Raw genomic sequence first — 144179 nt, forward strand, 5'->3', positions numbered from 1 at the left:
TCACACGCATCCAAGTACTCCACTGCCTGGCTGGCCAGAAAACTAAACTAAACTAAAAAGAGCCCCACTCCAACTTCCAAAAATATTCAGCTTTGATATTTATGAGTCTTTTGTTATCATTGCGAACATAGTTGTTGTTCAATAATAAAATTAATCCTCAAAAATACAACTTGCCTAATAATTCTGCACACCCTGTATATATATATATATATATATATATATATATATATATATATAGATGCTTTAGATGCTGACTGTGCCTAATATTTAGGCCTTAACAATAATAAATTGCCTAAATGAAATGGGGCATTGCAATGCCATTTCAAAACTTGACATTTTCCACCATAAAGACTCCAAATGTAGCTAACAGCAGGTCCACAACTGAGTTAACCAACACAGCATCACAGTGTTGAAGCTCAAGAGACGGCCAAGCTAGCAAAGCCTGGAACATGTTAACTATATATATATATATATATATATATATATATATATATACATATATATGTATAGTTAGCCTGCAACTGTCAGGTATCATGATGCTGGGACACGTGGCAACCCACAGTGAAAACCTTGCCATGGCTGTCATCCTCAATAAGGTGTTTATCTTTTTATGTAACTGCTACTAAATCTTGAAGCATTCCTTCACCCTTAGGATGCAGGTCATATTCATGGAGGTGGCTCTGCTGTGCTCTGCCCTGCAGGGGGTGCCCCAGCTGGCCTTGTGTCTGTCAGAAGAGTCTGAGCATCCACATCAAAGAGGGCACAGTTTGGTCAGTTGGTCAGATAGGGCATCACACACCTGAGCATGCTAAGGAAGTGGCTACCAGGCAGAAGACCAGAGCATTCACCCCCCACTGCCCACCACAGCCTGGGACAGCTCCAGAGAGTGCTTAGCCACTGCATGCAGAACAACAGCTGCTGTCTGCTTATAGCGGCTCTACACACACACACACACACACACACCTGATAAAAGTTATTTCACATCATTTCTTGGTTCATTTTGGGACATTTTACTGATAAAACTCCATTTTCTTTATTTACTTGACCCCTCCTCATCAAATATTTTTTCGTTGCCTAGGGGCAACGGTGTGTGACAGTGGTACAGAATCACAATGAAAAGTATAAATTCACAGATCATAACACAGGGCTCAGAGACCAATACAAAATCAGAAAATCTTTCTTTTAAAACATCAACAATTTATTAAGCAAAAATAGAAACACTTTTTACATATTTTTATATTGGATTTGATACAGGCCTAGGTTTGTATCATGTAGTGTGTCGTGTCACTTTATGTATTTCTCTTAATTTTACTCTCTGTGAAACTTTACAAAGCAGTTCTTCTGTGCTGTGAAACAGAGGTGCACATTACACTTTTTGCAGATAACTTTTGGTGTTCCTGTGCACCCAGGAAACCTGCATCTTCTCATCTTGTCACACACTATTGGCTGGTGTGAGGTATTCCAAGTGGACATCCTGGTAAGGGATTGGAGTCGTTGGTCTCTGCTTTCTCCTCTTCTCCTCATTCTGTTGGGAAATCCCACCACTGGTTCTCCCTCTCTTCTTGGCATCTTTTTTTGATTTGCACAGACTGTGTGCAATTTGGGACTTGAAGGCATAAAGGGGCATGTTGTCACTTCTTATCATTCCATTGTCAGCACAATCTCGTCTGTGGACAGCCTCAGCCAGGGAAAAACAGAAGTACGTCACGGGGCTTGTGCACAGAGCGAATTCATGATTCACTGTGGCAGAGCATCATGAATTTATTTTATCTGTCAACCTAGCCCATCAAACTCAGTGGGCGGATCCTGATGCCTGATTGGTTGCCTTTTCCACAAGTCCAGGCAAATGCGCTCCAGATAATGGATCAATGCAGAGCTAGGGAACACGTTACAATTAGAGATGGGATTTATGGCTCTTTGAACGGAGCCGGATTTTGAGGAGCCGTTCCTTTCAAAGAGCCATTCAAAAGACTGACTCGTTCTCACAATATCTTACAAAATTTCACAATATATAAGAATGACAAACAATCAAAATATGTACCTATATAAAATCTACTATACAAGATTTAAAAATTATAGGAAAACTAAAGATAAAAAACAGATAAACCTGAGCAGTCAGTGCAAATTCTAATAAATGTTTTGGATAGAACTCACAGTATTTGTTTCCAAACAATACTCTCTGCCCATAAATGCTTCACATGAATGGAGCGTGTTGGACATCAGACTTCTATAATGTCACACATTTATTTTATTTTTCATTTTACTCAACTGTACTACTTCTTATTTACTTATTTATTCATTTATTTATTCATTCAGTCATTTTTAGCTGGAAGGTGGGTGGGGGCGGGGTTGGGCTTGGCGTGTGTGTATATGTGTGTACGTGTGACTGTGTTAAAGATTTCATTGAGTGTTTTTATTCTTATGTTTTTAATCATGTAAAGAACTTTGTGTTGCCTATGGCATGAAAAGCGCTTTATGAATAAAGTTTGATTTGATTTGATTTTGTGGAGGCAGTGTCAAAAATTTGCATATAAAAAGAATGGCTCATAAATGAACGGCTCACAGATGTGAATTGGTTTCCATCGTTCATTTAAAAGAGTCGTTCAAAAGAATCGATTCATTCATGAACGTCACATCTCTAGTTCCAATACACTGTGTCACTGGCGTTATTCCGCTATGTTGGTTCAGATACTCTATTACAGAAACCCATAGAACAAACTATTATTAACGACAGCACAATATCAGACAGTGTGCGAGGAGAAGGAGCTGCTGAGAAAAGCAGCGGGTTTAATTTTGTGGAAGCTCTAAACAGAACTTCTACTTGATGCTCCAGAACTGCAGTCGGGTCAAACTCCAAACGTCCTGGTCCCTGTGTATTCTGCTTGTTGTATCATGGTACCAGAGAAGTGGTGGAGTAATTCTTCTAAACTTTCAGTCACTCTGTGGTCAATATTTTGGTCGAAAAGTGACGAAATAAGTCCAACAACTTCAATAAATTCTCTGCTTTCCTCGCTACATGCGCTGGGTTAGCCCCGCCCACTAGGCTGACAAATAAAATAAATTCATGATGCACTGCAACACAGGAGTATAAAATAATTAATTAAATGGTGAAATAATTAATTAAATAATGAAATAATTATATATGTTTTAACATATATTGATTTGTATTTTAATGAATTAATGATACATTTAATAACATTAATGTATTTAATTATCATTTTAATTATTGAATGACACATTTAAATAATTATTTAATGATGTATTTAATTAATTAATTGTGTCACTTTTAATTAGTTAATGATAAATTTAATAACACATTTATGTATTTATTATAATTTAAATTATTTAATGACACATTTAAGTAATTATTGAATGATATATTTAATTTATTCATTGTGTCACTTTACCTCCTCCATAGTGCAGTAGAGAGCTAACAGCCAATTTACAGTAGAGTTTCAGATAAAGTGAAGCTTTGCAAAAAAAAAAAAAAAAAAAAGAGAAATTGTTAATAACCCTAATAATTTTAAATGTGGAAGTTTACGTAGTCATGTAAAAATTAAATAGCTTCTTTAATACAACAATAAATTCCCAGTGGATCCTTGTTGGATATTTGGCATTTCTTAATTTTAAATTTAGTATTTATAATATTTTAATACATTTCTAAAAAATATAAAACAACATCAAATCACTTTACATTGTTAAATAAGAATATAGTTCAAATGTGAGCTGTAAACAATACAGAATACATGCAGGCACATACACCCCCAAGGCTAAATCTTTAAATCCCTGTTTCAATCACTCATGTGCTTTTAAAGAAGTTTAAAGTCATGCTAAGGAGTAATTTAATAATAATAATTTTAGGAATTTACAGTTTTAACGTAATGGTATGCTGGTCTCATACCATAACATGCTGAACACTGAACCAAGCAAGCCTCACTGTAAACCTAGAGGGACTAAAACATTAACAGCGCACCAATTGTTTGACGATTTCTGTCCCCTCTCACACATCATTTTATAAGGATGGAGCTGACACTGGAAGAAGAAAAGCTGACAGGAATGAACAATACTCACAGGATGAGATGCTCACATTGTGTGTGGCCAGAGACTGGACAGGAGGAGGCAGGATGTTCTCCTTCACCACAGCCTCAGCCAGGACGCCGCTGTTCACTGCCAGGTGGCCCAGAGCCAGAGCCGCTGTCTGCGGGATGTCTGGAACCACATCCAGCAACAGAAGGCGCAGATGAGGCACTACACCTGCAGGAAAGGTGGAGAAGAGAGGTAAATCCTGGAATCACCAGGAAACACTACAGCATAACTCTATTGTGGACCTGCACTGTGGAGCATGTCTGCAGTTTGTGGTCTGCTTGTCAGATCAGCACAAGTTTCCACGTACTCAGTGCAATTGTAATACTTACAAAATGATCTGAAACTCAATGATAAACTTACAATCACACAAACATTTTAGTTACAGTGCATTGGTATCAATAAGTTTCTCTGTTTTGGAAACATTTCTGAACTCCCAACCCCCCCTCTATATTTACCTTAAATGGTTCAGTCCACCTGCTCTATCAGCTGTGGAGCGCGCTACAGCGAGTAGATGCTAAGATGGCAGGATGCCTCAAAAATCGAGAAGTTTAAAAAGAAAAAAAAAAAGCTGAGACAGGAGAGAGAACAGAGGGGTAGGCAGTACGTCACCTAGTTCTTTCAGAGGCATGGTGGGTCAGTTAGTTCATCTGATGGAAAGTTGTGGAACATCAGCTTGTCTCTTCTAAACTTTGTTCATATAAGCTAGCTCACGTTGCTTCTCATATTTCTAAAGAAAACTCTGGATTTTCTGCATTTCACTGTTGTTTTAGTCAAATCAGCGCAGTAATCAGCACAGGCAAACGATTAGCAAGCTGCTCTGCTAAAACAAAAAAAAAAACATCACGCATGTTCCGAACAGACACGAGAGCAGCCGAAGCAGGTGCCTCCCGCCCCACCTGAACATGTCCAGGTGGCCCCTGACAAACGAGGTGAGCAGCTGAGTGTTGAATTAACTGATTATTGTAGAGAAAAAATATTATATAATACAAAAATAGTTCTGAATTAATTATAATAAATAAAAAATAGTATTTATTGTATTTATTTTAAAACGGCCATATTGTTTTTGATGCTATTTTAACTGAGATTTGATTTGTTTCTTCTCAGATTATAAATGAATTTCATTTTCATGGAAGAGGTTATTTTCTATTTAAGTTTTGTATTTTAATTAGAGCTGTCAAAAATAATGCGTTAATGGTGTCAATAAATTAATGTAATTGTTTGTGTTAAAATTTTAAAAGCAGTTAATGCATGAGCGGCATGAGAAGCCCCATACATCCATCATTTTTCTGTTATGACGGTGGGATGTGGAAAAGAACGATGGAGAAGATTAGCTGGATGGATCTATGGATGGAATTGAGAATAAACTCAGCATTAATGGAGAAATCCATGGATGTCGTCTCGTAGAGAATGAGAGTGTTTTAACACACGCTCTCTTGCTGGTGAGACGGTTCCACACCTGCACTTTTCCTGCATTTTTTTTAAACTCATCCTGCGTTTTGCACCAACATGTCTGCTCTAGAGGATCTCTGGTCGTCTGTTTGTGGAGCAGCTGCTCTCCTCCTGTTCCGTGAATCATAATAGTTGTTGGTGATCAGCTGATCGGCTTTTCTCTTGTTGCGTTTGTTCATCTGAGAACAATGAAACTAGCAGTTCATGGTTCACACCACCACATATTTACCCCAAAGTATTGTTATTGGCAGGACCTTCTCTTGACAGAGTAGCTGGCTGGTGGTAGACATTTTTTTTTTTACTTCAGCTATGCAGGGGCAGGTCTAGAAAAGTTCTGATGGGGGGGCAAGCAGGAGCACTGACCAGTAAAAAAGTGTAAAAAAGTGAAGAAAAACTATTAAAACAAGCAGACAATGATCTATTTCATTAACAGGTGTTTACTTTGGCTGATGCTGCTGTAGGACTTTTATCACTGCTGCACAAACACTCACACTTCAATGTTAAAGGAAAAAGCTGTTTTTATCCAGATCATCAGTTTTATTAGAGTTTCTTCATCAATGTTGGCTGTTTAACTCCAGTTGTTACATCTGCTGGTTTTAGGACAGAAATTATCACCATGGAGACAGTTGGTGAGATGATGATATATGAATTCTGAATTATGATCTAGAACATGTTAGAGATGATTCAGGACAAAATATACAAGTACATTACATGCTGCATTTACTGACCATTGGACATTGACGTTTACCCAAGAGGTCAGTTAACAGTAAATATTTGTAGCATCGGCTCATTCTGTTGATACAATACAGTAAAAACAGGCAGATTTCAGGCATATAAAAACTTGCAAATGGTGATTAATAATTTTGAAATTATTTAAAATTTGTGATTAATTTGATTAAAACATTTAATCATTTGACAGCACTAATTTAAAGTTATTGATCTTGAGATAATTTATTGTTTATTGTGTGGGGGGCACTTCAGTTTCATCCATCACGTATATATATCTTTGAGCATAAGGAGCATCCACACTACAGGTGCTTGTCATAAAATTAGAATATCATGAAGAAGTTTATTTATTTCAGTAATTCCATTTAAAAACTTGTATAATGTTAACATTCATCCCTAACAGACTGACATAATGCAAGTGTTTATTTTAATGTTGATGATTATAGTTGACAACTATGACCCTGTCATTACGAAACAAAACTTCCATGTTATAAAATACATCCAGCTATTAAAGTGGACAGTCTGCTGCCAGCATTCACCAGTCAGTGTGACAAGTAAGCCGCAGTCCTTCATTCCAGCAGAGCAGGACGCAGACTGGAGGCTGGAGGTCTAGAAGTGATGTAACGCTAATGAAACACACAAGAGGTGGATTTCCTTTTATTTATTTATTCTTACACAATGCTTTTTTATTGTTGTCTTAATTTTTATCCAGACAGTCTTTATTTCCCGCAACTCCTTGGCAACCTCGTTAATAGCGGTGATTGTATCCCTCTGCACCACACAGCAACTGGAAAGAATTATTAATTAACGCTAAATTAACTGGTACCAACCTCAGATGTATCTGTATATATTTCTTTTATAAATTAAACAAATGACTAAATTACCGGTATCTGTACTGTGGTTTAGCAGACGGCTTTCTCCAAAGCGATTCACCCCTGTGGGTTTCGAACTTCGATCTTCCACATGGCAGACGGATGCCCTACCACCTGGTGTATCCAGCCGCACATTACGATCCCTCTGGCGTGTCTTCCCTTCTGACATGGCGATGACAGCATCTGTGATCCTGGGCTGGGTGGGTCACACCAACTTTAAAATTTAAAATAACCAGTTTAAAAAAGGATCCAGTGGAGAACACTGACACCAGGAGGGGGCAAAATAGTTGAGAGTTTAACCAAGTTTATTGGTGCAATAGAGTGCAGTAAAGTCTCACAGTGACTAGATCCATTACAGCCCTTGGTCTGTGTGTCGTCACTGAAGACCCAAGAAAATCAACCGGCTCCTCAGGTACTGGCGCCTCAACCTGGCTCCACTACACGTCCTCCATGAGGTGGCCCTGCAACATGAGCTGATGGCAATACCTGGCTCTCTTACAGCAACACAATATGTTGAAAAGTGGTACTCATAAAGCCAGGCAGGGTCCCTACCCTGCTCGTACACTGCATGTTGCATCCATTCACCGCCGTGGCTATTGGTGCTCGTTGCTGCCCGCTTATACACCTGGTCATGTCACCCGCTGCTTCTGAGTCAGATCGGCCCTTGGATCACCACTCTCTTTGTCCATACCAGCCCAAAACACTCACTCTTGGACACTCTCGGACACTCTCGGACACTCCGCTCTGGGTACTGCCTCTTACATCACCCCCAGGCATTTCCTTCAAATCCTCCCTCACCATAAATCTGCGGATAGAAACCTGAGCCCCTCCTCTGCCTGCTGTACATTGGCTCACTGCCTCAAACTTCTTGTGGGTCATTGCCTATCTGAGCCGTCCGTCAATAGCATAACACCTGCAGTTAATACTGCAATCATGTCACAGGTGGAACCAGAAAAATGATTGTCACACAGTTAAAAAAACAACATGCAACTAAATTCAAGATAAAACAAAGTAAAACATGCCATAAAAGAAAACCATAAAACAATAAAAACCTAAAATGGACTACCTTCTGGCACATCTACCACCTGCTGCCTTTCTGACACAAGTAATGCCCACACCATGCCCACCAATTAAACATTTGTACATTTTTCAGTGTGATCCATCCGGATCTCTACCTCACACCCCAAAAAATCTGCTTCTTCCCTCTTTTTCCCTCCTGAGCCATCAATGGAAATGATATGATGAATATTCATTACAGGTGTTTACCTGACCTTTTATAGCCACCATGTGGGCATGAGAAGGCGTTCCCTCATGTGCATCCGCTTTAGAGTTGATTCTGATTTATAAATAGAAATAGGCGTAGGACGTGCATGTGCATGCATTGATAAATCTGAAAGTTGAAGTGTGCAGCATTTCCTTTTTGCGCTGCAGACGCCACCTGTAGTTTGCTTTGCTACATACAGTTTGATAAATGAGGCCCCAGGTTATTGTCCCTACACCACCCGGTCAGCTGCTCCACGTCATCCCTGTATGCAGACTCGTCCCCCTCTTCTGTCCACTGTGGTGCCATCTGAAAACTTAATGATGGTGTTGCTGGAATGGGTGGGGGTACAGTAGGGGGCTCAGCACGCAGCCCTGAGGGGAGCCCATGCTGAGGCTGATGGTTGAGAAGGTGTGATGGCTCTGGGAGCAATCCAACAGGAAGTCCAGGATCCAGCAGCAGATGGAGAAAGACAGTCCCAGCTCTTCCAGTTTGGACACCAGTCTGTGGGGGAGGATGGTGTTAAACGCAGAGCTAAAGTCCATAAAAAGCAGTCTTGCAGAGTTTCCCCGCTGCTTGAAACGATGACTCTGCAACAGTTTCTCAAAGCACTTAATGGCAGTAGGTTTGAGTGCCACTGGACGGTAGTCATTCAGACTGCTGATGGTTGTCTTTTTTAGCAGGAGGACAATCACCAAGGACTTAAGGCAGGGTGGTACAGTGGACTGGGAAAAGGACTGGTTGAAAATCCTGGTAAAGACACCAGCTAGCTGGTATGCACAGGTCTTCAGAACTCGTCCAGGTACACGATCCGGTCCAGCAGTTTTCCTTGGGTTCACCCCTCTCAGTGTGCGCTGCACTTCATGCTCTGCCAGCCTGAGGATGTGGTTGCCATAGGCTGAGGGGATGGATGCAGCCTCCGGTGTCTCCACCTCGAAGCGGGCAAAGTAGACATTAGGCTCCTTGGTCAGCAAGGTGTCACATACAGCCACTGAGGTTGCCGGGCTTGTAATTGGTGATGTGTTGGATCCCCTCACCTGTCTTGTGTTGTTACTACTGAAGTGTTCCTCCATTTTCCTCTTAAATGCTGTCTTAGCCTCTGTGATGCCTCTCCTCAGGTTGGCTCTGGCTGCATTGTATTGTGTAGCATCACCTGACCTGCATGCCGTGTTCATCTCTCTCAGCAGTGTCTTGACCTCTCTGGTAATCCAGGGCTTCTGGTTGAGATAGACCCGGATGCATTTATCCAGAGCGACAGTGTCCATGCAGTACTTAATGTAGCCCAGGATAGCTCCAGTATTGTCTTCCATGTCCGACTGTTCAAAGATGTCCCAGTTTGTTCTTTCAAAGCAGTCCTGGAGCTGATGAGAGGTCCCTTCAAGCCTTGTTTTTACAGATCTTGATGAGATAGGAGCCCTTAAACTGAGGGGGGTGTATGCTGGACTTAAGAGCAGGGACATGTGGTCAGACTGGCTGATGTGTGGTAGTGGCTTTGCCCTGTAAGCACTCTTGATGTTGGAGTGCACCTTGTCCATTGTGTTATCCCCCCCAGGTAACACACTTAACATCTGGTGGAATTTAGGGTGCACTGCTATGTCCCCTGTGATGATATGTACAGCCTCAGGTACTCTGCTGACTGTTAATGGTGTGGTGCAAAAGTCCAACAGCCGAACTAGCATTAGCATCCAGTGGTATGTATACAGCAGTCAGCATGATGATGTTAAACTCAAGGGGAAGATAAATGGGTCTACATTTTACAGTCATGTACTCCAAGTCTGGGGAGCAGTGACTGGCTACAGTCTTGGTGTTGGTACACCAGCTGTTACTTACATGCATGCATTGGCCCCCTCCTCTGCTTTTACTGGCATTCTCAGTTCTGTCATGTTGGTGTGCTGTGCTGCCTGCTAACTTGATGACTGTGTCCAGGATGAGTGGGTGAAGCCAGGTCTCTGTGATGAGCAGAATGCAGCGGTCCCCAATGATCTCATTTGTTACAATCTGCAGCTTTAGCTAATCAGCTCACTGGCGAGGGATCTTGCATTTGTGAAAAAAAATGCTCCAAAATGGTGGTTTGTTCGGCTGTTTATGTAGCCTCGGTAGCGCACCAGCTCTGCAACTGCGCTTCTGCTTTCTGTCCCTTCGCTGCCTCCTCCTCTTCCGGAACTGTTATCCGTGGGGAGAATGTGGTCAAGCACACCCACAGCATGTACACAAACAGCCACACGAAGCACTGAAAAGGAGAGCACTGGATCAGCCATTAATCCTGGATGTGCAGTCAACAAATCTGCAGCAACTGTGTGATGCTATCATGTCAATATGGAGCAAAATCTCTGAGGAATGTTTCCAACACCCTGATGAATCTATGGCACCAAGAATTGAGGCAGTTCTGAAGGAAAAAGGAGTCCAACCCGGTACTAACAAGGTGGACCTGATAAAGTGGCTGTGTGTATGTGTAAATTCACGAAATATTCTAAATATCTGACTTGTTTCTATTTTAGAGATCAAATCATTAATTTCTCGCCTGGTAACTGCTGGGACAGGCTCTGGCTTTGATGTGACCCTGGGTGGAATAAGCGGCGTAGATAATGGATGGACGGATTAATAATTTACTGACATTTTGGTAACAGATTAGGTCTTCGATTAATCAGATGGTTTTTTTGGTAAATAAATCTTATCTAGATTTAACTCCTCAGATCTGATTATTCCTTTAAATGACAAGGGCAGGGTTCTCTCAGCAGGCCTGCACCAGCATCTGTTGTTTATTTATCAAATTTTTTATAAATTTTAATTTTAGACATTTCCAACATTTATTGATTACTAAGAAAAATACCTTTCAGTGTATTGATGGAAATTATTGATCAGAGCCTTACGATAAACTAATAACACAAGGCAATAAGTGAAAAGGATTTGTGATTTAGAATACATTTATATTTTCATCTCTGTATTTACAGGTTCCTCAAGGTTCACTGAATTTACGTCAGGCCGGTCCTCAGATGAAGTCTTGCTGTTTTTCATTTTATTCATTTTCGATGCTCTTCCCTCTTTTCCTCCGTTACAGGGTGTTTCTGTGTCTCTCCATCAGCTGGGTTAATTCTCAGCGGACACTGATGCGCACAGCAAGGTCTCTCTCTCTCTCTCTCTCTCTCTCTCTCTCTCTCTCTCTCTCATATCACATCACTCCTTACGTCTCTCTCCCCCTCCCCTGGTTCTCTCACTATTCCGTCTCCCCTCCTCTGCTCTGCACCTGCTCCTCCCCTCCTGCCTTATTATCCTCAGACTCAGAGCTGCGCTCCGTCCTCGCCAAGTGATGCTCCTCGGCGGCGCACATCAGTTTATCGCTGCAGGGAGGACCGCTACGGCTCGTTTTTCTCCCCCGGAAAGCACGCACTGAGGGGCGAATGAACATGGGAATTTAACGGGACTTATGGAAGAGTGAGCTGAAGGAGGGAAGGGCGACGGGGAGGCGCAGAAGTCCCATTCGAGAGAGCAGAAGGAGGGGAAGGGGGAGAAGGAGGGAGGACTCCGGAAAACGGTCCCGCCGGGACGAGGGGACGCAGTGGATGGTTTATGTGCTTTGCATAGTTTTAAATGGACTCAACATGCAGTTTTTTTTCTTGGCTGGTGTAGAGAGTAAAATCCCAGGATATAAAGGAAGCGGTTGTTGGAGTTACGGCAGGTCGTCCGGTGCCTTTTTATTTCTGATGGAGTGAGTTAAAGAAGGGGACGCACGGTAACTTCAGATCCGCCATGAAATCAGTGTTTTTCAGCCGTTTTTTCATCCTCTTGCCCTGGGTCCTCATTGTCATCATAATGATCGATATGGACAGTAAACGGGCGATCCGGTCTCCGGTAGTAGGTCGGACCGGCAGGGCGCAGCGTGCCGCTCGGAGCAGCGTACCGGTGGTAGGTGGCGCCCAGAACCAGTCCGCCCTGCCGATCATCTACGCCATCACTCCGACCTACACCCGCCCGGTGCAGAAAGCCGAGCTGACCCGATTGGCCCACGCCTTCCGCCAGGTGCCCCGATTCCACTGGATCATAGTGGAGGACTCGTCGGCGCGCACTGAGCTGGTGGCGCGCTTCCTGGCCCGGTGCGGGGTGCCGTACACGCACCTGCATGTGTTCACTCCCCGCAGATTCAAGCGCGCCGGGATGCCACGCGCAACCGAACAGCGGAACGTGGCTCTCGCGTGGCTCCGACAGCACCGGAGCAGGCGGGACCCCGGGGTGGTTTTCTTCGCGGATGACGACAACACGTACAGCCTGGAGCTGTTTGAGGAGGTAACATGTCCCGGTGTTTACCGGATCATTGTCAGGCCCGCTCATCAGGAGCGGCGCGGGCATAGAAAGAGTTGGAGGAGAAACAACCAACAGAACAGAGGAAGGATTTTTCTTTTATAGCCCACACAAAAACAAACAAACAAATAAATAAATAAAATAAAAACACGTGAATTGTATACTTCATATTTATTCAATGTTATATTTTTATATGTTTTGTTTAAAGTGCTTTTGAGTAGCAAAGAAATACAACCAAGTTTATTTCTATAGCACCTTACAACAACACCCAAGCTGAGCAGGGTGTTTAACATTATAATATAACAGAAATATAACAGAAAGTGGTAAAAGTACAAAAACCAATTAAAACTAATAAAAAACCACCGAAAGTACTAAAAGTAAAAAACACATTAAACAAAATACTACAAGCCAAAGGCCTTTTAAAATAAATAGGTCTTAAGTTTGGCCTTAAATCAGAGGCAGATAAGTGGGTGTGTAGCTCCTGGGGAAGAAGAAGAGAGGGGAAAACAAACTAAATAAACAAATTATTGAGCCAGTTAAACAAAAAATTAACATTTTTGTGTGACTTAATATTTAAAATTATCATATAGACAAATATATACGTAAATAAATAAGGTTGTCTGATAAAATATGAGATAAGTAGGTAGGTAGGTAGGTACTCTTCTTCTGCCTTCCTCTGTGCTGATGGTTTAAGACTTGCCAGATTACGCATGGATCTGCATCAAGTATGACCTTTTATAAGATTTTAGCACATGCAGTATCCCTTCTAGGCTAAATTCTGCGGTTTGTAGCATTTTTCTGTCTTGTTGGATTTAAAAAGAATTTAAAAATGTTTATATTATTGTTTCATTGAAACCCTACATAAACAATCAGAGAAAGCTCCACGCATTGCTTGTGATGGCTGCAGTGTGTTCACAGCTAATTGAAGGATATAAATGAATGTGTGAAGACACAGAGGGAGAAGTGACTCATTGGGATTGTGGTGGTCCTGATATTCGAGGTGCTCCGGTGCACCAGCAGCAGCATTGTTGTATTTCTACAGATCCATTTAATTATCTTGTATGCCTGCTCATTATGTCAGTCTCCACCATTCTGAGACTGATGAGGGTTGGCTGTGATGCTAGTGGTTTTTAAGTAAATTACATTATATAGGTTGTAGTTTTTTAAACAGGATGTATACATTTTGTTATATGCCCAGACATAATTCTCATTATCAGAGTCTAAAACACTGAGGCAGCACATAGACTAAAAGATTGACTAAAAGTCTTCTCATACATTAAAGCATTCTGACTGGCTGCAGACTGCAAATGAGACTGGGTGATGTGCCAGTATCGACCTCGTATAGTAGCAAACTGGGCCTCCATGTAGATCAACTCTACCTTGGAGAGTGTGTTAATGTGATGCATATTTATGTGTGTGCATCAACATGTTTGTTCTATAATCTCTAATTGTCTTGACCCTTATAATAACAGTCTCTGCATCAAATGCAACACAACAATCTTGACATTCACTTGTGTGCAAACACTGAAAGAAGACGTCTAACTGCCTATTGCACTTCATTCTGTTTGCTGTCAGAAAACATCTAGTCCCAAATCAGCAAGTGCTTTAGTTTGTTTTAGCTATTTTTATGGACATTTGTTTTAATATTGGGATCAAACGGTTCCAGTCGTCACATCCTTTGGCCTGTTTGGTAATTTCCACCATGTGCTGAACTGAAACACAAAGATAAATATAAATTAGGTCGATTGTTTCAGCTTCTTATGCAGATTCAATCGTCTACAAAGTCTGGATCATCTGCATCTGGACTTTCTTACTGGTTAAACTTTGAATGAGATTTTTGGGTGGAATAAACTGAAAAAGATCATGTTGTGCATGCTCATGTTTTAAATATTAATTTACAATCAAAACTCTTCCATAATGAATGGTCTTAAAGAGTTTAACTAATTGATTGATTAGGAAACAAAAAGACAACTTGAACACAAAGCTGAAAACATAGATCATTGCCACTGAGAATTGCTGCTTTTTGCATTGGTCAGTCACTTTCCAGCTGAATCCAAGGTCTATGGCTGAGATTAGCTGGAAGCTAGTTGGCCTTTGACTGTTGGAGGTAGTTCTAAGTGGCTGCATTTTTACTTAGTTCTTTTATAAATCAATAGAGACAGAAATGGTAGTAAAGTTTTAAAGTGTGTAACACTTAACTAAAGTGGTGGAAACAATTTGGTTCATAACAGGTCTGTACAGTCCTGCCTTAATACTTCCCACATCTTTATTTGTAAACTGAAACCCTGTAGTTTAAGCTAGCTAAGTGCTGGAGTCATGCTCTCTGCCTCAGTGATGCTAAATCTGCTGCTTCCACAAGATTTGCATTGAGTCCTCTGGGACCACTGAGCTCCCAATAGTGCAGCCACAATCGACTCTGCTACTACACTCATTGGTCATTTTGTTAAGTATATCCTTTATTTTCTTTCTTTCTTTTTCTTGGTTTTTGAGGATCTTTTGTGTTCTAGCCTTTCTTAGACAGATGCTTGACAAGAACTGGGCCACAGGCCAAGATCGGAACCTAGACTGGTTGGTCAAATAGCTGCAACCTCAGTATTTAAGGAAACATTCTTCGGGGGTTTTGCTCCATATTGACATGACAGCATCACACAGTTGCTGCAGGTTTGTCGTCTGCATCCATGATGAGAATCTCCCGTTCCACCACATCCCAAAGGTGCTCTATTGGATTGAGATCTGGTGACTGTGGAGGCCGTTGGTGTCCAGTGAACTCACTGTCATGTTCAAGAATGCTGTTGGAGATGATCTTTGTGACATGGTGCATTATCCTGCTGGAAGTAGCATCAGAAGATGCTACGCTGTAGTCATAAAGGGATGGACATGGTCAGCATGGTTATCATCACCAGCAACCTGAACTGTTGAACCAAGGCGGGATGGATCCATGTTTTCATGTTGTTTCCACCAAATTCTGAGACTACCATCTGAAAGTAGACCTGAAATGAAGAATCATCAGACCAGACAACGTTTTTCTATCTTTTATTGTCCAGGTGTGGTCTTCTGCTGCTGTAGCCCATCTGCTTCAAGGTTGGGCGTGTTGTGTGTTCAGAGATGCTGTTCTGCAGACCTTGGTTGGAACCAGTGCTTATTTGACTTCTTGTTACCTTTTTATCATTGCCAACCAGTCTGCCAGTTCTCTTCTGACCTCTGACATCAACAAGACATTTTGGTCTTGTTAAGAGGCTGGATGTCTCAGTTGGCAGAGCATCCATCTCCCATGCGGGAAACTAGAGTTTGATTCCCCCAGGGGATGAATATCAACACCTTCCAGTTGGATCCTTTGGCAAGACCCTTAACGCTACTGCCTAACCAGTGTAAGTTGCTTTGGATTAAAGCATCTGCTAAATGACTGTAATGTAACAACTGCTGCTCACTGGATATTTTCTCTTTTTCAGACCATTCTCTGTAAACTAGAGATGGTTGTGTGTGAAAATCCCAGTAGATCAGCAGTTCCTGAAATACTCAGACCATCAACCATACCATGTTCAAAGTCACTTAAATCCCAGTTTGAACCTAAACATGTCATCTTGACCATGTCACATGACTAAATGTATTGAGTTTCATCCATGTGATTGGCTGATTAGATATTTATGTTGACAAGTGGTTGAACAAGTGTACCTGTTAAGTTCTCTGAGTTCATCACAATGACTTACATACTATCATTGTTGAGTAAAGCTTCTAATCATCAACATGTATAATCAATCAAAATAAATCAGAATTAATTCCTCACATTATTTAAGGCTAAAAGTCATGTTTTTAACTAGAATCATCTGCTACATTTCCCTCCTTTGCTAGCCTGAATGCAGTAAAAGTTCTCATCATCCTGAGCTCACAGGAAGCTCAGCCTACTGTGACACAGTGTTAAATTTGGTTGCTGTGGCTCAGTGTATAGAGCATCTGTTTGATTTGTTGATAGCCCACTGTCTTCTCTCTGTCCTCCCTTCCTATTTCATTACCCTGCTCCTCTGTGCAGGTAATGGCCTGTCATAGAGAGATAATAGGCTTTCACATGGTGGTAATAACCTACAGAAATGGTCTGCAGGCTTTAGACCGATGACAGTAACTCTGCTTACGGTGCAAGGCAACTTCATATTAGAAACTCTTTTATAATTTCCTTAGGAAAAGTGATTGAGATAACATTTCAGCTGCTTAAATACTATTTGACCAGGAATCTTAGAAATAATATTTCATGAAGAACTTCATTGTGTGTTTCTACTGGCTGTGATGGCTGACTGGTTTGCCTTTAGCCTTATGATTGTGTCAGTTTGTGTCATCCCTGGTACGGTAACAGCAACTACTTCAAGCTCAAATTGAGTGTTTTATATGTCTCTGTCATATCAGATACAGCCAGAGCTGTAGTTGACAAGAAAATAAATGCTGAGCTATGACAACTAAGCAGAAGGAATATGGAGGATTAAGGCTCTTTATCTGGTGTACAAATAATGATTACACATTTTAATTGCAGTTATATTTAATCGTGCAGTCTGTTAAAATTTACCCAACTGAAAGATTTATCTAATGCGCTGATGTAATATTAAAAGTGGACACAATCTTCCTTGCTCAGATGTGCTGTTACCAGCTGAATAGGCCTTGTGGGTGCTGTATAATGAAGTTACTGCAAGAAACAAGCAGCTTCTGATCTCCATGTTGAGTGTGTGTGGATGTTACCGGATCCTCGTTGCAGTTGTAAAGAGCATGCCTGAAGAGGTAATTAGCTTGTTTAAAACCAGCCATCAAGTGTGTAGCTCAGGCCAGGATCCAGGATAAAAGTTATGTAAAATGTTATACATCATGTTCACTTTCTTAGAAATGGAAATAAAGGTTGATGATGCTACTGTGTCTCTGACCCCATCACCATCAGAAATTGCCCTAAAACCCATATATGGTTAGGACCTGGGGAGATTAGAGCAGAGCTACTCATTTCGGTCGTACGTGGGCTGAAGCCCTGCAGCTTTTCCCTGCTCCAACACACCTGACTCAACTGAAAAAGCCACTGGGCAGAGCTTAATAGACTGTTGGATCCTTTCAATTTGAGTCAGGTGTGTTGGAGCAGTTACACACTGAAAACCTGCAGGACCGGATTGAGTAGCCCTGAGTTAGAGTATGTCAGGGCTTGTCAAGCTTTTCTGTCAGATAGCATCAGAACAGACTTTTATGTGCTGCCATAGAAGAGTGACATATTGATTTGTATGGTACTACACGCAAAACAAAAAACAAAAAAAAAAAGAAAAAGAAATAAAAGGCAGTGGTGCAGTACCATTAAAACCAGGACTAATCAGGAAGGAAAATGGAAGTTAGACATGCATTTTGTTACACATTTTAAACATGGCATTAAATATTTTGTGTCAGGTTTCATGTTACAGCTTTGAAAAAACAGGGATCTGCTGCATGTTGTCAGTCAACTTTCTCTGCTGATGAGCAATGCACCAAATGAGAAAACAGGAAATAATCTTTCTGTAGTGTTGGATTTTTTCCAACGATCCAAAACCAGTCTGCCCATTCTCCTTTAAACTCTAACATCAGCAGGACATTCTGGTTACAACTGCTGCTTACTGGATATTTTCTTTTCTTCAGACCATTCTCTGTATGAAAACCCAGACCAAATACTCAGACCAACAACCATGTCATGTTTTTTTATTTTTGGTGTAACTAACAAATTTGATTGTCATACAATATATTGAATCAGTGGATAACAAGTTAATGTTTGCCAATATCACTAATTCTGCCTTCATTTTAATTACCTTTGATTTCGGAACAAACGATTTTAATTACATAATAAAAATAGTAAGATTTTACTTTACTTTTTTCTTTTCATTTTTTTTTTCATTTTTTTAATGTTTAATATAAGATGTGTGTGATAATTAAATTTATATAAATACAGTTAAAACTAGTAAAAGTACAAAAGATTAGTCTGAAAATGACAGTTTGCTATTTTTCATTGTTTTTATGTAATTTTATGAGAGATTCCCTCATTTTGTCAGAATGCAATATAATGAAACAATACATCACCAATAAAACATTTTATTTAAAATATACTTTGTTTTTGCCAGTTTAGAAATTTGTCCTCTGCTTTTAACCCATCTCCAGGTATCACTGCGAGGAGTCAACACTAGAAGTCTACTTAATTTAATAAAACATAAATTAATAGTAAAAGTGAATTCACAGTAACTGAAAAAGATCATATGTGGGCCACAAATGGACAGAGAAGTCAGATTTGGGCCACTTTTGCCTGCAGTGTGAACAGAGCCTTAAGCTTTCCCCTGGGCTCCACCGATGGTGGAGGCGTCGCGGAGCAGCAGCACCAAGCTTTCTGCCTGGCTTCCTGTCACACCCGTCATCGTCCATGGAGACCCTCTCTCACCTCACGGCTTCATGCCGTGCCACCAGTTATGACGTAATGTTGATGTTTTAGAGTAAAACGCGATCCAAAGTCTGCACACAAGGCCACTGCTACCATTGAGGAAACTGAGATCAGGCCTCTGTATTTTTCTGCTGTGTGTGGAATAAGATTAATCAAATAAATGCTTTTGAGCTACATGAATATACGAGAAGACTAATTAGCAGTGATGTGCGGATTGATTCTGAAATATTTATTTATGTTCTTGAACTGATTCTCATACAAAATTTTCTTCTTATAATAATAATTATCATTAACATGGACACAGTTGAAAGTAAACTATCAGGACAGGTAGGAACTACTTCTTTCGCCGGCCATTGTCATGCGAAATAAGGCACAACGTAGCATTGCAGCAGCACGCTGCTCACTCACTGATCAATCAGTCCGAAGCGTTGTCATGTGTGGAAATGATTCAGCTCCACAAACACTAATAACACACTTTTTGATGTGTTGGAAGACCACAAACTCCCATAAATATCTGAGAATCAATCGAAACACAGAAGCAGAGGTGATGAGGTGATCTGAGGAGCAGGAGGAGAAGGAGCAGGAGGACAGGTGTGAGACAGGCGTCACTCTGGAGTCCTGCAGGCAGATAATACTTGATACTATCCAGGTACAGAGGGAGAAAATGTGGAGCTGTTGGAGACGCATAACACTGTAGCTGAATTTTAGGAAAGTAATTTCCATCTGTCTGCAAGGTTTAGGTGCAGTTCCCTGTAATCTTAAACCCAAGGTTTCCCATTTTGATTCTATGTGCAGCAATAAATATGGTTATGAAAGTAATAAAATAAGTAAATGCTACAATAAAAAGTGGCATGAGTTCAGCTTGGAGTTAGTGTGAACATAGCGATATGTCCCTGATATCCGCTCACATCATTTCAACAGCTCCAGATAAGGTTTTCTGCAGAGTAAATTGTTACATAGACCAGTTGCTATTAAAATAATAACAGTACTGGGAATAAAATTGTTAACTGAAGATTTATTTGTCTATAGATAGACAGACAGGCAGACAGATGTTTTCTTTTTTTTTTATTATTCCAGATAAAGACAAACTGTAAATAACTTCCTATATATATACAATCTTAAATTAATATATTTATATATAAATATATATATAAAATTTATATATATATACTGAATGTTTCTAATACACTTTGACAGGAGAGATGTTGGAGGAGAGAGGACATTCAGAGGGAAGTAGAGAGCAAAAAGACGAGGACAGAGTAGATGGCGAGAAGAGACAGGACATGAGAGAGAGGGAGTGGTTTGTGTGAAACAATTTGCTTCTATTTTAAATAGATTTTGTGCTTCTTTTGTCTCTTGAGATGTGTGGGCCATAATGGGTGGTATTTCTAAAATGCTGGCTACTGCCCTGTCTGCACTGTGTTTTATTTTAAAATCCACTGGATCCACTTTGCTTTTCATTGACTGACTTCCTGCCTGAACAATCCGCTCTGCTCTAAATTTACAAGGTTTCCAAGCAGCAAACATCAAAAAAAGAGAACGTGTTTTTGGGAAGCGGAGCATAACAATTCTTCACGGACGCTACAGAAACATTGACGCAGCAGACCTGGTGGCAACACTGTGACTACAGCTGCAGCGAAGCTACAGAGCAGCCGCTCCACTTCCACGGTCACAATGCTTTTGGTAAACCGAGGGGTTAGGGCTCATTTATACTTCCTCTACATACGTAAATTGGTATGTCTGTGTTAAACATTGTCAAATGTCACTGCCCACATATTCCCATGCATGCCTTACATTGACATAGTTGTTAGCCAATACATCCACCAGGGGGCAGTGCAGGTTTCTGCGTTAATGTCTGAGTTTTGATGTCAGTTTCAGACAACAATAAGTTGATGGAGGAGATCATGATGACTTTCGTTGTCAGAACAAGACGTAAGATGAGGATGCAGGTAGACAGTGTGTGTAGCTATTACATCGTAGAATCTTTTTCTTTGTTGTTTTTGCTGATCGAACTTGAGCAATACTGTGCAACACGGCCCCTGTAGTTTGTGGTGGTGCGGCTCTGTTTTCTTTGTCTGGCTATGCATCCACAAGCTCTCTGAAAACAAAAACTAAATACGCATGTAAAGGATGCATCAGATGGACAAAAGGCTACATCTGAATGAGTATTTGTATTAAATGTCGAGCATAAATAAAACTTAAGATTAACACAGTCCACAAAGCTTGAGGATACTCGAGTCATGTGTACTTGTAGATGCCTTTTCCAGAGGTACTGTCTACAACAAGTCAGTACCTGTCCCCTCACACACACTTATACACACTTATACAGTGAAGTAGCAAAACTGAATTATTTATGTCTGTATGTATAGATTTTACTCACTTTTTTATATCCTTTCAGTTTGTTATTTAAATGTAAGTTTCTCTTGCCCCCTACTTTATGTTAATTAGTATGTATTTTCTATTTTCAGTGGTCGTTTGTCCTGTTGTCATCACCCCTCTTCTCCCCAAATAAAGAACACTGGTGCATAGCAATTGTTTAACAGGCCTCTGCATTCCCACTCTCTTCCCAGCAGCAGAGTCAAGTAGCAAAGGGGTGTATTTGTCATTTGACATTAGTCAGGTCTCGGTTTGGCATAGTTTATTATGCACACAACACATTCTGACTGAGTCGCCTTCCAGCAGTCAATAGAGTGGCAGAAAAGACAAGACTGCTCATTTAATGCCAACCATGCAATTACACTGAGACTGGCCCTTAACACACATTTCTTCCCGTTGGCTTTTTTGCATTTTAACCCTCAGGAGTCAGTATGCTGCCATTGGAGGGGGGGTTTCACTTCACGTGGCTGTCAGGCAAGAGGAAAAAAAAAGCCTGTTTCTGTTATTATGTCCTGAATTTTTTTTAGTTTAATTCGGTTGGTGATTTATTTAAGTGTTGGTGATGTTTTTTATTAACAAAATTTAGAGTCTTCACCAAAGCGAGAACTCACTGCTGACCCATAACGCTGTCTTGGATAAGCTCTTTGGCAAGCAGGCTCATTCAGACTCTTGTGTAACAAGCAATCAGGAAAATTAAGCTATTACTTTTTTTTTTTTACTGTTAATTCCTGAAAAGCTGACGGCTCTAGAAATGGAGGGTTTTCAGCTGACGGCTGCGTTACAGAGCTGCTGCAGTCTGTTGGCCAGGCAAAACTTTAGTCAGACCTTCTTTGAATAATTGAACTCCCCCAGCCACCCTTTCAGAGAGCAGGAACTGTGGAGAATGCTGTTAAGTTCAAGTGTGACTCAGAATCACCTTTCTGAAGATAGTGCCATCCTTGTCTAGTGTTCCTTTATTACTTTCTATTTGGGGGGATGGTTTCTCAGATTGCAGGTTAGAGGTGGAAATAATTCAGCACCACCATCGTTTGTGATGGCTAAAAAATATGTTTAATGTTTTATTAATATGTTCCCTTCAGAAAAATATGCTCAGATTAAATTCATTTATTGGCTATAAAAATAATGATCCTCTATGGCTGAAATAAAGCCAAGAAGACATTTTTGATGCATGATGGTGCCAAAAACCAGTTGAGTTGGAGTTGGTTTGGGAGGATAGTAGGTAAATAGTAGCATAAATAACTGTAAACAGCTGGAGGAAAAGGTGTAAATATGTAAATAGTTTCTGTTTCATTGCCAATATTTTTTTCTCCTGAAAGCAAAGATTTGAGAAGTTATTTTTTATTTTAAGTTATTTGTTATTTCTACAAAGTATTGTTCTGGTTGGCCTTTATGCTGCTTTATCTATTGATACACTCATTTTACATCATTTTAGCCTCATAATCTGAGAACTGAGGCAGTCCTGAAAAAAATAATGTCTGGATGTTAATTGGGATTAAAAGGATTGAGCTTCTTCATGTACTAAAAAGTAAAAAAAAAAAAGAAAAACGAAACAAAATAGACCAAAAAGAGCAAAAAATGGTTTGGCGTTTTAAGGGTTAAGCACATACTGAGGAGTTTACACATTCAGAGACCAGCAGATGAGGAGGAGGAGGAGGCACAAAGAGAAGCCGATTAAATAAAAGAACCAGAGCAAAATAGGAAATTCAATTTCCTCAAACCCATATGAGCAATTATCATCATTACATAGCGTAGTGGTAGAAGCAATGGATGGCAGGGGTGGTAATGTGAGGAAGGCAAAGCAAAAAATGAGGCAAACCTTCCTAAAGAGATGTTTTCCATGGATGGGTCAGCAGGAGGGTAAAGACGGTTGGGGAATGGGGTTATGGAAAGGGTGAGTTATGCAAAAAAAAAAAAAAAAAAAATCCTCTTCATGTTTTTCTGGATTGATAATTTGATGAAACTTTGCTGCTCTTCACTCTCTCGTCATATCTTTGTATACCATTTATTTAATAGGAAACTTTTGACTGGAAGTGTATATTGCCTGTGGAATTAAAAAGTCACCCCTCAGTTTAATTAAGCAAAGAGGTAAGACCCTCTTCCTGGAAAAGAAACGCAATGATTAAAATGTTTCAGTCAGTAACAAAATATTTAATGCTAACTGATGCACTGATGGGATTTTTTCTGAGGCATCCTCACACTCCTGTAGTTGAAGATAAGATTTTATCTTGGAGAAAGTCTGCAGTTCAAAACCTTTTTTTCTGAATGCAGAGAGGAGGACCAGTATGCTGCACTTTAGTGCAGGATCACAAGCTTTCCTGCCGGTTTTTGATGTTCCCCTGCAGCAACACATCCATATGACAGCTTGTGTGTCATGTTCTGAACAAGCTTCTTAATGACCCATTAGTAATCTTATTGCACAGGTAAACAAGTAAAATCTGCATGACAGTGGCTCAACAGGTCCACAGTTGGTAATCCTTGCACTATAGTGTATCAGAAAAATCTTAATTTTTTTAAAAATGGTTTAAAGTAATTGTGAGATGAGTACAGAAAATATCCATTTAAAACTGTCAAACTTTAATTAAAAAAAGCTCATTTTTTAAATTAATTTAGATCCATGTCCAATAAATATTCCTTACATTCTTAAATCAGCAACTGCTGTATTTTCTAACAAACAGACCCAGTAAAACGATATTGTTTACAGTGGGTCTGATCCCAGTTTAACGTGAGCATCGCAAAGTCAGCAGTTTATGGAAACTGTGTTCAGTAAAGGTCTTGTTGTACTTCTTATCACATTCAGTGGAGCCAATCTGATGGTACAAAAGAAATAACAAGCTAACGTTTACACTGCTGTTGATCTAAACTGGTTGCTACCATAGATGTTAACATTAGCTTTCATATTGCAGTGACTAACCTCTCCAGGTGTGTTTTAAGGTGAACGTGGATACATTGTCCTGGATTTTCATACCATAGATTCCAGTTACTGCTCTTAAATTGGTCACTTTTTATTACCGGTTCTGGCAATGTTTTGATTAATTGCGTGTGCACTGTGGACGCGTCTGTGTGACGTTACATGAGAAAAGATAAATAAATAAAAAAAGGTTGTTTACTAGTCTCGAATTGCGAATCCAAGTCGAGTCTCAAGTCTTTTGAGTTTGAGTATCAAGTCACTGGAAATGCAACCTAAGTCTGACTCGAATCCGAGTCCCAGATTAAAGTCCTTATCTCTGGCATAAAGCAAACAATAAAACAAAAGAAATGACTGAAACTACTGAAATTAGGTTAAAAATTGTCCATTCCATTATGATAACCTGGAAGAATAGTGATGTACAATCCCCTTCACCACAATAAAAAAGTGATGATCACTTAAATGCATGATGCAGTTAATTTGAATGAAATCAACAGTAGAACCTGAAGAAAAGGTTATCTGCAGGGCTCTAAATGAACTTTCTTGATCACCAGTCAAAGTGGCGAGTGATTTCCTAAAGTTACCAGCCAGTCAGAACGACCTCCAGCCAAATTGTTTTTCTAGGGAAAATAATCCAAATGATAAATTTAATTGAATGTTTTTAATCACACTTTTCTTTAGGTAGTTTTTATTGACATTTTTTCATGAAAAACAACAATAATAATAATAATAATCTCTTGGATCAAAGTGACTTAACCAGCGTAGTTATTTACACCATCCAACCACCTCAAGGTTTTTGTTTTTCCCTCGTTTTGTGTGAAAATTATTATATGAATTATTTGACAGTAATACATTTTAAACAAAGTTCGGACACTAGAAAAAATAATATATATATAAAAGTTTGAGTAAAACATGACCAAAAATATGGTGAATGATCTCATAGCTGATCAGGGTGTTTGACAACAGGTCAGAAAATCTGAGACTGACAGGTTTTCTTAATTTTAATTTATATTTTTCATTAAATAATAAAATTTCTCACTTTCAACAAGTAGTTTATTTGCATATCAAAGTGAGTTTTCTCCCCTGAAAATCCTCTCGGATGGTCCAGCTGGTATTAACCAGGTTTTAGTTATCTTTTATCATCACTGTAAAACTTTTGTGTTGATGGGGTCAGAATAGTGGCATTTAATTTCCATGACAAACTTGATAACCTACACACTTATATCATCAATGTTTCACGTGGTATTATCGGTATAATGGTGGGTTTAATTTATTTTTTTCTGACTCTAATTAGATCTAAGCTGTTCTGACACAATTAAGTTTATTTTACACCTCTCTCCAAAGTATGAAGCACCCAGAATGAATGAACTTACTTTGACAGTTTAATAGATTCTGTCACGTTCAGCCACAGAACTGCATCTACAGATGGAAAAGATAAGAGTTGAGTATTATTTAGGTATTACAAATGAATGACACTTATGTTTTCTTTTTTATTCTCTAATTTAATCCCTGAAGCCTGAAAAATGTGTGAAATAAATTGCAGGAGCCCATTCAATTTCAATTAAATTCAATTTAACTTTATTTGTATTGCGCCATTTCACAACAAGGTCATCTCAGGGCACTTTACAGACAAATCAGTTTGAGGCATTTCATAATATATAGTAGCCTAGTTAAGGAACACTATAAGATTCCATTGAATCTTGACTTCAATGAAATCCCCCATCCTTAGCATGCAAGAGGTGACAGTGGAAAGGAAAACCTCACTTTTACCAGGAAGGAAAATCTCTGGCAGAACCCGGCTCGGGGACGGTGGCCATATACCTCAGCTGGTTGGGGTGGAGAGGACAGGAAAGAGAGACCAACAGGGACCACAACTTTTAGCCAGAAGACCTGCTAACAGGAAAAATATGTTAATGATGCCAATACTGTCACATGTTTACACATTAAAGATAAGGAGCCGAGAGATGAAAAGTAAGAGCTCAGTGCATCATGGAATGTCCCTCAGTAGTTCATATCGGCCAATATGAACACTGATATATTTACACGCAATATAAAACTATGTATAATTTGGGCTGCATGACCTGGTTTGGAAGCAATGTTTTCATCTCAGATCTGTTGCATTATTGAATCTGTGCTCCCATAAAAACATTGATTTATGTTTAGTAAGCACCATTCACTGGAGGTTACAAGAAGTGTGTACAAGTATAAAATGTAGGTATATATACATATATGATATATGGTTTTAAATATCATATATAAAACCATATATCATATAAACCTAAGGTTGTTAGTAAAAGTAAAGGTGTGTTTGTGTATATGTTTTTTAAATATGTGTGGAGTGTTCGTTATGTGGGTGTGATTCTATACATGTGCATGTATTCAGGATTTTAAGTGTATTGTAATGCATATCTAAGGCGTGTGAGGGCCTTGTTCTTACACTAGACTTTTACTACGTATTAATATTTTTTTATATTATACTGTTTTTTTTTACTAATTGTTATTTCTATTATTTTATTCACTTTTAAAATTTCTTAATTAATTTTTTTGGGGACAACAGATGGAAATCTGGCATATTTGCATCTATAGTTTATGAAATGTTCATTAACTTGCATTGGCCTGATGCACTGACTGATTGAGTCAAACAGATGAAGCTCAGCTGAAGAGAAACTTTTAGCAATGGTGAAGGTTTTCATTTAGCAGGGCATATAGGTAATGATTTTTTTTCTGGCTGATTCTGAAACTTTAAAAATGCTGATTTAGATTTGATCTGATTCTGAATTACTTTATAAGACATATAACTGGAAACAGACTTTTTTGTTTTTTCTTAATACATCATAAATCCTTGACTCATAAAAATGAAAGACATTCAACTTTTTTAAAGTGCTAATGCATCAAATTTCTAACAACTTTATCTTCAGCTGAAGTAATTTATAATGGCTGCTGCTTGTAGTTATTTACATGCTCTCATTAACTTTAATTTGAGATACTTTGGTCTTATTGGTTTTGGTCAAACCTTTCATGTTCAGTTTTTCAGTAATGTGATGTTTGCAAACGAGCCGATTCTAAAAGCCAGTTATTTGATGTGAATGAGAAGATCCGAATCTTCAGCTTCACCTGCTGAGAATCCATGCTGGTAGGGGCGGGACTTTAGTTTAATGGGCACACCACATGGCCAATCACAAGCAAGGAGAGACCGGGTTCATACCATTAGGTGAAAGAAGGAAAGGTGGGCAATCTGAAGACAGCAAGCGTAGTGGTGCAAGCCAGGTACACCGAGCTATGGAAAAGTGGGGAGCTGGGTTTAAATGCAAGCATGTTGGGAAAGTAAAGAAATGAGCTAAAACAGAAACACTGACTGCATTTTAAGGGTTGACAACTGAAAAGCTCAGTATAGAATTTGTAAAATCAGTCAGAGCAAGGTTTGATTAAATAGTCAAACAATGTGGGTTTTTTTTTGTTTTTTTTTTTTGTTTTTTTTTGCAATGAAAAAATGTATAAAAATAAGATTTTATGAAAACACTGAATAAAAAAACTTGCTTGAAGTTAATAATAGTGCATTCACATCAGGAAAATCCAGGGCTCTTGGTTCGACTGGGTGGGAAATTCCAAAATTTTTGTACTTTTGTTTTGCATGTTACTCAAGTGGACCAAACCATGTGAGCAACATCATGTTGTTACAGCAGCTGCTAGCTAGGGGCCATATTCCCTGAAACGACCACTGCCCAAGCAGAAAGAAGAAGAAAATCCAGCTCATTGATTGGCCAGGACCAATAACAGCTCATTCACAGCAAATAAACAGTGGCGCAACAATAAATTTACTCAGTCTCTGGGCTTCTGTTTTTACTTTGGTGTTATAACCTAAAGCAGTTTTTACCTGAAACTGTCCAGTATGAGCAGCAGGAGAGGCAGCCAGATGTCTGGTATGTTGAGGTGAGTCGTGTCATACATGACTTCCTCTCTTTGGTTGGTCTGTTGCATTCATGTACCAGACTTCACACTGCAAGCAGAACGAGACGCCAGGTTTTCAAGCGGACCAGGATTCGCTCCTTTGGTCCACACCAGAAACTTCACACTTCTCCAAACAGACCAGATTATACGTGGAAGCAAACCAGAGCTGCCTTAAAGTGAACCTAACAGTGCCAGTGTGAATGTGCCCTAAAATAAAATTTTCAAATACTACTATACAAAGATTCATTTGGGAGTTGCAACAGTTGGCTCTTCTAAGGGAGTCATGCCAAAAGAGCCAAATCTATAAAAAGTAGCTGAACATCACTACTCTTTTTTGTGTACACCAAATTAGGTTTGCCCTAAAGTGGGTTTTTTTGAGAGACTCAAGGAACAAGAATTCTTTATTGTCATTTTCATTGTGCGTACAAAAGAGAACGAAATTTCGTTTCTCATCAGTGACTGCAGTGCAATAGCAAAATAAATAATATAGTATAGCGGGGAGGAAAACCCGGAGTGGATTTCACCGTTCCAAAAATCTACACCCCTTACAAGCATCAAAGTGGAACTATTTAACACACAGTCACTTAGAAATAAAGCAGCTCTGGTCCATGACCACATCTTGGATGCTGGAACTGATCATATGTGCCTTACTGAGACCTGGCACAAGCCTGAGGAGTACATAACCCTAAATGAAGCTTGTCCTTTTGGATACACTTATGTGGAGAAGGCACGCACCCCAGGGCGCGGAGGTGTGGCCATCATACACCGCACTGACCTCCAACTAACTCCTGTCACTTTGCCATTATTGTCCACATTCAAGTGTTTGGCACGTAGATGTGGACACCCAATCTCAATAACACTACTTCTTGTCTACAGACCGCCAATACCCTGTCCTGCTTACATCACAGAAATGCATGCTATGCTTATGTTCCTTTGTTCAACCTCTACAAATGTTATTGTTCTTGGAGACTTTAACATACATGTGGACTCCCACTCTTCTCCCTTGGGAGTTGAATTCCTGCAAATGTTAGACTGTTTTGACTTTACAACAGCATATTGGGGTTCCCACGCACACAAAGGGCCATATACTGGACTTGGTCATCACAAACTCCATTCCCTTTCACAATCTGCAGGTCTATGATATGGGTGTGTCAGACTATAAGGCCATTGCACTGGACATAACATCTGCCCCATTTTCTAAACCAAACCGTAAAACTTCAGAAGCATTGCTCAAATCAACCCAGTTACATTGTCTGAAGATTTAAAAAATCTCTCCACTGTTTTCAGGTCCCTTAATGACTGTGTTGAATACTATAACAGTGCACTTGGGGGTATTTTGGACAAACATGCCCCTTGAAAACTAGAACTGTTTACTTCACACTGTCTGTTCCCTGGTACACAGAACTGCAGAGGCTGAAAAGAGCTGGTCGTGTTCTTGAGGGGCATTTTAAAACATCTGTCCTGACCATCTATGAAGTTGCTCACCGTGAGCACAAAAAGACATTTTCCAAAACACTTAAAACTGCCCGCTCTCTGTACAACTCCAATCTAATAAATAGTGCTCTTGGCAACTCCAAACAGCTATTTTCCACCATAAATAACCTCAATGTACAGGTTTGTGGAGTTTGAGGAGGTCACAGTGGAGCAGGTGGAAGGCACGATCTGCAGGATGGGGTCCTCCACCTGTCCACTGGACCCTCTCCCCACGGCATTGTTGAGACAACATCTCTCGGCCATAAGCCCAGTTATAACTGTGACAGTAAACTCTTCCCTCAAATCTGGTTTGGTTCCATCAACCCTAAAAACAGCTCTTGTTAGGTCATTACTTAAAAAATCTGGTCTAGACCCAAACACCTTGTCAAATTACAGGCCCATTTCTAACTTGCTTTTTATTTCAAAGGTCCTGGAAAAGGTGATGGTTGCCCAACTTGAGGCCCACCTGAAGACCAGTGACCTTTATGAAAAGTTTCAGTCTGGTTTTCGTTCATCACATAGCACAGCGGCAGCCCTGGTCAGAGTCACAAGTGATCTGCTGATGGCAGCTGACAAGGGGTTCCCGTCTCTTCTGGTTCTCCTCAAACTAACAGCGGCTTTTGACACAGTGGACCACCATATACTCCTTCACCGCATGTAGCATACCATTTGTCTGACTGGAACTGTCCTTGAGTGGTTCCAGTCTTTCATCACAGGCCAAGGCCTCACGCTGTCCGCTGTGGGATCCCTCACAAACTGTTTAACATCTATATGCTCCCCCTGGGTCACATTATCGGCAAGCATGGAATTTCTTTCCATTATTATGCCGATGATACTCAGCTCTACCTGCGGACTGACACCCACCTCATTGACACCCACCTTATTCACTCTCTCCTCTTGCCTGGAGGAGATAAAGGCGTGGATGACAGAAAACTTTCTACAGCTCAACAGCACGAAAAACTGAGGCCGTCCTCATTGGCACCCCACATCAGGTCAAATCCTCTTCCATCACAACTATTTAATTTTCCAACCACCCCATCCCTCTGTCCACCTCTGTGACAAACCTTGGGTCAGATTTGACCCCAACCTTTCATTTGACCACCACCTTCAATATCTCTGTAAAACATCTTTTTTCATCTTAAAAACATTTCCAAACTTCGCCCCTTCGTTTCCCTTGGTGATGCTGAAAAGCTGGTCCACGCCTTTGTCTCCTCCAGGCTGGATTACTGTAATGCCCTCCTCGTCGGGATCCCAGACAGGAGCTGGCAGAAGCTTCAGCACATCCAGAACTGCTCTCTTGCACCTGACGAGGAGGCGCAAATACGACCACATCACCCCCGTTTTGCATTCCCTGCATTGGCTCCCTTCCCAGCAGAGGACAGAGTTTAAGATCTGCCTGCCCACCTTCCAGTGTCTGCATGGCTATGCCCCTGGCTACTTGACAGAGCTACTATCTCCACACACCACCACTCGCTACCTCTGGCCCACTGACTCAAACCACCTTTGCTCATCCAGGACCAAACTCAGCACAATGGGGGACCAGTCCTTCCAGGCTGCCGCTCCATGGCTATGGAATGCCCTGCCTGAACACTTGAGGGTGCCACAGACAGTCGAGTATTTAAAAAAAACACCTAAAAACTTTTATTCAGAAGGGCTTTTATATAATTTTAGTGTGTTTTACTAGTTCATGAATTGGTGTGTTTTTATGTTTCTTTTGATTATAACTTGTAGCACTTTGAGATTTTTTCTAAAATGTAAAGTGTGTCATAAATAAAATGTACTATTATTATTATTATTATTATTATTATTATTATTATTATTATTATTATTCATTCATTCATCCATTCATTCTCTGCACCGCTTAGTCCGCTTAGTGTGACTTTAAAGTCTGATTTCACTGACTTTTGATTTTTTCACTGAGTTTGAATTGTAAACGTGAAACTCACTTATTCATTCTCTGAACCGCTTGGTCCATTACGGGTCGCGGATAAGCTGGAGCCTATCCCAGCATTAACAGGTGAGAGGCAGGGTACACCCTGGACAGGTCACCAGTCCATCGTAGGGCCAACACATAGGGGGACAAACAACCATTCACACTCGCACTCACTCCTAGGGAGAATTTGGAGTCATCAATTAACCTAACATGCATGTCTTTGGACGGTGGGAGGAAGCCGGAGTACCTGGAGAGAACCCACGCATACACCAAAGGTCACCGCCCTCAAGGTTCGAACCTCCTCCCAGCCAGAATTCGAACCAGCAACCTTCTTGCTGTGACGTTGCGATGCCAACCATCACACCACAGTGCAGCCCATTATTATTATTATTGTTATTATTATTATTATTAATAATAATATTATTATTATTATTATTATTGTTATTATTATTATTATTATTATTATTAGTAGTAGTAGTAGTAATAGTAGTATTGTAAACACAATAATAAAATCTCAATGTCTAATGAATATAAGTAAAATAAGATAAACTGAATTAAAACAGAAATAAAAATGATCCATTCTCTCCCGTGGATTCAGCCTCTTAACTTGACAGGTGGCTACATGTCAAGTTTGAGTGTGAGTGGAGATGGGGGACAGTCCAATAATAAGTCTTACAGCCTGGGGAAAAAAGCTGTTCAGCTTCCTGCTGGTCTTGCAGCTGAAGCTGCTGTATTTCTTCCCTGATGGCAAAAAGGAGGAGATGTGGTGGGAATGGAGGTGTCTCTACTAATGCAGTGCTGCTTGGCACTGCAGCACCCGACCCAGCAGGTACAGCCATAGGTCAGGACACATTTGACGGTGCCCCTGTAGAAGGTGGCGAGGTGTGTGGTGGGGAGGGTTGTCTTCCTGAGTCTGTGGAGGGACTGGAGACACCGCTGAGCTTTTTTGAGGACTGCTGAGGTGATGGTGGATAAAGTGAGATCATCATTAATATGAACCCCCCCCCCCCCCAAAAATCCACACTTCTGACCTTCTTCACAGCAGTGCTGTTGATGAATAGTGGTTCAAGATGCTGCTCACCTGACATCGATAACCTCAGGACAGGAATGATGGTGGAAAGTTTTAGGCAGGTGGGTACCACAGCCTGTTGGAGCGAGATATTAAAGATGTCTGTGAAAACATCCTTCAGCTGCTCAGCAGTCTTTCAGAATATGTCTAGGAATGTTGTCTGGCCCTGCAGCCTTGCGTGGGTTGATGCTGGATAGGCTGTGGTGAGCTGTAGTGTCTGGCTGTTCATTGCTGGCAGTGGTGTCTGTGCATGCACATGTTTTTGGCCTAAAAACATGCATAGAAGGTGTACAGTTCATCTGGAAACAAGGGGTCAGAGTGACACACCCACAGGGGTTAGGGTCAGTAATGGAAATACCGGCCACAAGCAATGTGGCAGAGATTCCACTGATGCCCTTAGCTTCATTGAACTGTAAACGAGTGTTTGGTCATGTTTCGGTGCACAGGAGGTAGCCAGAGATGATCAAGCGAAAAATCCTATGATTTCTTTCATTAGTGGAGCAGTTGCTGCATTATGAATAACTTTTTAGTGGGAAAACAATGATTTGTCCATCAATGGATAATAAATGTTTTACATTTCATGATGGCTTGAAGTGTTATCTTTAATTAGAATATATTTGGAGCTCAGGAAACTTTTTTTGATACAGTGCAGACTCAATAGGACTGATCACGAATGACGTCAAAATGCTATTTTTAGAACAGCGTACTGCGCAGGCGCCGCCGCCATATTGGATTCGGACAAACAACCTGTGGAGCGTGTATACTGTGTTTGTAGGAGCAAAGTTGCATTCCGAATATTTCTTTAACAAAACCATTATGGTAACAACTAAACACTGCTGCTTCGGTGTCTGCCGAAGTTACTCGCGATATAGTGACCGTGAACATATGAAGGGAGTTTTTTTCATTCCATTTTCAAAGCAGCCTGTATTTTCACAAATGGTTTTTGTTGCTGCCTGCTTAGTCAACTTTCAGGAACCACTTGTAACATAACAGGAAAGATGTTGAACGTGAGGTAGCAGTTAAGTTCTTGAATTAATTCATACATGAGCTGTTGAATTAACTACTCTGTCATGAAGTAATTAATTGTAATAGAAATGAAGTTCAAATAAAAACATTTCAGATGCATTTGTTTTTTTTATTGTGACTGATAATGTTCACTGTGATCCTTCAGCATCAATAGTTCAAACTCAGAATCGGAAGGTGTCTAGGAAGTCTCATTTCTACATACTCTGGGCACAGGTAATTACAGTGGAAGTTTCTCAGAACAGGAACCATAGCGTCAAAGAAATCTTTGTCAAACAATATTTTTTTAACTATCATTCCTTTTGGGCTCCAAATAACAAAGTAGGACCACTCTCTCTGTAAAACGCCCATTTGCATCTGCACCTGGTAATAGTACGCATGTTTTTTACTCATGGTTACCTCATCCCCATCTACCTTCAAACAGAAACCTGCCAGCTGTTTCTTGCTCAGTGCTGTGTAGAAGTCTTTTGGATGTGCTTCTTTCAGTGATATGGGGCATTTTATTTCCAACACCCCGTGACTGTCCAAGTCTCTGTCATGCAACAGGCCATCTGGTGAGGCAGCAAGGTAGGGATACTCAGAGTTTACCCACAGTCCAGTCTCTCTAACTGTCATGTTCGGGAATTTCTCCACAAAGCTTTGCCTTGCCTTAGCCTCATTTACATGGCCATACTCCAGACTAACAGCTTTCACAGGTGGTTCCCATAGCTTTCTTTTCACCAGGTTTGCTCTAACACAGTCACTTGAAGCTGTTACTACTGATTTAGCTATAGATGCAGTTACCCTAAGTCTGCGCTCAGCAAACCAAGTCTCATCCCCCTGTACAGAACATAGTTCTGTGACACCACTCACACTGGGCATCAGATTTTGGCAAATTATGCCCACCTTTTGTTGTAACAAGCCTGTTTCATCAATGGAGAGGGTGTAGTTGTCAAAATGCATGGGGATGATGGTCTCCCACATACTACCCTGAGGAGAACTTGCAGTTTGTAGATCTCTCACAAAATTGTTCATCTCCACATGTGTTAGCGATGTCCTCCGCAAAGAAGTAGGCCTAGGGTCAAAGTTTATTACAGCAGACATCTTCCGCTTTCTGTTTGGATACTGAGCATCTGTGATGGACTTTGGGTTTTTGCCCACCTTCCTGCCAACATTCCAGGTGCATGGTTTGCTTGTACAGGATTCATCACTTCTGGAGTTCTTACAGTCATCTATTGCAAAGAGAACTGCAGCCACATGACTACAGCGCCCAAGTGAGGAAGCCTTACACTCACAGGAAGCATTTTGCACAAACCCAGTGTTCGAGGAGAGAACTATCACAACATTGTATGTGATCTTTCGCATGCTTCCAAGAACTTTTGCTTTAACATGATACTGGTTACCTTGATATAAATCCTGCATCATGGTCACATTTTGACTCTCAAACAACTGTCTTCCTCTTCTCAATGGTTTTGTTGTTTGACAGTGTAATCCTTCATCTTCCACATCACTATTTTCTTGCACTGATTCTATGATGTGGTGATAAATATGTCCAGAACTGAAGCAAACCGGTATGCCGCTTTGAGGAAAATCTTTCCAGTTTCCATCCTTTGGTTGAAGATCCTCATTTGCTGGACTTGACCCTCGCTGTGATGCAGCTTTGATGTTATACCATGCACCACCGTCTACAGCTGGATCAATTTTAAATTCTTGATCCACAGCATGCTGGCATCTGTACAAACACAATGCATGGAGTAATGTATTTATCTAATAATCAAACAGAACAATATCTCTGAAAATAAATATATCTTGCCTTTGTATTTATAATTCATAAAGGAGCTATACCTGATATTATTTTAATATGTCTAAGAAGAATGGTTTTTACATAGTATATTATGTGGTATATGGGGTAAGTCCATAAAACCAAATGAGTCATTGATTGCTAAGGATGTAAGGAAACAATCGAAAATTGATTTAAAACCAATTCAAACTGGTTTAAATGGAAATCGATGTAGAAAAAAGGAAAATTGATTTGCATGTAATGCATCAATGAAGATGACGTTCAAAACAAATCATCTTTTGTTCACAAAAAGATTTGTTTTCCATTCCTATCCATTTCCATAATAATTATTTGTTCAGTGTTAAGTTTTGTTAGTACAACAAGCAATAGAAGGCCACAGTTTTAAACAAGGGAGAAAGGGGCAAATATAAGAAAAATGTGAATGAAATGTGAAACACACTAGTTACACTGCATACAACACTAATAACTGAGCGAGAGCTAGCTTAAAAACAGCTTACCTTTCAACTAATAAAGCTTTCTTTCCGCTCACTTTGAGGCCTCTACATGTCAACCAACGTTTAAGTTCAACAACACTGTGTTTACTGATTGAACTGTACTGAAATGAAGCTCCCGGGACGTCTTTTTCTTCCAAAACTACACGTACTCTAGGTGTCGCCATCGTAAACTAACTCTTTGTTTGTCCGAACTCGCGCTGTTGCCGGAGCTCATGAATATTGATGAGTAAATGTGACGTCATTTGAGATCAGTGCTATTTTGAGATACTTTCCTCCCACATACAGCTACTTGCTCTGTCACGATGCGAGAAGGAAGTGGACCCAAATGCAGAACTCAGAAGCAGGAGGCAGACGGAATGTAGAAAGAGAGTTTTAATTCCATAAAAATATATTACCAAGAAAAAACACTAAGGAACCACAACGGATGATCTAACAAAGGACAACTGAAACCAAGGAGTATGAATACACTAAGGAACTAACAGGGAACAGGTGAAATAAATGAGCAAATCAAAATCAGGTGCGCCAAAGAACAGGAAATAAAACAGAAAGTAACCCACAAGGTGAAGGAACTAAAAAATAAACAGGAAATGGAACTCAAGGGAACTTGTTACATGCTCAGAAATGGTTCAGTTTGCACAAATCTATTTCTGCTGATACCTCAGCACTGGCTAAGCTTTCACTTTGTCAAAACAACTTTCTCACATTTTTATGGATTATTTGTTTTGCTTTGGACAAAGCTAAGCTTCCTGCCTCATTTCCTTCAAAATTATATACCTAAATAAGCTAGATCATCCTGTGTATGGTCAGACGTACATTTACATCACTACTTGGCTGTCAGTATTTTTATGTGCAGTGCAGATGCAGAATTTGTACCGAGTAAACTAGTTCAATGTGTTAGGTACTGTCACAACAGCAAATGTAAGCCTAGCTTTTCCTTCTCACACTCAGTTAGCACGCACCATCACTTCTTCATTATTTTTTCTATATAAACCCATAAAGCATTCAGCCTGCACACATATCATGCACCATTGCATCAGTTTCATAACCCATCCTCAGTTTCTCTAATTTGATTCATTCATTTTCTCCCAGCTCATTTCTTCCCTCCCTTTCTCTGATTGCCTGGGCCATGCATATTAATATCACGCATGCACAAAAAAATATGCTTGATTAAAATCACACTCCGCACAGCCGCTCGAATGCCAACATCCTGATGGAGGCTCTCTCTCCTGGCTGGGAGGCAGGAAACGAGAACATCCATAATGGATTTTATAAACTCGATCATTAAGAGTCTCACACACAATTCACTCCTCACCTATTTGTTTGTGTGGAAAGAAGTCGGAGGTGTTTACCTGACCATGCTGCCTCCAGAAAGGTTGTCCTGGCTGGGACACAAATGAAATGTGATTCCTCTCAGCAATGTATTTTTCCCCTCAAGGTTTTCTTTTGTTTACTTGTAAACAGCTTATGTTACCGCCAGTACTGTAATTTGTCAGGACTTACAGGTTGTGATACACTTGGCTGAATATGAAATTATTTTTCAAGTGTGGCAAAGATGAACTATTTGTTATCTCAAGCCCAGCATCTGCCCTCTGGTGAAGATATTTATGTTAATAAAGAAGCAGGAGTTTCCAAAAGTGTGACAGTGTCTGCAGGTGGACTCGGCTTTACCACAGAAACTGATTGGAGTACAGAAGAAAGGATTTTGGATCTTTCACAGATACAAACTCATGCTCAGGCCATGCTTTAAAAAAATCATTATCAATGTCATTATCTCCAGATTACAAACTAATTTCCTTCTTATCTTGTGATAACAAACCTAATTTTGTAGTAAAAATGGGTGAATGTGTCATCATCTCAGAGATAAGAACTGTTTTCTCAAGATAACGTATTTGTGTTATTTCAGTCTAGTAAAGTTTGTTTTCTAAAAAAATAAAAACTGTGACAGCCTGAAAGGAAGCTTGCTGAAGCAGTTAAACAATACAACATAACTATCCAACATTAAAACTTTGATGGTAAGGTGACATTGATTATGTGCATTTGTTGCCCTGAAACATCCTGAAGCTGAGAAACTTCAAACACTTTATTCCAGCCCGGAGCCCAACACTGGGCTTTTTCAATGCACACCATGTCTGATTTAGCAAAGAAACCCAAAAGGAGGGGTTTTATTTATTAAAACAGGGATAGCATTCATTAATGAACACCGATGTTGTGTTAAATTTTAGCAATTGGCTAATTTTCATCTGATACTGAAGAGAATGAAAAAAGAAAGAAACTGAATTTTATTGAGTGAACAGAGCTCAGAGAAGAGACAGGATGCAAGATGGATGCTGATGTAAGCGTTGTTAGGGGGCGCAAAAGTGCAAAAATCTGCCAAAGTTCAGTGGTGTTGCTTTCAGTTCTACTCTAACAGACATCCCGGTCTGTTCTCAGAAATGTTTACCAAACATGGTGCAGCACAGAGTTGTAATGATCTGTAGAATTTAGTTCTGTTTTGTGTTTGGTTCGTGTTGGATTGTTGTCTTTGGTGCTATTTTTTCATTATGTTCTTGGATTTTTAGTTTACGTTGTTTTTAAGTTAGGTTAGTCATACTCCCTGCTCTTCTGTTGCAGCTGGTTTCTGTTTCCTTATTGCCACATTTTCTCCTCATTATTAATAACTCCCTCAATATAAATACTCATGTCTGGATCCCTAACAATTCTATCCTGGTTTGTTTTTTTCCAGCTTTTCTTCATCAGCCGGTCAGTCTTGTGTTTATTCCTGAGTCTTTATTCCTTATTAGTTTTGACTTATGTCTTTTGTTCAATCTACCCTTACAGTTGTGTTATTTTTGAATAAAGTTTTAGGTTTTAGGTTTAGCTGTCTGCCAGAGTCAGTTATAACTTCAGTTATTCCTTCTTATCTTTTCATCACTGAGCATTTTCCCTCAGCCCATCTAAATAAAACTCATTTACAGCAACAAATGTTACAAGACCTTTTGAAAAAGGTACTACGGAAAATTTGTTATAATTTTTGAGGAACCACATTTGTATTTCTATTTTTAGGTTTTAAAATGAAGAAAACGATAAAACTTTTGCAAAAAGAGGATAGTCAGGACTTTTTCTATGGGATGTAGATATCTGTGGAAAATTATGTAAAAAAAAAGAAATATTACTGTTATTTTTAGTTGAGAGCAGAGAGATAAAAGGAAAGGAAGTGCTCATTGCATTATGGGATGTCCTTCAGCAGTTTAAACCTAGCATAACTCAGGGATGGCTGCAGCCCTAACTACAAGATTTATCAAGAAGGAAGGTTTTAAGCCTGATCTTAAAGGCTTTAGATCTGCAGCCATGCCTGCAATTACTTATTCAGATGCTGTTATCTCGAGATCACAGCTTGTTTTCACACAATAAGATAATCTAACTTATTACCTCAAGAAATCAGTCTTTTGTTTTCTTGAAATAATTACCTACTCTAAATTGTTGTCATTAAATAAGAAGCGTAATTTTCTCAGAATCACGGGATGATTAACGACTGGTTGTTAGCACCAACAATCTATAACAGTAAGTTATGGCTGGCATGTGTTATTTTGCTTATTCTCATCAACTCTGCCAAAGAAAGACTTTTTCTTTTTTTTTTTTGTTTGTTTGTTTTAAAAAAATGAACCATTTATGTCAAGAAAATAAAACTGTTGTTCTGAGAATTGTGCATAAATTGTTCCACTATCTTGAGAAAAGGATCCTTGATATCTGAAGGTATTGAGCCACCTCTCAGCTTCTGTAAACTTCTTATTACATTAAGAACAATTCTTTTTACCCTGTCATAACTGAGCAATAAACTAGCTCCAAAACAAACAGCTATTGGTGAGGCTGCTTTCAGTTACGTAGTGATGGAGTTGATTTTCCAGAATCATTTTGATTTTTCTTTATGCATGTTCTGACTTGGGCTTTGTGCAGAAGTGATGAATGGACTCATTTCAATCAAAAAAAAAAAACAAAAACAAAACAACTGGATGAAGTATGAGTGACTCATACCTGCGCTCATTTTGTTTAGAGGTGAGGATAATTTTGACTGCAGCTACAGTCTGAAAGAACACCTACAAATCCAAATCTAGAAGTTGGGTTTGAAGTTTTGGACTTTAAGTAACACAATTGTGAATTTTTTCAGATTGTTGATTAGATTTACTGGAACTGTGTGCAGCAAAGACATGAAAAAAACAGGGCAGTAAAGTAAGGGAAAGAACGCTGATCACATACAGTACCAGTCAATGGTTAATGTGTGTCCAAACTTTTGCCTGGAACTGTATGTTCATAATGTTGACAACCAGTTAAGGAAGAAAACATTTGTGAGGCTGCTAAAGATGTCATACACTGTCTTTCTGCTAAAGAAAATTACTTTTCAAAAAATAAAAAAAATACACTAAAAATCATATAAAACAGCAGGGATGTCCAACTCCTGCCCACGAGGGCTGCTGTCCGGCAGGTTTTAAATGTCTCCTGATCCAGCACACCTGATTCAGATTAAGTGGATCTCCTCAACAGCTTGTTGTCAAGTTCTGTCCAAGCAGGCTGACTCATCCATCATTCAGGTGTGCTGCAGCAGGAAACATCCAAACCTGCAGGACAGGTCCCTCGAGGACCAGCTTTGGACACCCTTGTAATACAAGTTCTCCACTTTTCTAGAAAAAGTCATTTTCACTCATCCTGTACAGATTCTTTGTTTTTGGAAATGATCCCATCTCATGAATGCACACCTCGTAGTCAAAGAGGGGAATGAATTCAGCTGCAGAACTAGCTTATTACAGTTTTCAGTGTGACAGACCCCTAAAATTGCCATTTCATGAATTAAAGGTTTGAGCAGCAGCTGATGTTTGCTGTTAGTAAACAGAAAAGTGTTTCATTTCTCAGTTCATTGCAGGAGCCTACTGTGTTGATTTTTAACATACCCCAAAACTATTGCTTTGGTTGGTGACGTAGCAGTCAAAGCTTTGCAGAATGGTCACAGAATTAAGGTGCCACACAAACAATGGTAAGCAAAAGCAACATCATGAGAGAAATCATCATGAGCACCATCTTTGTGTGAAAAAGGCGAATGTGTGGCTCAAACACGAACACTCAGCACAGGCTGCAGAGTAATAGAATCTGCTCACTGAGTTCTTGTGGTTCTTGTGGTTCTTGTGATGTGCCTTTGGGTTGATTGATACTAGATGCCGTGTACCTTAGCCATTACTTCTATAACTTAACAATTCACTGTTGTGTACCCATCATTTCATTGTATTTTTTTTTTTCAAAAACACATCTCAAATATGTGTTCATAATATTTAATAATGTTGAGCCTACTTAACGGTTCTGGGCCAAAATCTGATCTGAGCCGTACCGTGAGGGCAGCTGAAAGCCTCGGCGTGTATGGAAGTGACCAGATGTCAGCACTGATTTGACCCACTGAGAACAACCTTAATTTATATTTTCCTCTTAGTTTTCACCTCTTTAAAAAAGCTGAAGGGGCAGTGTGAGGACCGGATATGTGGTTTGTTGCCTGAGGGCAGCACCGTGCCATAGAGCAAGGCTATTCAGCTTGGTCCCATGGGGGCCACAGTCCTGCAGGTTTTCAGTGTCTCTCTGCTCTAACAAACCTGACTGAAATTAAATTAATCCAGCAGCCTATGAAGTTCTGTACAATGACCTATTATTTTGAATCAGGTGTGTTGGAGCAGAGAGACATTGAAAACCTGCTGGATTTCGGCCCGTGTGGGACTGAGTTGAATAACCCTGCCAAATAGGGCTAAACTTAGGGAGTAGGATGTTTGTCCTAGTAGGGCTACCATAGTGTTGGATGAGTTTCGCCAGAGTCTTGGTATTGCAGTTGTAGGAAAAGATTAATAAAATAAATGGTGAACTCTGTGCACCATCTCCGTTTGTTTTTTTATTAAACTTTTTACTTAAAGCCCTGCTACTGAACTTTAGCAGATTTTCACACATTGGCACCCCTCAACAATGGCTAGTTCCACATCCATCATGCATCCTTTCTCTTCTCTGAGATCTCGCCAGCCAGTAAAAGTCAGTCCAATGCTGACTCTTGTCTTATTTCTTGTGCTGCCAATTTCTCTCTTTCTTTTCTTTGCTCCCTCCAATGATGTCCTCTTGTGTTTCTTTGCTATATCAGCCATGGTGTTCATTCAGAAGGAAAAATGTGTTGATATCCAGTTGCTGGTGTGTATTGCAGTGCTGTAAAGAAAAAACATAGCCATCACATGATGCTCCAGGCTGGTAAAAGTGTTGCGAAGTGCAGTTTCTTAAGGATGCTGCGGGGCAACAGCTTCTCCATTAATGCACATAATGAGTGACAGTATACCATCAAAACGAGTCAGAAGCATTGAGCAAAGTTTTATGTTTGGCAACTCTACAAAGTATTTGTTCAAACTGAAAAAGTAAAGTCTTCACAAAATTTGCTTAATTCTTTTCTGTTGTGAACACAGCATTATTGGCTAAAGTCTACATACACACTGCTTCTCAGAAATATCCTTAACACAGCTAAATAAAAAGGCTAAGAGGTGTGATTCTGTAGATCATGTCATGAAGACAGGGTAGGATCCAACTGTGAGACTGATGAGGGTAAGATGAAGATTTTAACTGTAGCAAAAGAGACAACTGAAGATTATACAACTAACACAAATGAAGAATTATGGCCCTTTCCCACTAGTACCCATTTAGCCCAGCCCAACACCAACACTCCTGATTTGTAGGTGTTCCCATCAGGATTTTCCTGGGGCGAGTAGATATATTTTTAGCGCCTACTCTGCTGGAGTTCTGAAGGTGCAGAGCCAGGTCAAAAATAGTTGAATAGTTGAATTTGATGTCATGGGATGAGCGACTCCCGCCCGTGCCATCTGTAAAACCTCGAAGCTGCTACTGTGGACAACAACATTGGCAGCAGAGGCAGCAGAGATGGCGTTTCAAAAACAAAAGACCTGTTTGTGCTTTTTGCCAGACGAAAAAATCCAGAGCAAGTTGGATGGTGCATAAGGAAGTGACCAGACTAGCTTACAGAGAGACAACTAACAAACACACAATGGACTGGACAGGACAAAGGAAAACCAGGAACTAATCCGTAGTACTGAGGGAACTAATTACAAGCAAAAAGCAGGTGTGACAGGTTGTCCAGGGAGACGGAAGTAAAGTAAACAGAATACACAGGAATAAACTCAACAAAATGGAAAGACAGAACTTAAAATGACAAGACTAGAAACTAAGACTAACAGAACTACAGTATATGTACAGCACGATGGCACCCATGTGTTTTAAAATGTGCTATGTAAATAAAGTTGATTGGATTTTTTATAAAAGAAAGGAAATGACTGGTCTTGTTTTAAGTGCAGATTAAACAGAGTTAGTGTGGACACAGAATTTTACTCTGCAGCAGGGACGCCTTGCCTTGAGTTGTATTAGCTCTCAAGTTAAAAAAAATCCTCAGTGTGCTCTCACGGCAGCCTTTTATAGTTTTTACTTCCCCTGCTCAGTCTCTTCGGAGAAGCCATAGAGTTTGTTTTTGATTTCAAAGCGGATCATAGAGCTGAGTTCTGTGTTTTCTGGCTTTTTGACAGAGTTTGGGTTCTGAGATAGGAGCTGTGTAACCTGCACTGGAGAATTAAAGTACAAGAAACCTTGCTTTGTCATTCTCGGTTCTTATATTTATGTTCTCTCCCCTTCCTCCTACTTGATCATTTTATTGCTTCAGCAGCAATAAAAAACTTATATTGATTTAATAAAGCCGAATCGTAAAAAAATATAGGACTTTGTACTGCAAAGTATTTGCATCTGGCTTCAGAAATGTGGATTTTTCAATGACCTTCCCCTGAAGAGGAAACATTAAAAAGCATCCATGTGCACATTTCCCAGAATAATTTCATATTAATTTCTTTCTTCTCCAGCTCCAAACATTCCCATTAATGTTGCAATGTTAAAAACTCTGTTAAATAAGAAATTTTAAAGAAAACATCAGCATGAGTTGAATGAAAATTGGAATAATAGTAACAGTGTTGCTGTTATGCTGCTGAACTGGCAGTAAAGTGAAGCTGGACGACAGCCAGAAACAGAGGAGCCAGCTCTTTGGTTAGCATTTAGCGTTGAAAGACTGAATGCACAGCTGCAGTCTGAGCTGCCAAGTGAGGACACGACTTGGAGTCTCTGCATGGCGAGCTCCTGTGGGAAATCTGATATCATTATTTCCCAATACGGGATCTGTTTTCAGCAGAGATGCTACTCTTTTCTGTCATCTGCTACTGATGTGTTTACAGCCACACTCCTCTGATGGTTTTGATTTATTGTGGCTCTTCTCTCACAAAACAACATTACTTTGTTTCTTGCATAATGTTCCCTCTGCCAACCCTGATGCTGGTGGTTGTCCCTCTGTCAGATGCCATTAAACCATTGCAGGAGAGGATGAAATTAAATCATTTTACATTTCATTATTGTAGTTTCCAGAAAGCTCCAAACAGGTCAACGTCTGTATGTTGTTTCTCCACTGGTGAAAAAGTATCACCAGTGTGTACTGGTTGAGGTTAAAGTACATACATGAGTTCTGACTCATTCTGGGAAACTTGAGAGTAAAAAGCAGAATTTTGCACCACCTAAAAGTCAGACATGTCACATGATGTAAAATCATTTGCTTTAGATAATTTCGCTGTCATATTTTCACTTTATTCTGCTAAAAGAAAATCAACTTTTTAACAATTTTTATGATCTATGGTTTATGATCCATGTCAGATTTTCTTTATTTTGTGTTTTGTGTGTGTGAAAAGACGTAGAGGTGTTATAGCAATACCACAAACATCCTTAAACACCTGAGAGTCGACCATAACACAGTATATAATTAAATTATGAAGAGGAAGAGGAGGAGAAAGACAGGTGCTGCAAGGGCGAGACATGTCTCTCTTGAACATTTAAAGAGATGTAATGACGTCATGGTGTTAAACTCGCTGTGAAAAACCAAACCAGTTCTCAGCCATTTATTGTCCATTAAATGACTATTTTTGATGCGGTCAGAGATAACACAGTAGTTATACAGTCTTATAAATAAATGGTTGGAACAGCATCAGTCTTCATCACTCGAGCGGTGTCTATAGTATAGTATAGTTGATCGGTGGAAACCGAGCAGCTCTGCAAGCTTCTCCCTGGAACAGAAGTGAGTTCAGGTGGATGCTGCTGAGCTTCAGGGTGTGGAAGTTAACAGGACTGATGAGTCCTGGATTTGGTCTTTAGTATATTCACATAGCAGAGCAAGTTTTGCATATCTGGATAGTTTGCTTGACAGGCAGGAGTATGTTAGCATATTCATAAATCACCATTCACACAATGAGGGAGAACTGGCAGTTTCATATCCCATGCAATATTAAAGGCAAGAGATGTTTTTTTTTTTTTCTTTTTTTCTAAAATATGCCATTTTTAAGAACAGATGGATTTTAGAGAGTCAGTAACCTCTGGAGTGTGACTCTAAAGTCTGATTTCACTGACGTTTTCCTTGAGTTTGAATTGTAAACATGAAACTCATTCATTCTCTCTGTACCGCTTGGTCCATTACGGGTCGCGGGTAAGCTGCATCCTAACCCAGCATTAACAGGTGAGAGGCAGGGTTCACCCTGGACAGGTCACCAGTCCATCGCAGGGCCAACACAAAGGGGACAAACAACCATTCACACTCGCAGGGAGAATTTAGAGTCATCAATTAACCTAACATGCATGTCTTTGGACGGTGGGAGGAAGCCGGAGTACCCGGAGAGAACCTACGCATACACGGGGAGAACATGCAAACTCTACACAGAAAGGCCACTGCCCTCAAGGTTTAACCCTCCCCCCAGCTGAGATTCGAACCAGCGACCTTCTTGCTGTGAGGCTGCGGTGCTAACCACCACACCACCGTGAAACTGATGTGTTTTGGATAACAGTCTGCACATAAACGCCAAATTCAGATGATTCACTGCATGACTGAGACTGTGACATAAAACAGACACTGGGACACTGTGTGAAATCTAATTAAAAAGTAATGCAACAATTTACAAATCTCATCAACCTAAATTAGATCATAAACAACATATCAGATGCTGAAACTGAGACATTTTACCATTTCATGGTAAATATGAGTGTCTGTAAAAAGTAGTTCCAGGGTGATATTTGGCATCATGTAGCATCTCCACTTCTTCTAACAACTGTCTGTAAACGTCTGGGAGGTGAGGAGATTAGTTGCTGGAGTTTTAGGGAGGAATGTTTTCCCAGTCAGGTCTCATGCAGGATTCCGGCTTCTCAACGTCCTGGACCTTCATTGTTGTATTTTTGCTTTCATGATGCTCCAGATGTTTTGTATTGGTGAAAAAAGTCTGGACTGCAGGCAGGCCAGTTCAGCAGCCGGACTCTTCCCCTGTGAAGCCATGCTGTTGTGAAGGCAATATGTTGTCTTGCTGAAATCTGCAAGCCTTCCCTGAAAGAGACGTTGTCTGGATGGGAGCAGGCACTAAAGCAGCCCCATCCCATCAGAGATGCAGGCTTTTCACCTGCCCAGAGGTAACAAGCTGGATGCTCCCAGTCCTCTTTAGTCTGCAGGACACTGTGTCCATCGTTTGATCCACTTTGCCTCAGACTATTTTAAATGAGCTTTGGTCCAGAGAAGGTAGCGGTGGATCCTCTTCACATATGGCTTCTTCTTTGCATGATCAAACTTTAACCTGCATTTGTGGATTTTAGGGTGAAATGTGTTTACCGACAGTGATTTCTGGATGTCTTCCTGAGTCCATGCAGTGATTTCCAGTAGAGAATCATGTCTGTTTACATTGCAGCGCTGCCTGATGACCCCAAAATCACCAGCATCCAGTTTTGACCTTCAGCCTGGTTCCATGCGCCCAGAGATTCCTCCTGATTCTCAATTATTGATTATAATTATAATGATATTATAATGATAATTTGGATTTCACAGTTTCACAGTTTTACTTTGAGTACTTTAAGGAACTTTTTTCTGAAAATTTCTCTCACTTTTTAGATTGAGCTTGTCTCATTTTGTTGAACCTCCGTCCACCTTTACGTCTGCAAGACTCTCTGAAATGCTCCTTTTATACCCAGTCATGTTACTGAACTGTTGCCAGTCATTCTAATTAGCTGTCAAATGCTCTTCCAGCTGTGTTTTTTTATTTTTTATGGCAATTGCTTTTCCAGCATCAAAGTCTTGAAAACGTCAAAACGTTGAAAATGTCGAAGAAGAGACATCTACTGTATATTTAACTATCTCATCGACATCCTCGTTTTCAGACTTTAGGTTCCTCTCAGATGTAAAAATAGTATTTACTCCTCTAATGTCTGGATATATAACGTGTTGATTATACTGCCTTCACCTTTATTCTTCTCTATCCATTTCTTTGAATAAGTGTGCACATATATACATTTAAATACCAGTTTGGTGTATTGTGAACTTAATCTTGAGCTCAGTCCTCAGCAAGAGTCAGCTTCAACCAATCAAACATACTTGTAAAATAAGCCCATAACAACAGCAACACCTTAACATTATTAAAACTCAATAATCACTCTGAACCTGACTTTATTATTCTGTTTGTCTGCTTGTGTCACAATATTTGATTTATTTTTTATTGTGGCTGCCAACAGAGACGTATGGTTTAGCAGCATGAGCTCGGCCAGCCTTCTCTGCTAGATAAAGCTAGCTGAAATAAGTTTGTGCTGCAAACTTTTCCAGGGCCAGCAGTAATCTGCAGACGATGGCATGAAAACCAGCGTGTGCTAATGCAGTTGCCACTGAGCAGAATAATGTACCATCTGCTCAGACTCTGTCACCCCACAGCTCTGCCTGGCTCCCAGCAAACATCATGACATTGAATAGCAGTTGATAAGACGACCTGCATCACCGCTGATAAAGAAAAAATAAACCAGCATCTGTTGTCAGCTGTGTTCTGCACCAGATTTCAGATGGCTGTCTCCAAACTTGGTGTAAAAAACTTAATTTCTATACAACATGATTATATGACATACAGGAGGTCTTGAATCTAATGATACTGCCACTAGACGCACGTTAAACTCATCTTTATGCAACCTGGACACATCTTATTTATGATGAATAAATGAAAGCCATAAAGGAAACCAGTAATAAAAGCCTGACATCTCCCACCCACTGTTTTTATTTCTCTCATTTAATGCAACATGGTCTGCTCAGGATGCGTTTATTTTAGACACCAGGCTATATACAGAATATATGTATATAATGGATCACTGCATTTCACTGCTCAGCATCAACTTTTCCTGAAAACATATTTTAGTGAGCTTTCTGAGGAGCAGTCTATTGATATTTAGACTTGAAAGATGAACATGATCCTTATTTGTCTTATTTGTCTTATCTGCAGCAGCACTACTTTTTAATTATTTATTTTCTTTTTAACATAACCAAAGGACTATGGACTCTGTGAGGGGCATGTCATTTATACAAGTCTCACGGCATATTTTACTAATGAGTATAAACAAGTCTGCTTCTTTGAGTTGGGATAACATTTTTATAGATATACTGGATGAAGTTTGAGTTTTGTATGTCACTGCAATTTTTTAATTTTGGTATTTGCTGCCTCTATTCCACACAGATTAGAATGGCATCATCAGACATCTACTGATGGGCAACAAAAAATGATTTCCTGTCGATCCAACACCATTACTTTATAGTACTCTTTAATCAATACCGATACTGATACTGACATTGATACTAATACTGATACTCATACTGATACTGATACGTTTTGGTATAGTTATGATAAAACATAGTTCTCTAACCTGCATTAAATCATCATCATCATGACATCTGATAGGCTACCAGAATCATGTGACGTGGAAGACAGAAAAAAATTCACTACAGCTCCGTTTCACATGTCATGTTATAGAATAAAAGTATCAGAAGTAAAATAAAAAGGATCTTTAGTATAAGCTTAGTGGGCTTGTGGTAGTTTTAAAAATATAGTTTCCAATTCTGACTCCAAAAAATCAATGCACACATTCCTCTTTTTTGTCCTGTCTAGCACGGTAGCAGCAGAATGATGGTCTGGCTGCTGTGTTGTATCGAACAAATTTGCTTTGCCAAGGGGAGCTTTTTGGGTATATGGTGGCTCTTGATAATCAGTTTGGTTTTTGTTTTTTTGCATTATTGTTTATTTATTTTGAATTACAGAATCTAAATAATATTGCTGGACCTGACCGGAGGGGATAGAAAAAAAAGAAGTGTGAACAGAAATGAAAAAGACAGCAGAGAAAAGAAAGTGGAGACAGAGATGAAACAGATAGAAGCAACGACCCTTCAAATCCAAACAAACACCAACCAACTGCTACACCCGCTACACAACAGAGAATTTCTTACAGCTTTTACAGGAAAACAATGATGACAGTAATCCCGAGTACCTATAAGAGATGAGCAAGCTTAAAAAAACAAAGACCAAACATGTTTCACAGCAAAAACCAGAGTACCAGAAACGCACAAAACACCTAAACAAAAGCATCTGTTAGTGTAAAAACACACTGCAGTGTGTACTGCAGAGTATGAGGACTCAAAGATAAGTGTGATGATGATGATCGTGCAAATGTCACTACGCCTCCACGAAGGCTTAGAGGCAGACTGGGGCGGCCCAGAGACCCCGGCGATCAGCAGCAATCCCGGAGCACGAATCCCAGCCATGTAAACACCTCTTCCCTGCACACACACTGTGCAGTCGCTCTCGTCTGCTTGTTGTAGTGATATGAAGTCCGGCTCTTTTCAAAGATTTGGCTTTTCAGCTCCCAAATAGCTCTTCACTGTAATACTCCTCCCTCCCAATTCCTCTGGAACTTCATAAACCAGCATCAAATTTCTCAATAAGAACATTTATTTTGTACATTGGCACCATGTCAGGATGAATAGTAAAAATGACTAATTTTGCTATTTTTCTCTTAAATAAAACGCTGACATTAGAGGATGTATGATCATGTTGTGTTATGGTTGAGAGATTAAAAAATCAATGGGACTTTTTTGTGCCGTTATGACCTGAAAGGATAGTAACTTTGTCCCCAGTGACCTGTTGACCTTTAAATAAAATTGAAATTGGAATATCAAAGTTCTTCAAAAGAAACACTTTCTTACAACAAATCATCGTATATGCGACAACACAACAAAAATGGTGGCCAAAAGTTGAGCTAAAAATTACCTAAAAAGACAAAAAAGTCCCAGATTACCTACAAGGGTTATTATTTTAATCAAACTTTCAAATGAACAACTGAACACGGCACCACAGCAAACAAATCAAATATAAAATCTCTGGGCCAAAGTCTGAACATTGTGATACTTGAGATTCACCGATTTCTCCACTTTTTTTCAACAAAAAGAATTGACCCTCAGTGCTGGCTCGTTCACAAATGGCTCATCATTAGCTTGTTTCTCCATGTTTTGTGAAGGCTGAGTTAAAATAATAAGGAATTTTATTTTTTATTCAATATATTAGGGATCATATTCCATTTAAAACATAAATGTTTCCATTTAATGCATTGGACCAAAGTTAGCTTTAGGCTAATTCAAGCTCCCCTGAAATTGTGAAACATTTATTTTATTTTAACAGAGTTAAACATATTTACAGTTGTAACCAGACCATGTTTTTCCTTCAGTAACTCAAGGTTAAATGTTGTATGCTAGAAAGATGCAAAGGTGTGGAAATCTGTTATTGTGCCTCCAGAAGAATGAATCGTGTCCATATCTAATACTTTAACCCTTTAAGGTCCAGCTCTTCCATTTGGTAGAGCAAAATTTGCAGTGACTACGATAAATTCTGTTAAAATAAAGTGAGGAAATAAACCTGCCTGAACCTGAAATTGGTTTGAGTATGTAAAATCTAAAGTCAGTGTTTTGTTATTTCGGTGCTGTTTCAAATTTTGATCATTCTACTGATGTTAAATTATTATAAACGTTCATCTCAACAATTTGCTAAAAAAAACACAATCATTCTTATTATTCTGGTTCAAAAGAAAAGGAAAAATGCAAAGAAACGTTTTTGTCTTGCTTTAATCTTTAAAAGATGAATATTTTGCCAAATGTTTGACCCCTGGCACCGACCTGAAGTTACTTACCCAGCCGTCCCGTTTACAGCAGAAATACTGGTTTTCTTCTGTATGCTTTTAATAAAACTTTACTGATGGTGCCCCATTTAAAAACTTCTGTAGAAAATGTTGTTCTGCGATAATGAGAATATATAAATGTCCATGCAGGTCTTAGCTATAAGCATCCACATAAATTACCCTGTTCCTTTAAAGTTTTACAGGTTTTCTTGAAAGACGTTTTTCAGACTAAATGTCCTTTTCCAGAGAATACACATGAGCAGTTTCCTTCACTGCGTTCTGACCGCAGAAACTTTGTGGGACAAATGATATTTCATTTGGAAAATGTGTGAAAATGATTGCATTTGTATTATAAAACTCCCTGTAGCCACATTCAAGCACAAGAGAGAAAAGACACATATTAGTATGCAAGATGGGTTCTTATCACTTTGTGGTGGAAATCTGATATCTTAAGCCAGACTAAGCAGCAAGAACAAAAGTTTTTCAAAGCAAAAATCAAATGTTGGTCTTCAAAGACAGCGATTGTGTTCCCTGTAAAGCTAGAAGGAGATTCTGCATATGTTCAGCACTCTTATATGATGTCAAACCATACTGAGCTATGAGATGCAGCGGTGTAACCAGGGGATCATTAGCAGTCAAACAAGAATATAACCACCAAGGCAAAATAATGATTATACTCCTGATCTGGGAACGACCACCACAGAGTCAACTTGTCTTCTGTGTCTTCCTTTTTACAAAAAAGGGGAGATGACATCTGTAAAATGACCTGACAAAGAAAACGAGGTAAAAACAGCAATAGAGGAACGAGGGGGGAGAGTCTGAGCATCACATGGGTAAACTCAAGGGGCCTCAGCATTAATGGAGAACCAGCTTCAAAGCTATTGGTGTTGCTCAGGGGCCCAAACAGATGAGAGGTAGTTGAGCATGGGGAAGAAGAAAATTGAAAGAGGAGGAGCTATGCAAGGAAGCAGAGAGTGAAGGAGAGGAGAAGATGCTCATCACTGTTCCTGAGGTGGAAGTGAAGTCAGACACTAACTAAATGTTCAATTTATCCACTTCCTTTCATTCTGTTGGCTACACAGATGAAGTCACAGCAAATCATGTTATTTATTGGACAATGGATGTGTTACAGTTATCATCTCTGGCAGTGGTTTATAAATAACTGGCAATTTCCTGTTCTTTATCTCGGCTGTAGCACAGCAGAGATTCAGCCAATTTCCAGCCCCTGAAAGCTTGTTAGAGTGTGAAAAGTTTTCCTCTGGTCAGGCACGTGATTTCAACAGTGGTGGGGGACAAAGTTCACAATGCACTTCAAATGCTCTTTACAAGGAAAATGTCCACAATGAGTGTTAATTAAAAGTAAAAAGTCTTATTAAGAAACATGGAACCTCAGAAACTGCACAGCAGGTCTGTTAGAAGTTTAAAAAAGGATTGCTTGATTTTTTATGTTGATGTCTGCAAAATAGCTATCAGCTCACACTTTGTCCTGCTGCGTGGGGATTGATGCTCATGGTCCAGTCAAAGCTGTGGTCAAATACAACATGGTGGAAGCAGTGTAATGCCATCAGTTAAGCCATTGTGGTCTTTAGCAGTGACTGGAAATATCTCCCATTTTTTTGTATGTTGTCACTGGTATCTCTGAAGGGATTCTGTGGTAAATGGTGGCTGCATGAGCATTTTAAAAATGTTGTTTATTAGCCACTTTTTGTGCTACCTTTAGACCTGATAATCCGCTAGACTCTGTATGACTGGGTTCGAGTTTGCTTTTACACTAGGGCGCATTCACACTGGCTCTGTTTAGTCTCCTTTACCCTCTTAAAATCCCGAAGTTTTCACCCAAAACAGGTTTTTGTGGAGAAAAGACTTGAGGGCCCACTATTTTACTGGGCTACTGTTGCTGATGTAACGGATGTTGCAGCATCATCTGCTACTGGAGTACAGTATGGCTTCAAAGGTACATTTAATTTGTGACTGGTCTGAAATAATGTTTACTGAATCTACAGTAATGATTCTAGCCTGGAATGATGTACGTCATTCACACGTCAAGAATCTTAGCTTTCAAATGGTGTATAACATGTGTAGGTACTTGGAAGGTACACTGAGTAGAACACATATTTATTTGTCACATCCCATATTGTTCCACGGTCCCACACGGGCTGTCTGGTACCAACGGATTAAACCCTGGTCTGTTTCAATGAGTAATCTGGTCCGTTTGGAGTAGTTTGAAAGTTCATTCACACTTTGGTGCAGAACAACCAAGCAAACTCTGGTCCACTTGAAAACCTGAAGTCTCAGGTCACTTCCAAGTAAACCCTGATCCGGTTTGCTGACAGTGTGAAAGCAAACAGAAGAGATTCTGAACCATAGGGCTGAGGCCACCTAGAGGGCCAACGAAAACTTTCCGTTTTTCACCTGTGAGCCGTGAGGGCCGCCAATATATATATATATATATATATATATATATATATATATATGTATATATGTTTGTGTTTGTGTGTGTGTGTGTGTGTGTGTGTATGATGTATGAGAAAATGGTCTCTGATTCCACTAAAATATTATATAAATTTTTTCCATTTAATCAGTAGTGACAGAGATGTGAGCTGTTTGTGGCTAGCCTCACATCTCTGTCAGCAGCTCTGCTTCTGGCATTGAGTCCTGGGCAGGCTCAGTACGTGTGATGCTGGAGGCAGACATCATTTAATTTGGCCATCATTTGCAGATTGACTGTTCACATCTCTAATGCCTTACACTTTCTCTGAACAGACTGGATAAAACTACCACAGGATGGTCAGATCAGACAATTTACATTTCTTATACTATTCTAGTTGAGATCAAACTTTTAGAGTATTTTTGATTCCTCCTCTGGTAATGTTACACACACTTACACTGTTCTTACACAAGGCCAAATCTTCTCTGATATGATTTCTTGGGAGTTTGCACAGAGCCGTAAATCTTCTGCATGTACGTACATTTGGCTCCCTGCTGCTTTAAAGGTTCAGCTCAGCGTGATGTCTGAGCGCAGTAATGCAGTGCTGCTTGCTGATTTGGTTTTGTTCTGTTGCTTTGTCATGAGCGACTGGCTAGAGGCTGCTTGAGTGAACGATGAGGTGCAGTGTCTGAACGCTTTAGGGCGGTGAGCGTTGGAAAACAGAACAACACACAGACACACGTGCATCCACAAAGACACCGACATGTCTTCACTACAACACAAAAACTCCGTCTTTCTTCCCGTCTCATTTCCAGTCATACTGCTTCAGGCTGTGTGCAGAATTCATTCACTGTGCAAATGGAAGCCAGCTCTGCTCTGCAGAGTCATTTAGTCGCATATCCAGTCTGGCAACAGAGACTCTTCATGCTCTTCACCAACACATCAGAGCAACTCATTTAAGAGTCGGTATGACTAGCCTTGTCTCTGACTCCGGGTCTTTACTGTCCCCTCAGGTTGTACGTGCCTGGTTTGCTTTTACAGAACTCATTATGTGATAAGCAATGAGATTAATATGGATCAGCAAAATGTTTGGTCTCCTGTTACTGCTACAACAAACCAGCCGCAGAGAAGACGATGTTACGGGGACCCACCTCCTGCAGTTTTCAAATAATTGTCAAACATCAGACAAAATTATATTATATAATGTTATATTTATATTAAATAAACTGTATTTTTAGTGCGCAGCTTCTCAGGCCTTATTCCATTTCCTTCTTCCTCTCTGCAGATGCGAAGCACTCGAGGGGTCTCTGTTTGGCCTGTGGGATTTGTGGGTGGCCGAACATATGAGCGCCCCCTGGTGTCCGGAGGTAAAGTTGTGGGCTGGTACACCGGCTGGAGACCGGACAGACCCTTTGCCACTGACATGGCAGGTAAGAAGCTATTTAAAGATCTAGTCAAACATGCTATTTGAACATATTTCAGACTAATTAAAACCTTCATCACTGTTCAGGAGGTTTGCGCAGTACGGAAGATCTTTGCACACGCTAGGAAGCACCACTCCTAACATGTAACATACCAAAATGGCAGGGAGAAACTCAGCCACTTTCCACTGCTAATGTGTTCTCCAACAAATCTGCTTTTGTTTGAAATGAATCATGAAAGTCCTGCTAGTTTCCATGAAGATGAAAAGGGTTTGATAGTGAAGTATTCACTCTTCCTATCATATACTGTCTTGGAATTCACTCCTTTTTGGATCCTCATGTGTTTCTGAGATGAATTTGGAGGCTATCCCTGGATTCTCCTGACTGATGCTTGATAGGTGTCCATCTTCAACATCGACTGATGGGTTCCTGAGATATTTGCCTGTGTACCACCTCTATAAAAACATATGTGAAACTGCTCAAGTTCACTATTTTAGCTTCTACTTTTGCACATTTCCTCATTAGACATTACTTTACTCAGTCCTACTTTGCTGATTCCTAGATGAATCGGGCTGCTATCCTCTAGTTTTTAATGAAGTCATGTGGTTTTATTTTAGGAGGAGATATCTATATACATTTTCTACTGTGTTCCAGGTGTAATTAATTGGTTTCTCCTACCACTGCTATGCAGATGACACTCAGCTTTTCCTTTCTTTCCCACCTGACGACACAACCGTCTCAAAGCGAATATCAGCATGCCTTGCAGATATCTCCGCATGGATGAAGGATCGCCACCTTCAGCTAAATCTGTCCAAGACTGAGCTTATTGTCTTTCCAGCCAATCCTTCTTTACCGCCACAGATAAGTGTGCAGCTTGACTCAATCACACTAGTGCCTACGTCTTCTACCAGGAATCTTGGTGTCATGGTAGACAACCAGCTGACCTTTAAGGACCATGTTGCCTCGGTTTCCCGGTCTTGCCTATTTGCTCTCTACAACATCAGGAGGATCAGACCCTACCTGACTGAACACACGACCCAGCTCCTGGTCCAGGCTCTGGTCATTTCACGCATTGACTACGGCAACTCCTTACTGGCTGGCCTGCCTGCATGCTCAGTTAAACCTCTGCAGATGATCCAGAACGCAGCAGCACGTCTGGTCTTCAACCAGCCCAAAAGAGCTCATGTCACTCCGCTGCTAATTGCTCTTCACTGGCTTCCAGTTGCAGCACGCATCAAATTCAAAGCTCTGCTTCTGGCTTACAAAACAATAACCCAAACGGCTCCGGTCTACCTTCACTCCTTAATCCAGAGCTACACTCCCTCTCCACAGTTACGCCTAGTGCTCCCACCACAACGTGGCGAAAAATCAGTAGCTAGACTCTTCTCCTCTGTTGTTCCCCGGTGGTGGAACGATCTACCAAACTCCGTCCGATCCGCAGAGTCCTTATCCACTTTTAAGAACAAGCTAAAGACTCAGTTGTTTAAGGAGCATTTCCACACTTAGCTTAACTAAATTAGTTAGAAAGATTTGTCCAGCTCTTTGGCTCAACCAAGTACTGAAGAAGCTGTGTGCACTTATGCCCAAGATGATATTGTGTGATGAAATCATGCACTTATGACCAAGTTGATATTGTGTGATGAAATCATGCACTTATGACCAAGTTGATATTGTGTGATGAAATCGTGATCTTGTATTTAAATAAAATGACTTAAAAAAAAAAAAAAAAAAAAAATTATATGCACTGCCTCTAGTACTTCATGATAGCACCTGGGTCCAACTGGACTCAAAGCGGTCTGACTATCACTTAACTATGACGTCCCATCTTGTTTGAATTCATGCTTGTGTTGTTCTTACTCTCAAATGTAAGTTGCTTTGGATAAAAGCGTCTGCTAAATGACTGTAGAATAGAATAGAATAGAATAGAATAGAATAGAATTACTCTAACACAGTAACGCATATCTTGATTCAGAACTTCTGTAGTTTTAAGACCAAGATTATACATACAGCCCTTATGTTTATGGAGATAGACTTGATTTTGGTATGTCATTTTGGACAGGATGAAGAAAAATTGACCTCATGATGGAGAGGTTAAATTTGATTATGTCCACCAAACTTTATGAGTGACTCACTTTGAATCTTTGAATCTTTTCTCTGATTTTAAACACTGGGCCTTCCCATTTTACTGTGGTTTACCAGTCTAGCTGATTTCAGCTGTTTTCATATTTAATAATTCTTTCAAACAGATAGCTGCAGATCTTAAGAGCCTTTCCTGACCAAGGGAACAAACTCTGCCCCAAAACAACACACATGGTGATCTAACAAAAGGCTTCTTTGCTGAGTTAACACTCTGCGATTCTCCTAACAGGGTAAAATCTGTCATCATAAGTGTAGAAACAATGTCACACATGAGTGGGCACAGCCTCTGGCTCAGGAGGTAGAGCTCATTTCAGCTGATGATCAGAAATCTAGATCTCTACTCCCTCAAATCTTCATGTTGAGCTTTCTTTTTGGCAAGAAACCGAACCCCTAATTTACCCTTAAGCATCATCAGTGCAGTCTGAATGCGCCACAAAGCACAGTGTGAGGTAGTGAATGTGGTGTGAAAACAAGGGTATATAAAGGCAATATAATAAACAATTCTAGACCTAAAGATTAACAAAGATAGTTATTAATGAGTTTAATAAGAGCTACATTAACTGTAAATTAACATACTCAGCTGATGTTTGACCCAAACTGGGGTTAGTGAATGCACCTCACCCGAGGAAGAACAGAAGCAGCAATAAGCTGTAGTTAAAGGAGATCCACAAAAAATATATATATATATATATATATAAAAACATAAAAATAAATAAATTAATAATAATAATAATAATAATAATAATAAACTTTAACAGCCTGCTTTAGTTTGGAGTAAATTGTTGAGTAATTATAATGAATTTTCTTTCGAATTTGTGGGAGTAAGCCAGCCTGGGTCATCTCTACCACTTGATTTGGGGATGTAATACCAAAATTAAGCTTTTTTTTTATTTCAATACTGTTTCAAATTTTGATACCATTTCACTGTTGTTTCCAAATTATTAACTGTTATTCAACGATTTGTTAAAACACGTTGATTTTCATGATAATTCAATGATAATCCAGAGAAAAAGAAAAAAAATGCAAATAAACATTTTTTTTGTGAAAAATGTTTGCAGAATTGTGCAGTGTCTCTCTGTAATAGCAGAACTGAGTTAGGAAAAGAAGATTTTTGATCTATTTACCGATTATATTTGTAATGTTTTGGCCTGTTTGCATCCTTTAGGATGGAGAACAAACAGAACATCTTTGTCTGTGCTCTTTGAATGTTGGTCTCTCTTTTTGGGGATTAATTTGCCATAAAAATGAGATTTGATCCTTCCCATTCAATATTTAGATTTTTACACACTAATGAGCTGATGTGGTTGTTTATGCCTGAGATTTATCACCTTACAGGCAAAGTCAAGTTGAGTAGATCAGATCTAGTAGTTCTAGTAACCTTTATTTATAACCAGGTGAATCAGTTAGAACAAGTTCTCATTTACAGTGGCGACCTGGCCAAGAGGCAGAAGAAAGAGGCAACACAGAAACAATGAAGTCAGGAAAACACAAACAAACAAAAACTCTGAGATGTGACGGCCTGAACAGACTCAGAACTGAATCAAAGTCAGGAAAGTTGAACTGGAGGCCAAAACAGATCTGAAAGCTGGACGTGTATGATTAAAGCTGTTTGTCAACATCATCAGATCATTTTTCTGACCAGTTACCCTGATGGGTCAGAAAGGTGTTAACAGAGTTCCTCAGTAATGACTGAAGAGGAAGTAACACAGTCACGATTAAAGCAGACGTTGATCATTTCACATTGAACATTATATTTCAGCTCAGTGTGTAACAGCATCACCAGAGATTTACCAAGAAAAGGATAAATACAGGAAGGATGTAAGAAGCAAGCTGTTGCACATGGCATTAGGGCTGCAACAAAAATAATCGACAACGAATTTAGCCGTCGACAAAAAAACAAAACAAAACAAAACAAAAACAAAAACAAAAAAAAACTACAGAGTGAGACATCGTTTCTAATCGTATCTCTGCTGAGAGTTGCACATGCACAATAAAGTCCACCAGGGGAAAAATATGGCAGCGGGCTAGGTAGCAGAACCACGGCAGAGGACATCAAAATTAGAATAGTATAGACCATTAGAATAGTATTTTCCCATTAAATCCAATGGAAAATGAAACTTTTGAGTGGTAGTGTGAATGTTATCTGTTTAGCTAAAATTTGATCTGACTGTTTTTTTCTTCCCTTCATCTTTCCATCCATTTGTCTTAGGTTTTGTCTCATGTCTGACTGACTGACACCATCTGTTCAGTAAAGCACAGAGGTGAATTTGTTCATATGTGCTGCAGAATCCTGCAACTCAATGGAAACACAAAACATTAGTCTGATTTACTTCTTCATTCTGTGACTTGCACCGTGTGACTTGTAAACATGGCCGTGCCTGAACGTCAGGAGGACAATGTACAGTCACCAGTTACTTTATCAGGTCCACCTTGCTAGTACCAGCTGGGCCGCTTTTACCTTCAGAACTGCCTTAATTCTTGGTGTCATAGATTCAACAAGGTGTTGCCTTCCTCAGAGGTTTTCTCCATATTGACATGACAGCATCACACAGCTGCTGCAGGTTTGTCGGCTGCATCCATAGTGAGAATCTCCCGTTCCACCACATCCCAAAGCTGCTCTACTGGACTGAGATCTGGTGACTGTGGAGGTTGGATCCAGTGGTTATTGGAGTTCTTGTTGCCTGCTGCTCAGTTTAAACTTCAGTAAGTTGTATTGAGCATGTCTACAAGAATAAATGCAGTGAGTTGCTTCCATGTAATTGGCTGATTTGCTTTTTGAGTTTAGGCATACGAAGCTAAATGTCCAGTATTTTGAGCCTAATGGAGCCTGGACCCAATTTAAACCCTGCTGATCAACAAATTTTTAATTCGATTACTAGAAAAAGGCAATTACAGAAAATGACAAGAACACATATCAATAATGTGAGAATCAGTGAACTCCATGTATTTCAGTGCAGTAATGTGACTGAGAGGATAAGTGAGTTTTCGAACGTTGCATCCACATTCGCTTATTATCCTCCTAATGAAAGCAAAAGACCAAAGCTGACATCCCCATCAGTCCAGGCGCCTCTTCATCTCTCCTGTGTAAAAATCCAGTCAGCACCCACACTCCCTCTGACCTGAGAGAAAATAATTCATCACACTGACCAAATAATAACACCCTGTCAGTCAGCACTCACCGCTTCTCTTCCCACACACTCTGCATTCAGGTCATGGAAGACAGCTTTTGTTGCAAAATAATATCAAATATGGAGATAAATTATGCTGCAGCAGAGGTGGATACAAATGGTGATTACATGCTTGTCCCAAACACATACGTCAACACAAAGAGCACACAAACATGCACACATATGCGCTTGGGACTAGTTTTAATTAAACCATGATAACAGGAGCAAACCTCCCTTCTTACATTTTTTTCTAGCTTTTTTTTCTTTTTGCTCCACCTCAGCCAATATCTTTTTCTTCCATCTTCCTTTGAACCCTAATCTCACACACAAACACGCTTTCACACACATTGTAATTATCGGCCTTTCTTTTACGCTGCTCGATGTAATTACACTGTCAATTTGCGACACAAAGATTTACAGCCGCACCTTTATTAAGAGGCCCATTCTTTTAGTTTTTGCTCTAAATTCTGCAAAGACAACAATGGCTGCACAGAGCAAACAACCCAAACTTTATTCACTCTTAAATTACTATTCATAGGATTTACAATGGGGCGTCTGCAGAGAGCTCAGTGAGTGCCAGTCTGTGTCTTAATAGTATTGTGTGATACAGCAGTGAATTGTTAGCAGAAACTAAAGCCTCCCACCTACTGCTCTGTTGCATTTAGCTACACAATGGAGCTCAGACAATGATGGTGTGTGTATATTTGATTTAACACATGTGTGCACACACAAATATGATGGGAGAGAGACACTAACGCACACCTGGCAGCTCTTGAACTGAGACAAGTGGATGAGTTTGTATGTTTCGAGACAGAAGCATGAACACATGCATGCAGTTAAACAAAAGCACATTACAGCTACAAATTGCACACAGAGGAAATACAAAGAAGATGCAGGCACAGACACGGCCACATGAAGGAGGTTGTGCCTTTGTTCAAGTGGTACTTGTGTCTTGGGAGTGCTTTTTGAGATAGGGACATGAAAGTGTTTAACCTCCAGTAACCTCAGTGTTTCTACCTGCTGCTGAGATGGTGTGCAGACAGTGCGGTAGAGACTGTGTTGAGGAGCAGCTGAAAACCTCCATCCTCTACTGATACAGTTAGCACTGAACCCAACAGAATAAATCAGTAAAATATATTTATTAAGTCAGAGATTACACTCACAAGTCACTTTATGAGGTCCATTTGTTCAGCTGATTGTTAATACAAATATCTACTCAGTCAATCACATGGCAGCAACTCAACACATCTAATCATGTAGACATGGTGAGAACGACTTTCTGAAGTTCAATCTGAGCATCAGAATGAGGAAGAATAAAGATTTAAGTGACTTTGAACATGGCATGGTTGTTGCTCTGAGTATTTCAGGAACTGCGATCTGAGAATGGACAGACTGGTTGGAGATGATAGAAAGGCAACAGGAAGTTAAATAAGCACTGGTTCCAGCCAAGATATATAGAACAGCATCTCTGAACACACAACACACACACTCACCAACACTGGACAATAGAAGATGGAGAAACGTTGCTGGTCTGATGAGTCTCCGTTTCAGCTCCATATTCAGATGGTAGGATCAGAATTTGGTGGAAACATCATGAAAACATGGATCCATCCGGCCTTGGATCAATGGTTCAGGGTGCTGGTGGTGATTTTCTTGGCACAATACACAGAGTTATTGTTGCTGACCATGTCCACCTCTTTGTCCACATTTGTCTTTAGATGTGAGCAGGTGTGAGCTGGTAGTTTTCTGAGTCTTTTGCAAATCTTTTCAAAGTCTTCTGATGTAAGCCCTGTATAAATTTCATAATGAGTTTGGGAATGACGATACACTCACCAGCCCCTTTATTAGCTCCACCTCCTTGGATTATTTAATAGCACAAATGACTAATCAGCCAATCACATGGCATCGACTCAACACATCTAGTCGTGTAGCCATGGTAAAGATGACTTGCTGAAGTTCAAACTGAGCATCAGCATGAGGAAGAAAGGGGATTTAAGACACTTTAAACATGGCATTGTTGTTGGTCTGAGTATTTCAGAAACTTGATGATCTACTGGGGTTTTCACACACAACCATCTCTAGGGTTTACAGAGAATGGTCTGAAGAAGAGAAAATATCCAGTGAGCAGCGGTTGTCTGGACCAGAATGTCTGGTTGATGTCAGAGGTCAGAGGGGAATGGGCAGACTGGTTGGAGATGATAGAAATGCCACAGGAAGTCAAGCACTGGTCCTTACCAAGGTATGCAGAATAGCACCTCTGAACACTCCTGTCAGCTAAAAACAGAAAACTAAGGCTACAATTCACACAGATTTACCAAAACTGGACAATAGAAGATGAAGAAACGTTGCTGGTCTGATGAGTCTCCATTTCAACTCCACATTCAGATGGTAGAGTCAGAATTTGGTGGAAACATAATAAAAATATGGATCCATTCTGACTTGTATCAATGTTTCAGGCTGCTGCTGGTGTAATGGTGTGAGGGATATTTTCTTGGCCCAGTTTGGGCACCTGAGTACCAACATACCTGGTTTAACCACCACAGCCTACCTGAGTATTGTTGCTGACCATGTCCATCCGTTATAAACCCAGTGGAGCATCTTCTGATGCTACTTCCAGCAGGATAATGCACCATGTCACAAAGATCAGATCATCTCCACCTGCTTTCTTGAACATGGCAATGAGTTCACTGGACTCAACGGCCTCCACAGTCAATATTTTGATCCCCATCTCCTTCATGATTCCAGGTGTTGGCTGATTTCCATTAAAACCCAGATGTGACTAATCAGTGGATCATAAAAACGATGCTTATTATCCCTTCATCTGAGAAAAGAAAGTATATTCTCCTATATATATATATATGTATATTAATATATCAGGACAGGCATAAAACCTATGTACACCCTATGATTACATCCTGCAGCAGAAATAAGTTCTGTGTATGATGGCATCAGTCTCACGTTCCTGTGGAGGAATTTTTTCCCACTCTGTTCATAACATTGTTTTAATCCACTAACATTTGCAGACACTTATGTACAGTTCCCTGAAGGTCCCACCAGAGTTTTCCCATCCAGTCAAGATCTAGATTTTAATTAGAAATCTTGACTTTTTTTCCTTTTATCTTTCAGTTTTTCAATTGTAGATTTGTTGATGTGGCTCGGATCATTGTCCTTTTGCACAGCCCAGTTTTTGGCATAATTATAGCTGTTGGAGAGATAAATACTTCTTAATTCAGATGAGTTTATGGTCCACTCAGTCACTGCAAGGTGTCCTGTTGCTGTAAAACAAGCTCAATATCATTGACCTCCAGCACCATGCTGGAGGTGTTTATTGTGATAAGATGTATTTTGTTTTCACCAAACATGCTGCTGTGAATTATAACCAAACAGCATTTTTGTCTCTTCTGTCCAAAGGGCACTGCTCCACAAGTCTTGTGGTTTGTTTAGATGCAGTTTTGCGAACCTAAGCTGTCTTGGCAACCCTTCCGAATGAGCCAGACTTGCTCAGGCTTTTTGTTACAGTACTGTCAGGAACTTTTATTTTACATTTAAATGTTTTTTGTTTTTGTTGTTTTTTTTATTTTTATTTTTTTTTTCATTTCTGACCTTGGAGGGAATTTGCTGGGAAATCCATTTCTGGGAAGATTGACAGCTGTACTAGCACTGACTCTTTCTGCACAATATTGGATTAAATTGTTTGGAAATGGCCTTCTGAGATTGATGGGTAGCAAAAATAGCTGACGTCTTCCCTCTTTGACATTGTGTTAACACGGCGCTAAATGCTCCACACCAGAAACCTGCCAAAACTTCTGCTTTTATAGAGGTGCTCACACTTGCTGATGGCCATCTGTGTAAGTGATGGCATCTGGTTGCTACTTACCCTCTTGATTCATTTGGAAGCAGCAAGGATTTGCTTAATTTTTCCCCACAGTGCATCTGGATTTTAGCAAAAACAGTATATTATCCCTCAATTCTATGGTTTTACTTGTGTTGTCAAGTGCATAAAGACACAGTTTAATGTTTTAATGCATTATTTGCTAGTCCTTAGACCTTTGAAGTCCCCACATAAAAGATTAAAAGGTGCTGAAGCCAGACCAGATGTTACATATCACGTGTTCTTGGGTACACTTCTACATTTCACAGCTATTTACTAAGCAGAAAATGGACTTTAATTGGATTGATTGGCTCTGCTTATGTGATGCACTGGAGGTCTGAGCAGACTTAACTAAAATCAGGGCAAAGTGTGGCTGCTGGTGCAGGGAGTTCATGGAGAAAAATCTGCAGTGATAGGGTATGAATAAGGACCAGATCAGGACTCTTTTCCTACAAAGACTGTTTTATTGAAGATGGATATAGCCTCGGGGTCTGCAAAGTTAAGTCAGCATGGAAGTGCCTCAGGCCAGGTAACCACATGCAGTTTTTCCCTAAGTGATATTGTTTAACTGGTTTTAAGGAGACAGCATGTGAGAAATAACACTGTAGCCACCATCTTGTTTCAGGAAGCTCCCATGCAGCAACGCTGCTGCTACTTCTCAGGGAGCCAATCACATGGGTGCACATGGTTGCTCTGGCAACTCTGAAAATGGTGGAGAAGCACTTCAAGTTATGTCTATCTATCCAGAGCTGTAGTTGTATGATGTATTAGACAGACACAATTATACTGAAGACAGAAGAGTCCGGTTGTGGGAGTGTAGACGGTGTTGTTGGTGAATGTATCTCAGCTTCTTGACAGCAGTGTCAGCCCTCACTTGAGAGTTGCTGCTTTTTTATGAAAAGAACTGGCAGGGCACATGGAAGCTCTTCATCCCAGTTTCTCTGCCAGCACTTTTCAGATGGAGAAATATTCACTGGGATTTGTTTTGAAAGCCAGCATGGGATCGCTAGACTTCTGGTTGTAAATAACTAAAAGAAAAGAGCCTTTCTCTTCTGATTTCAGGGAGCATTTCCAAGTTAGTCAATAGTCTCAATGGACTCTTGTAATTGACAAGTTATCATATATGTGGCATCGTGTTGGTTCTCTGCTACATCTCACCCCTAGTTTGGCTCATCTGTTAAGCCACAACCCAGCATGAACTACTGCCTCTAATGTGTTCATCAATGTAAAAAAAAGGTGTATATGATGGGTAAAAATGCAAGTTTATTTAGAAGAATATTTACAAAAAACTTGGTTGCTCAATTTGCTCTACACTAATGAGAAAAAATAAAAAAGCAAAACAATGGGAACAATAAAACAAATAATAAGAACAGTAAAAATGAATAAAACAATTAAAACACAACAAGAAAGGCAAGCTCCACTATGTTTAAAGGCTAGTGCAGAGTGGTTTTAGCAGGGCCTTACAAACAGAAGGTGACTGAGCAGCTTTAATGTGTAGAGGCAGACACAGAGAAACCCTGTCACCTCTGGAAATGAGTCTGGATGTGGGGAACCTCCAGGAACATCTGGGCGGAAGAGCTCAGCGCTCTGACTGGAACATGCTGATTAACTAACTCAGATAAATTGGAAGGATCCATGCCATTTAATGCTATAAAAGCACGTAATAAAGGTTTGACCTGATCCTTACGCTGACAGGGAGCTGGTGAAAATCAGCAGGCGCTCCATAACTCACCTGTTTTAGTTGATGTGTGGATGCAGCTTGTAGAATTAAAACACTTTGAGTGGTCAACAAGATCAGAAAAAACAGTCCATTTACCATAAATGAGTGTCAAATGTTCTTTTGGTTTCAACTCAGATTCTCTATTTCTACATTAATATCGAGTTAACATTTAGATTTAGAAATTGTTCTCTCACTCTGATCTATCCTCATCACAGATTATATATTTGAGATTGAAATCTTTTACTAGTAACTGATAAATTATTTCTGATCATAAATCAAAGTATTGATTTTATTTGTTTTTTTATCTTTTGAAATCCTAGATCCTTTTGCTTTTGGAGCAGAAACATGTTAATTTTGGTTAAATAAAAAAAAAAAGAATTTCTGTGAATTTCCATTTGTTAATGGAAGTCAGTTATTTACTAACACTGTCCTCTGGGAGAAGCTGGACTTGGCTACAGTAAGTGGTTTCCTGGACTCTGACTGGCTTTTTTCTGCCTGTTTGTTTTCTGCCTTTGTCTGTTGTTACGGCCAGATGCTTGTTGCCATGGTGTTTTTCACACCGCATATCCTTGCTGTGGTCTCCTGTCAATCCTACATCATTGACTCTTGACATGTTTCTCATAGGATTTGCAGTCACTTTTGTTAATATTTAAAACAAGAACAGATCTTTTTCATCTACCATGATGCACATTGTTTTAGAAGAGATTTCTCACTAAGTGGATGTCAAGAGCTACATAAGCACTTCATTTATGTTTGGCTCATGATTCTGGGTTTACAATGTTGTGCTTGCTGAATGTACTTATATTTATAGAGACAAGGGGAATGGCATTTGCTCTGGAAATCAGCGCTCTTTCTGTAGCATTTCTGTAGGTGCAGGAACAGAATAGAGAGAGGACAAAGAAATAAACAAGGGATCCCATGGATCTGTGAGGCTATCAATACTTCAGGTTACACAACAATACAATAAATAAGTGAAGCCCTTGAGGCTGTGCCAGACAGCATGTATTAAAATGATCTTATTTAAATTATCTTTAATTTGAATCAGGTGTATAAACTACTGATATGACTATATGCATATGCAAACACCTTAAGTCCAAACATTGGATTGAAAGGAATGGCAAAGACTGTGGTCATGCAGCCTGACATGAGTCTAAACAGTTGCAGTTCAATTTAGCTTTATACAGCACCAGTTCACAACAAAGTCATCTCAAGGCACTCCGTCCAATTCAGTACAATTCATTATAGTCTAATTATGACCCAATTAAAACAAATCCATTATATGAGCCACATTAGTCTAGTTTGTAATAACTGTGTTCATATAAACCAATTTAAAAACAGAATCACATAGCTAAGAAAACCAGTGGGTTGCATCAAATCTTTAACTCTTCAATCCTGAGCTGCATGAGGAGACAGTGGCGAGGGAAAAACTCCCTTTTAAAAGGAAGGAAAACCTCCTTCACAACCAGAACCAGGACAGGAAAGAGGGGTCAACAAGCACCGTAACTCTAAGTCAGCTCTAATTAGCTGAGAAAGAATGACAACAATTCATTGATTTACATGGAGAGAGCATCATGGGACGTCCCCCAACAGTCTATAGTGGCATAACCCAGCATAACCAAATGGATGTATAAGAGTTACCAGGCCAGCCCTAACTATAAGCTTTATCATAAAAAGAATCTTAAAGACTGCACAACTTTTGCAATTTTCCACCTGTCATCGGCTAATTCTGCTTCCATCTTGCATCCTACCTGTACTGTGAGCTCTCTCCATCCAGCAAAAGAGTCTAGACTTTTATTCTTTCCCCTTCTCTCTTTCTTCTTCTGATAAAGTTTTCTTGTGTTTCTTTGGTGAATCAGGCACGGTGCGTGTTCAAAACGACCGGTGCATATCATGTGAAGCAAAACTCGGCTGCCATGTCACACACCGTCCTGGATGAAAAAGCTGTTTAGTGCAGTTTCTCAGCCTCGGGACACTGCTGGCCAAAAATGTGCACGATAGATGTCACAAGAAACCACACACAGTTTTAACCCATAAAGGCCTGACCCATTAAAAAAATGTTAAGAAAAGTCCAATTTTTTAACATGAGGTCTTTATTTGGCCCTTTAACAAAATCTAACCAAAAAATTAACATTTTTTGGGGGGGATAACTACCATTTATTACCATTTGATAGTTTCAAAATATTATAATGTGGTTTTCTGCTTCTTGGTATCTATTAGGGGACAGAAGACAAGTGTCAGATTGTGTTCAACAGGATTGTAAGCAAAGTTTATACCATAAATTAAAGCAAAATGTCTCAGAAACTGTCGGGCTCTTATGGGTTAAGATCAGAAATTTTTGTAATGCGTCTTTCAAGGCAGAGAAGGTGTCTGCTTCTTGAACCCAATCTGGGAGCACGCTCCACAAAGAGGTCTCTGATAATTCAAGGTTCTGCCTCTCATTCCACTTTTAGAACCTCGAGGAGCCACAAGTAAACCTGCAGTCTCAGAGTGAAGTGCTCTGGTGGAAAATCTGGAACTCTTAAATCTTCGACACCGTAAAATCCTGCTATCTTTCCTTAAAACGTGTTTTTATGGAAAAGACTTATTATGGACCAACTATTTTACTGGGTTACTTTTACCGAACCCTTGCTGATGTAACAGGACAGTTTTTCTTGCAGCATCATCATTCACACCTGGAAAATTTGCTTTCTAAAGATGTATAACATGTGTAGGAAGGGAGACTGAGTAAAATACATGTTTATTTGTCATGTTCTGGCCTCGGGCGTCTGGTACTAGTGCGTTACAATCCAGCAGAGCTTAATCACTAAGAGCTTATCTGTGAGGAGAATAATTTTAAATTCTATTCTGGATTTAACAGAAAGGCAGAGAAGATAAAACTGGAGAAATATTATCTCTGCTGCTGATTCTGGTCAGAACCCCTGCTGCAGCATTTTGGATCAACGGGAGACATTTCAGAACATTTCTGGGACAGAACAATAATTACAAATAGTAGTTAGCCAATCTGGAAGTAAGAGCTCCATGGGCTAGTTTTTCTGCATCACTCTGAGACAGGATGTTCCTGAGAAAGAATGTGATCCTAAAACCCTGTTTTAGATGTGAATTAAAAACAGATCCTGGTCCAGAATGACTCCAATGTTCCTCAGTAGTATCAGAAACCACCCAGTGTAATTGCATAACTGGGCAGTTTTGTCCTAATTATTACTCTGGTGTGTGAGGAAGACTCATCATTTACATTAACATACTAAAATCTACCAGATGTTCAAACCCTTTAACAGAGGTTCTTTAGTGGTTCTTCTGCTTTCTGTGAGAATACCAGCTACCAGTTTTCTTTGCAGGCTATTAGGCCTCCTGTTAGGTTTCACCTCTCCTCTTCCTCTTCTTCCTCTTGTTCAGCATTTGGCTCTGGTTTATTCTTTTTTATCGAGGCAGTCAGACAGGACTTCACGCTGAGACTGCTAATCAATTTCCATCTTCTGTGTCCTGCCCTGATGCTGGAAACTGGTTTTACAGCTTGTTATTGTGAAGCAATTTCAGGAAAAAAAAACACAAAATTGTGAATTCAGAAAATTGGGAGGAATCTTGGAACCAGGCTGAAGGTCAAAACTGGTGATTTTAGGGTCTGCAATATAAACAGACATGATTCTCCACTGGAAATCACTGCATGGACTCAGGAAGACTTCCAGAAATCAGCGTCTGTGAACACAGTTCACCATAAAATCCACAAATGCTGATTAAAGTTTGATCATGCAAAGAAGAAGCCGTATGTGAAGATGATCCATGCTACCCTCACTGGACCAATGCTCATTTAAAATGGTTGAGGCAAAGTGGATCAAACAATGAACACTGTGTCCTGCAGACTAAAGAGGAGAGGGAGCATCCAGCTTGTTATCAGTGGACAGGTGAAAAGCTGCATCTCTGATGGGATGGGGCTGCATTAGTGTCTATGGCGTGGGCAGCTTCCACATCTGTGAAGCTCCATCAATGCTGAAAAGTACATGGAGGTTTTAGAGCAACATCTGCTTCCATCCAGACAACGTCTCTTTCAGGGAAGACCTTGCAGATTTCAGCAAGACGATGCTGAACTACATCCTGCATCCATCACAGCAGCATGGCTTCACAGGAGAAGAGTCCGGCTGCTGAACTGGCCTGCCTGCAGTCCAGACCTTTTCACTAATACAAAACATCTGGAGCAGAAATCCAGCAACCAAGGTCCAGGACTGTAGAGCAGCTAGAATCCTGCATCAGACCAGAATGGGACAACATTTATCTCCTAAAACTCCAGCAACTGGTCTCCTCACTTCCCAGATGTTTACAGACAGATGTTAGAAGACGAGGAGATGCTACACAATGCTTAACATCAGCCTGGAACTACTTTTTACATGTTGCTTCCATCAGATTCACTATCAGCTTGTATTTACCATGAATCATAGAACTCCAGTCCTCAGATCCAAAATACATTCAGGATCTTCTGGTTTGTTTTGAACCAACCAGATCCCTCAGGTCATCAGGGTCAGGTCTACTTTCTGTTCCCAGAGTCAGAACTAAACATGGAGAGGCAGCGTTCAGCTTTTATGCTTCTCACATGTGGAACAAACTCCTAGAAAACTGCAGGTCTGCTGACTCAGCAGTTTTAACTTTTCTATTTGCTGCCTTTTATCAAAACAACTGTTAATTTCCACACTGGAACTTTATTTCTTGCATTTTATCTTTTATTTTATCTTTTTTCTGTTTTTTATGTACTTTCTTTTATTTCTTTTTAATGCACTTTTATTGCATCCTGCACCCCGCTGTACAGCTTTTAATGTTTTATGTAAAGCACTCTGAATTGTCTTGTACATGAAATGTGTTATACAAATAAACTTGCCTTAAACTTTACCATTTCATGGCAAGGCAACAGTTTCAACATCTGAAATGTTTTTTATGTTTTATTGGGATTAAAATGGGGATTGATGAGATTTGCTAATCATTGCATTTTGTTTTTATTTACATTTTACACAACATAATGGAACTGGGGTTGTAGTTTATTCCAGTGACGTGCGGTGAGATTCATGGCTGGTGAGGCACTGATTTACAGAAAGAAAGAACTGAAAAGAGCATCTTATTTCAATATCCATTCAACAGCATGCAACTACTGGTACTACTTCATATCCCATCAGCATTCCTCTTTCAATTAAACTCACACACCCTCTGTTACAAAACCCTTCAGTGAGAAAAGTAGCTGTTGACCGTCGTAAAGGTCGCTAGAAGTCACTAAATAACGTCACATCTAATGTGCAAATTAGCCTGGTACATATGGTTGTAATGGAGGCTAAATTGATGAAAAGACCAGCTAAAAATGTTTAAAAAGGCAAAACTAATAAAAATAAAATAAATTCTTTGGTTAATATTTTCTTTTTTTTTATTTTGTTTAATTTTATTAAGTGTAGGTTGTTCTCTAATTAGGAGTCTGCAACATTTCACAACACTTTTAACTTTCTAAATGTTTTCCTCCATACTCTTCATTAGCAGACGTTAATATCTGACGGTAAGCCAGCGTGGGATCAGCCAGCAGCAGCTTTGTACGTTTCATTTCCAGCCTGGTCGTGAAACAGAGGCGATCATCTCCTGCTCTATGCTGCAGCAGCAGCTGCTGCGTGAAGCCTCTTCTGATTGCTTCCATTCCTCATTGAGAAGAATAAACTATGTTCATATACGTCAGTCTTCAAAAGTCTTCAATAATACCAGAAAAAGTCACTAGATTTGTCGCTAGTCGCTTTGAAAAAAAAAGAAGTGCTAGAGGGGTCTGAAAACTAGCTAGATATAGCAACAAGGTCTCTAAGTTGGAAACACCGCATACACCGTGTTGGTGTGAGTGCGCCCCCTTGAGGTGAGGCAGAGTACTGTTTGCCTCACCTGCTGACTTTTCTCTGCATTTTACTGTACAATAAACAGGAATATTTCCCTCACAAATGCATTAAAGACATTACACAGACTGTAAAGAGTCATGGTGTATAACAAATACATCTGTAAAGTTCATAGTGGCGATATGCTGGGGAACTAACGAGCACGTGTCATATTGGATCACGTGTTTGTATTGGATCATGCGGTCAGAGTTGGGGCACAGCTCCCCACGCCTCCACCGGGGTTTTTGCCATGTATTTGATTGGGAAATACTCAAATTTGGGGATTTTTATTTAATAAACTGCCAAAAGCGTGTTAGTCATACTGAAAATGCATCTTTAACACAGATTAGTGGAAAATATTATTATTTATTTTATTTGATCTTTTTTTTGCCTCACCTGACTGCACGACACTGGTTTATCCATCCTGAAACTCTCAGTTCCAACAAACGGTTTGGAGTAAAGTATTAAAAAAGTTTCATTAAGCGTGTATAGTAATTTTTCCCCCTGTAATTTTTTTCATTATACTTAACTTAATTTCTAAACTTATTTGTTTTGTTTTGTATGTAGTTCTGGCGTTCTTAGAGATTTCGGGTGAAAATGTCATGCCAGTCGTCCCATTAGAAATGTATGTACAAAGAAAAATGTTAATGTTCACTACCGTATCATCTCTGGAAAGGTGTCATTCTCACCCACACTATAAGATCATAAATCTTTACCAATAAATTGGGCATTAGATGCTGTAATTAATATTTGAGTTGGAAATGTACATGTTTGTGATTCACCAAGTGTCCAGATCTGTCATGATACTGTCTGTCCAGTGTTATTTTCTTCTAAGATGGTTCAAACTATCCCCACACTTTAAACTTAATGATGCATTGTAAACAGTGTCAGCATGTGTTATTGGACATATATTTGTGTTTACTTCACAAGCAGTGGCTGTGGGCATATCTGCTGCCTTGGCTGCTACAGTAGATGTAAGTGGGGCATCTGACATGTGGGCATCTGTTAATGATGTGTAGACTACGCTCACTTGGAGCATCACCAGTGTGTAAAAGGAGGTTAATGATGCAAACCCACACTTGTGTGTTAGGCTTTTGTAATCATGCTTTAACTCTGCAAGAAAACAATAATCAACCAACCCTTAACTGTGGAATCCAGGGGTCTGCATACTGATATTGTTACACATTTTATGTAAAAATTGGGTTCTGCTTTGAATAATTCTTCTTTACACGCAGCAAGTTGAGCTAGTTTAGGAAAGTAGTCGAGCTTTGCTGAAGGACATCCTTCTCATCCATGTGTTTATGTAAGACCAGTGTGAACAGTTTCTGTGTGAACAGAATAACTTAATGTCCAACCGGGAGGTTTAGCTAATGAACAAAACGTGGCTTCTTCAGTGTCTCAGTTTCTAAATTAGCTGCATCCTAAAAAACAGGAATTATTCTAATTTGACTTACTAAATCATAGACAGATATAATATTTACACCAAAAAGCATGATGCATTTTCCAAATGGGCTCTTCTTGCAGTAGATGCCTCGCCATGTAGGTCAGATGCTGTTGGTCAGGAGTAAAATAGGATGAAGATAGTTTAAAGTCTGGACAGTAGTGTCTTGGGCAAACATGGCTCAGATAAGCAGTGATCTTCATTTCATCATGGCTGGCTGCAGGTTTGGAGATGCCTATCTTGTAATTGCTCTGGTATCTATCTGCTCCACCTGAGCTGCATTTATCTTGATGATAAGCCTGCAGACTTGCAGACGGAGCAGTAATAAGCCCAACACTAGCATCACCTAATAACTCTGTAGAAGTTACACACTTTTATAGATTTGACCATTTATATTTTAATGTCTTGGAGAGGAAATTTGCTTGTGTTTGAGTAGGAGGGGAGATTGCCAAATCGAGATAAATCAAAATTGTTGAGTCAAAAAGTATTTAGTGCCCACTAACGTTTTGCATAAATAAATATTTAGTAATTAGGTTTTGATACCTTTTGCACACACGATCACCCGACTTTGCTGCACTCCTGTCAGGCTCTGAATCAGACATTTCCAGATCCCTGACATGAAATAACTATACCAAGACTTCAGTTTTACTGCTCTAAAAGAGATGTTAAGATGTTTATTAGTATTTTATCTTTTTTTAATGCATTTGCACAAAAAATTCACTGTAGGATTTAATGTTTTTTATTGTGTCTTCTTTCTTTCCCTGCAGATAGTCATTTGAAAACAGTTACTGAGTCACATATTTCATATCAGTTTAAATGACATTTGTATTGAGGTGAAACCATCAGTCGCTGTGGAAGCATCCTGACCTGTGTGGAGAGTTCCTTGGTTTTCAAGGCTTTGCCTGCTTGATGGTGTCTCTTTAAGTTTCAGCCTTCAGTTTCAGGTATACTAGGATTACTGCACACAGGTGGACATCATTAACTATTATTAACTACTTATGTAACTTCTGAAGATAATTCAGAAGACACCAGGACTTAATGAAGGTTTGTTTTTTATTTTACTTCATCAAATTGGACTATTTTGTTTGGAGCCATTTAAATGGCAGGTTGTAAAGCTAAATAACAGGGAAAAGCACCTAGAGGGCTAAATACTGCTGCAAGCCTCTGAGGAAAGCAGGGAGCAACACTGCTAATTTTGTTACGATGAAATGTTCTGCTGGGCAACATCCTGGCATTTACACTGTTTAACACTTGCCATCAAACAGCCCATATAGTGACAGCACTCCCCTTTCCCAGCAGGACACCAGTGGGCCTTTCCAAAAGAGGCCCAACAAACAGGAGTTCATGCAGCCTCCAAACTTCAGTTTGATGGTATCTGTGGAAAACAATCCACTAAGAAACCTCTCTACAAACAAGCCCAATTCCAGACTCTCCAGGGTCTTTATGTTGCCGTTGTAGAAACTGCTATAAATTAATCCTACAAATAAAACTGAAAACATATGTAAGCATAAAAACATCTGCGTTTATTAAACATGTGCAGGCATGATGTGATGTAAAGGTAAGTCAACCAGGAGCAAAGCTTGACTTAACTCAGCTAGGCTGAATGAACCTAAATTAAACACCTGATTTCCACCAGGTGTGTTAGCCATGGTACGGCTGCGCTGCGACCTTCGCTGCTATTCGCAGCCGTTTTTAGTCAGCTGTTAGCTGTTTGGTTTGGTTTGTTGTTCACCGGGTGCGCTGCAGCGCGTATCAGACGCATCCCAGAAGCGCCTTGTTGCGGCTCTCCGCTAAATTTATGCCAAGTCTATTTTAAACGGAGCACGCACCCAGAATTCGTCAAATTCCGCAGTTTAGATAGGCGCAGACAGGAAATCAGACACGGGAGCAGTGTCAAAGCTTCTGGTATTTACCATGGATGACAAGACGTTCGTGATTTCGTGATCTCGCGGATCCTGCTAGGTGGTCTGCACTCGCGGGCTCCGTACCTGACACGCTTCTGGTGTAGATTGAGGCCCCACGGAGGTCCAAACAAATCCATTGAGCTGCCGTAACGTCATGCACACGCACCCGGTAGAAATGAGGGGTTACAAACCAAGGATTGTTAAACTTTGTCTATGCCTGTTATATTTCTATTTTCTTATTTATGTGTACTTAAGCTGAGAGATTCCATTAAAAATTTCATTGTGCTTGCATAATGACAATAAAGATCTTGAATCTTGAATCTGATATATATATATATATATATATATATATATATATATGATAAATTTAGATCCTTCATACACCTCTCAGTTATTCGATCTATCACAATCAGATGTTGTCAGATATCTCAAACTTTTTGAAATTTTGTTCAAAAAAGTATTTCTTCATTTTCAGACGTCCTAATGGAAAGTACTATTGATTACATTCTCTCATTATCTCCTATCGTAAGGGTTTGATTTCCATCAGTTTATGCAGTATCATTCCTTATTCTTTACAGCAGTGATCCTCAACCTTTTTGAGCCACAACCCCAAGTTGACATTGATGTTTGCAACCCCCCCACCTCGTGTATTCTCTTGTTTTTTGGCGGTGGGCAACAATGTGATGCATTAACACCACTGGTAAGGACTGTGGGCCAAATGTCAGATGCAACGATGTTGTTAATATCTTATCAAATGGGTCATCCTGCAGCCATCCTCTAAACGTAAGGCTTGAAAACGAAAAGAATCTACATAAATGAGAAGGATAAAGTGTGGATTCGGTTCTTCATGTGACAAGGCACCTGCATGCCCAAAATCAGCTTCTTGCCACGTAAATGCCGAGATAATTCAGATTTTTATTATGGCATGAGTAATAACTTTGTTGTTTGTGTAGTAATGTGTTAAAAAAAATGAACGCAATAATTCCACAGATTAATATCTTTGCATCTTAATTTTGACAGCTCTAATATAAAAAAGTTATTTGATAAATTTCTATTTTTATACAATGATATGGCGTTTCCCTGACATTATTTTGGGACCCCCACGGGGGATCGATGTTAGAGGAGAAATAACAGATGATCATTGGGAGAAAGTGCTTAAATAAATATATTATCCATCCCTGAATACCCTTAAAGGTAAAGTTGGTATAGTTAAACTTTCCTTACTGTAAGACGTATCATCTCATTGGGAGGAGGAGAAACTGAGACAATGCAGTCTCTGAAACTCGAGAAGAGTAGATACAGTAGAACCTTAAAGGGTCATTACAAAAATTTCAGGAGCCCCTTCCTGGAATATTACACTGGCTTACAGATACCACTAAATGAAGATGAAGATTCCAGTATTAGAATGATCAGAAATGAATCCACACAGATGAATAGGTCATATATTTTATGTCAGAGATTTTTTGCACCTGATATTGATAAGAGGTCCTATGTGGACTGTTGTAAATGCCTCACTTTACACCTGGTAATACCATCATCTCTGCCTGTTACCCCCTGTCTCAGGATCTCATTTCCCAGCTTTACATACAAGCCTTCATCATGAAGTCAGCTGTGATGGGGAACAGTCAGGACATCCCCATCAAGATCCCGATATCCCAATATCTTTTCACTTCTAGTGCACAGCCTGGTCACGTTACACCTTGGCCTCTTTCTGCCGGCGTCCTCTCTATTATATCATCCTTTTTAGAATCTTATTACTTGGTATTAAGCGTCTAAAAGGGGTGGCACCATCTTATATATCTGAGCTTTTACAGCCTTATACTCCTTCCAGAGATTTGGGGTTTGCTATTAAATGTTTCCAGATGCAGGTTAAAAGGTGAAGGTGATATAGCACCTAATCAGTGGAACAGCCTGCCTTTCTTAGCATACAAGCACTGGTTTTTATCTTACCTATTTATTTATTTATTCATTTTATTCAATCATTTTTATCTATTAATTTTTATATTTTACTTTTCATTTTAACATGTTGATTAGTGTTTTAGAGATTAAGTGTTTTATGCATACCCTGAATTGTGCAGCACTTTGATCAACTGAGTTTGTTTTTAAATGTGGTATACATAAAGTTAAACTTTGATACAGTCACAAACTACACATCATGATTCATTAAAATTATTTAAATCAATGCCATGAAACCACCTCTGATATGCAGTAAAAAAAACAAACAAACAACAACAACAACAAAAAGCCTTTCAACATGCTGTTTTAGAGGTAGTTTTTATTAGCAACATGGTTAAAAAGCCCAAAACTCCCCATCAATCACAGACTGGTAGCAGCATATTAGCTACACAAACAACCATCTGATGCCAACGTGAGGGGGCGTAAAAATCCATCGTAAATCTCAAACTGCTGAAAGGTTATTTTGTAGAATGTGTAGATGTAGTTTGTGACTTTTTGTTTTGTTTTTTTATTTGGTCAACACTCACAAGGCTGTTGGTCCAGACAACATACCGGGTCGGATTTTAAAGAACTGTGCCAGGGAACTCAAAGATATCCTTGCAGACATTTTTAACACCTCTCTAAGCCAGGCTGTTGTCCCCACCCGCTTCAAAGCCACCACTATCATTCCTGTGCCAAAGAAGTCATCCCCATCATGCTTCAGTGACCAAACTTGATACTGACCTCTATCATCATGAAGTGTTTTGAGCGGTTGGTCAAGAAGCACATCAGGTCCATCTTCGACCCTCAGCTACACCCTCTTCAATTTGCATACCACTCAAATTTCCAACAATGTAATTTCATCAGCTCTCCACCCTACCTTCACACGCCTGGACAACAAGGGATCTTATGAGAGGATGCTGTTCATAGACTTCAGCATTCAACACCATCATACCCCCGAAAACTCATCTATAAACTGTCTGAGCTATGAATCGGCACCTCCATCTTCAACTGGCTGCTGGATTTTCTTACAGAGACCCCAAACAGTCAGGGTCGGCTCCAACATCTCTAGCGCCACCATCCTGAATACAGAAGTCCCCCATGGATGTGTGCTAAGCCGCCTACTCTTCACCCTGCTGACCCATGACTGTACAGCCAGGTTCAGCTCCAACCTCCTCATAAAGTTAGCGGACAATACCACCATAGTAGGAAGGAGGTGGCCAGCTGGTGCAGAAACAACAACCTTCTGCTCAATTTGAAGAACACAAAAGAGCTGATCACTGACTTCAGGAGAGCTCCCTGCAGCACCTCCGCTGACCATCACTGGCTCAGTCGTAGAGAATGCCAGTAGCACCAAATTCCTTGGAGTGCACATTACTGATGACCTCACTTGGTCGGCCAACAGAGCAGAAACTATGCTTCCTTCACAAACTAAGGAGAGCGTCAGTCCCCATCAAGACCACCTTCTACAGGGGCACCATATGCATCCTGATGAGCTGCATCACTATCTGGTATGGTAGCTGCATGGCCAAAAACAAGAAGATACAAAGTGGACAGTAAATGCAGCCAGCAGGATCATCAGTGTGCCCCTCCCCTCCCTCACAGAGAAGATACCAGAGTCTATGGGCCAGCTTCATCCACCAGGCTGTCAGGAAGCTGAACTGGTGGAGGGAGTAATGGATTCTGTTAAATTCTCACCAATTCTGGCAGCAAAGATGAGACCTTTTGTGAAAACAAAGTATTTATATGACAAATACAGTCATGTTATGATCATAAATGTGTAAAATCCATATGTAATTGCAAGCTGAATGTCTGACTATAGCAGTTTTCAATGTAAACACCATCAGCGCTCAATAAAATAAACTTCAAGACAGCGATGCGTGCAAAAATATCCCCAAACTGGAAGCTTGCTGCTGGAAAGATGGGATCAAATTTCCCAAATACAAATAGAAGGACTCTACACTGGATTAGAAAAATTAAAAAAATAAAAATAAAAAAAAAAGGTTGTTAACATGCAGGGTTTTCCAAACGCTTGTTTCAGGCACTTTTCTTTCATTATCTAACATTTACATCATCTCACTGTCTGATTTCTTCATGCCACTGTATGATAAGAGGGTGTCCATGTAGAAAGAAACATATTCAAAGCAGTCTCTCAGTCTTGATGTGATTACGTAGCCATCTCTTCTGGTTTTTGGCTTCATGTCTCTGTGCTTTGTTCTGACGGTGAGGGGTCCGCTAGGTGTAGGCAGGAATATGTAAAAGAGACTCGGCACGTGCCACCTCCAGACCTCTGGCCTTGAGGTCAGCTAACACATCCGATGTGTGAATGACGTGTTCTTCACACACATGCTGATGAGCTCAAGGTTAAGTGAAGCAGCACAGGGGCATTAACGCTGCCTTTTTGCTTTAGTTTGTTTCCTTTGATGTCTCTTAAAAAAACACTGGTCTCACAATATGAACTATATTTCAACCTTCAACTTTCTTTAGTATAATTATGCCTCAGGAGGATGGTAGACCCCTGCAGAGAAGGAATTTCATATTAGTCTCATTAGAAACACTAATGAACTGTCATTTTCAGCTGTGACTATAACAGACTCATCATGTACTTTTAAACTATAACTGCTATTGTCCTCGCCTTCTTTTTCCCACGTCCTTCTCTCCTCAGGTTTTGCAGTAAATCTCCAGGTGATCTTGGCGAACCCACGGGCACAGTTCAAGCGGCGGGGCTCCCAGCCGGGGATGCAGGAGTCCGACTTCCTCAAGCAGATCACCAAGGTGACCGAGTTGGAGCCCAAGGCGAACAACTGCACACGGGTCAGTAGCGTCTGTCGCCACAGCAACGTGCTGAAAACACTCGTGATGATGTAACGTTGCAGAAGGAAAGCCTTGTTTGTTGATGTCAGCCTTATTTCTACAACACAAAAGCATTCAGAAAACGCTTCATTTATCTGTTTCATGCTGGTCTGACAGAGCAGATGTAGCCTTATGTTAATCAGTCCAGCTGGCTACGCAGCCAGCTCCCACTTTTCTTCCACTATACATCAGTACGTGTGAGCTAAAGATATTTTTTATGCTTCCAGTCTAATTCCCTGCTTTTATGTAACCCCTGTAATTGCATTGAGCCCTGAGCGCCGCCAGGCCTAAGGAAGCCTCCTGCTCCAACTAACGTACAGCTCTGTGTGTGCACACACTGTTAAAGTCTGTAACTAATTTACTCTCGGCCAGCATCAGCAAAATTCACTCTTAACAGGGTCTTTGTTTCCATGCAGAGCAAATATCACAGAAATCACAAACCGGTTTTCTTCACTATCACAGTGAGGAAGCAGATTTTGGTCTCTGCATGGGTTCATTAATCATATAAAGTTAGGATTATACGAATACTTAATATTGTTTTAGTAGTTTTTACTAAAGTTGTCATGCATTTCAGCATAAACTCAAGGTGTCTTGCTCAGGGACTCCTCGACATGAGCTCGACAGGCATAGGATCGAACCAGCAACCCTCAGGCTACAAGACGACCACTCTACTCACTGAGCCATGCTGCCCCCTTAATATATATAAAATCATATATTTTGGGGTGACCTGGATCACCACTTGGATGCAGGATTTTTTTAAATAATTCTTCATTATGGGGATATTTTCTAGTAGAGCTTCATACTAATCTAATCTAATCAGCACCTCCAAATCCGAGACCATGGTCCTAAGCCGGAAAAGGGTGGAGTGCTCTCTCCGGGTCTGCGATGGGGTCCTGCCCCAAGTGGAGGAGTGAATGTATCTCGGGATCTTGTTCAGGTGTGAGGGAAGGATGGAGTAATGCAGACTCTGCATCCGTCTGTCGTGGTGAAGAGGGAACTGAGTCAAAAGGCAAATCTCTCGATTTACCGGTTGATCTACGTTCCTACTCTCACCTACGGTCACGAGCTGTGGGTAAGGACCGAAAGAACAAGATCGCGAATACAGGCGGCCGAAATGAGTTTTCTCCGCAGGGTGGCCGGGCTCTCCCTTAGAGATAGGGTGAGAAGCTCGGTGATCCGGGAGGGGCTCAGAGTAGAGCCGCTGCTCCTCCACATCGAGAGGAGCCAGATGAGGTGGCTCGGGTATCTGGTTAGGATGCCCCCTGGACGCCTCCCTGGTGAGGAGTTCCGGGCACGTCCCACCGGAACGAGGCCCCAGGGAAGAACCAGGACACGCTGGATGGACTACATCTTTCGGCTGGCCTGGGAACGCCTCAGGATCCCCAGATGAGCTGGTGAATGTGGCCAGGGAGAGGGCAGTCTGGGTTTTCCTGCTTAGGCAGCTGCCCCTGCAACCCGACTCTGGATAAGCGGAAGAAAATGGCAGGGTGGAGGTCTGCGCTCCCAGTGCTTCCAGTTTGCTTTGCTTTTGCTGGCGATCACAACATATTTAATTAGGAAACTGGAAAAGAGTTGGAAGTAAAGTTTTAGGACCTTTTTTTGTGGTGAGAACATGGATTAGAGTCCAGTTTGAGACCTTGTAAACTCAGTGTGAGAGTTTTTAATAAACACACACTGAAGGGAGTTTCCGTGTCTTTAAACTCAAGATAAGACTGTTTTTAACACTAAGGTGCTGTTTTGATTTTTCTTTTTTTTTTAAATGGTGACCTTCTGCAAACCTGTTTGTTTCAGATCAGAATGCATCAGCAGTGTGTTACCAGACACGGCTAATTGAAAGCCCAGTATCAGTGTAAATCTCACTGTTTGTTTGTGTCTAGCAGATTTGAAACTGCAGTCATTTTAATGGCCACCATCACAGCAGTAACTAACCATCGGGCATCCCTCCTTACTGTTGACAGTATGACTCATGCTTTAAGCTAGTGGCTCAGTCTAAACATAGAACAGCATGGCCTGGATTGGATGGAAACGGCAACAAAGCTCTATCAATTCTTGTTGTGCTCTGAGACAGCTTAGATCGATGCACCTCATCTGAAATCACCACAGCCCCTGTTGGCACTTGGTTTTATGAAGCCACTCATCCTCTTGACAACCATCACAAAGCTGCCTGAAAGGACTTTTTATGAGAAATGGATGCTATTATGTTTCTTGCCTTTCAAGGAACTGATGAGCCAAACATGTGACGTCTACAGCTGTTACAGAGACAGCTGTTCTGATATGATCGTGTTGGATGAAGCTGATGGTTTTTGTTGCTTTGTCAGAAATTCAGCCTGACTTTTTATCTCCAAACCACTTAGCAGTGACAGACGTAGTCCTCCTATTACAGGCATTTTGTGCTCTAATCAGCCATTCAGACCAAGAGCATGAATAACTACTGACTTCCATGAAATTTCGGTTTAGGTGCTTTTGATGTCTTGAAGAACCAATCTGAACACCGATGGCATTGATATCTGGAGTTGCTGGTGGAGTCTGTACTGAGGTGAACCAATAGGGAGGCTCAAGAAACCTGGATTTTTTTTATGTTTTGCAAATTACTTTAAAACAAGCAGCAGCAGGTCAAAGAGTATAATTCTTTTCTGCTTTTTAACCAAGTTAAATAGTTTAATTTTCACCAGCAACATTTTCAGAAATATATACAAGTAGCTCATAAAATATCAACAAAATCTGCCTTTCACTGTGTCAGTCACTGCTTATATGCATAAAATCACTGGCCATTTTATCAGGTACACATTGCTAAAACCTTTTCTGTCTTAATTATTGGTGTCATAGATCCAACAAGGTAGTAGAAACATTCCTCAGACATTTTGCTCACCCATGATGAGAATCTCCCGTTCCACCACATCCCAAAGCTGCTCTACTGGACTGAGATCTGGTGACTGTGGAGGCCTTTGGAGTCCAGAGAATTCACTGTCATGTTCTAGAAAGCAGGTGGAGATGATCTGAGCTTTGTGACATGGTGCATTATCCTACTGGAAGTAGCATCAGAAGATGCTCCACTGTGGTCATAAAGGGATGGACATGGTCAGCAACAATAACTCAGGTAGGTTGTGTATTGTGACAAGAAAATCCCCAACACCACCAGCACCCTGAACCACTGATCCAAGGCAGGATGGATCCATGCTTTCATGATGTTTCCACCAAATTCTGAGCCAAGCATCTGAATGTGGAGCTGAAATGGAAACTCATCAGACCAGCAACGTTTCTTCATCTTCTATTGTCCAGTGTTGTTGAGTCTGTGTGAATTGTAGCCTCAGTTTCCTGTTCTTAGCTGACAGGAGTGGCAGAGATGATTGTGTGTGAAAATCCCAGTAGACCCAGACCAGCATCCACGCCACATTCAAAGTCACTTAAATCCCCTTTGTTTCCTCATTCTGATGCTCAGTTTGAACTTCAGTAAGTCGTCTTCACCACGTCTACATGACCAGATGTTACTGATTAGATATTTGTGTTAACAAGCGACTGAACGGGTGAACCTAATAAAGTGGCCTGTGAGTTTATATTTAGCAGCTTTCTCTCAAGTCTCTCCTCCTGTGAACAGACTCCAGCTCGGCAGCGTTAGACCACAGCTGGCAACAGTTCTCCACCTGCTGCAGGTTGAGTTGGAGTGGCCCTCCAGCTTTCAGTGGGTCTTCTGCAGAACAGAACAAGGATGATGGTTGCCAGCTGCAGCTTCAGGCAGTAGAGGATTTGAGGATTGAGACTAACTGGAGAGTCACCTGAGTGATGTCAAAGGCAATCATAACAGCATCATGGCCAATGAGTACAGAGGAAGGGGAGACAGGACAGGTCCACTTGGTTAGCAGCAGAAGGTAACGTGAAAGTAAAGCTGCAGACTGCTACGAATAAATCAGTATGTGGGCATAACTGCAGAGGAGCAGGGCTCAGGGTCTAGGCTGTTATGTAACAATAGCCTAACTATTAGCTCATATTTGTGTTGTGGGGTACAACAGATGAAACAGTGGCAGCATGGTTTTATATTTAGCTGATTTGTTCTCTGTTGCAAGTTTAGCATTCGCTCATGTAGAAAAGCAGGACGCAGCTGTTTCACCTCCAGTCAAAAAATGGAAAATCTAAGTTTCCTGGTTCTCCATATGTGTGCCAGTCACACTGTTACACTGTAAGCCCCCGGGTGCTTTTAAATAAATATTTCACATTGAGAATAGGATAAAGACCCCCAGAGCTGCTGGATCGTCATTTACAGCTGGCTGCTGCTGCAGACAGCTCTGTGTTGAGACCATCATCATCATTATAAGCCCCATTACACTAATGGAGGTGCCCTGCCACCGATATTAATACAGGCTATTAGCAGCCTATGACATAATCAGTCATCAGTCACAAGAATGTTAGCTCAGTATTTATCACGTCACAGTTACTGTGAAAGTTAGACATGACATCGTCACTTGCAAAGTCACTTCCTCTGTTAACTACGACGGCATTGATCGTTTTTCCTGCAGCGAGAAGTTAAACAACACATCAGAACTTGGATCAAAGAGTAATCATGATGTTTTAACTTCATTCGTCCACTAGTTTGTGAGCTTAGATGTGGGCCGTCGTCAACCTCCTCCTCCTTGAAGTCTCTCCTAATGAGAATCTGAATTTATTTATTTTAACAATGCAACCAAAAATCATTTTAGATTTTTTTCCAAACATGAAAGGTTCACTAAAGAAGCCTCCCAGTAGTCTCACGAAAATGAATGCAGCATTTGTCCGGCTAAAGTTCTGTCTCAAGAAATTTGTTCAACCTTCAGGGGAGGATTTTCAAGTAGCATCCGTTTTTTAATAATTAACTTTTATGCTTTAGTTTTGATCAGGCAAAAATAAAAAAAATTTTTTAAGAGTATTTTTCTAATTTTACTCAGACCCAGGCATAAAGACTTGGACGGTTACTGAGTTTCTCTTATCTTATCTTCATTGATATTTTTACTTCGAACAAGTGGTTAAAACAGTGACTCAGACATAACTAAACAAAAAAGAAACAGAACAGTTTTATAGAAATTTTGATGAGGTGGGGCAGGCAGAGTTAGACCACAGCTGGCAACATTTTGATTATTTTTTTCAACTAAATTGATAATCTAATGTAATAAAACGTAAAAAAAAAAAAAAAAAACCAAGTGAAGGTCAGTTACCATTAAATATTTGTAAGCATGCGCTTGGGGGCATACGGGCAGATTTCAGGCAAATAGTGATTAATCATGATTAATTCATTTAAATATCCTTAATTAATGAAGCCCAAAGATGTTCACGTTTGCACAGAGGTGGAACTTTTACAACCTGATCTTCTTATTTTCTTTTTTAGGTGGAACTTTTAAAAAAAGAAGTGTTTAAGCCTTAAGGGTGTTTAACTTTTTTTTTCCATCAATTAACAAAATACTTTTCACAAGTAGATTATCAATTAAAAACACAATGATTAGATTTCCACCAAATTCTGATCCTATCATCTGAATGTGGAGCTGAAATGGAAACTCATCAGACCAGCAACGTTTCTCCATCTTCTATTGTCCAGTGTTGGTGAGTGTGTGTGAATTGTAGCCTCAGTTTGCTGTTCTTAGCTGACAGGAGGCTCCCGGTGTGGTCTTCTGCTGCTGTAGCCCATCTGCTTCAAGGCTGGACGTGTTGTGTGTTCAGAGATGCTGTTCTGCAGACTTTGGTTGGAACCAGTGCTTATTTAACTTCCTGTTACCTTTCTATCACCCCCAACCAGTCTGCCCATTCTCCTCTGACCTCAGACATTCTGGTCCAGACAACTGCTGCTCACTGGATATTTTCTCTTTTTCAGACCATTCTCTGTAAACCCTAGAGATGGTTGTGTGTGAAAATCCCAGCAGATCAGCAGCTTCTGAAATACTCAGACAAACAACCATGCCACGTTCAAAGTCACTTAAATCCTCTTTCTTCCTGATTCTGACGCTCAGATTGAACTTCAGAAATGTCGACATGACTAGATGTGTTGAGTTGCTGCCATGTGATTGGCTTGTGTTTACAAGAAGTTGAATGGATGGTTCTAATAAAGTGGCCAGTGAGTGAACAGCCTCATTAAATCTCTTTAAAAAACTGTCCATAATTACAAGCATCAAAATCAATGAATTTGATGCTTGTAATTAAGAGTAATCATCTTTTGCTGAAATTATGAGAATTTCAACTGATTATCAATCAACACATCATTTATTAATGAAACAGTAGATTGGCTGCAGTATATGCAAATAAAATAGGCCCTGATAAAACTGTAAACATCTGAGCTTCTACATCTCATATTTAAAAGACTGAAGTACTTTACTTCCATCTTTTATGGCTTAAAAAAAGTTTGATATTAAGCCTTTACCTGAAGCTCAGACACTTTTCGCTCCAGGCTGTTTCCACTTTGGGCCACAATGTCTGGGATCAGCTCCCAGAGCCTGAAACCCGACCTTGACAATGTAGGGCAGAAATGCTCATCTGATGGCCAGGTCAGTATCTGGAGACGACTGACAGGAGCTGTAATGTAGTTAGAGCAGGAAAGTAATGGCAACAGACAGCAGTGACAGGACAAGAAAGGAGGGGGAAGGTGGAAACAGATGGAGACAGATGATAGCACAGGAGGGAATGGAGATAGAGAAGACAGGAGGAGGGGAGATTAGGGCAGCAGGAGTAAAAGCCTCTATAGAGGAAAGGGGGTAGATGGATGGACCGGCTGAAAGTGGAGATAAAATAAGAAGGCATTATGATAGAAGAAAGTAGAGAGACAGGGAGGTCTGATGACACTGGCTGAAAGACTATAATACTGTTTGTGTCATTTGCTTTGGGTCTCAGCTTCCAGCTAAACTTCAGTTTTATTGCATCAATGTGGCTAAATGCATCTGTAACCACTACTTGGTCTGGTTTGCATGATCTCATCCTCAAAGCATTTTCAGTGTATTTACAGTTAAGAAGTTAGATGCAATGAACCATTTTGGGACGTGCTAGTTTACCGGAACTGCTGGAGATCGACGGACTCAGCAGTCAGCACATACAGCTTTATGTTTTTCTTTACATTTAGAGTTTATTTTTATTACCTGGATCAGGAACTGATGTTTCTGCAGGTAAATCTTGTTGGAACAACAAGGAGAAACAGTACATAATTCCTTATAATGAATTTAAAGCAAACAGTGAGTTAGCTGTGACTTGATTCTGTTTATTTACTGAGACTTTTGTAAAACGCAGAAAAACTGAAATCAGCAGATTTCCTTTTTTTGGGGGGGGTAAATCCAAGATGAGTTTTAGATCTCGGTGTTCAGCAAACTGAACAGATAATAGCTGAGTCATTATCTATAATCTATAATCTAGAGCTTAGATTGCCCAGCAACAGGTCATCTGATCAACAGATAAAACACATTTAGTTGATTATTATTTAAAAAAACACGTTAGGGAGGTACTTATGAAATGTGAATCTTGCATTTAGTGGACAACAGTCTGACTTTTAGTGGTTGTTTGTCTTGCTTTGTGATTCAGTGGCTTTGCCTCCAGGGTGTGAGGATATTTGTTTTCCTCACAATTTTCTCGTTGTGTTTTTCTTTATTCCAGGAAGCCTTTTCAAGACCAGGGACAACAGAGAAAAGTAGCCCCTTGTCTAAATCTGGCATTTTTACAGAAGTGCTCTGTTTAATTATGTTCTGTCCCTGACAAATAAACAAGTTCAAAAAAATAAATAAAAATAGGGAAAAAACAGGGATCTCCAGCTTCGATCTTCTAGAGCTGCTGTCCTGCAGGTTTTGGATGTTTTCCTGCTCCCCAACGGCTTGTTGTCAAGTTGTGCACAAGCCCGTTAATGACCCATTAATTTGAGTCTGGTGTGTTGGAGCAGGAAAACATCTAAAACCTGCAGGGTTGTGGCTTTCCAGGACCAGAGTTGGAGATTCTTGATCTCGAACCAGTCAAAAAGCAGCATGGGGAGGGGATTCTTACATGACATCAATCTATGTATTTATATATATATATTCTTTTTTATATGAAAAATTTTTTTAATTAAATTTTTTAAATATCTAAATAAATCTTTATATCTAAAATATCTATTTAAAATTAAAATAAAAATGCCTCATTTTTTCTAATTCTCCAATCTATGATCAAACAAAATGTTCTAGAAAGGGTCAGGATGTGTAATGGGAGGACCAAAGTGCAGGCTTGAGGAGGCGGGAGGCAAACCGGTGCAGGTAAAGAGTTTTAATAAAGTCAAACTAAACTCAACATAACAAAAGACTCTGGAGGCAAAACTCTGGCATGGTGTGGACTACAGGTAACAGCAAACAACAGACACAACAATGGACTGGCAAGGAGGACGTGAAACCAATGGCTTAAATACACTGAAGGACTAACAAGGCAAAGGTGAGGGGAATGAATCCAGGTAAACTAATGAACCTCAAACACAAACCAACACAGAACTAAACTAAATACAAAAAACCAAGAACATGAAACAACAGTAAACCAATTATATTATATTATATTATATTATATTATATTATATTATATTATATTATATTTATAATACTGTGTTAATATAAACTAATTTAAAAAGTAATTTTTTAACCTTCTCTTTGATTCAATCCTCCATCCTGAGCATGCACTGGTGACCAGAGATAAAACTGTCTTTTAACTGGAATAAAACCTCCAGCAGAACCAGAACCAGTAAGGTTCATATCCCTCGGCCATCTCTCTCGATCTTTTGCGGGAACAAAAGTTGAATTTTCAATTCATCCAGAACTGAACTGCTAAAACTGCTTCACCACAGTTACTTTTCATACCTGAGGGAGAGTAACAGTAAAAGTCTCCTCTCCTCACAAGCAAAAGAGAAAAAGAAACTAACCTGGCAAAGCTTTTTGTCTGCACGTTGCCTGAGGGAGGAAGAGGAGGATAGAGCAGGAGAGAGGGCTGAGTGGTAAAAACAAGAACAAAGCCAAGAGAAAAAGTGAATGTGATGAACGAGTAGAAGAAAGAGAGGGGTGTGTGAGGGAGTCCAGGGAAACGGGTGGGAGCTCTGACTGCATAATTGGTGTGTGTGCGCACAGACTCAGTTTCCCCCACAGCTCTGGATCATCGCTTTAGTAGCTGCTACATTAGCCTCATTAGAAATGCAAAGTGGGCCAATTAGCGGCACAGTGTGCAGGAAGTGACACGTTCCACCTGAAGAGGCCCTGAGACAACGTCAGTGTCCACAGTCTGCAATAAATCATGCCTGCATGATCTCAGTGAGTCTGTGTGTAGCTTTGAGCACTCTTATAGGCTCATTAGTTATAGCTCTAAAAAAAGAAACACTTCAAATAACTTCATTTGAATCTAAGAGGAAGGAGACTCATCCCCCTTTGCAGGAACACATCCATCTTTGCACCCACTGCAGCATTTTCTCACCACTATATTGCTGTGAAATTGGCTGCAAACAGAGGACAAACAACTGCATTTAGGAGCTGGCTGCATTTATTTGATCCATTTCAAGAGGTGTCAGATAGTTTCCTGAGTGGATTTTCTTCTGGCAGATTGCTGAGCACAGAATTCAACAGGAGATTACAATGCAAGAGACTACAGCAGTGTCTGTCCGTGAGAACTGAGAATAAGATCCATGAAATGCAGCTAACAGACTTTTTTATGACGACATTACAGGGATGTGGTCATCAGGCCTGATTGTCTGGGTTTTTTTATCAGGTTAGATCTTTTTTGTCTTAACCCTTTGAAGCCTGACCCAGGAAAAAATGGGAAGAAAAGTCTCATTTTTATATCCAAAGTCTTTAACAAAATGTAAAAAAAAAACAAATGATGTGCCACCAAAAATTTATATTTAAATAACCACAATCACGAAGCACAGTGTGGTCATCAACCCCTTAAGAAATAATGGTAAAAACATGGTAATGTGTTTAATCTGAAGTATTAATTTAGCCCTACAACAAAATGGACAAAAGAAAAAAAAAAAAAAGATTTGCATATGTACGAGACATTACTGTGATATCAGAATGTTTGTAGCACTAAAAGTGACTTTTATACACACACACACACACATGTATACACACAAATATATAAATTCAGGAAGAAATATGGATAAACCAAAAAGACTGGAAGGAAAATATAATGGAATACTAAATAGATTAATTACAGTTAATAAACAAATATAAATAATTAATATAAAAGTAAAAGCAAATAGAATAAATCAGTTTGATAAAAAGAATTTTAATAAACAAAGGTCAGAAGCGGTGTCAAGGGGTTAACTTTTTATTGGAACGTAAAAATGTTAAAAATGTTTCAAGCTTGGCCGTCTTTAAATTCTGAACAAGTTTGATAAAAGTAATTATTTGTCTTCAAGCTGAAATTCAGAATAAATCCTTCTGACAAAAGGTGATACCTGCATTATAGATTTTCTAAGAAGCAATGCGAGGCTCTGAAGGTTGAGAAAACAAGTCAATCAAGGATGTAAGCGGTTCTGATTTTTCTCTAGATAATATCAGTGCTCAAACAAACATTTTCTAGTGATAAGAAGAGATAGCTCTGACGTGGGATTTTGAGGTCAAAGTCGTCTGTCAGGTCAGGTGCAGTCTGCAGTACGATGATACCTGCTGGTGCGTGAAGTGTCATATGATGCACTGCGACTTGTTAGCTTGCATCACTGCCTTCATGTTTCAGCCCGATGGCTACATCCATATTTTATATGCAGTCTTACATTGTAAAATTCACCCTGAGGAGTGAAGCTTTCCATCACTCCTCATCCATACTTGGTGATGGTTAGCTTCATGTGCAGCTTCATGTGCTACCCTGAGATAAACCACCACCGAACATTCAGACACCGGCGATACAGACACTGGAGGCAAGGAGGTGTGTTGCTCAAGGACACAACAGATTGACAGGGGGAGTGGGATTCAAACTGCCAACTCTATGATCTTGGACGATCCACTGTACCACCTGAGCCACTGTTGCCCCAAAACTTTTAGTGTCAGAGCATTTCCTGGACTCACCTGTTCTTGTTCAAGGTACTCTTTGGATAGAGTAGAGAAGGTGTATTGTTGCCTATTGGTGTGGCCTGAATGAGAGTATCCTGACATGTTAGATTATGCTATCTGGAAAGTTCCATTACAGGTGGAGAACTCCTATTGGTGGAATTCCACCTTAAAGACACCTTAACCTTATTAAATTTATTTGATTTCCTGACAAAGGAGCTGAAACACTTTGGTGTTTTGGTTAAAGGACGGTGGCTAAGAGTTTTGTGTGATATCTAGAGAATCGTGTGTTTTTAATGCAGTGCTGCCTGAGATTACCAGCATCCAGTTTTCACCTTCAGTCTTGTCCCATGCGCACAGAGATTCCTCATGATTCCCAGATGATTTTATAAACTGTAGATGGTGGGATATTCAAAGTTTATGCAATTTTACCTTGAGGGACATTTGAAATTGTTCCATAATTTTTAGACCTAGTTTGTCTCAGATTGGTGAACTTCTGTCCACCTACACATCTGAGAGGCTCTGCCTCTCTGAAATGCTCCTTTTATAGCCAGCCTTACTGACCTGTCACCAATTTAATTAGTTGTCAAATGCTCCTCCAGTTATTTTAATTTTCTAGACTTTTGTTGCCTGTTTAAATATTTTATAGATGTGTTGCTATAAAATTCCTAATGAGCTTATATTTTCCATGAAATTGTGAAATGTCTCAGTTTTATCATCTGATATGTTGTTTATGTTCCATTGAGATTAAAATGTGGGTCGGTGAGATTGGGGTTTTACTTAATGGATGTTTCCCTAAAAAATGTTTTAATATAAAATAACAGGTTTCACAGAGTTTTCATCCTAAAGATATTCAGCAATGTTTTGTCCTCAGTGTCAGTGAAGCTCATCTGGGCACAAAAGCCAGTGGATTTTCTCTTTATTTTTCCAGAGCTCTGTGTTTCTGCTGTCAGAAGATTTTCTCATTGCTTCCTTTTATCTTTTCCAGGTGCTGGTTTGGCACACTCGCACAGAAAAACCACACCTTGCCAATGAGCCAAAGCATCGAAAGGACACTGTGGTCATTGAGGTGTGATTGCACATTGTCACTGTCTTGGCTGGGACTGCCAACCGCCTCCTGCCTTCTCTCCTTACTGGCCAGATAAAATCTGTTCATGGTGGACTCGGACTCTGAGGAGCTGCATGATTCACGACTCCTGGCTGTCTCTCAAACATTGGCTTGTGAATCTGGACAACCTGGATAGAGCTGGACCGTTTGTTTTCCTCCGTCCATCATTGCTGATATAAAAACTGAAGTTATAAATGTAAAGAATCTTGTTGCTGAGTGTCACGTGAATCATTTTGAATTGTCAATATGTCGTTTTAAATTTCTTTTAAAGCCTCAGTCAGTTTCACTGTGATGTTGTTTTCTAAAGGTTTTTGGTCCAGATAATTAGCTACTGCACACATCCTTATTTTTTTTCCCCTAATAGTAAAACTGAAAAGAGATTTACATGTGTCTAAGAACATGTTTCACATCTGTGCATTCAGGATAAATCTGGTAAAAGACTTCACTTATGACCAAGTTAGCTTTGTATAAAGGCTGGAAAGGAAGGTTCAAATGTTAAAGTAAGTTAAATTTAATTGAAAATAACACAAAGGCGACATGTCAAATGTTAAATGTGGAAAATCTGATTGTCTTAGTGAAAATTTTCCTTATTTTAAATGTAATACCAGCAATGTTTTCTAGACATTTAGCGACATTTAAAGTTACATTACAACTACTTAGCTTGTTAAAAACATTAACAAATAGGCTAAAAGTTGCATTAAAACTTAAATACTGAACTAAATTGTCCTTAGATTCAATTACTGGTTTAAACCAGCAAAGCTAGCTGTGTTTCTTGTCTACCAGCCTTGATGCTAAGCTAGGCTAACAATATTAAAACAAGCTCTATTTGTTTTACTGCTCTTGTAAAGATGAAAATTGTTGAACTGTTACAATACTTAACCATGAGCCAACATAACTTTTACAGGAGGGGAGGAAATTAAATGCTTCAGTCTGTTTTTGCTGAGCAATTTACTTTGATCATCATAGTTCATCTTTGTTCTGGAAGAACAGCAACAATTTCTGGTCATGTGATCTGAAAATACTGATCAGATGATGCCAGTATAGTCAGCTTGGACCTTCTTTGGTTTAATAAACCACAAGCTTGTGTATACATTAGTGCATCAGTTACTGACCTAAATACTGTCTAACTGTCCTTGAAATATCTCTGAGGCAAGACGTGGAAGGTCTTGAATGACATGTTAAACTGAAGTTTAAAGGAACAGAAGAAGTGACTAATGCTCACAAGCTAAAAAGAAGAAGCAGGACAAAATCCTGGACCAAACAGCCTTTATTTTAAATTACCCTCTTGTAAAACCTGGAAAAGAAAAAACAAAAAAGAAAAAGAGAATTTTCAAAATAATAAAACAGTATTTATAATAGAGAGCCATTAGACGAAGATACACAGAAACCTTCCTCTATATTTACGGTTTAAATGCACGAAAACCACTTTATTTCCTCTGTACTAGGCACCAGAAAATGTAAATGCACTGGAAATAAACCTGGAGGACGCTAAATTTATTAGGAGCGCTACAGCTATTGCATGGCAGCGGGACCCTGTGCATACAGACATGGATCTGCATGGGCACTCAGCAGTGTGATCTGTGTGCAAATGTGTGTGTGTGTGTGTGTGTTCTGCTTGCCCGCTCTAAAAAGGTCTGGACAATGGTGATGCGACCCATCCAGGAGTTTCATACAGGTCCTTGTCCAGCCTCGTTGCCCTTTGATTGGTCATCCAGGTTTATTTGTTGCAGACTAATTGTGCTTCTCTTGTACTGCACATAACTAAACACCACAATAAAGATGGTGGATGGTAGAACGTACGGTTACAGCGTCATATATGGAGGGTGAAACACTTTGGGAGTCACACTTGTTCAGAACTTGAAGTAAATCTAAATAAAAAGGTGGCAGTTGTATCAGCTGGATGTGAACTTGCAGCTGTTTCATCCCTGCTGCTCCCTGACGAGCATCTGAGCGGCAGGACGACGACACTGGACCTGCTCTGCCATTTAAAGTGCAGAAAGACAAACTGCTGTGATTCCAGTAGTGCTCTCGTTTGCCTCGGGTAACATGGGGGGTGGGGAGGGAAATGGCTCACATCAACAACAAGAAGTGTCTTAACAGGGCTGGAGCCCAGTTTCAGGCTCATTTGACTTTCAAAACATCACAGAGAGACAACCAAAAACAGCCGAAGGACCAGGGAGGGAGACCAGGGAGGGAGACCAGGGAGGGAGACCAGGGAGGGAGCCCGCCCAGTGATTACTGCAGCTGAAAACCAGTATTGTACATTTGTAATTTTAGGGGGATTATAAGCAGCTGCCACCCATGTGTGACTATGAGTGAGGATGGTGTGTGTTATTAAGTGTAATTATTACTTTAGAGACTTTCCTGCCATGCAGGCGGACAGCTAATGGAAGCTAACCAGCTGCTTGGTGACAGGTGATTATGAAATGTAGCACAGAGGCAGATCAGTCAGTGAGCATGTGCTTGTTCAGCTCAAACTAGCAATTAGGGAAACACCTGTATGTGTCAGTGTGTCGTGTGACAACGTAAAGGAAAAAGACAAGCCGATCAGTAAAGATACTGGACCAACACAGGCTGCCTGAACAGAGTTTACAACTCTGTTGTGATCCTGTAGAAATGTTTCTTCACTCGGTGGAAGCAGCTTTGTATCAGTTTGTACTGAACGTGTCATTTGTGGGGACTGAAAGCCAACAAAGTGGCCCCAACCATGGTTCAGGCTGGGAAGCTTGGCCAGAGACACACAGGAGGAGCCCTAAAAATAGACCACTATAATTTATATATATATATATATATAAATATATTCCATAATGTTCCTGATATTTCTTCAGTGAAAAAGAATAGCATTAATTGGTCAGCATTGTGGATTTATTATCATATTTGAGATGATTTTGCATTGATTCCTCACATCTTCCATGTGTGGCAGTGCTAAACTCTAATTTCGAGTCAGTAGCGCGTTTGTTAATGTAATACATAGTAATGAATTTACAGCCCAGGCTGCTGCGGTTGCTACGGACTCTAGTAATCAGGACTGATCTCAGTATATTTTAAGATTTTGATGACGATGTGAGTGTGTTTCAGAACTAAGATGCAGACGATCCGTCATGTTTTAATCACACTGTTGATTCAGCACCGTGCTTAAGCGGTAACCACTTGATTTGCTTATTTGTGGTTGTTAAAACCAAACTACTCCTATACAATGATGCTTGACTTTAACGTTATCATCCATATATGACATGTTTCTGATTGTATCAGCTGCATACAATATTTGCAGAATATCTTTATTCTTTTCTTTATTGTGTGCCTTTCACAATAAAGTATAAGTATGTATTTGTGTGTGTGTGTGCGTGCAAAAACTAAGGCTCCCCTAAAAGCTCCTGTCTACTTTGAACCCTGGCCCCACCAGTACAACACATAGACCAGATTCAGTTACGTTTTGCCTTCATTTGTCCCTGAATGAGCTGCAGCTTGAAGTGGATCCAGGAGGCAGCGGTAAACAAGCACGACTCTGTCCAGAGTTAGAACAGAAAATAAGGGAGTGAAAGCATTCATGACATCTCTAACACTTTTAAATGTTTACCTGAGACATTTACAGTTTAATAAAGGTGACATGAATTTAAGTTCAACTTCAACTAAGTTTTGGTGAAGAGCCGAGTGGAGTGACTTCTGGATGGATGAGGCTGTCTGGTAATATCAGAATATTTTAATAATTCTGTTGTATGAACTAGAGAAATGAGATAAGGCGTGCTAGTTGAGTTTTAAGCTTTGGACAGAGCCAGGCGCACTATTCCTCCCTCCTTTCTTTCAGTCTTTCAGTGAACATTAAGACAACTTTTGATCCAAAACAATTATCTCAAATAGTCCAATTGGATGTGACAACCAATTTTCTTGGTTAAGTACAGCAAAGCTCTCTGAGTCGACCTTCTTTTTTCTTTTTTTTTTCCTTAAAATTGAACAAAACAAAACAAAAAAAAAAAATGTGGTGCTGATATATTTATATTACGTATGTATTTTGTTTACAGGGGGCTCCCGGTCCTGCAACTGGTAATGTTTTTCCAGTAAATTAAACCAGCAGACTTCATAGTATTGCTTGTTTTGATGTTATGCTGGGTTTCTTTTGTGGGGAAGTGGTTGACACTTGTAACTATTGATGCAAACTAACACCTTCTGTGCAAGTAGCTTCAAACCCCGTCAGTCAGACCCCATTTAGCACAGCTGATCCTCACAGGAGAGCCTGATCTACCCTTCACATCCCCCCGGGGAGCATCACGTGATGAAGAAGCTAAACATGGTTATCGAAGCGACGCTTTTCTCCTGCAGTGGGAAGTTCACAGCATTTTTACACGGATACAGTACTGGTTGGACAGTTACCTGCTAGGAGGTTCTGTAACACTACAGTTGGGGGAGGGGGTTAAAATATACACTGCAGAGAAAAGGAAGGAAGAGGGAAGGTAGCATAGACCAACCACAACAAAGCCATATCTACTGTAAGTACTGAAGGACTATTCACTAACTATCCATTGTGGTAATGATACAGGTTGATGTTAGCATGACGCAGCAGCAAGGAGTTGTCGACTCAGCAGCTTACTGCTCTTTGTTTCGCTGTTTTGTCTATTTTCTTTTCAGACAGTTACAACAATGACGAAGGAAAGAGACGGAAAGTCAAACAAAGAAGGGAGACGACAGCTGAACGTCTTTTTTTTCCTCTCTGTCCACTGTGATATCATCTTGGCGTCTTAAAGAAACCACGGCGAAGCTGTTGGTTCTGGGAGAGGCATTGAGGGCAGTTGGACTGCCCTGGCTGCGTTTTCCTGTATTCTGAGATGTGATGAGATGGGTGAGTCAGGAGTCAGTGTGACTGCCCCCCTGCAGCACCTCATCATCTGACTCCCCCCATCCTCATCACTTCCACAGTTGAGTGCTGAGGGTCTGGCCTGAAGCAGGTGCTGGAGCTGCGGGCCAACCGGCCGCCGCGGGGGGCCCTGATTGGCTAAAAGTGGTTGCCGTTGGTCCTCCACTGCTCAAAGCCATGCCTGACATCTGCTGGGTCATCTGAGGGAGAAAAGGGACACACTGAGTTTCAATTCATCAAAGACAGACAGTTTTAGATCAGGAGGTGGGAGGAAGTTGTCCCCCCCCCCCATCATTACTACTCCTCACCTCCTTGCAAATCCCTCCTGCTCCCCTCAGCCTCCCGCCTTCCTTCCATTCTGTCTCATCTATTATGAATGTGCTTTGGTGCAGCGCTGCTCACTTATCTGGTCATCTGAGAGCTGTGGGTGAGTGTGTGTAAGTACGTACTGTATGTGTGTTGACCTGGACATGTATTCAAAAATATGTACACACACTACAGATGCACAATATTAGGAAAGCATACAATAACATTGCATACTGCCATGAGGGTATGCACACACCAACCGCTTCATCAGGTCCACCTTGCTAGTACCGGGTTGGTCCCCTTTTTCCTTCAGATCTGCTTAATTCTTGTTTCATAGATTCAACAAGGTGGTGGAAACATTTCTCAGAGGTTTTCTCCATATTGACATGACAGCATCACACAGTTGCTGCAGGTTTGTCGGCTGCATCCATGATGAGAATCTCCCATTCCACCACATCCCAAAGCTGCTCTACTGGACTGAGATCTGGTGACTGTGGAGGCCGTTGGAGTCCAGTGAACTCAATGAACTCATTAAATTATCCTGCTGGAAGTAGCATCAGAAGATGCTACACTGTGGTCATAAAGGGATGGACATGGTCAGCAACAATACTCAGGTAGGCTGTGCTGGTTAAACCAGGCCACATTGGTACTAAGGGGCCCAAATTTAGTCAAGAAAATATCCCCCCCACCATTACACCACCAGCAGCCTGAAGCGTTGGTCATTGTGTTGTATTTTTAAACTTGACAGGATCCATTTTGTTTTTTGACTGACTTCCTGCCTAACTCTGATTTAGACTGACGCGGTTTCCAAGCAGTAAGCAGCAAAAACAGAACAGAAGCATATTTTTAGAGAAGCGGAGCGTCGCGGTGCTTCAGAAACGCTGTGCGGTGCGCTTGGTGGAAGCAGCGATTCGCCGGTTAAGTGCAGCTCTCATCAATACAACTGTGACTGACCTTTTTCAAGTCCAAACGTCTTTCTGATATTGACATCGCATGTGTTAATATTACGATAATGATATATTCATCCTTTCATTCATTCATTATCTGCTTTGTCCATTTAGAGTCACAGGGAAGCTGGACATTGTACATCTATGATGGTATTAATATAGTCGATTTCCCGAATTTGAGACAAATATTCAGAGGCTGACTCAGATTAGAGTCTGAGGATGGGGTAGCTGGATGTAGGGAATACATCTAATTAATGATATCATTGCAAAGACAGCCACAAACTGTGTATGTGTGTTTATCTCAGGGGCAATTTATGATCTTTCCTCTCTGCTGCTGAGAAGCTGACGAGACTTTAAGATGCAGAGTGGAAACACATTTGAATCTGCAGTATCCGGTGACCTGCATTAGACATAATGCATTCCTAACCACCCCAACCCTTTCTCCAACCATATTCTCCAGCTTTAACAAAATGCTTATTTTTTTTAAAATAAAAATGCATCCTCTGACGAACAGCATCTTCTGGAAATGAACTGAAGAATAATCGCTCAATAACCATTTCTCTGACACTAAATGAATTGGACCAGTTTGCTGTTGGTTCTTCTTTCCAGCATGATCAAAGCGACCTTTGTAAACATTAGTTAGAGCATGCAAACCTGCAGGACAGTGGCCCTCAAAACCAGAGTTATAGAACCCTGTTATGCACTGTAACACATGGATTACCAATCCTGGTCCTTAAGGACCAGTATCCTGCAGGTTTTAGATGTTTCTCTGCTGCAGCACACCTGATTCAAATTAAATGGATCCAACAATTGCTTTTCAAGCTCTGCACAAGCCTGTTTTTGACTCATTAATGGGCATCAGGTGTGTTGAAGGAGGGAAACATGGAAACCTGTAGGACACTGAGACTCGAGGACTGGAGCTGGTGTCCCCTGCTGTGACAGACTACACAGTTTAATTCTCACTTCTAACCTGAGCTCTTAAATATTATCTCCTAGTTTCTGACCCTGGACTGTAAAAGTACTACTTGATTTTTCATGTGGGCAAATGTAGGTACCACAGTAAATACTTACTGGTGAAGCTGTACTGGCTCAGTTAAATTCTGATTACAAACAGTAGGTATATACAACGATCAGTCCCTCAGGGATGTTTCTTTTTTTGTGACTGCTGCAACCTAAAAAGCCTGATTATGCACCAGATTTTGTAAAAGTTGTGTTGGCTTTAAGAGTTTTTTTTTTTGGCAAACACACTTAAAATTTATTTTAAATAATAAATAAAAAATCTGAATTCTGATATTTTAACATTTGTTATTGAAATAAACACACTAAGGGAAGTATTTAACCACCCAGAAGAGTGAAGCTGAAAAAAAAAGTCCTGGATGTTATGAACTCCATCATGGTGATGGCACTGTTTTGCTGCAGAAAAAAAAATGTTTGTCAAAACGACGACTTTCATCCGTCTTTGCACCACAACGTTGGACGCAGTACAAAACGGTTTACCTCCACGTCCATGCAGAGCTCGAGGAAGGCGACCATGTGATCATCAGGCTGATTTTAGATTGCAAATGTCATTATTTTAGACGGTAGATGCGACACATCTCACGCACATGACTGCATGTTCACACTTAAAAACATAGAAGTAAAGTTGATGATGTGGATATCAGGTAACGTGGAGGAACACTGTGATTCGTCAAAGTTGCATTAAAGTTGAGGGAATTGGATGAAATTGTCAGGACTGACTGAACTTGTTTTAATAGCTGCATTCACAACTTCTGGACCAAACAAATTACATGAGGATGAGGGTATTTTAACACCCACACTTGTCCTGGTGAGAAGGGTCACTGCCTGCACTTTTCCACATTAAAAAAAAAAAAAAAAAAAGACGCAAACGTCGCTGTTCTGGTCATCTGTGCAGCGATCACTCGACAGCCCTACGTTTATCACATTTATTTAGTGTTTGTGTGTTTTCATTTTGCTTATAAAATGTGCTTTGTACTACTGTGCTTACTCAGGAACTAGTCGTACCATAGTACTGAGAGCAGGATGATCATGAAACTGCACTGAACTATTTGTGTTGATAAAAAGACTTGCAGTACCCTGGACAGAATATTACATAACAATCCCTGTAGTCTCTGTACTGGGAGGGAATATGCTCAGAGGAACAAATACAAGACATGACAGGATTTAAAAAAAAAAAAAATCCTGATATGAAAATACAGAAAACTTGAATATCTAAACAACTGAACTGGAGTCTACTTCCAGGTGCTAATTACCTGGCTCATATTCCACTGGGCTTGCTGCATGTTGTACATGTTCTGTCCCTGGTTGGCCGGCACCACCCCCAGCGGCTGCTGCTGCATGGCCATGTAGCTCCCGTTTGGCAGAGTCATGCCGGACATCATGGATCCTCCACCCATCATGGTGGAAGGTGGGACGCCTCCAGGCATCACTGGGGCGAATCCCTGCGGAGTGAACGGCATCTGTGGTTGACCCATGTACACACCTGGAGGGTAAAAACAAAGGGAGCACACACTCAAACACACAGCTGTTCAGCCATAACATCATGACCACCTGCCAAATACTGGGATGTAGAAAAAGTGAAGCAGGTTTCTGCCTCAAAAACTGAGACTTAAAGCTCACATTTCATGTGTCTTCATAGTCTTTTTATAAACTCTGAAGGTAAAATAAGACATGGGATTGGCCGATTACTTGATTTCACAATTAGTTGCAGTATTAAATGCCATGATTAATTAATCATATCGATCCCTCAATATCATCACCTTCCATAAAAGCTTGTGGCTGAACCATATCGGCAGAGCAGCACAACTTCCGTACGAAACGAAAACGTTTAACAACATCAGCGCGTTGCTGCTTTTGTTGCTTGGTTTTGGTTATAGCATGCACTGCGTGTATTTGATCAATATGTCTTGGGCTGAGTTTTAACTTGTCAATGAAAACTGTTGTTTGTCACATACCTCGCACTGTGATCAGCTCCAGTGCATCATACCCGGTATTCCAGTCACCTGCTCCTTAAATGAGCTGCACCAGTTGCTAAATACTGGTCAGAGGCATCTCCTGTGTCCCCCCCCCCCATCTTATTTGCTGAAATTTTATTATAAGCAATTTGTTTTGGAACTTTGTCTTTTATCTTGTCACCTCCTCTTAACCTCGTCTTGTGTTCTAGTGGTTTTGCTTTGATGTTTGGATTTCTTTACTGGAGCTCAACATTATTTTTATGTGACTTGTCCACTAGCATCTCTGTTTTCTCCTCCATCGGGTCAAATTTCATTTTGTGTTTGTGTCCTTCCTGCTCTGTTTCTAAACTCTTCACGGTGAAACCACAACATACGCTAAATCCTCATGAATACTGTTGTATGCGCCTGTTATCAATAGGGCCAACATTCATCAGAAAATCATAAACAACACGAGCAAACTATTTATGTGAACATAATTTTGCGCTCTTTATCAAGAATAGTAGTAAAATAGTAAATCAGGGCCCGAGTCTTCTAAGTTTCTTTGTCCCTGATAATAGATAAATAAACAAATAAAAGTTCAGCGACGTTCATTTAACATAAAGATGTAAATAAATAAATAAAAAACCATTGAAAACTTTCCTGAAAGGTTGTTTTGTTGTTCAAACATTATCAACTCAGCATGAGGTTGATGCCTCTTTGAGCGAGCAACGGTCTGTAGAGGAACCCAGATTTATTTCTACTGTTCCAGTATTATTTATGTCACACAGCAGCTATTCTGCTAAAGGACAGCCGGAAGTCAAAGCTAGCTAGATGTTTCTCCTGTTTCTAAATTCTCTACTCAGGCTCAAAATAAATGTTCAAAACCATTTTAAAATGCGTTTTCCAGAAAGAAGAGTCCCAAGTCCACACAGAGGTGCTGTAGCCTTTTCCATATGTTTTCTCTCAGCGAGTTAATATGTAGGATTTATTTTTTACTCACAGAGCAGAAAGGATTCAGTTGGAATGGGACTTTTTTGTTTCTATATTATTTTGTTATGTTGGCATCAAATGATAGAAATGAATAAAATTTAACGGCCTATAAGGAGTTTTTATAGAGTTTTTAAATTTATAGAGTTGTGAAATTAACACATAACAATAGTGAAAATTGTAATATCCGGATAATAACCCTCCCAACAAAACAACTGTGCCATGGTGGGAACAACAGTGGGATTAGTGCTGTGTAAGTAGTAATTTAGGCATTGTTCCAGACCGTAGTGAGAACTGAGAATTGAAGGCCAAGACTTCCATTTGACAGCTACTCTACAGTCCGACACTCATCCAGGATCTGTGGTCCTGAGCTCAGACATCCAGTCATGGACCTGACTCGGTCCCCTGCATCTTTCCAAGTTAAAGTAGTAGATTAGGTTTAACAAGAACATGCAACAGGCTGAAGGTGCTGGCTAGGTCTGAATACCTCCCTATTTTCCACCTGGAAAATGTGATGTCTAGGTAATCTTAGATAAAAACACCTCAAGATGAGCGACCTCTGACGTTAGCTGCAGCCATCCTGCAGTATGGAGAGGTGTTTATGGTCCTGCACACACAGATGAAAGTCTGTGATGTCGGGCATTAGTCTGGTGACATTCTGTTGGCTTTGATCCACATCAGCATTTATTTGGAATCTGAGAGGACAAAAATGCAGCAGAAAGCCCTTCATCCTTATTACCGTTCCTAATCCTCCATACATCAATGTAAACATGCAGCACTTTAATCAATATGCATCAATGTTCTTTCTGCAGAAATCCGCTGCCTCCATCGAGCAGAAAACAAAACACTAATGCTTTCCACTCTAAAAACAAGCTCAGGTTAGTGCATGTGAAAACACCCGCCTACACACACACACACACACACACACACACACACACACACACAAGTGACGCTAGCAGTTCAGTCTTCACATATAATAACAGTGGGATGAGAGTGAATCTGCAGACACTTCTTTATTTTTACTGCTGCAGAGGGACTGGGATAAATGCAGCACAGAGCAGACCTGGCTGCTTTTCAGCACGCTGACCTTTCATCTGACATCACTCTGCTCCAATTTTATGATGCATCCTTCCTGTGATGTGTGGATGTAATAGTGTGTAGATGTGTGTCTCCATCTATTTGCAAACACCTGCATCTCTCATGTGCATCATTGTGCTTCTAAGTTGTATGATTTCACAACCTACCAGACTGCCACTACGTGCTCGGTTTACATGCATGACACGTCAGCCTGGGAACTCAGATATAAAGTGTCTTCTGAGAGTCCTCAACACCACCATTTGTCATAATGACAATAAAATAATAGGCGGCAAGTGCAATAGCTTGATTTACCTGAATGGAGGCTCCTCCTTTCTGTCACTCTGATTATACACATGAACACTAGTACTGGGGTGTGTGTTAACAGAAAGTCGGTGGTAAATAAGGTTAATAGGAAAACTCAAACAGTCAATAATTATAGGAATTTAAGCAACTCTTTTGTGTAGATTTCAAGACATCAGTAGAAATAGACGCAGACCCACTGGACACTTAATTAGGTCCACTTTGCTAGTAGCAGGTTGGCCCCTTTTTGTTTTCAGAGCTGCATAATTCTTTGGTGTTAGAGTTGGAAATGTTTTGAGCTTTGTGACATGGTGCATTATCCTGCAGGAAGTAGCATCAGAAGATGCTACACTGTGATCATAAAGGGATGAAGATGGTCAGCAACAATACTCAGGTAGACTGTGGTGGTTGAACCAGGCTATGCTGGTACTAAGGGGCCCAAAGTGCAGCGGTGTATCCAGGAAATAGATTTCACTAACTGCAATGTCCATCGGGATCATTATTAACTTTGGTCAGAACCAGTGTATGAAAATAAAGGGATTCTTGGGTGTCTAGAAACACTTAAACGTAGAAGAACAGAAGAAAGAGGAAAAACATTGAATATGTTTCACTACCTGCAAGATAATTGTGTATATGTATATGTGCATGTAAAGGAAAGTCTCTCCATCTTGCTTCCTGTGGGAATGCGACCATATTAGTCTCGGGAATTCATGTCTGCCGTTGTCATGGCAGTGTACCTCCCGCCAAAAGCAGATGCAGAGGTGGCGTGTGACATCATCAGTTCCAGCGTTACCAAGGTACTGACTCAACATCCCAATGCTTTCACAGTTATCACCGGAGACTTTAATCACATAACTTTGGACAAACTTCTGCCCATATTCCAACAGTATGTGGATGGTCCCGGCCGAGAAAAGAAAACACTACATTATCTGTATGCAAATACCAGGAATGCATACACTGTCACAGCTCTCCTTCCCCTTGGCAGATCAGACCACAATCTCATTCTGTTCACCCCAAAGTATCTCCCACTTGTTCAGCGACAGCATGTGCACAGTGAGGATGCTGCTGAAGCACTGCAGGACTGCACTGAGTCAACGGACTGGGATGTTCTCAGCCACACGGGGAGGACATCAACAAGATGACAGTCTGCATCACAGAGTACATCAGATTCTGTGAAGAAATCACCGTTCCCACTCGGTCTGTGTGCTGTTTCCACAATAATAAGCCTTGGATCTCCAGCGACCTGAAGGCAATTCTCAAGCAGAAAAAAGAGAGTTTTCAAATCAGGAGACCAGGTAGAAAAGAGGAGTGTGCAACAGGAACTCTGGGTGTCACTGAGGAGGCGGAGGAAACAGGAAGCCAAACCCCAGCAGAATAATGTGAGGGAGGTGTGGATGGAGGTGAAGGAGATCACAGGTTGTTAGGAGACAAGCAGGCAGCTATCAGGCAGCCAGGAGAGAGCTGATAAGCTGAACTTGGCGTGGATGAAGTGAGCACCCAAATGCAAAGAGGCAGGAGGCCGAATAAGATTTTAACATATAAAAACTAACCTTACAATACAAAACACTACAGAGGCAAGACTGTGAGACTACATGACATGTCATAACAACTTCGACACATGACGGCTACAAGGGACTGGCAACGTGAAAAAAGAAACCGGTTTATATACACAGAAGGTCTAATGATGAACAGGTGAAGTGAATAAAGAAATCAAACCAGGTGAAGTAATGAACAGGAAACAGAAAGCTAAACAAAATACACAAGGGAAGAAACCAGAAAAATAAAACAGAACTAAACATGACAGAAGTACAAAACCCTGCATCAAAACCCACAGATCATGACAGAAATGTTTTCTCCAACAGGTTCAGCTCTCAGCTGCCTGGTTTCTCCACTACACAACCTGATCCCCACACACTCCGACTGTCCGTGATTTCTCTAGTGCTTTTAACACCATCCAGCCACTGCTGCTGGGTGAGAAGCTGCCGGGGGGATGGGTGTCGACGACTGCATGGTCTCCAGGATTACTGACCACCTGACAGGCAGGCCACAGTTTGTCCGTCTGGGCAGCGTCCTGTTTCATGTGGTGGTTCTCAGGGGACTGTGAGGTCTCCTTTCTTCTTCACCTTATACACCACTGATTTTCAGTACAACACTGAGTCCTACCGCCTTCAGAAATTCTCTGATGACTCAGCTGTTGTTGGGTGTATAAGAGAGGGAGGGGAGTAGGACTATAGAGCGCTGGTGGATGGCCAGAAAAGACCAGAGAGGTGGTGACAGACTTCCGGAGGAAGAGGACTCTAACTCCGCTGAAAATCATGGGTCAGGAGGTGGAGATTGCTGAGACCTTTAAGTACCTGGGAGTGACCATCGACCACAGACTGGACCGGAAATCCAACACAGATGCTGTGTACGAGAAGGGGATGATCAGGCTCTACTTCCGGAGACGGCTCAGATTCTTCGATGTCTGCAGCAACATGTTGGAGATCTTTTACCAGCCTGTCGTCTCCAGTGTGCTTTTCGTTGCTGCCGTGTATGAAGAAGACTGGCTCCATCATTGGGTACAAACTGGACAATTTTGAAACTCTGGTGGAGAGGAGGTCCCGGAACAACGGTTATCATGGATTACCCCGACCATCCTCTCCACCACACGCTGGTCGGACAGCGGAGCTCCTTCTCTACCAGACTGAGACGCTCCGCTGTCGTACGGACCGATAGAGCAAATCTTTCCTGCCACATTCATCAGTCGCTTCAATAAGTCACCTCTGGCAGATGGAGAAGAGCCGCCAGGCTCTACCTGCTGCTTCTATCCACTTGTCATTTTATTCTACTTTTTTTTAAATTCTAGTTTAGTTTACACATAATTATTTAAAATTTCATACTGCTATATCCTATTCTTCCTAATTATTCTGTCTTGCTCTGTTGATTTGTATATGTTGTACGTAGATTTGTATGTTATTTTGTTTGTTAATGTAAGTCTTCGTTTATACCAATGCGTGCTGCTGCAAGCCCTAATTTTAGGACTAATCCATCGGCTTTGAGCTCTTTCCAATGTAAAAAAATATCATTCAAGATCGGAAGCTTGAAAAGAGTTAATTACAAACACAAAGTACTTTATTGTGCAGAGGAAAAAAGGCTTTAAATGTGACTCATATTGCAGAGTACACACACACAAAGACCAACCAGTTAACACAAGTGCAGCTGCCCTTGTAGCTGCTGGAATCTATCGTCTGCTTAGAAAGTAGACTGGCTCTGTGGTTCAGATTTTAAAGCCAACAGAGGGTTACACATCAAACCCCACCACCCTCATCTCGTGTCTGTCCATATTTCACACACTGGTTAGCCACGTATCTAATCTTGCTTCTATTTAACAAATACATCTCTAATATTCTGTCACCTTTAGAGATGTTGCAATTACTTGTTTCACAATTATTCATTGTAATAAACACCCCGATTAATTAATCCTAAAGATCCCTCAATATCGTCACTTTCCATAAAAAGATGATTTTCTAACCATATTGGCAGACAAAATGTCAGAACTTAGCAAACTTATCCACTCTGAAGAAGTCCCACAGAGTGTCAGTGTCAAAACTATGGTTTATGTGAAATCCTTTTTTTACTTACTTACTACTTACTTGAGTCTAAAAATATTAAACAACATAAAAACAGATTTAACAACTTTAACCAATGAAGGAAAATTATTATTTATCATCTAAACCTTAAAATTGCTTGAAAAATGCAATAAATAAATAAATAAACAAACAAAAATAAACAAAAAAAATCTGAAGCCTGTATCAGAAAGCAACAAACTCTAATGAAAAACTGAGCTTTCGGTTCCTGATCAGCTGATTTTAGTTACTTCAAAAGCATCTTTAGCCAAAATCAGACACGTTTACAATAAAAAAATCATCATCAATCACCGGGGTCTGTTCCAGAAAGAAGGTTGTGTAGACGCTCAGAGTATGTTAACCTTACGTTGAGGGAGACTCTGAGGTTTCCATTCCAGAAAGAGATGCAAGTCTTACCCTGAGTTCGTTACCATGGTAACTGACTCCGTGAAGTAAACTTAGGCGTACACATTCAACATCACCGCAGACAAGAGGTGACATCACATCAAGTTTTGTGCTTGCTGTGATATTAATGGGACCTTTCTTTATAAGTTGGCAACACAGAACATCCTGGAAAGATGGCGCAGTGTTGAGTCATAAGGAAAGTCATCAAGTCTGAAATCATAATTCCATAAAAAATATTCCAGTATTGTGATCTACTGTTAGTTTCTCTGTCAAGGAGAAAATAGCTTCAATTTGCACAGAAGCATAAAGATTGGACTCTTGACCGTGTCTACATGACTAAATCCAAACTACATGAAACTTGTGGTGTTTGCTGCCACAGGAGGAGATGGAAAGACTGAGAACCGATGCAAAGCTGAATGAAATCTCATCCTTAATGTAACGCAGAGTTGCACATTGTAGCTTTAAACAGCAGCTTGTTTTTTTACAACAATCCCCTGAAAGTTTTGCACTATAAGGTTAAAACCTAGCCCAAATGATTATGTACTATATGCAGTTCAGCTGAGGCAAGCAGGGACTTTCATTCTCAGCTGTCTTAATTCAGAATAAGTAAGCAGTGAGCGTATGAGATCTGGCTTATGTGATGCTGTTATGTAGTAAAGCTCTCATAGTCACAGCCTCACTGCTACAAAGCTCAAAGGACCTGGAAATAATTACTTGGCTCGAGTTTCCAGCAGTTGCTATGCAGACTTACTGAAAGAGACAATCAACCTGTGGAAGTGAGAGTTATTAAAAATGAAGTGGGGCTGTGTGAAAGGGGGATACCTTGTCCTGCAGCAGACTGCTGCTGGTTCTGTGGCTGACTGCCCACTGAGCTGCTGGCGTACAGAGACAGGATGGAGTCTTTAGATAAAAGCTTCTTCTCTTCCACCTTAGCGGTGGTAGTGGTGGAGGAGGAAGAGGTGGAGGCAGAGGAGGAGGAGGTGGAGGGGTCCACCTGGGGGGCTGCTGCACCGGATCCAGACTGTGAAAGAGAAAATGGAACAAGTGGGGGGAGATAAGTCATAAAATATGTAGTTTCATCCCAACATTATGATGTAAAGTTCTCATATCATGTGTGCAATTAAGTGCTATGATAACTAATATGTGTGCAGCTGGTTTTAGCTTCACTTTATTAGGAGTATTTCATCATTTACTACAACCCAAGGTTGGGGTGCTGTGTAAAATGTAAATGAAACAGAAAGCAATGAGTTGCAAATCTCATAAAAAAATTATTTATTTCGAACATAAACAACATTTCAAAAAATAAACCAGAAAAATTCTACTTTTTCATGGAAAATATCAGCTCATTTTGCATCTACATATCTGCAGGGTGATGTTTAGCATGGTGTAGCATCCCCTCGTCTGTTAACAGCTGTCTGTAAAGGTCTGGGAAGTGAGGAGACCAGTTGTTGGAGTTTTAGGAGAGGAATGGTTTTGAAATTCCATAATGTATGAAGGGCTTGGTTTATGTATACCAGGAGTGTCCAAAGTCAGTCCTTGAGGGCCGCCGTCCTGCTGTTCGATCAGAAAAACATCTTAAACGTGAAGGACTGCAGCCCTCGAGGACCTGAGCTGGACACCCCTGATGTATAATATTATGACGCCAAACATTTGCCATAAAATAGTATCCTAAGAGACGGAGGATGATAAAAATCAATCACCACAGAAATAACGCCCAGCACTTCAACATCATCAATAAACAATATATTTAGTGGAGGAAATAAACAAAAACTGAAAAAAGAAGTGCTTCTGTTTAGGATGATGAGTGAAGAAAAAAAAAAAAAAACTTCAAGATGCTCTTTGGAACATAGCAAGCAGCAGGGTAATGACATAGCAAAGAAAGAAAAAGGTGACCAAAGCACTCTTGAGCTCCAAAATTGAGCTCAAGAGTCCTTTATTAAAAGTAGCTAATGCATGGAAACAGTCAGATGCCCCTACGCCAGTGGATGAACCAGTGGGTGACACAAAAAGCAAAACAGTCAATCACTAACATCAAAGTAAATAATATAAAATAATTAGATCTGCATACACCGTATGGATCCCTGCCAAACAAATATAGGCTAATTATAAAAAAGAATAATTAATTTCCTCGTTGAGGCCAGGATGCATCGTGGCCTTCAGTTGGAAAATCCAAAATGTTTCCCGTTGTAGAAGGCTATGAGACGTCACCACCCCTCCGAGAAGTAGAGACCTGAAGGGTTTTGAAGCTGCCATGTCCAGCCTGTATGTAATGTTCAGCCACGGGATGCTTGTCATGTGAAGTCCTGATGGCATAAACATGTTCAGACACCCTGTCTGTCCCTCAGTCTGCGTTTAGTGCGTCCCACGTAAAAACAACCACACTCACACACCAACCCGTCAATGACATGTGTGGTGTTACGGTTACTGAGTGGATGGATGTGGTATGTCCTACGTCCATTTGTGACTTTGAATTTATTACTTTTCACAATTTGATGACAAAAGTTGCAGTTCCCACATAGATGGTTGCCGGTGGGTCTGGGAACCAGCAAGGCTTGGCTACGGGAAGGCACTGTGCACCAGTTTATCCATCAGGGTAGCAGACGGCTGGGGGCTGGGCTACGTGCATTTGAACCTTTTCCATGCATAAGGCACTTTTAGTAAAGGCTTGGTGCCTCGGTCACCTTTTTCTTTCTTTGCCAAACAATATTATAGTTTGGCTCCCTCATATGTATTAGTTTTTTTTTTTTTAAAGAAATCTATGGTGTATGTCAAATCACAGTTTCCGTGGGCTCCATAATGAACACAACTCTAAAGCTTATTTAAGACATCAAGCTCAACTCCCACCCCCCTCTCTCTCATTCAGCCTGCTGTCTGCTCCAACCTCCATGAAAAGCCACAGACTGTCTATCAGAAATGGATGCAGCCTCCAGCTCTGAAAGTGAACACAATGCCAAAATGCTTTTAACCTGCTTTCTCCTCATTTGACATAAGAGGAGAGAGAGCTCTGGCTACAAAAACTCAGACTATATAGACTCCATTTCTCACTTTAAATGTTTCCCCAATGAATCTTTGGCTGAATCCAAATATTTCACTATTCTTATTTTTTTCAATCAGATCTGCTAATTTGTGATGTGTTAGCAGACTCGCCTGACTCCACCGTCACATTAATGAAGGTCATGTTTCATTTCAACTCTACGAGTGACGAGCTGCTTTTTAACTTCTTTATTGTTTTATTTTTAGATTTTCCATTTAAAGGAGAAAGAGGAAAAAAAAAACAGCCATGACTAACTTGGCTTAACGTCTGTTTTGTGTGTAACTCAGAGGCTGTGCTGCGTGTTTAAGATGTTTGTTTCAGTTGCTAAGTCAAAATACCAACATGGTAAAAGCTGCAATGCTAAACCTGAGACTTCAACACATTAGTTAAACCTCATTTATCTTTTATAGGTAGTCTACATGGAAAATACTGAGCTTGTTTAGTCAATTAGTTTCTTAATATTCAGATGTTCCCCTTGCTTTTCACAAACAGAAACAGCTAATGAACAAATATCTTTGGAATTAAACTGATGCTGTTTTTATTTTTCTTTTGGCAGATAATTTAGCTTCCTAGATGTAAATTGCTTTCAGACAGTGAACAGACAGCATTTGGGATTGTTGCTAATTTAACTGCTACATGGCTGTTTATTGCTGTGCATGATTAAATACCAAATGTAAGAACTGTCAAATATAAAATAATGTAATTGAGAAAAATAGTTTGTTGTATGTTAAGGTGACAATGGTTCTCTGGTTAAAATGGTTAAAACTTTAATGGTAACTTTTAGGTGAAATGTACATGTACAGTATGTACATGATATTTTATGGTCTTTTTGCAACTTTCATCATTCTGATTACTGTGTAGTACATGTTGCACAGACTACAGCCCTTCACAACTCAGACTCTAGAGTTTTCAAGACTTATTGGAACTGATTTTTTCTGCCTGGATGCATTTTGTGCAGGTGAAGAGATTTGTAAAAAAAATTAAATAAAAAAGAAACAATCTTTGTGGTGCTCAAATTAGGTAGTAGGTGATCCAGATGGATTGTTGAACCCGGGGTCGTTTAACATCCCTGACAGCATTTACTTCCATGCAGCTGCTTCTCCATTAGCATCAAACTTACAGGAAACTGGAGCCCAAGAGACATAAGAGTGATGGAGTGATGAGATGGAGCCCGACCGAGAGAAGAACTGCATGCTGTCTAATATAACAGTTCCGCTTTAATTTTTCTCTTGATTTACCCTACGGCTCCAATTCGATGTCTGGCATCGTAAAACGTTGCTTTGCTTTGTTGTGCAGTGTGTAATAATAATAAACCACCAGTTGATCCTCATGTTTTAAGGTCTGTTTTGTTTAATACTCCGGTACTAAACAACCAATGTTATTTTTATTGTATGTAGTGGTAAACTTCATAGTTCTGTTAAAACAATGTAAACAATAATCAGCTGACATTGCTAACTCGTCAGAACACTGGCTCAGTTCTCCGCTGCTTTTCCTCGCTACCAAAGAAAATTCTGTCTGATGAAGAATATTTTTCCTGATACATGATCTTTCCTGGTCTCACTGTTGCATCTGAGGCCGTGGTCCATAATGGAGTTGTTCATAAACATTTACAATCTATTCAGCATCAAAACCTCATGTCATAACTAAAACTTACTGAACTTTTTTTGTTGAGCCCGACAGAACTTGTTTTTACAACCAAAATGTACACTAAATGCTGTTTATCATAGTGCATATGGACACATTTAAGTCACAGAGGTCGCAAACCTGAGAGTTCCCAAATGCTGCATCTAAACACAAACAAAATCTTTACTGATCAATGCAAAATGTCGAAATACAATCAGGAACTATCAACCCTAACAAGAAGCAAATTAGACATTTCGAACTTGTAAGATGTGAGATGCTCCTGTTTGCTCGATTTTGTTGCTGGCCTGGGAACACCTTGGTATTCCCACAAATGAGCTGGAAGATGTGGCTGAGGAAAGGGAAGTCTGGGCTTCTCTGCTTAAATAATCTGACCTTGAATAAGTAGCAGAAGATGGATGGATGGATGGATGGATGGATGGGTGAATGGATGGATGGATGGATGGATGGATGGATGGGTTGGTGGATGGATGGATGGATGGATGGATGGATGGATGGATGGATGGATGGATGGATGCGTGGGTGGATGGATGGATGGATGGATGGATGGATGGATGGATGGGTTGGTGGATGGATGGATGGATGGATGGATGGATGGATGGATGGATGGATGGATGGATGGATGGATGGATGGATTGGTGGATGGGTGGATGGATGGATGGATGGATGGATGGATGGATGGATGGATGGATGGATGGATGGATGCGTGGGTGGATGGATGGATGGATGGATGGATGGATGGATGGATGGATGGATGGGTGGGTGGATGGAGTCTCAAACCAAACATTTTCAGAACTTGGTTATACACTTTATGATACTTTATTTCTGTTATTGAATTCTTAAAATTTGGTTGCTGGAACAAAGCAAATTTAATGACCTAGACATTGTTTCTTAGGCGTATCTTACAAAGGACCACTGTATTGATTTTCTCTTTGGATCAATGCCATTGGATCACTGGTCTTTGAATTGATTGATTAATTCAGACGGATGGATTGTTACAGCCCAAACATACAGTATGGTGTTACTGAATATGTCAGAGTGAGAAAAGATAAGAACAGACAGAAAAACAAGAGATGAAGAGAGGAGAAACAAGACATATGTCCACAACATAGAAAGAAAAGGAAAGATTGCAGGAGAAAAAGACAGGTGACATTAATTAGGCTACTGCTAACAGAGCTGTATCTGAACTGTCTTGCTCACACTCATCTTTTCATTTTACACAATAAATAAATAAATAAAACTTTCAAGCCCAGACACATTATGCCTAATGGATGGAGCTGAGAAAAAAAGGCAACACCTACTTAAGAGCTGCACACAGGTGTGTCTGAGAAAGTGTGTGTGATGGAGCAGATGCCGCAGAGAGAGAAAGAGGAGCCGACAGCCAGCTGGACTTCATGAAGAAGACCAGGAGAGACAGAGTGATAAACAGCAGCTCCTGCAAAACACTCCCCAGTGAATAAACACACTGAATTCAGTGTCACAAACACACTGCATGCACACATCCAAAGAGCTCGATGAGTGTGTTGTTGTTTGCTGCTTAGCAGGCAGAACTGCTCGCCTCTGTCTCTCTCTGATGACTTCCTCTGACTGGAGAAGGAGATAGTGGAAGGATGGAGGGGGGAAGTAGGGAAAGAGAGAATTGGGAATGGACAGAAGGTCAGAGAAAAGAAAATTTGGTGAGATAAAAAGAAGGGAGGGGGAGGCACAAAGAAGAAGAAGTAAGAGAAGAGGAGGGAGAAAGGGTAGGCAAAGAGGAAGGACAAGGACGAGTTGAAAGGAGAGGGAGTCAGGGGAGGATGGAGGAATAAACAAAGCCGAGGAGAAAGGATGGATGGATTGCTCTGCATGCCAGAAAACATACAAACAGGGTCCATTCTCCCTGAAGTTAAGCCAGTAAAGGTGAGTCAGAGGAAGGATGAAGCTTCCTATTAATAGCAGCAGCACATTACCATGATACTAGTTTCTGTACAGAGGAGCAAAGAGAAGGTGAAAAGTGGCTTCACCTGATCTGCTGCATGTCACAGCTCAGTCAAGGAGCTGCGACTGTTTCTGCTCAAAGCCGCACCAATAACCAGCTATTCAGCTTCTTCTCAAAGCAGCGCTACAGCATGACAAGCATGACTCAGAGCGCCTGAACACCATAATCCAGAGGAAGCGGCAACATGAGGAGCATGTAGGAAGCGAATCAGGAGTCCCACATATAGTAACGAGTTGGAGAAGTGATGAAGTGAAGTTTGAATTTATTACAGGCCATATTCTAGATTAATGATTCAATATTTGACCCATATCAAAGCAGATTAGGTACAGAATACCATCAAAGTATTTTTCTCTAGTATAAAAAAACAAAAATGTTTTGCACTTGGCCTAAAATAGGATCCAGCTGTGACTGACAGATATATCAGAAAATTTAACATTTCCTCTCAACCAGAAGTTATAATTAAATGACAGACTGTCTGAGGCTGAGATCAGTTAAGACCGTACACAGGGCTATTATGAGAGATGCGTTCAGCTCCATGGATCAAATTTCACACACTGCAACACAAACGCTAATGTGGATGTTTTCATCAGGCCCTTACCACTGAACAAACCATGGAGCTCAGTAACTAACCTGTACAGGTACTCTTCATGCTATTGTTGAATCTTTTTCTCATGCCAAAAGGAATCAGTCTTCTACTGCTTCATTAAAGCTAGCTAATGACTTTGCAACAAATATTGCGATAACTTAAAGAATATAATGTACCCTTTAATATATAGCAAGACTTGATGATTATATATGCTCATAAATTTAATATACAGACACACACACACACATACAACTTGCAAATATCTCGAGAGATGAGTTTTCTCAGAGCTGAAAGAACACAAACAGAAACTAATCACGGTATAATATTTTGTTATATAATAGCTGATTTTCACAAGTATACAAATTTAAATAAAATGGCTAGATCCTGGATGGGACGGCCTGATTTGTGAATGGGCAGACATTGTCCACTGGGGTCCACCCATAGCAGTGGGTCCGGGAATCAGTGAAATCTGCTTCAAAGAAGGTTTAAAATTTGGATGAAGATAAGCTACGTAACATCATCGAATGTACAGATACGATGAAATGACTGTATGCAGTTACTGACACATTACAGCAAATGAGAGTTTGGACAGAGGAAAACAAGTGTTGGCAGAACTACTGAAGATACCTGCAAGTGAACAACAACATACCACAATTACAACTGGAAAGCAGAAAAGAACCATCTAATGGCTACAGACTGTTTTAGGATCACAGTCGATGTGTTGTACTTGAACTCATTTACACACATTTCATTTAAACTCAATCCAACTTCATCTTCAGAAAATATTCAAGCCTCTGATACCCAGTTAAGGCAGATGGCCGTCTATCCTGAGCTCTCGCAAAGACTAAAGAAAGGGAACATACTGATCCAGTTCTGTCTCTACAGCAGCTTCCTGTGAGACACAGAGTTGATTTTAAAATGTTGCTGCTGGTGTACAAACTCTGGATGGTTCTGATCCAGAACATATCTGATCTGCTGACGCCATCTGGGTCAAGCTTGCTTTCCGAGAGTTAAAAATAAACATTTAGTTTTTCTGCTTTTAATATCAGGAACAAACTACAAAAGAAGTCTGCTCCAAACCTTAGTGCTTTCTAACTGGGTCTTAAAACTTTTTTTATTTGCCACAACTTCTAATTAAGATAGGGAGTTTTTTTTTCTTTTTAAAGATATTTTTTGCACGTGCACATTGACTGCGATGATGGTGATGATGTATTTTGCGTCATCATGGTTATTGTCAACTCACTGTATGTACTCTCTTGTCTGTTTCTTTTGGTGTACAACACATTGGGTTGCCTTATGCAATGTGCTATATAAATAAATCTGCCCTGTCTTGGTTCTGAAGGAGTGTTTTCCTTCCTGTTTTAAAAAGGCAGGTTTTCCTCTCCACCATCACCTTGTGCATGAATGAAACATAATTTATTAGGTAATTCAGTGCTGTTTTTCTTTGTTGGCATCGGATCAGTATCAGCAGATGCTAAATCTCAGATATCGGTATGGGAAGTGATAAAAGTGGGTTGGTACACACTATATTATTACACATTGTAACTGGACTATATTTAAGTGTTTTGAATCGGATGGTATCTTTAAAAGTGTTGAGGTGACTGTTGTGAATTGATGCTATAGGAACGAAACTGAATTTGAATAAACTGATACAGATTACATAAAATCAATAATAAATGCATCTGTGAGAAACATGTAACATAAAAAATGACAGTTTTAGTACATTCTGTACATACAGATACAATCATCACACTGACAGGGCTCAGTGACAGCAGCGGCTCACTAATTTTGAACTGGCCAGCACATTCAGACCAAAAATAACGTTGTTTCAGAAGCTAAAAAGCTGGTTCTCAAACTGGCACCAAAATACAGTGGTAACCGTGACAACACCAGTGGGTAAAGACTAGCTTCACCTGAACGCCAGACCAGCACGCTGCCTGTTGATGTTCAAAGTGCTGGATTACACATTTCAATAATAAAATTAAAAAAGAAAAAATACCAGACCAAATGATCAATAAGCTTAAAGCAACACTACATACCCCTCCATGCTTCTGACCCGTTTTGACATTCATTATGTACCTTCCTGGAGCCGTTATTGTCCTGTAGCGTGACCTGACTCTCACATGAATCACCCAGGCTGCAAAACCATACTTAACTTTTAATTCCAGCCTGGGGTGTCATGTGCCAACAACATTTTGAACAAGCACCATGATTTAGCAAAGAAACTTGATATTATCAGAGGGAGAAGGGGAAAGAAAAAGAATACATGAGAGAGAAGAGGTAAGACAAGAGTCAACATCAGACTGACTTTTACTGGCTGAAGAGAGCTCAGAGAAGAGACAGGATGCAAGACGGTTGCCGTATTAGCTGTCGATGGGGGAACTAGTGCGGAAATCTGCCAAAATTCAGTAGTGTCGCTTTGAAGAAGTGGAGAAGAAATACAGCAACAGTAAAATAAAAGAGGCTTGGACGTGCTGGACGTGGTACTACATGTCCTTGTTTTAAGCTGCTGGTCACCAACCACTAGGGTTGGGATTTTTAAAAAATACATTTATTAATTTGAATCCATTCATATTTAATTAATCCAATATTGATTTTTAAAGCTTGGAGATCTTTTTTTTTTTATACATCCTCTTTTTTGGTGACGTGACCTTACTCTGATGTGACTTACTGAGGCTCAGCATTTACACAATTTGCATTCTTTGTCGCCTTAATCCAAAATCAGCTTCTCTTGCTGAGATAATGTCAAACTCAAATGTTTTCATTCAGGGTGGGTTACACTGTCCTGTAAACTACTTTGCAGCGCATTACTACTCACATTAGTAGCTAATGCTAAGACCGCAGGCACCACCACGTTCAACAACAGGAAGTGATGTCACCACACATGTACTTTGAACTAAATCCAATATATTCATTTTAATTATTGTCCTCTAGAACAGGCTTACACTTCATCCTTTCATTAAAAAAAAAGGTTAACAGTCTAATGCCATTTATCTGATTTACATGACAGCATGTCATAGCTGCTATCTGTGTCCATGGCAGTGAGGACACACACATAGACACGTGGGTGTGCGCACACAGGTGATCCCACTTCTGACAGCTGATAGAGCGCCCGCGTTGGAAAACACATCAACCAGCTGAAAATCGGACATAAAAATGAGTTTAAAAATTCTCTGTGGGGGCTAAAGATGGAAGAACTAGCATTAGAAGCAGCTGGAGGATTTCTCTTGCTGTTACGCCGATAGTGTCATAGTTGTCAGGGGCCCGTGCACAGCAGAACAGGCTGAATCTACGTCATTGGAGGAATTTCTGAATCATTTTACGTCTTAAAATGGATTCAAAATTCTTTGTAGGTTTTATTAACGCGAGATCTGAACCTTAAGAATATTTAGAGAGACTCCACTGAATGAAACGCTTTCATCAGGACATTAAAAAAGTTTAACTGGTTCTGTCCCGAGTGTGTTTTTTTTTTCATCACAGCATTTCTGGCTGTGAATCGAGGAAAACCTTGTATTGTTATGGTATTTCAGAAATGCATGTAGCTGCATCAGATCAGATTATTACAGTAATCTGATTACTCTGATAACTGACTTTGATTGTCAACTAAATGGAGTCAATGTTGAAAGTAGCTATTTGAGAATCTTTATTATTAAAGAAAAATAAGTAGATTAAATAAATAGATATTGAATTGAATTAGATTAAATCAAAATTGAATTGAAATAGGTTGCTGTGGATCGAATTGGATCGATTCAGGACATTAGCGATGATACCCAGCCTTACCCACCACAGCAGCCACAGCCAGAGACGAGGGCGACCGAGTTCTGAGACTCTGTAATGGAGCCAGGTTGTTGTTTCAGTATGAATTGAGGCCAGTAAGTTACTTTCCCTTCTCTACTGTAGAGTCCTGTGATGCTTTAAAAAAAGCTATTTACATAACTACAGATTTTATGCTCCAATGTATAAGTTTTTTTGGATCATCATATGACAGCCTCACATGCAGCATAGCCAGAGAAGACTTGATTATTGGAGACCTTTGCCTCAGCATAGACATTTCCTAAAATTCTGCCCCTTTTGGCATTTAAAGCAGCTGCTTAAAACTAAACAAGCTCCAACAACATTGCCTCCACGGTCTGTGATTGCCAGACACTCCAGGAAAATGAGCTCCATTTGCAGTGAAATAACAGCAGAGCAATCAAGAGACTCCTTGCCAAAGCTGAGCAGGTGGCTCACAATGTAAAATGCACCAACACATACTCCCAAACTCTTTTCTAAGGGAAGCGAGCATGTCACATGTGCTTCTACCCTCAACTTTGTCTCTCCCACTTGCAAAGACAGCAACGCACATGCACATACCGACACAAACACACACCATCCACATAGTGTGTGATGCCTTGCAGAGCTCCTAGCAGCACATTGTTGAGTAGAAAACCTCTTCAACAAGGCTCCATTCTTCTCACCCAATGTTGCTATTGATGTGTCCAACCAGGACCCTGAATTACTGCCTCGACAGCCTTTTCCTCAGTTGCTAATCATAGACCTCTGCAGCCAAACACACACACATACGCACACAACTATCTATCTCTACGGTTTTTCCATCACTGCATAAACATACTCATGCAACCCCCTCTGATGCACCATCTGTGGCTTTAAAACACTAGATTTTCTGTGTATGATTTAGGATTTGTGCAAATATACTTAAAACAAAAGCAAAGCCTGCCTTGGCGAGTCTGAATTAGAACCTCAGAGAGGCTAGCATGAAACAGAGACAAAGAAACAAACAAAAAAAGAAAATAAAAAAGCAAAAAGAGATGGAGGGTTACCAGCTCAACTTCTCAGTTCCCTCTGATTCTTAAATCTCTACATTCTCCTCAAGACAAAGTGAAAACCATCTCTGTGCCCCCCTCCAGAGGCCCCTTCAACCTCTCCTCACCAGTCAGTTGCATTTCCTTTCTGTTGTTTACTTGAGTCACACTCCACCACCTCTGTTTCTCTCACCTACAGGGCTCCATTCTTTTTGAGTGTTAAAGTACTTTTTCTTCCCCTCTGGCTCAGTCAGTCTTCTTCTGAAAAACAAAGAAGAAATGGTGGGGGCTGGCAGACAGGATGTCTGCTCAATAACAACAGCTGAAGAGAGTGGAGCCACAGGCCACGTGGTCTGTCCATGTAGGCAACTCTTAACTAGCCACCACGTCAAGAGGGTTTAAGCTCGAATGGCGACGCTCAGAAACACAAAACAGCAGCAGCAAAGCATCACTGGAAGCTCTGAACCTTCCTTCAGGGTTTGATGATGTTACTCACTAAAATGGTTGTTGGTCTGAGTGTTTCAAAACTGCTGATCTACTGGGATATTAACACACAACCATCTCTAGGGTTTACAGAGAATGGTCTGAAGAAGAGAAAATATCCAGTGAGCAGCAGTTGTCTGGACCAGAATGTCTTGTTGATGTCAGAGGAGAATGGACAGACTGGTTGGCGATGATAGAAACTTGGTTCCAACCAAGGTCTGCAGAATAACATCTCTGAACACACAACCCGTCCAGCCTTGAAGCAGATGGGCTACAGCAGCAGAAGACCACACCGGGTGCCTCCTGTCAGCTAAGAACAGGAAACTGAGGCTACAATTCACACAGACTCACCAAAACTGGACAATAGAAGGTGGAGAAACGTTGATGGTCTGATGAGTCTCCATTTCAGCTCCACATTCAGATGCTAGGCTCAGAATTCAAATCAGAAATCATAAAAAAAAGAATCCATCCCCCTTTGTATCAACACTTCAGGCTGCTGGTGCTGGTGGTGCAATGGTGTGGGGGAATTTTTTTTTATATATTTTTGGCCCATTTAAGGCTGACCATGTCCATCCCTTTATGACCACAGAGTAGCATCTTCTGATGCTACTTCCAGTAGGATAATGCACCATGTCAGAAAGCTCAGATCATCTCCAGCTGCTTTCTAGAACATGACGATGAGTTCACTGGACTCCAACGGCCTCCACAGCCACCAGATTTCAGTCCAGTAGAGCAGCTTTGGGATGTGGTGGAACGGGAGATTCTCATCATGGATGCAGCTAAAAAATCTGCAGCAACTGTAGCTGCTTTTCCAATATAGTATTTTGCAAAATAAAAGCAATATTTCTAACATTTCAATAAAGTGCAACTGCGATTTGCAGGTGTTTCCATTGAACGGTGTTTAGCGCATTAGCCGCTATTCTAATAAAATCTCGTCCTGCGAGACTCCACTTTGAGGAGGATAGAGATTTCTAAATCTTTGTAAAACTTTTGCATTTCGCAGTTGTTCGTTATCAAGGATGACGATTATATATTTTTTAAATTATTTGTAAAAAGATGTCCGTCTCCTCCTGCGTCTACTCAGACTGCGCCATCTCTGTTTGAAATGAACTGGTCATGTGACCCGCTACGTCACGTCCAGTGAAGCGTAAATGCGAGAAAAGTGTTTCCATGACACTTTTGTGATATACTTCTATATTGACACGTCTGAAAAACCACCTCATGAGAGCGTAAAAACTTTTCAGCGATATTTGAGAGTTTTTTTTCGAAATGTAAGTTTTTCCATTACCTTTTTTTATTGCGATATTTAGATTTTGCGCAATTCTAGGGGTGATAGAAACACACCTACTGTGATGCTGTCTGTTTAGAACTAGAAGCACAGACCTCCACCAAAGAATTGTAATTTTTTTTGCCAATGATTGTGTATTATTTTTTAATTAGAAGCTCTAATAGCAAAATTCTCCCTACCTCCCCAGAGTAAAGAATCCTTTAAAAATTCCTGGATCCAGGTGGTGATCCGGACCCCCCCCCCCCCCCAAAATGTTAGCACTTGCTCCTTATTCCATATCTGAGATTTCCTGAAAATTTAATCAAAGTCAGTCCATAACTTTTTGAGTTATGTTGCTAACAGATAGAAACAGACAGACCACCTCCACCTTGGCAGAGGTAAAAATTTTATTAAAACCTAATTTTTCAGCATAAATCGTGCTGTTTATGTGCAAATTAAATGTAAAAATGTTCAAATTATAAAAACTGATAATTAAAATATTAAGCAGAATGACTGCTGCAGCCTGCTGACATTATGAGTGCGATTATCTAAATGAGGCTTCATTTTCATTAATTCTCTCCAGCCATAAAGCCGAGTTCAGTCCTCTACATGCCTTCACACGTTTGTGTAGTTTTTTGTCTCCTGTCTGTCATCAGACTGATGTTCCTGCTAACGCTACGTAGATCAACGTCTGCTGTCAGCATGCAGCAGCCAAGTAACATTTACTTTAAACCAACTCTTCTCATGCTAGAAATTTGTTTCAAATAAATTCAAACATTTTATTCATATTATAATTATTAAAACTATAATGATTATAAACATTATAATTATTATTTTCAGTAAAATTATTGTTTTTATCAGTAATATTATCATTGCTTTGGCCTAACAATATATTAATTATCTATATAGAATGGCAGAGGAAGAGCTCTCATCCCCATTTGCAAGCATTTCTGCCGTCATATGTGACCACAGTTACCTGTCCGTCCGCTTTGGTGGTCTTGTGGACCACGCACTGGTAAAAAATCTGTCCTGTGAGGTGTGCCATGCAAGCCTTGTCACAGCTGCTGCACCCTTATCATTTGACCAGAGCTACCACCTGTTTCAGCTAAAAAACAATGGTGGTCCCAACTTTGCTGAAACCCAATTCAGAATTGAGAACCACCATTTAATGCTTTTGTCCTTTGTTGTCTCTGTTTTTATTAAAGTAAGGCTGCACAATATTGCAAAATTAACTACCCTGGAGTTACAGAGTGCCAGCGCACACAAGAAGCTGCAGAAAACAGTTCGTTTTCAAGGGTTTTAGATCCGTGAGTGTGTGTGCGTGCATGTAACAAAGAAAATTCAAATGATCAAACTTCATTCATAAATACAGTTTGATTGATTGATTTATACTTTTATTAATAATTTACCATGTCTTTGTTAAAGAGCATAATAAAACTGATCTCAGCATGAAAGCCAGTGTTTTAAATGTGTAACGGTGACCTGGATCATAACTACATTTAAAAGTCACATTTCCTCTAGAACAGGTTTATACCTTGTCCTTTTATCAAATGTTAAACAGTCTGATGCTATTTATCAGATTTACATGACGGCATGTCATAGCTGCTCTCTGTGTCCACAGCAGTGAGCTCACACACAGACACACAGGTTTCCGTCAGACAGAGTGCACGCGTCGGAAACCACATCAACCTGCTGAAAATCAGACAAAAATATGAGCATTTTCTAAATCCTCTCAGGCAGGTGAAGATGTGTATTTTAGCCAGTTGTATTTTAATGGCTGGCAACAGTCTTGATATTTTTAAGTGTTTCATGCCTCCATGCAGACCATCTGATATTATGAGACTTATCCAGTTTCACAAAGAAGATCCCATTTTCTTCCCACAACTTTATCCCTTTAGCAGTTTTGTATACTTCGCTCCATCTTTTTTTAAGTCAAACTGCAGCAGCTTGACCACAGAACGATTAAATGTCTCGTAAGGAACGTTGCAATCAGCTGATTTTTGTGCAATCCTCCAGTGTGTGTGCGGTGCACAGAATGTGCACCAGAGAGTCTCCAATTGCAGCAAGTTGCTGGAGTTCTGGCACAACGCTTAACTTAATTACAAGCAGCCCCCGAAGCTCTGCAGACTGCAGCTTGGCTCGTCGTTGATGGTGAGTGACGCTTTGCATGATTCGTGTGACCCCGTCACGTAAATGATATGCACCTCTGACACTTTCTCCTCAACGCGTCAGTAAAGGAATATCATCAGAATAGGAAGACATGGGTGTGTGTTTAGCTTTATGGAAGGTGAAGAGAAAGACATTAAACAGAGATGCTGCTGTTCAGTCAGCTTGTCTCGCCATCTGTTAAGTGGGCGACAGGACATTTCTTCTAAAAACGTCTTTTATTCGGTTCTCTAGTTTAGGATTTTTTGTAGGTGACAAAAATGCCAAAGAAGCTGCTTAATGTCTGTTGGTTTTTGGACGTCTCTGAAAGTAACTGACAAGTGTGTAAGACTGGTTAGATGGAGACTGGTCCAGTACGCAATAGTGTGTTTTAACACGTGGCATTACGCAATCCTGATTTTTGATGTGCATCCCTGTTTTTATGCATAATTTCAATCATTTGTTTATCTGCTCCCCTTTCTGTTTTGTTTTCCACTCTCATCTGTCTGCTAGTATAACACACCCCGTCCTGCATTCATTGCTGTTGATTTGTAAATAAATTAAAAATATTTTATTTAAAATAATAAAATAAGTTTAATTTAAACTTTTCAGCGTGATTACGTTCTTTAATTTTGGCTTCTAGTCTATTATTTCTGACATTTCCAGGTTCAGGACTGGCTTCAGCTGGCAGCTGAACATTTTTATCTGAGGGTTTCCTGAGTGTCCAGACTAGTTAGGTTTATATCAGCTGACATTTTGATCAAATCCTGTACTCGTGCACGCACTCATGAACTGGTGCCAATTAGTACTGTGTCCTTTTCTTTATTAAATCATAAAGCTAAAGCTCTTTTTACGTCATCAGCCGTGGTCTCCTGGAGACATTGTGTCTGACTTTCATGAAAAGTCTGACAAAGCCTCGGAGTAGAGGGATGCTTTGTCAGGAATAAAGAGGAATGGCTCTGCATCGAGTCAGCTGCACGAAATACCATTAAAAAGTTTAAAATTGCCTTTCAGAGCAAGTCTGACCACCTGCTCATGACTGTTAGAGCTGGTCAGAAAGAGGTTTTAAATGTAAGTTCGGTGAAACAGGAGGCTTTGCATGCTGGATGAAGACCTTTTTACTAAAATGCTGCTGATGTTCAGTATGAATTTAGCTTCACTTTAAGGCCAACATACTTTTTTGTAGCCGTTTTGGTACCTAAAACTGCTTCACTAACACCCCTTTGATATCTTTAAAAACCTCTTGGAATCTCCAGCTACCTAAAGCTAGATTTATACCCACATGGCGTCTGGTTAAGGTCGGTTACAGCGTCACCGCTGCATGCTCTGCGTGGGTCTGCGGAGGCTTGACGTGCACCTCTTTCAGATCTGACGTGCACCCCTGCTTCCAGTGCTGTTACACCGAAGTGCTTCCTTGTGATTGGTCAGTCTGTGATAACATGTTTCCGGATTTCTAGAGCTTCTCGCTGAATTTCTGCGGTTACCACGGAGGAGAAACTGAAGCAAGACGCCGTAAACCTAAGCTCATTTCACCACTGTCAGCTGCTCCAGCCCTACCGTATGTAGACGCTGCGTGAGTATAAATCCAGCTTAAGTCTTTACTAATAGTGGCAAGTATTTCTACAGAAACGTACCAACCAAAACGGCAGAAATAACGAGCTGGGAAGTTAAGCTGTACATGTAAACAGAAGATGATCTAAAACTAATTCCGGTGCTGCTCGAGTAGAGGACAGATTAGATAAAAAGTAGATTTCTAAGCGATCGCCACATTTTTACTAGAGAAAACAATTGTATTTCAGTGAGGAGGCATTCACAATGTCTACAGCACGCAGGAGTGTACGTTGACTGTTTTCCTTCTTGTTCCATTCCCTCCATCTCTCCCCACCACATTTCCACAGAGGACTTCGAGAAAAAGTGTGTTTGTGTGTGAAAGTGGGAGAAAGCGTACAGAGGAAAGCTGAGGATAACACAAATCCCCCTCCTCCTACAAGGCTGTAATTGCATTTTTATAATTGACATACGCACAGACAAGGAAGCGTTCCCTAGAGCCTGTTAATAGCTGCTGGAATCAGAGGACTGCCAGCTTCCTGATCTTCACATACTCGGCTAATAACAGCTGTAAAGCAACATCCACCTCCTGTTTATATATGTCCCTGTATAAATGTAAGAGTAATGGGACGTGTTAATGTGTGCATTTGTGACATGTACAGTTATCTGAAAAAGAAAAGGGATGAGGACATACGTGCAATAAAACGTTAACATGTTTCTCCCTCCATCTGAAACTGGTTGGTGTGAGTGTTACAAGCTATAACTTCCAGACTGAGGCAGAAGCAATATGAGCTGCAGACTGGGAAGCCTTTTCTTTCAAAGAAATGTCAGTAAAGTACTTATTATTTTTAAAAAAGGCTCAGAAAAAACATTTAAATGCAACATGTGAATAAGTGGATCGGGCTTTTGGCTGTATGGAAACACTGACAAGTAAAGAAGTAGTAGTCCTGGAGGAGAGCTGCTCCAACTGTGCTGGAGACTAAATCCTCTGTTTGACATTCAAATAATAGAGAGAAGAAGACAGACGGTGCTGCTACAGGCGGAGGTCTGTGTGGGAGCAGCCTGCCTGGTACCAAACACCCACCGTGGAGCAGTCAATTGCAGTCAGTCAAGTATCGTGTTACAATTCCAGATTCTGCTGCAGAGATAATCGTTTCTAATCCAATAACTAGTCTGATTGAGCCACAAACATCGCGTGTGTGATCATTTCATCTGGTTAACAGTCGTGTAGGACACATTCACTCAAGGACAAAATGAAACTGTTTTCCTGAAGTTTAAATCTTTTTGTACATTTCAGACAAAGTTTGTTTTTACGTTTCGACTGACATCTGCAGTCTTCCTCAGAAACGTCATCGGACCACTGTGACGTGACATTTATCAGCTGCTATTATTAGACATGGCCGACTGACTTCCTGCTCACTGCTCATTTCACAGTTAACACAGAGTCTTCACGTCACTTACACACCTGTTTCTTTGATTTTACATATAAAAGGAATAAATAAAAGGAGGTTGGGACCTCATAAAGCCTGAAACCATACTTGTAGGCTAAGTTTGGACACCAAACTTCCAAACTTTTTACATTAAATCACCTGGTACCAGATGACGGTACCTGAGAGCAAATCTGAGCAAATAATTCTAAACAGTCACACATGCATCTGCCACAACGCCCCAAGTGACAAAAGTCACTGTTGAAGAACATAAGTGAAGGGTTTTTATTCAATCGGGGAAGAGAAAGGACAACTGAAGGGTAAGAAGAAGAGCAGGAGCACATCTGTGTATGTAAGTTCAATGAAAAGGGATTCTTGTGAGAGAATGAATGTTGAGTGCCTGGGGAGAAGGAAAATGGAAACACGCAGGTGACAGGAACACATACAGAGGGAACAATGGAGCGTCACAGAGAAGAAAAAAAGGTGTAAGTTGTAGAAGAAATGGAGGGTAGACCATGACAACAGGAGGGAGAAAAACAACGGCGCTGCAATAATGACAACTTTGTCTCACACTTACTGACTTGCAGATCATTTACACAGTGAATATCACTGTCTAGTGAGAACTGGAACAACGGCCCTCATTCACTAACAAGTCTTCTTTTAAATTTGAACATTCTGTCAGATCCAGAAACATGTTTGTAGACTGAAATCGTTCATATCTTTCCTCTTAGACTGCAAATACCATTAAGTTGAAAGGATGGACCAGCTGGCTCTAACTAGCAGCTAAATGCCCAAAAATGCCCATAAAAGGTCATGAGACTGATGGGTCACATGCAGAGACAGAGGTGATACAAAGATGTGGAAAAATAAGCTAATGCCAAAAGAGCACATGAAAACAAAACAAAACCAAAAAGATAAAGATGTGCACTGAAGTGATAATAACTTGGTTATAAATAACCAGATTCAGAGTCAGAACACAGCTGATGGGTTGGCCTGGAAAAATCCAGATGGGCCTGATTATTATTTAAACTGATATGAGATATGTGTGTAAAAGTTTTATGATATAATAATAAAATCTGCCGGGCCACTGTACATTAGCCTATGATACAAAGAATATCTATATCTATGAGAGGATGTACAGTAGAGACCTATACTCCACAATTCTGGTAAATTTCACTGTTAAGGAAAAAGAGAAAAGAGGGAGAGAATGAGAGAGGTCGTGTTCATGTAGGTAACTTGATGAAGCTGTTGTTTTGCTTCTATTCAACCAGAGACACGTTTTCTCTGTTTACTGGGCTAATAGCGCAAAACTTCACACTTCTGTACATGGGAGACAGAGTGCTGCTCTGCTCCAGTCTAGCACCTTGGACAGTTCAGTACACACAATCCTCCTGAGACAGCACAACTAAAGTAATTTAATTTCAGACTAATTGAGTAAGTTTAAGTTCAGAACTTTCTCACAACCCCAATCATAACATGCCATGGAGGGCCAGAATACATAAAACAAAACTACTGTTTTACCAGCAGTTTGTAAACGGGGTGGAATCTCCTGGGCTTTGAGTTAAACGCACTGATTCTAGCAACTTAATCCAAATGGTCAATCCTTTCTTTTTCAAATGAAAAAAAGCTGACGGCTCCTGAGTTGTGACTGTGTGGATTGTGATGTGAAATGTAGCCAATCAGAGAGCGAGCTGACTGGGAAGCAAGAAAGGATATAAAGTCCGTGTTCATGCTTCAGTCTGTTTCAGATTTTTCTGTTAACAATAGTTGCAAACCATTTATATATATATATATATATATATATATATAAATGATATTAGACTAGATGCTGACCTCTCTAAATTTTAGTTGAATACCCCTGGTCTATAGTTTCATGTCAGACAAGTTTCATGGGACAAAAGTGTCTTCACCCCAACCAGAGTATACAGGCTGCTTGCTTTGTTAGTAGGGCCTTTAAAAGTTCACTAAAAACAGTTCAGTATTGGGCTCCTCTGTAAAGATTTGTATTCAATTCAGATTTGTCTTTTACTCCTTCCTGCCATGACCATTCCCATTCTTTCCCTCTTCAGTTTGCATCCAGTTTGTGATTACAGTATATAATAGTACATTATTTTGCATACATATAGCTCATTGAAATTGTAACAACTGTGTCGTTACCAGATTCCTGCCTCACACTCTTAAAACAAGGTTTATCGTGCCTCTTTTATAACTCTGAACACCTGCCATCTTTAGAAGTCGCTGCATGGACCTGCTGTGGAGATGTACGCAAGCTAGAACTGGATAATGAAGCTTTCAGGGCATTTAATGGTCAATTCCAGTTTCTCTTGTAGACTGTGAAGGGAATCAAGGGAACTGATCTCAGACATGCTTCTGTGTGTTTGACCAAGATGTGTCACACTGCTTCCACCATGACCTTTACTGAGGAGACAGAAAGAGGATTGGGAGGGAAGATACCGGAGTAATGGATATATGGAAATAAGCCAAGGTGTGAGGGAGAGCTGCAGTAGCTGGAGTCACTGAGAGGTGAGTGTGGAGAGGAGATTGGAGGGCAAGTGGGAGGCTGGTAGTGGCAAAGGAGGAGCTTGCAGTTACTGCAGCCCATAATTGTTCTTCATGCCTGGGTCTCCCATGAGGAACTGGCTGATCTTGTCCCAGGAGGTACAGGGATGTGTATGTGTGAGCATGTGCACGTGTGTGAGGAAGGTGTGTTGAAGATGGCGCAGAGGATGGCTGCTGCATCTCAAGCTCTCAAAACGTTATTTTTTTTTCCTTATTTAGTCTCTATTTAGTCTCTTATTATTATTTTTTCTTCTTAGTTATGCAACCTGCTAAAGTTAGCCCTATCATACAGTACGATAGAGATAATTACTATGCATCAGGTCAGTGGTGGAAAAAACTTTTTAATCACCACCACCACCGCCACCAGCTTACAGTGGGGAATCTCCATGGCGGCGCCTAGTGTCACGAGAGTCACGAGCAGCAGTCCTGGTCCAGGTGAGGAAACGGGGGAATCAGTTTCCTCTACCGAGTATTCTTCTGGCAAATGTTCAGTCATTGGACAACAAGCTAGAGGAACTTCGGAGCAGGATGGCGTTTCAATGGGAGATTAACACATTTTTGCTTTAACGGAAACTTGGCTCGACCCCTCGATCCCGGACTAGGCCATTGTTCCCGAGGGAGTCTCTGTTTATCGGCTGGACCGGACTATACATTCAAGAAAGAGCAAGGGAGGTGGTGTCTGTTTCATGGTGAGCGATAAATGGTGCTCAGATGTGGGAATTATTTCTACGGGCTGTACTCCGGACCTGGAACGCCTCATGATCAGATCAGATGCCCGGCCTTACTATCTTCCGCATGAGCTCACATCAGTTGTCATGACAGTAGTGTACGTTCCGCCACATGCTGATACCAATGAGGCGATGGAAGAACTGTTTGAGGTTATCGACAGGGCAGACACTTCATGGCCGGAGGCTGCGTTTATTGTAGCCGGGGATTTTCACAGCGGCAACCTGAGGAAAGTCCTGCCAAGATACCACCAACACATCAGCTGTTCTACGTGTGGCAAGAACACACTCGATCATGTTTACAGCCCTTACGCAAACACGTATAAGGCCCTCCCTCGCCCACCTTTTGGGAAAGCTGATCATGCCTCAGTTCTGCTGCTGCCTCCCTATAGAGAGAAACTGAAGTGCAACTGTTGTGCAATGACAATAAATTCATTCATTCATTCATTCAAGGGAAACAGAGACAGATACAAAACTTAAAACCAAATAATTGATCAGATTGATTTTAAAACCTGGTGATCTGTCGGCATCCATGTGTCTGTCCTCCTACAATCCATGATAAGGAGTTCAAATCACCTGATTTAGTTTTTTTCTTCTGAGCTGTATCAACTCTACAACTCGTAGTACTGTGTGTTTCCATGTGGGCTTTTGAAATGAGTATGTAGTATTTTGTATTTGCTGAGCATGTAAGAGGATGTTTCTGTATGATAGTTTGAGTCCTCATTTACAGTTATGCTGGAGATTAAAAGGCCATGCTTAAGAGACGACAACAGCATTCAAAACACGACATACTCATTTAAAATGTTTCATTTAACTAAGACTTTCTTGTCCCTTCAAGACTGGATGCTGAATGTGGAAGAAAAATGAAGAAAAATATTCTGAGATTGAACTTTTTTTCCCTATTCTTGACTGTGCTTTCATTCTCGTAAACATCATGTTTTTCTTTACCAATAAAACATAAGTCATTCAACATCTACAAACAACTATGTTGCTGCTCTCCTCGATCACTGCCATACTAATGTTTTTTTCCTCAATCATCCTGCCTGTCTTCCTTCTTTTTTTTAATTTCCTAAGACCTGAACTTCAGTTTGACTTGCATTAGAGATGTCTTCTAGCATTTTGGGGTTAGGAGGAACCAATAAATAGAAATGTAGTATTTGTGATCATACACAATTTTATGATTATAAATATGTTATTATATATGATGTAGAAATAAATATTATTTTAAATAGAAAAACAAAGTCTCTTCCGAAACCACCAAATGGCAGTGTAGGTGCTCAACAGGTTCCAGTTCCACAGAATTTAGTATTATGTTGCAGACAACCAAAGATGTGATGTCCTCGTATGAGGACAATAGGTCTCAGGAGGTAAAAAAAATAAATAAATTATCAGATCTGGACCAAAATACTTGAGTTCATAAATAACTTGTTTCAAGTTTGACAAGTTCCTCTAGTAAATTCTAATGGACTACTATCAACCTAGAAAAGTCAAAAACGTATTAATTTCATAAAATAATTGTGTTCTTATTGTTTTGTTTGTTTTTTTATTCGCTGCTAGTCTACATCAAACCAGTGCAAGGTTCTACTGTCCAACAAACTACATGGAAATTAATAGAAAATTTGTCTAATTTAGCTTACACTGTCACAGTTACTAGTATTTCAAGTATCTTTGACATTATTGAGAATTTATTCATTGGTACAAAACTACACAGGTAATTATAATTGAGTCAAGTTCATAAAAAAGATATGTCATCTTTTAATGTTAAAGAAAACATAGTTGTAAAATTTGCCCAGCTAGCTAATCAGCTACATATGGAAATGATATCTTTAGCTGCATTGTACTGTAGCTGGTTAGCTAACATTACTTCACATATGAATAGCTGTTTTTAAGATCAGACTGTCAGAGGGAACACGTATATTCTAATAAATGAAGGGAAATATTTTACTTGTGCTGAGAAATTCAAGTTAAAATTTAAATTCATAGTTTTGTGAAATACTCCTTGCACTCTTTGCTAATAAATGCTACAATCACTTAGCAGTAAGCTAGCTGTCTGAAAATAGCATGAGGCTAACGGCTTTATGGTTGACATTCAAAATGCTGCTCTCCTTTTTCATCTTATGTTAATTAAATTTTTTTCTGTTCCCATCGAGTATCTACAGGTTTTTATTCTTCACCAAAACTATTTTCGGTTGAACACTATAAGTGTCAAAAGCATAAACATAAACCCTGTAACAGTTTACAGCTTTATCAACTTTGGCTATTGGCATTGATTAGATACAGCTGGTGACAGTTTCATCCATAATAACCAGGAAGATAACCAGAGATTTAATCTTAAATGGTTCTTTATTGATATTATAATAAACTAGAATTCAGATTAGAAAAATGTCATTTTAAAATAAAAATTGTGAAAATTAAGAAAAAAAAACACCTTCTAATTCAACCCCCCATTTTCTTGTTGGAAGTTAATAAAGCTCTTCTGGAGGCCAATGCACAGATATCTACATTTTCCCAGGTAAGCTGTGTACAATTATCAATACTCTTAATAAAAAAAACTTGTGCAGAACTTTGCTTAAGTGAGGCTGTTTTTAAATAGAAATAAATGTATAAACTTTGACTTGATGTGATGTAGCATTCACATTCAAAGCTCACTTTCTTATTAAATTAGATAATTTTACATAAAAAAAAAAATTGCTTGGATTATCTGAATTTACAAGATAACTCTCCAAAACAAACAAACAAAAAACAAAAACAAAAACAAACAAACAAAAAAAAAACTACGTAATTTCCTAATAGGAAATCATTTAATTAATTAACAAACAGACCAAACAATATTTTAAATGTAAAATGATCTAATTAATTAATAAAAACAGAGAAACCTGGGGCCTCCTCCCAGTGAGGCATCCTGACCAGATGCCCGAGCCGCCTCATCTGGCTCCTCTCGATGTGGAGGAGCAGCGACTCTACTCTGAGCCCCTCCTGGATGACCGAGCTTCTCACCCTATCTCTAAGGGAGAGCTCAGCCGCCCTGCAGAGAAAAGTCATTTCGGCCGCTTGTATTTGCGATCTTGTTCTTTGGGATCACTACCCACAGCTCGTGACCATAGGTAGATCAACCGGTAAATCGAGAGCTCTTCCTTTTAGCTCAGCTCCTTCTTCACCACGACAGACTGATGCAGAGTCCACATCACTGCACATCACCGCATTAATACTTAATTAAATCATAAAAACAGAGAAATAAAAAAACATAAAAAAAAAAGCCCAGAAATGATTTCTTAAGTAGAATCATCTTGTTAAATAAATAAATAAATTTCTTTTTCAATTGCAATTTTTTCAAGTAATTGCAATACGTCTTTATATTTTTACATTTTAGGTTGCATATTTATGATAAACAGGAGAAGTAACTAAATGAAATACCAGAAGTAAATTCAGTGGTTTCTTTAGAAAATATGAGTACTGATTGTGGTTGATCTCCGCCACACTCTGCTTCTCTCTTTATTGTAGACACATTTATTGCACGCTGTCAGACAAGCTAAGGCCCTCCTTTGAAGGACACAGGTCAAATTAATTCAGAGAGGACATCTATGACAGTTTGCTTTGATGTAATCCTCAGTGTGTGTGTCAACACACTCCAAAGAGACGCCATGTTTATGAATACGGTTGTGTGTGTGCGTTTTCATCTGCAGAGTCTCTGCAGACTCCTCGAGTTGCAGCCTGCCTGAGGTGATAAGCAGCTGATGAAAGCCACAGAGAGACAGAAAGACAACAAGAAGGGAAACAGTGTATGCCTGAGTGTTTCCTACCTGCGTCTGCTGTGTGCTGTTGGGGGGAAGAGGGTTGGAGACCATTGGTCCAAAGATGTCGAGCTCATTGCCAGCGGGTACCGCCTGATCTGAGGTCTTTCCTTCTCCGTCTGGGGCATCTGAGAAAGACAAAAGGAGGATTTGGCTCATTAGTTTAGAATGGGGTTGTGTCAGGTACATCCCCAAAAAAGTAAAGTCTGGAAATCAGAAAAGGGTATGAAAAAAACAAAGTATAAGAAAATGATCAGAAGGGCAGCAGCTTCTTATTCACTTGTTAGAGAAGGGAGGTGAGCAGCACCTGAACTAACACACAGTATGAGCTGATATCAGCAGCAGGTGTCTGAAACAGATTGATTACCATCAGAAATTATCTAAGTTGTTACTGAAAATCATTTAATGAATCACTGACCTTGCAATAAAAAACAGATAGCTCTTTCCCAGTGATCAGTCATGACATATGTGGTATTAATGGATTCCTTGTCATTTCAGGATTGTGAAGATACAACCGACATCATGTTATCTGAAAAACTAAATCTAACAAACCCCAAGGTCTGTAATGTTGGTAACAAATGACCTGCCATCATTTTTTAAATTAAAAAAATAAAGCCGGAGGAGAATTTTTCAACTTTAAGTTGATGACAGTGACTGATGAATAAGTCAGAGTTTGATTATTATCTCACCTGCTGTTGGTTTTAAAAACAGAAAAAAAATCTGTCTCATAATTATCACTGAATTACTTTGGGGCGGCAGTGGCTTAGGTGGTAGAGCGGGTCGTAAAATAATTGGAAGGTTGGCGGTTCAATTCCCACTCCCCCCAGTCATCTGTTGTTGTGATCTTGGGCAAAACACTTCACATTCCTTGCCTCCAGTGTTGGCATCACTGGTGTATGAATATGGATATGAATGTTCGGTGATGGTCGGAGAGGCCATGGGAGCAGATTGGCAGCCACGTTTCCGTCAGCCTGCCCAGGGCAGCTGTGGCTACACATGTAGCTTAGCATCACCAGGTATGAGTGAGGAGTGGATGAATAATGGATACAATGTAAAGCGCTCTGGGTGCCTTGAAAAGCGCTATATAAATCTAATTCATTATTATTATAATTATTATTATTACTTCATTAAGTGCATTAAAAAAGGGAGTGACGTGAATCAGAAAGCTGTCCAGCCTGCGTGTTTTAAGATACAAGAGTACAAGAAGTTTACAGTCAGATTAATACAAAACACAGCTTTGCACCACTATAACCTCGCTGAGCACCTTCACGCGCTTTAAGATCAGTGGACCAGCTGCTCTTGATGGTGCTGAGAACAAAGCGTAAGCTCTGAGGACATCCGGCATTTGCTGTTGCTGGTTCCAGACTGTGGAACAATCTGCCTCTGCTTATCAGACAGGCCTCCTCATAGCCTGATTTAAATTCTCATCTTAAAACTCATATTCTCATTGGCCTTTTCACACTCTTAAAATGTTGACATTTTGCTTCTGTTTTTATATTTTAACTTGTCTTATTTATTTAATTTTGACTGATTTTTTCCCTTTGTGCTTTTAGCCTTTTATATAGTACTTTGGTTGTATGTAGTTAAAAGTGCTTATAAATAATGTTGGATTGGATTGGAAAATACGATTCATTAGTTTGTTGGTGTAGCCTACAAAATGGCTTATTGCATAACAATCCTATATAGTGAACCTTTTAGTACCACTTTAACATTGTAACATCAGTATTAGCAAAGCTTATCACCATGAACCACATGGTTCTCAGTTTCAGACACAGCAGCAGCAGCACGTCCATCATCATGTCCAGATGATCTCTGTGGATGTGAGACAAGCCAAGCTCATGGAGGAAGCTATGTTATTCAGCTGACAATCAATCATCTGCAGCCGATTCAAACTAAATAATCTCAGTAACACTTCCATTAAGTTTTATTCTATTTTATGTTATTCTATAAGCAGGTTAAGATAATCTTGTATCTAGCTTGTCCTCCTTGGGGCAGAGAGAGAGACGGGAAACACAAGTGAAGAAATGGAAAGGTTGCTCTAAAGGTAGTGAAGAGGTTTCAGGAGAGGAAAGAAGAGGAACAGGGAGACAGTATTATTTAAAATAATCCCAATTGCTGTTGGTCTAAAAATCAGTGTACATGAACAAGCCTTTTTTGTTTTGGTCACATTAATACTAAATGTTGCTTATTTCTTCCTTCCTATATCATTAATTTCCACCAAAGACACAGAAAGTCATCATACAACAACTGACAAATACTGTCAAGTGCAGTATATAAGAAATCAAAGTACAACCAAACTGACATGACAACCGGTATTAATGAAGGAGCTCTCCTGGTCTCCTCACATTGCCATCGTCTTTGAAAAACAGCACTTAAACGGACCACAACTTTTCTGTCAACCTAGGAGCTCTTTCCTCTTTAGCAGCCCCACCTTATTCTGAGGTTCCCCAGGGGTCTGTATTGGGGCTATTGCTGTTTGTTTTATACATGCTGCCACTAGGTTCTATCTAGTAAGCAAAACATATTATTTCATTGTTTTATTTTTCATTGACATTCAGGCTTATGCTAGTTAAACTAAGCAGTAGTATCACTGCTTAGCTTGTGCTGACACCCTTACTAAATATTCTGGTAGATGTTAAAACCTGGATGAGGTTAAATTTCTAATTCTTAACAAAAAAGAAGATGCTAAACAGCTTTTAGAAATCTTAACTCATTTGTATTTTATTTTCTTCACTATTTTATGATTGTTGGTGGAACTGCTTCTTGCCTCCTGTTGTGGAGGATGGTAATCAGCATCCTCCATGGGGTCATCAGTGTCTGACAGCTACCCCCCCCCCCTCACTATTTCAAGTGGTTGTGACAGAGTTTAAAACTCTGGAAATTATATAATTAGAAAAATAAATAAATAAAAAGTTATATATTGTACATTCATTATAAACTATTGTAAACTAATGTTTCGTAACCAAATCTTCCCAAACAAAATTTCACTCAGCCTTTTTAGGCTAACACTGAGCTAACATTTTTACATCTGTTTTTAGCAAAGCAAAGTCCCAACGTCCACATATGTGGATCTCAAGATTAGCAGCATACTAGGTGTTAACTGTTATAAACTTTGTCAAATTTGCATTCTGTATTGAACAAACACAAATATGCATAACTTAGCTAGAATCAACAATTAAATCTTATTAGATTTTTCACCGTGTCAACGTTTTGGCTGGATCTGCCTGACTTTTCAGAGGTGTTGGCTGCCATCTTGAAATTATTATATTGTTTTCTTTTTTCTCTTCTGACACCACCAGATGGCTGTATAAGGATTCACGTATGTGTACCGGTTTCTGTTACAAAAACTTACTGATTATTATGGTGCAGATAACCTGAAATGTGCTGTCCACATATGTGGACACCAGGTTTTAGAAGGCTAGAGCTGCTGAGACAAATTTCCCTAATTATGGGGCAAATAAAGTCTTATCTTACATTTATTTCAACAGTGTTGGTTTAATTTGATGTACTTTTTAACGCACAGTTGAGTCTGAAGGATAATTTAAAAATAAAGAAATAGATAAATCTTCTATTGTAAAACAGGAACTTTGCAGCCAGTAATGGGATGGCTTGTTCTGTCACTTGCAATATTTTAATATTTTTAATGTTATTGTGTATTTATCCAATTTAATCATAAACTTTTTAAACTACAGCCTCACTTTGGAGATACGGTGTTGTTCCCACTGAGCTGAAGAAGAAACTCTGAAAAGTACACAATGTTCTATCATCTGAGAGACAAAGAGGGAAATTGTAATTGGGAGGCAGAAATGACAGAGGAAAGGCAGTGTGTGTGAAAGAAAAAAAACTGAGCGAACTGCCTGAGTGTGAGAGTGTGAGAGCAGCGGAGGTCATTTATATAACCACGGTGATGAAACATCCATAATTTAGCTCTTTTAAAGTGTGAACAAGACTGAGCTTCTTCTGCCAGACAGCAGGGTACAAGGAAAGGCATTTAAAGAGAGAAGGCCACAGAGATCACTCCACAACCTTTCAAGCCACTTATTAAAACTCATTTTCAAAGAATTACTTTGAATGCGACATCTTCTGTCCTAATATTTAAGCTATTGATTCTTGCCCTTTATCTATTTCGTGAATCCGTCACATCATTTATGAGCTTAACTCTTCATTTGACAGTTGAATTCCTCTGAAAACTAAAGAAACATAACTTAAACAATAACGTGTACACTGTACATGATTATTACATGTCAGAACTGGCATGTTTGAATCCCGCTGCGGCACAATGAAACAGAACAGTGAAAAAATGGATTCCACATGCATCAGTCCCCCTCTTACCACTCTAATCCCACCTCTCTCATCAGAACCTCTTACAGCCATTACCATAGAAATGAGCTGTGGGGAGAATAGGGCCCATCATTCTCACCACCACCATCTCAGGCCATGTGCCCGCCATCCCTTATTATGGGATGGAGCCACTTCTTAAGAGCACTCTCAACTTTACCATGGAAACAAAACAATGGTTCCAACAGGGGGTGTGTTTTTGCCCCAAATGCACAGAAACACACAGAGAGTTCATACAGAGCCCCCCAGAGTCTCTACAGAACACTGTGACCTCATTCAGGAGGCAGCTGACACATTAAGGACCCCCCCCCCCCCCCCCCCCCCCCCCCCCAAAAAAAAGAAAGGTTAAAATATGTGACTTAATTAAGCCCTGACGTGAATCTGTCAAGATATCAACCAAATCAAGATGCTTGCTGGCTTCCTTTTGCTTCCAGAGGCATGGAAACTCAGACTCAAACACCAGCTACAAGCAGGGCATGAAATTTATTTTGACCTTTCCCCTGTGACTTATTCAGGGAGTCCAGAAAGGCAGTATAAGCCCAGCTTGTGACCACAACCATTTTCAGCTGGTAGAGTGGAAGAGGGACATAAAACATGTGGTGTGTTTGTTTATGGGAGATAACGCAGGTAGGACGCCACGTCTCGCTGCAAACCTAAAATCAAACGTTGGTTAGAAAATACATTCATTTATATGCTGATGTTGGTGTTTTGAAGCAGCTCAAAACATTATTTATGGATAGCGAAATGATTCTGGGCTGCACAAAAACAAGCATTATTTTGTATTTTTGAGCTCTCTGTGATGTGAGAGCAGTTAGATTTGTTGTTCAGCTGACATCAAGGCAGCTTAACATAAAACTGTAGAATCTTCATAATCAAGGCTAGCTGAGCCCTGAGGGAAATGGTGCATATTTGTATGATGTTGTCCTAGCTTAACTAGTTTGATCTGGCTTAGGAGCATGGGATGGTTTAAAGCAGTGGTTCTCAAAGTGTGTGTGTGTGTTTGTAGAAAAGAGGGGTGGGCATCTGAAGCCACTTGGGGACTTGTCATCCTGAACACAAAGAGAAGCCTGTTGATTACTTCAGAAGTAAACTACTCAACTGTCGTATATAGCAGAGTTGCACCATCCATCTCATTGAAAGCTCAACTCACCTGAAGTAGTTTGCAGAGTTTCCTGGTTTAAAATCCTCACCCTATAGCAGAGGAAATGATGATTCCCTCTGCCACTGATAGTATGGTTTTAACTATACATATATATGGAGGAGAAGCAGAGTACTAAAAACTTAATGTCCGTCGGGAAACACACACACCTGAACACACTCGTCATTGTCGTCATTTCTGAGGCAAATTACTGCATAAAAGTTTATATAATCTGTCACAAACTCAGTCATGGCGTTAATGCCATCTCCATGCGGTTCACAGAGGACATTCCAGTCTGTGGCCTCAAAGCCTCCTCTCAGGTCATCTTCTGCTTCATTAGACCAGGTTGTATTGGTCTGTGTGATGACTGGTCACTGCTGAACAATGGGCTTGTAGTGGAGGTGAGACGAACCAGATTACGGTCTGATCTTCCTAAAGGAGGCAGGGCAGAGGAGTTAGATGCATTTTTAAGATTTGCATAAGTCCAACATGTTATTTTCTCTGGTGGAGCCATTGACAAACTGCTGGCATTGTTGGTAATGCTGCAGAGAGGGAGACATTGTTGAATCGATTTAAATCAATGTGACACGTGCGATTTGTAATGGACCGGTCCATCCCCTTAATATGTCCTCACAGCACATGTACAGGCGCCAAACAACAGATAAACCAAGAAGGCGGCAGCTAGTCTTTCAGCCACTGTAACTGAGCGTGAGATTTACTCATCGGGTTTAAAGGCTAGCGTTTGGAAACATTTTGGTTTTTATAGACATGACGAAGGAACAAGGCGTGGACAAGACTTACTCCATATGTAAACTGTTTAAAGCCAAAACAAAATATAGTAGTAATACTATAAACATGCAGCAGCACCTCATGTCACAGGAGGACAAGAAGCCGCCTGTGTTGACGGTTTGACATCGTTGTCAGAATAACATACTATATATGTCTGTCGGTTTAGACTACTTTATCAAAACGGCATAGCTATGTATTGTTCTTTTATAGATGGGCGACAACGATATTTAATATTTTATTTGACAATAGTTATTTCAAAGTTAATCATTACACGTTCAGTCTCACTTCAGCTTTCTACATCTTAAAACAGCGCAGACACATTCGAGTCCAGGACTAGTTCATGCAGCCATGTCTCTGTGAAGCACATTTTACTGCAACTCGAGCTCCTCCATTTTGTTAGCTCGCTGTCTTACGTTACCCATAAGAACGGTTGGAAGAAACAGTGAATCTCCTCTGTTTTTCTCTCTGCCTCGCTCCTGCCCTGCATCCTCTTTGATCCTTTCCAACTTGTTTGGGATTTGGAGTTATTGTGCTGCATATTTTAGTTTTGGATAGCTTAATCAGGTTATTTTAATGGTGCTCTTCCGTTGATATGTAAACTCAAAACAAGTCTTGAAAGAGTCCAAAGTACATGGAGAAATCAGTTGAGCAGCACAGCCTCCGAACCAGCGTAAAAAAATACTTAAAATAAGAATAAAAAAATCATATTTAATTATTTAATCTAATATATTAAATTAAATATAACAAACACGTTACAAACTAAATTAAAATTAAATTAAATTAAAATTCTGAATCTTGTTTTTTAAATTCACTGCTGCACAGCCTGATAAGCTGATTAAACGTGTCCTTGCAGGAACACACAGAAGCAGCCATGACATACATGAAACAAGCCAAGAGAAGGAGAGATTGACTGACAGCTGCAGTGTGCCGTTACTTTAGTTATCGAGTAATAGAGGGATGGGTGGAGGGGTTGCTGAAGGCACACCGCCACGTATTTGACTTATTGATTATGTGTGAAATCTCATCCACCCGATATAGCTGCAAGGTGTGTAGCACTGGTTATTTATAGCATGGCCTCAACTCCCCCATCACCACCCCCATGCTGCAGTGGGGATTTTTTGATCAATGCCGTGTCCACCGGCTCCTTCCTCTGTCAGCACGGTTTCCACTCAGCTCAGTCTAACACAACAGAGGTGCGTATCAGGGAAACAGGGTGATTGCATATTACAAATTCATGATGAAAACCCTGAAGCGAGCCTCTCCACTCGCTCTGTGTTTTTTGTCATTTAGGATTAAGGTCAACAAGCATGGAGCACAATGTCCTGGCGGTTAGTGGGTTCGAGACACAAACCATGTAACCAAAATGTCACAGGTTTGAATCCAGCGCGTGACATTTGTTGAATGTCATATCCTCGGTGCATTCAATCTTTTTAGCTATTGTGCTGCAGCATTCTTTAAAAAAACACACACTATTAAAATGCATGTATGCAGGAGACAGAGAACACTCAGTTCTTCATGTTAACAGATATCTGAGAGTTTGTTAAACGTCACTGTTTGATGACGACATGCTGTGTTGGGTTGAAGCCAGAAAAAGTCACAGTTTAAAGACACCAGATCCTTTTTGTAACAGTCCTAAAACTAAAACTGTAGAAGAGAAATATAAAAACATGGACAATTAACAGCACAAGCAGAAAATAGAAGTATCAACAGAAACGTTTTAAACTTAAGTTCTAGTGAGGGGCTTTAGCATCGATGCTACTGTAAACTAGAACTTTGTAGACAGGAGGATGTTGTACACTTTGCTACATTAAAGGCAAAATAAGTAGCATTGACACCTAGTGTTTCAAATCAGAACTGCAGTCGAAAGAGAAAAACACGGAGAGCGTTCTTCCCCCTCCCCCTCGTAGAGTTTTATGTAGGTTGCCGGTTTGTAAGAGGACGGTTCTTTTATACAGTCTATGAAGGACGGAGAACATAGCGCCAGCAAACATCATGATGAGGAGCGAAGATGATTCACACACATAGTAAGTTCCTATGCTTTGCAATGCTAGTGCTAATTTCACGCGCTAATTTACATTAGCATAAAATAGAGTGTAAACAAAAGCTGCATTAATCAACAAATGCCACGCAGTGGCTGTTTTCCTTTGTCTCACTTAATAAAGTAATTTCATAGTAATTTCATAAGTTTATAAGGACAAACCCAGTATTTACTTGGCCCAAACATCATTACATTTGTTGTTATAAACTAACAGGCCACCAATTTACTCCACTAATATATCCATAAAGTCACAAATTCATTTAATGAGTGCCGAGAAATAAATTATACTAAAATCTTTGTAAATCAAGATAAACTTTTCGGTATGTATTGTACATTATTGGAAAGCCTGATTAGTCAACATTGACAACGATATATAACTCGTAAGAATTATTCTTCTGTGGAATGAGTAACACAGCTAAATGTGTAGGATTAATTTGCTCTCTCCAGAAAGTGCAAACTGCTGCTGCAGCTTTCCTAACTAGATAAAGTCAGGCTGTACTAACTTGGTTACTATAACAAAGACCTACAAATATTTGGATTGCGAGTCTAAATAGGAGTGAGGTTTACACTGTATCTTGCTTTAAGGTTTCTGAGGCCTTTTGCATCACTTTATGGTAAAATCTTTGCTCAAAATGCTCTTGTACACAATGTGATCCTTGTCATTGATACATTACAATAATGCTGACATATCACATGGTAATAAACGTTTGGAGTTTTTTTTTTTTTAACATTTGTTAAAGGGTCAAATAAAGACTTTAGGTTAAAAAGAATCCCCCCGTTCTATTTCCTTTGATCGGGCTTTAAAGGGTTAATGTCTAATGTTCTTGCAGTTTTACATGATGTGAACATTTTAAAGCTCAGTTTCAAGAACGTGGTTCAGTCATGCCAGTTTTTTGTGATTTGACATTAATGGAATGGATTACGTCGACTGACATGTGATCGTCTCGTATTGATTTCTGGATCCTGAATCAGATCCAAACGGTACTAACAGAATTTCTAATACTAGCAAACATTAAATCATTCGCTATTAAAGTAATATAATATTGTATTATGAACATTTACATTCCCACTAATCAGCATCATTTAATGTCTAATTAGAGACGTAAATCTTTCCCAGTTTTGCTGTTTTTAGTTGGATTAAAGAGAAATGATTTGCAAGCAGATTCCAGAGTCCCATCGAATGACTGCTACTTTCTTCCAGGCATGAGTATAGGTACTTATTTTGATTTGTGGAAAGTAACAGCAGGAGGAAATAATGTTTTGTTTTAAATTACAGCTTTTACCAAACTAGAATCAGAGCCCTGCACCAAGGAGAAGGAATTCATTTACCACCAGCCTGCTGGAGTGGATGGGGTGCTAACTTCAGTCTGCACCATGACGAGAGGTCCAATTATCCCAAATATGTGAAACAACTTGAGAGTACTACGTCAGGGTTTCAATGGCTGTACAGGGACCAGATAAAAAAAAACACTGAATCTCTGATGTTTCCCCATATGACAAGTTCACTCGTAGTTTCTTCTACACATCTTTGATGCTCAGTTCCAGTCTTGAAAGTGCTTATTTGCTTCCATTTGATGCTTCTGAGTGTTGCTTTATTAACGTATATTGTTCAGTCAATAGCACACGCTCTTGCTCTTTGCTGACTCAGAAGCATCTAATGACCTCTTGCATCTTTTTTCTTTTATACTCTAAATACCAAAGCCACAGAACTGTAAGGAGCTTAATTTCTTTCCCCTCTTAAAAAGGTTCTCTAGCTCTGCAGCTGGTGTATGTGTGCATGATATTCAGACTTGCTCCTGTTCTAAATCAGCCCCTGAAAACATTTCATCTGGTAGATCTAAGACAAAACTGGCAAAAGATGTAAATGGTGCATTCAAAGATTTATAAACTGATCTCCACTTAATGCTATGAAGGCTTCCGGGCAGCTTTTACTGCTAAACTAGTAAATCCATGATGACTTTCCCCTACTTGGATCATTCAGTCATAGTTAAACATTTTACCTCTGGACGCATACCTGTACGAAGTCATGAATGCAGGATGCAGAGCTGGTATAATAAGTCTTAAATAAAGCAAAATGGCATTAAACTCCTATTGACGTTGGCCAAAATGACTAAACCGACAATTATTACAATAAAAATCTGACCAGGTTACTACTATTCATTCAACATGCAGTGTTTCCCCTAAAAATATTTTATAGTCAACTGGCTGCTGCAAACGATTGCCTGCTATCGTCGGCCAACTACCGACCCACCCACCACCCTGATGCCAAAAACCTCGGGGAAACACGGACATGACTGGTCATTTAGCAGACATTTAGAAACAGTTTGAGAAACTATTACGTGACCAGAGGGTGTTTTTAGTTGCTCGTGTCTTACCTAATCCCAGCAGGTCAACAGCCGGCTCTGAGCTTTTCTTGGGGCTG

The 144179-nt window shown here is 40.1% G+C and overlaps 2 protein-coding genes across 3 annotated transcripts in view; one reads left to right on the forward strand and one right to left on the reverse strand.

Annotated features, from left to right (window-relative positions):
• Positions 1-11628: 11628 nt before the first annotated feature.
• On the forward strand, positions 11629-93599 carry b3gat2 (beta-1,3-glucuronyltransferase 2 (glucuronosyltransferase S)). The gene is made up of 4 exons (XM_042010278.1): positions 11629-12675; positions 54904-55048; positions 79764-79912; positions 91922-93599. Exons 1-4 carry the CDS (start codon positions 12142-12144, stop codon positions 92006-92008), a joined length of 915 nt encoding a protein of 304 aa, XP_041866212.1. The 5' UTR covers positions 11629-12141; the 3' UTR covers positions 92009-93599.
• Positions 93600-95889: 2290 nt separating this feature from the next.
• Positions 95890-144179, reverse strand: part of smap1 (small ArfGAP 1) — a 149867-nt gene continuing 101577 nt past the window's right edge. For both annotated transcript variants that reach the window (XM_042010277.1, XM_042010276.1), the window contains exons 7-11: positions 144133-144179; positions 133464-133582; positions 108291-108489; positions 100414-100643; positions 95890-97090 (exon numbers count right to left, since the gene is read on the reverse strand). The exon at positions 144133-144179 is cut by the window's right edge and continues 17 nt beyond it. In XM_042010277.1, the coding sequence (XP_041866211.1) occupies positions 96941-97090; positions 100414-100643; positions 108291-108489; positions 133464-133582; positions 144133-144179 (745 nt within the window). In that variant the 3' untranslated portion in view covers positions 95890-96940. The remainder of the gene's footprint in view (positions 97091-100413; positions 100644-108290; positions 108490-133463; positions 133583-144132) is intronic.

Source organism: Melanotaenia boesemani, chromosome 16 (assembly GCF_017639745.1).
Source record: "Melanotaenia boesemani isolate fMelBoe1 chromosome 16, fMelBoe1.pri, whole genome shotgun sequence".
NCBI lineage: Eukaryota > Metazoa > Chordata > Actinopteri > Atheriniformes > Melanotaeniidae > Melanotaenia > Melanotaenia boesemani.

Bases quoted from the DNA above. Each gene is read 5' to 3' on its own strand.
- b3gat2 (XM_042010278.1), top strand. From the start codon at position 12,142: ATGAAATCAGTGTTTTTCAGCCGTTTTTTCATCCTCTTGCCCTGGGTC. The intron at 12,676-54,903 runs GTAACATGTCCC...TCCTCTCTGCAG, and splicing joins GCCTGGAGCTGTTTGAGGAG to ATGCGAAGCACTCGAGGGGT. The intron at 55,049-79,763 runs GTAAGAAGCTAT...TTCTCTCCTCAG, and splicing joins CTTTGCCACTGACATGGCAG to GTTTTGCAGTAAATCTCCAG.